The 144,179-nt window shown below is 40.2% G+C and overlaps 3 protein-coding genes and 1 long non-coding RNA gene across 20 annotated transcripts; 2 read left to right on the top strand and 2 right to left on the bottom strand.

Annotated features, from left to right (window-relative positions):
• The first annotated feature begins 25,718 nt into the window (after nucleotides 1-25,718).
• Nucleotides 25,719-38,583, top strand: LOC144605370 (uncharacterized). The gene is made up of 3 exons (XR_013548839.1): nucleotides 25,719-25,948; nucleotides 29,496-29,696; nucleotides 33,070-38,583. It is a non-coding gene; the product is annotated as an uncharacterized LOC144605370 (long non-coding RNA).
• On the bottom strand, nucleotides 30,562-78,468 carry snx10b (sorting nexin 10b). Of its 6 annotated transcripts, none has more exons than XM_078420500.1 (7): nucleotides 78,379-78,468; nucleotides 46,223-46,268; nucleotides 43,587-43,673; nucleotides 42,406-42,506; nucleotides 41,646-41,744; nucleotides 33,050-33,227; nucleotides 30,562-32,672 (listed from the first exon to the last, which is right to left on the bottom strand). In XM_078420500.1, the coding sequence occupies exons 2-6, from the start codon at nucleotides 46,250-46,252 to the stop codon at nucleotides 33,053-33,055; spliced, it is 492 nt and encodes a 163-aa protein (XP_078276626.1). In that variant the 5' UTR covers nucleotides 46,253-46,268; nucleotides 78,379-78,468; the 3' UTR covers nucleotides 30,562-32,672; nucleotides 33,050-33,052. The 6 variants fall into 6 exon arrangements, with proteins under 6 accessions (XP_078276626.1, XP_078276634.1, XP_078276599.1 ...); XM_078420508.1 differs by having other exon boundaries at nucleotides 30,562-30,992; XM_078420514.1 differs by lacking the exon at nucleotides 30,562-32,672 and adding an exon at nucleotides 34,304-34,407 and having other exon boundaries at nucleotides 33,124-33,227.
• Nucleotides 78,469-86,967: 8,499 nt separating this feature from the next.
• LOC144605324 (chromobox protein homolog 3-like) lies at nucleotides 86,968-102,225 on the bottom strand. Of its 2 annotated transcripts, none has more exons than XM_078420463.1 (6): nucleotides 101,412-102,039; nucleotides 100,859-100,940; nucleotides 93,697-93,838; nucleotides 91,498-91,663; nucleotides 88,833-88,930; nucleotides 86,968-88,091 (listed from the first exon to the last, which is right to left on the bottom strand). In XM_078420463.1, exons 2-6 carry the CDS (start codon nucleotides 100,908-100,910, stop codon nucleotides 87,962-87,964), a joined length of 588 nt encoding a protein of 195 aa, XP_078276589.1. In that variant the 5' UTR covers nucleotides 100,911-100,940; nucleotides 101,412-102,039; the 3' UTR covers nucleotides 86,968-87,961. The 2 variants fall into 2 exon arrangements, with proteins under 2 accessions (XP_078276589.1, XP_078276580.1); XM_078420454.1 differs by lacking the exon at nucleotides 101,412-102,039 and adding an exon at nucleotides 102,086-102,225 and having other exon boundaries at nucleotides 86,969-88,091.
• A 549-nt stretch (nucleotides 102,226-102,774) lies between these two features.
• On the top strand, nucleotides 102,775-131,542 carry LOC144605264 (heterogeneous nuclear ribonucleoproteins A2/B1-like). 11 transcript variants are annotated; one of them, XM_078420376.1, is made up of 12 exons: nucleotides 102,775-102,913; nucleotides 105,360-105,473; nucleotides 105,947-106,093; nucleotides 109,384-109,594; nucleotides 111,267-111,368; nucleotides 112,460-112,531; nucleotides 112,614-112,679; nucleotides 116,384-116,467; nucleotides 120,666-120,785; nucleotides 124,779-126,140; nucleotides 126,350-126,544; nucleotides 128,197-131,542. In XM_078420376.1, exons 1-10 carry the CDS (start codon nucleotides 102,908-102,910, stop codon nucleotides 124,820-124,822), a joined length of 966 nt encoding a protein of 321 aa, XP_078276502.1. In that variant the 5' UTR covers nucleotides 102,775-102,907; the 3' UTR covers nucleotides 124,823-126,140; nucleotides 126,350-126,544; nucleotides 128,197-131,542. The 11 variants fall into 11 exon arrangements, with proteins under 11 accessions (XP_078276502.1, XP_078276520.1, XP_078276511.1 ...); XM_078420394.1 differs by having other exon boundaries at nucleotides 124,779-126,544; nucleotides 128,197-128,234; nucleotides 130,619-131,542; XM_078420385.1 differs by having other exon boundaries at nucleotides 124,779-126,544; nucleotides 128,197-128,247; nucleotides 130,619-131,542.
• The last annotated feature ends 12,637 nt before the right edge of the window (nucleotides 131,543-144,179 follow it).

The following is a 144,179-nucleotide window of genomic DNA, read 5'->3' as shown; positions in this document are numbered from 1 at the left end:
GGGTCAGGGCCGTTCTTCAGACTGACTGCTGTAGGGTGGAGCAGCTGGAAAAGAGGTGAGAGTGGGACAAAGCAAGTGATATGTGGATGTAGACACAAACAGCTGGAGTAACTTAGCAGGTCAGGCAGCATCTCAGGAGAAAAAGAATAGGTGCCATTTCAGCTTGAGACTTTTCTCCAGTCTGAAAAAGGGTCTCGATCCAAAACGTCACCCATCCCTTTTCTCCTGAGATGCTGCCTGACCAGCTGAGTTACTCCAGCTTTTTGTATTTTTCTTCGGTGTAAACCAGCATCTGCAGTTCCTCCCTACACAAGTGATAAGTGGATACAGGTGAGGGGAATTTTATTGACAGATAGGTGGATAAAGGCTTGAGATAAAAAGAAGATTAAATAGTTAGATAAGGAGAGAAGAGGAGTGAAATGTAATGCCACAGGGAGGAATATATGTGATAGGGAACACGAGGCAAGAGGGGGAAAGAGGGGCAGTATATTGAGAGAAATGGGTGCATACAGAGGTGCGCGTGGGGAGACACCGGGAGGTAGGTTGGGCGTTACTTAAAATTGGAGAATTCAATGTTCACATTATCGTAATCTACCCAAGTGGAATACGAGATGTTGTTCCTATAGTTTGCATGTGGCCTCACTCTGGCAATGGTAGAGCCCCAGGACAGAAAGGTCCATATGGGAATGGGAAGGGGAGTTAAAATGGTTCACAACCGGGAGTTTCAGCATTCCTTGGCAGACTGAACGTAAGTGTGAATCAAAATGATCGCCTAGATTATGCATGGTCGCTCCGGTGCAAAATAAGCCACATCAGGTGCACCGAATGAAGTAGATGAGATCAGAGGAGGTGTATGTGAACCTCTGCCTCATCTGGAAAGGCTGCTGGGTACCTGGAGGTAAGAGAAGAGGTGTAAGAAGGGGTGTTCCATTTCCTTTGCAGGGAAGAGTTCCTGGGGAGGGAGCAGTTTGGGTGGGAAGGGATGTGTGAACCAAGGAGTTGCGGAGAGAGTAGTCTTTGCGGAAAGTGGAAAGGGGTGGAGATGGGACGATGTGACAGCTGATAAGATCTTGTCAAATGTGGCAGAAATATTGGAGATAATATTCAGTTTGAGAATGAAAAAGACAGGTTTGAAGCTAGTGTCTTAAAATTAAATAAGGGCAATGATATTGATAGGAAGACAGAGTTGCCTTTTGTTGATTGAGAATTGATTAAACAAAGGGACCTAACTACAATGGGACATAACTAAGTCAGGTACTCAAAACAGAGGAGCGGCATGGTGGCGCAGCAGTAGAATTGCTGCCTTACAGTGAATGCAGCACCGGAGACACGGTTTCGATCCTGACTACGGGTGCTGTCTGTACGGAGTTTGTACGTTCTCCCCGTGACCTGCGTGGGTTTTCTCCAAGATCTTCAGTTTCCTCCCACACTCCAAAGACGTACAGGTATGTAGGTTAATTGGCTTGGTACATGTAAAAATTGTCCCTAGTGGGTATAAGATAGTGTTAATGTGTGGCGATCGTTGGTCGGCGTGGACCCGGTGGACCGAAAGGGCCTGTTTCTGCGCAGTATCTCTAAACTAAAGAGGAATATAGAAACGTCTTCACATAGAATGAGGTGACTCCCTGTAATTCCCTGCTCCAGTGAATGGTGGTAGCATGATCAATATGAGGATTTAAAGTGGAAGTAGATAAATATTTGATAGATCAAGGAATAGAGAGCAATGGAGAAATGGAACAGAAGAGGAATTGAGTCCACCGTAGATCACCCGGGATCATATTAAATGGTGGTGCCGTGGAGGAAGGACTTGTTTGCCTACTCTTGCTGCTGTGCCCATGATGGCTTCAGCCCAATGCAGAAGTCCAGGCACAGCCCTCTCTACCATCAGAAGCATCAATGAGGTATTGCTCAAGAAGGAAGTATCTATCATTAAGGATGCCCACTTCTCACTGCTACTGATGATGTAGAAGACTGAAATCACACACCACCAAGTTCAGGAACAGACATTTTCCTACAATTATCAGGTTCTTGAACAGACCTGCACAACTCCAACCTTCCTTGGCAATGGAACACCAGAGAACATTACTCTTGAACTACATTGATGTGCTATCTAATCGTGTTTTGTACTCATTTCTGTTTTTTGCACACATTTTCTCTTCACTGTCTTGTAAAATTTGTGCATAATTGATTTGATTTTCTTATTTTGTCTGCATCTCTGTACCAGTGATGCTGCAGCAAGCAAGATTTTTGTTGTGATGAGACAGTTGTAAGGGCCCATGCTAGAGGTTCAGTTCATAGGTCATAGAAGCGGAATTACGCCATTTGGCCCATCAAGTCTACTCCGCTATTTAATCATGGTTAATCTAACTTTCCCTCTCAACCCCATTCTTCTGCCTTCTCCCCATAATCTTTGACACCCTTACTAATCAAGAACCTATCAAACTCCACTTTGAAAATAACCAACACTTGGCCTCCACAGATTCACCACACTCTCTATAAAGAAATTCCTCCTCATATTTCTAAAGGTACGTCCTTTTATTCTGAGGCTGTGCCCTCTGGTCCTAGAATCCACTAGTGGAAACATCCTCTCCATATCCGGTCTATCCAGTCCTTTCACTATTCGGTAAGTTTCAATGAGGTCCCCCCACATTGTACTAAACTCCAGTGAGTACAGGCCCAGTGCCATCATACACTCATCATACATTAACCCAGTCATTCCTGGGATCATTCTTGTATACCTCCTCTGAACCCTCTCCAACACCAGTACATCCCTCCTCAGATATGGGGATCAGAACTGCTAACAATACTCCAAATACTCTACACCTTTATTCCTACTCCCAAGGTGGTAGGGGATAACATAGAACTAGTGTGGTCAGGTGATCAATGTTTGGCGTGAACTCAATGGGCCAAAGGGCCTGTCTCCATACTGTAGCCTTCGATCAATAAGGCAAATGGCCTTTGCTGGATTATGCTGGAGAACGTGTGGCAAGGCTCATGCTTTGTCATTTCAAATTCAATTGCTTTCTCATAGTATTGCAAAGATCTTATATTCACCTGCTATTTCTTCACTGTGTTCATATCTGAGTATTTCCTCCCATCCACCTCACAAGTGGGCAAAGACAGGGTAGACAGTCAGAGCCTTTTCCCCAGGGTGGAAATGTCAAAGAGTAGAGGGCATAGTTTTAAGGTGAGAGGGGCAAAGTTCAAAAGAGATGTGCGGGCAAGTTTTTTACACAAAGAATGATGGGTGCCTGGAATTCACTGCCAAGGGTGGTGGTGGTGGCGGTAGATACAATAGTGGCATTTGAGTGGCTTTTAGAAAGGCATATGGATGCAGGGAATGGAGGGCTATGAGTCACCTGCAGGGCAGAGAAGATTAGTTTAACCTGTTTGGTATAGACACTGTGGGCCGAAGGGCCTGTTCCTGTGCTGGTACTGGTCTGTGTTCTAAGCACAGGGAGTGGGAAGAAGAGGCTAACCATTTTGACAGGCACCTGATCCATAGTTGCTGCCATGCACTCGCTAATTCACCAATGTTCTCACTGGTGCAAGCATCATGGAAATAAGTTCAGCAGTCACGAGAGATGTAACCTGATAGTCTTGAGAACAAAAACACAGGAATGGAAGATTGGGCAGCGTTGTTCCCATGCAGGTGGGAGAAATGGCCTTGATACCAAGTCACAGGGGCTTTAATTTTGAGGGACAGTGATTTGGAAGCAATATTCTCATTGCACGCACCAAAACCAGTGATAGATCAAACATTAGTACATTTGCTGTAGTCAACAGCTCATTCTTTTTCCTTTATGAATTTTCTATGCAACCACCAAACACAATGGTTGCCTCAACTATTTAAATCTTAATGTATAACATTTAGAACAATGTATTAGTCCCCCTAAGATTCCTTCCCCTTCTGCAGATTTTATTCATCTAAACAATTTTTTCCTCTTTTAAAAGTTTCAGTATGGTAAGTTTCTTTTGAGATGTTTAAGTGGGTTTTTATTTCATCAGAGGGCCTCTTTATGTTTTAATAAATATCAGAGAGGTAACCAGAACACCATGGATTATTATATAGCACCATTCAAAATGAAATCAATTAATCACACAGTTTGAGTTTCTCCCGTCGACAGTCTGCAATGGAGGTCCTGGTGAATGTTTTCTGCTGTCACCACCAGTCCAAAACTCCAAAAGTACTGACAACTGTTGAACAGCCAACACATCAGCTCACTGCAGACTTTCTACCCCCAACCACTTTTAACGTGAGATGATTGTCTCGAATGCTAGGCATTTCAAGAAAGCTTAGCATTTTGGGCAAGAGCTATTACTGGGAGTGGCTCGTCCCAGCATGGCTCTTCAGGTAAGAAGCACATTTAAAAGGGGAAGAAAATCCATCTATCCTTTGACTTTGTTTTTAAATCTGCTTTTCTGGACTTTGAAATAAAGATCATTATGTTAATAAAGCCTTCAGTCAGTGTTTCTGTGAGGCAGAGTGCACACATTCACTGCCGGTGGCTGTCGCCAGCAATGTACTGACACAGGAAACCATCAGGCCCATTCAATAAATTGCCATTTTATCAAGTTCTAAATGTTTTATATTTGTTTTATTTTCCTAACAGCCATCCAATTTTAATTTAAATAATCAAATTTAACATCACGTCTAAAGTACTTAAAGGACTAAAGCCCAAGAAATAGCAGGAACTATCTCAGAGGGAATTGTAGAAAACCTTTGTGCGGACTATTGGATTTGGATGAGCATAATTAAATTGAAAAGACATTATTAAATGGACTTGTACTATGAAACATTTTTTGTGTCAAAGCTTGTTAATGTTTTAGAAGCCAGTGGGATAAATAGGAGAATACAATCACTTTTGTGTGTTCTATCTGATAATGCAAAGACTTTTTCTTTACTGGGCATTAATGACTAGCACACCCTCCTCTGTGTGTCACTGCACTTGTAATATTTTAAAACAAATGTCAAAAAAAGTAATAGTTTGATTATTGCTTTCATTGCCAGCAACATTAACAATGTTGTTCTATTTGTTTGAGAATGTGACCTATTTAAAGCATTGGAAAAGTGTTAACTGACAGCCAGGAATATTTCTATCTGACATTCAGATGTCACTTAAATTGTACAAGGGACAATTCGTTCCTTAGCAGAGTTTTTTTTCTGATGGCCAAGAGCAAAAATGGCACAGAGCACAATTGTAAACTCTACCCAACCACCCTGACATGGTGTGAACCAATAATGGTCACCTCTGGCAAGTCTGCAGATTTGGAGCAGTAATTATTTTGGGGCAAAGATCAGCCTTACTATCTTAAATTTCTCCTTTTATGTCCGATTAAGAGGGCACAGATTATAAAGGCTTTTACTCAAAAGGAGTTGTACAAAAGTGAATACGTTCTCATGAATATGCAGGGCTTTGGTCAGGCCACATCTGGAAAATGACGTGGCATTTTAGTCTGATAGCCTAAAAAAATGATTTAAATAAGTTTGCTCTGAGAAGAGAAAAATTGGACTATGCACCCTGGAGATCAGAAAAATAAAATGGTATTTCACTGAGTCATGCATGCATTTGTGAGGGATTGACAGGGCAGATGTTGACAACATATTTTCCCTGGTCAAGAGCCTAGAACTAGATAGTCTCAAGATATGTAGTCAGCTATTAACAAAGGCAATGAGGGGAAATTTCTTCATGCAAATATTTGAAATTCTCAACCCCAGAGGGGAGTGTGATCACTTGGTTGTTGAGTATATTTTAAATTGATATCGATAGATTTTCAGATATTGAGAGAATCAAAGAATGTGACAATTATGCAAGGTTGTTAGAAGAGCCACAATATGCATAATCGCTTGGAACAGCAGAGCAGGCTTGAGGGGCCATTTGACCTAATCCATTTGACCTAAATCTTCTATTTCTTATTTATACAGAACATTTACAGCTTTGGTTAACTCTAAATTGCACACACTTGGGGCACATGTTGGCATTTTGAGAAAGAAGTCATGAGAATATTTCTTTGCTGTATGGTTAAGTCAGATTGGAGGGAGCTTTATTCTTTAATGGACTGTACAACAACGCTCCCAGTACTCTATGTTTATTTTTATCTTGAGAAGATTGAAAATGGATTGCATTTATTAGCTATTGTTTTAAATCAGCTTAATGAATTAAAAATACAGCAGAAAATACAAAAAGGTTATCCACTTTGGTGGTAAGAATAGGAAGGCAGATTATTATCTGAATGGTGTCAAGTTAGGAAAAGGGGACGTACAAGGAGATCTGGGTGTCCTAGTGCATCAGTCACTGAAAGGAAGCATGCAGGTACAGCAGGCAGTGAAGAAAGCCATTGGAATATTGGCCTTCATAACAAGAGGAGTTGAGTATAGGAGCAAAGAGGTCCTTCTGCAGTTGTACAGGGCCCTAGTGAGACCGCACCTGGAGTACTGTGTGCAGTTTTGGTCTCCAAATTTGAGGAAGGATATTCTTGCTATTGAGGGCATGCAGCGTAGGTTTGCTAGGTTAATTCCTGGAATGGCGGGACTGTTGTATGTTGAAAGACTGGAGCGACTAGGCTAGTATACACTGGAATTTAGAAGGATGAGAGGGGATCTTATTGAAACATATAAGATTATTAAGGGGTTGGACACGTTAGAGGGAGGAAACATGTTCCCAATGTCAGGGGAGTCCAGAACCAGGGGCCACAGTTTAAGAATAAGGGGTAGGCCATTTAGAACGGAGATGAGGAAAAACTTTTTCAGTCAGAGAGTTGTAAATCTGTGGAATTCTCTGCCTCAGAAGGCAGTGGAGGCCAATTCTTTCAAGAGAGAGCTAGATAGAGATCTTAAGGATAGCGGAGTCAGCGGGTATGGGGAGAAGGAAGGAACGGGGTACTGATTGAGAATGATCAGCCATGATCACATTGAATGGTGGTGCTGGCTCGAAGGGCCGAATGTCCTTCAATGCTCAGATTTCCATTCCTTAGATTTACATTACGACACGGTATTGGAAAACTAATCAATGGTACTGGATCCAGAAATCAAACCTACATTTAACTGGGGGGGGGGGGGGGGGGGGGGGGTGAGGGAAGATGGGAATCTTGTGGAAAAATGTTTCAATGTAACCCTGGCAAAATTATAACAGTCCCGAGATATTTTACTGAGTTGTCAAGAAAGAGTTGTTTTAAATATTATCCACCTCTTGAGGTTTCCATGAGGTTTTATTTTACTGTTTGTATATCAGCGTTCAATGAAACAGGAACTAAACATTTAATTAAACAAATATGTTAATTAGTTCCTGCCTAAATAAAGTCAATAATACATTTTCTAAGTCATTACCTGTATTCTTAGCATGTGATTACTACCATAACAATGTAAGCAGGGATAACTGAATCACAAAAAGGATTTGTAAATGATGAGAGGATTAGCTTCAAAAAGTTATTCGGGTGGCTGGTTCAAAACTGCTCTCTGTCACGCAGTGAGGAAACACCCAGAACAGCCACAATAAACCACATCCCTTGTTCAACAAAATGTGTGATGTGATTAACGTGATAACTGGCTTTGTGACCCACATGTGTTGCGTAAATAATTTATGTGTGGATTAGTTAGGATCCCATGATAGTAGACAGACACTGGACAGACCATTTTCTAAACAAGATGCGCTGCACAATAGACCAGTGCTTGCATTGCCTTCTCCTCCCTTCTACTGCTCTTTGAAAACTGAATATCAGGGAGTCTCATTTCCAATGCTAATTAGTACTGGGATTACATATTTTCTCTCCAGCATTTTTATTTGAACAATACATTCTGTTTATACCTTAAGCAACAGAAATATGTTTTCTATCAACATTCTACATTGTAATTTACAACAAAAAACAAGCTAAAGTGAAGTTAACGGCACAGCAATCCTTTTTTTTAATTAGCCATATTTCCAAATAAATTGATAAAAATCAATTCTCTTCCAGATTTGAAATGGGGCACTAGGGGAGTCACCAGAGTTATATGTAATATGTATTTTTATGTATCCATGATGTAGAAACAGAAACACAGCAGAAGAAAACATTAATTACAAATATGAACAATATTTTACACAGATATGTTGGTTGTTTATTTACAACACTGGTGTGTTAACTATAATCTTTTGAGAAGATTTTCTCTACAGAAGATGACTTTTAAACAGCAGCTCATGAAATAGCAAAGTTCATCCTGACAGAAATAATACCTTATTGCATTGACAAGTAGACAATGAAATCAGAAGACACTGGCTTCTCTCAGTGGGTGTGTACTCCATGGTTTCCTCCTGGGACATTTACTGCACTTCCTTACAGGAAAACTCTTCGAAGGAAGTGGCAGTTGGCCCCTCAGATGTTTTATTAAAATGGTATTTTGCCATTGCAAACTATGGGGTGTCAGGCAGACGACATTACCAACAGTCTTCTCTTTGTAATGCTGAAAAGATTTGGCAGAAGTAGTTATAACAGCAAGGTGGCGATGTTTCTGTCAGCAGCTGTCAAAACTATATGGTAAACAGGTTAGAAGTGACAAAGAGCAGGGCACAAAGAGCAAAAGAAAGATATGGACTCAGAGAGACAGGGAGTCGGTGGAGGGGGGGGGAGGGGGCCCATGAGTGCAGTTACTGGCTGAAGCAAAGTGATAACATTGATCCAAATAAATGATTCCTTGGAAAAAGAGAGACCATAACTATATTTTTCACAGATTATTAATTTAACAAACAGCTTATCTGCAAAAGTATCATTTTCAAATAAAGTTTGAACCACTAGTCTTATTGCTGTACAAAGAATTGAATTGATTTGACACACCATGTCAAAAGTAATGAAAAGTAGCAAATGGCAGGTTAGCATTTATTAAAATTTAGCAAAATTGCATGAATGGAAGTAAGTGAAAAATGCAGAATTTAGCTCAATTTAGCGACATTATGCCCCAAGGAAGCTTCACCGGGGCTGCCCTCTCCATCCCAGGATCTTGAAACAGCCGTCCATATCAGGCACCATATAGGATGAAGTAGTTACAAAAATACAGGATAAAAGAGATGAGCTCATGCCAGGAACTTTCCCAAGCAGCATATTGATCACAGCTTTTACCCATGGAAGCATGAGGGGGGATGTGGTAGATAAATCGTCTTGGATTCAGAAACAGACCAGTAACAGATCTAAGAACTGAAGAGAAACCATACCACAATACCACAGGCAGTGGAGATAACAGGTCTCAATTATGGGATCCTTCTAAGCACTCAAAGCCACATGTCAAGCATTTGTTGCTTTATTCTTTACAACTGCAGAAATAAATTAACCTCAGGTCTGCCCTAGTGTTCACCAACCACAGTAGGGATTACCAAAAGCAGTCAAGAAAAAATAAGAGCTTGCACTGTCCTGCCAATGAGCTCAAAAGAACTTCCTTTCCATTGTACATTTTCACAATCATACAACGGTTTATCTCCATACGTGATGCTAAAGAGGTCACATGCTATTAGCTTATTTGTGAAAGAAAACTTTTTTTTAAATTTCCTGGAATCCTTCTGATTTTTTATGATACCCCAAAGTGATTCAGAACCAATGTCTCTGATTTAACAGATCATGGTGAAGGCAGTGAGCCATCCATTTATATTTAAAAAAACACTTGTCAACAGAAATTCTATGCTGGGGAACTTGGCATAGATTGACAATCAGATTGACATTCTGGCTTGGAACCTTCCACAGAGGGACTGCAACCTGTATTGAAAGTATAGGCAACTTTGCCAATGCCATCTCCTTAACCAAAAATATTGAAGAATTATCATTAAACAAGCTTCTTAACAAGAGGGAGCTAATTAGAATGAATGAGTATTTAGTTCAGTGTCAACAGCTTGTCCTAAATCTCAAATGAAGACAGAAGAAAATTAGGATTGCAAGAGAAATAAAAAGATAGAGAAAAAAATCAATTTTTATTTTTTAAATCTCCAACAATAATTACCCCGTGAAAGAGCAAGTCTCCACATATATTAAAGCTTGTTTTCTATATCAGAGAAGTAGTTTGACAGTAATTAAGACTTACCATGCCATTAAAAATTTACTCAGACTGGAACAAATGAGCCTTAAATTATAGGTAGCTCAGAGGAGAGTACGAATGGTAGTCTAAGGGTGTTCCATGCATCTCAGTGCCAGGTCTTATGGCAGAGCTTTTGGACAAGCAGGACAACTCGGGCAGAAACCTTCCTAGCTCCTGAATTTATTGCCTTTGTGCATCAGTTAATATTGCCGTCTGACCTATTCTTCAATAACACTGAGTGCCAATACTTCAACACAAAATTAGTCCATTCAGTTATTGCGGATATGCCAGTCTCAACACCCCAAGTAACCTGTACAACAGAAATGAATAAATCTGCAAAAGAAAACTATATTTTATATTAAACCTCAGCCAGTGTGATTTAGTCTAAATTAAACTAAAGAAAAACTTAACTTAAAAAAAGTCTGTTTAACATGTGGATATACAACATGTTTGCTGTTGATCTCTGCAATCCACAGGAACTACAACACCGATTTCATCCAGTGATTAAATGGAAGGCTTTATGCCAGGCATTTTCAAATACTTATTTCCTCAATTGACCAAAGGCTATGCTTGCAAATGAAGGCAGTGATGAATCTTGTCATTAATCTCTGCCTTCACTGAGAGGTGGCTTTCATGATATGGGAAGTGGTCCATTGTTTCAAGGGTTTCTTCATGAACAGTTGTTTCTTCAGAGAATTTGTCTAGTGCAGTGGGGGGCCGGTTGGCAGCAGACCTTAGCCTTGCAGATGCTGAGGTAAGTCCAATGCATTTATGAGTCGTCAGTGTCTTGGAGCTCTGGCAGGGATTGTGCAGTCCCATACACTTCACAGACCTGGATCACCTACAGCAGGCCTGTCAAGGCACTAGAAAAACGCCACTGATAATGTTTTGGCAAAATCCTCCATGTTCACTGGAAGGAAGCTCCCTCTCCCAAGCCAATATCTCTGACACTGAGGCCCTTGTTGCACTCAGTCAGCTGCCCGTGGCAGGCTTCTTTGACTGCATACTTAATCTTAGACCTCTGAAACGCTTTTCAGAACTCTGTTGTGAGAGAAGATTGCCAGGTAAATACAGAAACAGCTTCAAGAATGTGCTCAGAACTTCCTTAAAGAAGTGCAACATTCTCACTGACTCTTGAGAATCTCCTGTCCATGGCTACTCAGATTGGAGAAGGAGCATTCAGGAAGGTATTGGGAACCTCAAGACCACGGATCAGGAGCACAGTGGCAGACTTCTTCCACAGACTACCCGCCTACCTGCCTTGACAGCCATCTCCTGCCCATGTGGAAGAGCCTATACGGGTGTAACGTTGGCCTCTTTGGCCAATGTAGAAGCCACAAAGCCGGGATGGAACCAAGTCATCCTCAATCCTGGGGTGAAGAAAATATTATGAAATATTAAAATAGAAAATATTATGAAAGTCTATCTTCATAAGTTAACATTTGTTTACTTTAATGAGAAAGGGTGACTTGGCCCATTAAATTTCCTTCTTAAGATGCATTCCTTTTCGTATCATATCAGAATATGCAAAAAATACTTGGTATAATCCTGCTGACTTACATGCTAAATCCTTGTTGTCATTTGCTGTATGCTGGTTGCATAATTTTTCAAAATCTACTTCCTTTCATTTTCTTGCCTGTGTTGCACGACTACATCAACAGCGCTGAAAATGTTTGTTTGCGTGCTATCCAGTCAAATCAGATAATACTAAATGGGAATACAATTAAGCCGTACACAAGTACAACAGGTAGAGCAAAAACAAAAATACCAGAGTGCAGAATATAGTTTTCAACATTGTAGCATAAATGTCCAGAGGAAAAGTCCAAGAAAAATTACCAATACATTAAACTACTGAAAATAAATACTCATTGTGTATAATATTAACAGCAATGAAACATCAAAGGATATTCAAAAATGAAAATCCTTTTACTTTGTATTTTAATTTCACTAACATCCACATTTAACTAAATCTATAAAAACATTTTGCTAAATATATAAAAATATAAAGGTTATACTCTACTTTGGGGGAAAATGAAAAATGTGATGCAAACAGACACAGACTGAAATCAAAATCAATATCTAAATATGGGTTTACAGTGAAAAAACAAGGTATTGAAATCACAGTTCACTCCTACAGCTTTGAAACTTAAAGCAGCTCTGGGTGATGCCTGTTGACCATTTGCACTAGTGATTGAACATGGTTTTCTCAGCACAGAAATTATTGTTCCAAATTTGTGCACAAATTCGACAGTAACTAACTCCATGATTATCCTCTAAAGCTGTAAAGATGTCCATCTTCCCCTAATGTCAAATCTCACTGACCGTCATTGTCGCAGTTGATGAAACAACTAAAGAAAAAATAATCATGTATTCAAACCAGGGAAAATTAAATTAGAGTAGAGGACTGTGCATCTGGTTACAGGTAAAAGGGGATGAGATGATTTGCTGCAAAACGCATTGTAATTTTTAGTTGCCGATGACCTTTGCAAGTATTTCAGGTTTCAAGTTATATATTCTCCAAATTATGCTGATTTTCCTTACTTTTAACACATGTGCAGGAATATATGGGTAATGTGAACATATGGGTAGCCATAAAAAGATAACTGAGAGGCATGCTGGGAAGAAAGCTGATGGAAAGCTGAATCTGAGACTAACACAGAGGGACGGCTTGGAATGCTAAAACTATGAAGGGACATGACTGGCTGAGAATATAAGCTCCATGGCAACCTGTAGATAAGAAAATGTTCTCGGAAAAATTTACCAGCTGTTAAAAAATCTAAATGTTTGAAGAGGTGCTAAGAATAAAATAATCAACAATGTGGTCAGCTATCAATCATTGATGACTTCATTGGGAAAAATATGATATTCTCATTTCATTTAGCTATTTCAGAGAGAAATTTGTAGTGTTAATTGACATGAAATCATGTTCTTGGTTGTAAAGAAGTGAACCATAATTCATACCTGCCAGAGAAATCCACACAGGCTGAAGCCTGACTCATCTGAGAAGGGTCTTGACTAGGATATATTTGGAGGCCTTCATCCTGATAAACTTAGCTGTCCTCTATCAATAGCTAGATTCTCAATGAAAGGTGACCGTGTCTCTCCTAATCTCTCATTTGTTACCTGACCTGCTGCGTGTTTTAAAATGTTTCTTTTCTATTACTGGAACAGATAGTATGGCCTAATATGTGTTCCATTATTGATAGCAATCACTTTAATACTAACAGTGCATCACTATACTGGTATCAAGTGGTATTGTCAGTCGAACAACATCTTTTAACCAGTCCTCAACAAAGGATTGAATTTTACCTATACTAATTTTGATTAAAAGGACGGGAAAAAGGATTGCATTTATTTCATGTCTTTCAAATGTATGAACATCTTAAAGCATTTTACAGCCAATGAAATACATTAAGCATGATCAACGCTGTCATGTAAGAAATGATGTAGACAATTTACACACAGCAGGCTGCCGGAAACAGCAAAGTTACAATGACCAGGTAACCTATTTTTAGTGATGTTGATTAAAGGATGTTTTGGATAGGATACTAAATACTACACCCTGCTCTTCCTTGAAATATATATTAGTTTAGAGTTTAATTTAGAGATACAGTGCAGAAATAGGCTCTTCGGCCCACCGAGTCTGCACCGACCAGCAATCCCTGCACACTAGCACTATTCTACACACTATGGTCAATGTGCAATCGTCACTGAAGCCAATTAACCGACAAACCTGTATGTCTTTGGAGTGTGGGAGGAAACCGGAGCACCCGGGGAAAACCCACGAGGTCACGGGGAGAACGTACAAACTCCGTGCGGACAGCACCCATGGTCAGGATCAGACCCGGTCCCTGGCGCTGTACGGCAGCAACTCTACCGCTGCACCTCCTTGCCAATTACTATCACATCTCTAGCATTCATCTGATGATTGGCAAGAGCATTAGTTAGAATTGTATCCAGAAATGGCAATGCCCTACAGCCAGCATTACACTTGAACCCCCAACTTCCTGACTCAGGAGAGAGAGTTCCAGCTGTGCCATGGTTGACACATGTTACAGTGATCGCATGGCCATCAACTGCACCACCAACTTGGCCAGTTATGCTGTGGCCTTTTGGTGACAAATATAATCCAGCCAAATATCCTCGGCATGGTTTACAGGCTCAAGTTCACAAATGATGCAATCAAGATAATACATGCAAATCATTATTTATTACAGTAAGCAAAATTATGAAATGTCCACTAATGTGGAATAAATTTAAATTAGGGTTTGGTGCAGTAAAATGAACTTTTATTTCAATAACTGAGCTCTGTTTCATTTCATGAGATAGAATTAAAAGAAGAGTTCACTGCTTTCCATAGCGTATTCTATTTATGGTATTCGTGCAATCGTCTAATTAAATATTTTAATATCCATTTGAATCTAATTTAATTTTAATGAAGATCATTACAAACACAAAGCCCATGCTAAAATTTATCACTGTCTCACGAGCTGATCGCTAACTCTCTCCAAAGGCAATGCCCAGAATTTATAAAATTCCCTCAACCAGGATTACATACATTTCTTGAATTGTTCTTGTCCCAAATTATTTGTTCTGCCAGTCAATCGTTAAGTGGGAATGAACTATATTTCAAATTTATCGTGTGTTACTGTGCGGAAAGAACGCTAAATAACACCTCCATTCCCCCACCTCCAATTGCTATAATACTTTAATTTATCTGGTATGTCTGAAGGCAAAGAAAAAGCAAGATGATCGTGTAAAATATCTTCGATTACTAATGAAAGATCATCAACCTGAAACATTAATGCTCCTCCCCTCTCCACGGATACTCCCTGAGCAGCTAAGAATTTCCAGCATTTACTGTTCTGCGTTGTTGGACAGGCTGCTTCCTGAGGAAACACTCTTTCTAACGGTGATGACCATTATATTAACCATGAAATGTAACACTTCTTTTTAATAGCAGACCACCCTTATGCCAGGATCAATTTTAGCTCTTTGCTAATACTGATTATATTTTTTCTTTGTCCTCATAAAGACATCATTGAAGGTGACCTCAGAGTTAAGTGTACTTACTAGCAGACTTGATGTAACATAAGCTGGGGGTTCAACTAATTGCACAAACTGTTCAACCATCTACACAACTACAAACATTTACTCAAAGAATTGTTTTTAAAAGCTTTAAACAACTTTATGTTTAGCTTTACGGAGTCATAATGCAAAAAAATCTTTGTGCAGGGGGAGTAATGAATGTATCATGTAGTTAAATAAGTGAGTATGTGCAGCAGTCTGTGACAGCAATGTGTTTGGTTATCCTTCCATCAGAGCATCCCAAGTGAAGTCTGAGCGTTAGAATACATTCGCTGGTAAATTCTCCCACTCACAGCCTGAAGCTGAACATCTGTCTCTTGACCTAGAAATTGACTTTACAGCTTACTACTAAACCATACTGTTTTATACATTGCTATGCAACATACCAGCAATGTCTGCCAGTGTTACATTCTTTTGTATCACTTCTCTTTATCATTCCTTGGTCATGATTATAAAACCATCCCATTTAGAAATGTATCCAAATATTCATTCATATTTTATGGATCATATGAAAAAAAAAATCTTCTAAATCATACGAACAAAAGAATTCTGTTCATGTAATTGTATTCATTCATTAATATAATGAATATATTCATAATTTAATTTATTAATACAAAGGAAACAGAGAGGAAAGCTGAGGAAATTCATCGATATTCCAAAATCTCTATTGTACATTGCATTTGTATAAAACTGCCACAATTAAACACATCTGCTGGATTTATATTCATCCTCTATCATCAACTCATCTTTTTTTAATATAACTGCAAGAATCAAGATTTAGTTTTCTCTTAGATACGCTCTTTGAGTACCTTCAGCTTCTAAATTTGCTTTCCATTCTCAGTACTGACAAGTGGCCACCATTTTTAAACATGTGCATACCTCCCACCAACTCTTTTAGTCTTTCCAATCCCATTGTTACTTTCTTCCTGTAACACTCCCTATAACATCCCTTAATAATACCGAGGGAGGAAACATGTTGGAGCTCCACGTGTTCAAGCAATAGCAAACCTGATGCAAGTCACAAAATGCAATTCTCTGGTTCTGTCATCCCCTTTCTACATTTTCATTCATTTCTTTCCTTATCCATTTTAACTTTTTGTATTCTGATTTTCATAGCTCGTTTCCTGTATCTGTTTAGCCAGCCTCATTCATCACCTCCTCTCTCCAGTCCACCAGCAGTGATCTTAGTTGAGAGCATTGGGCCAGCCAGCCTTTTGTTTAATGTTGCTACTATTTTTTTTCCCCCCTGATTTACTTGTACATCACCTGGGAGATTCATTGCTGATTGCTGGAGATTCTAGCTATTCCTGAAGAGCTGGAAATATGACTTGCCTACTATAATTTATATTATATCAAATCTCAAAATACCTCTGTACAGAATTGGGAAATGGCAGTCATTACCAATGGATTGATGCAGTGTGGTTTATCCATTTCATCATTTTACAAACAGTGTAAACATCCCTCATTCCAAATGCATTGCATGGGACTAACTCCAGATCACAGTCACTTTCCTCATTCAATAGTGTGCATTCACATCCTAAGTAGAAATAAATATGTTACTTCCATAAGTCTAACTAAAGTTTAAGTAATAATTGTCATTAGCTCATGTTGATAATGCACCCACAAATACTAATGTACTCAGAGCTTTTGATTCTCTCTTTCCCTATAAGTGACCCAGGATCTTTACTTACACAACCAAACCTCCTCTCCACTACACCTTCAGAATAACAATCCCAGGCAAATCATGTATGATAACAACAATGCAATATAGTATTCACCTTCACAAAGACATTTAATAATTTAATGTCAATAATTTTGTTTATCACTTTTCACTCAATGTCTTTTTCTGCCCCAATCTTTCCTGATGGTGGTAAATTATATGGTTCCATAGGCAGTTCTCTCTCATGTAGTCATTGCTCATCCATTAAACAAATACAGTACTGTGATTCTTAGATGTCATTTCATTCATAAATTAGCTGTCAATATCAAAGTTAAATTCAATCTAATCCCTTTTCCAGTACAACAAATACACTTATCAGTAGGAGACAATGGATTAAAACCTTAAACAGGAATCTTGGCTGATTTTTATTCTTCCTAGCCTGGGGAAGGTCAGATCAAATATCACACCCTCACTTCCAGCCTGGAGTTCAGCAAAAACAGCAACAATCAAACATACGATATTTATGATCTGCAAAACAACTAATTACATGCACTTTAGTTGAAAAATATACAGACCTCAAATTCACAGCATGGATGAATTCCAAATAAACACTCACTACATTTGTCTAAAATTGCTCTCTAATACTTCAGCAGAAGCTTAACTCCTTTCAGATTAATCAAGTCATACCTCTAGAAAGTGAGCACTTTTCAAACTATCATATTAAGCTAACACATATATTTTAATCAAACAGCACAATTTAAGGTACTGGTTATGCTTCATACAGATCCAAATTTAAAGCATATCTACTCACAGGATTATTTTATTTTAAAGATAATCTGAAGCTCTCATCTAACAAGTGATAAAAAGGAAGAACTTGCCTTTACAAAACTACTTCAATGATCACGAGTAAACCTAATGTGCTTTACTGCTAATGCATTGCTCGTGAGGAGTGGGCACCTTTACTCCTGAACAGCTGATTTTTACACAGCAAGGTCACACAAATAGCAACGACTAAATAAACAGATTTACTGATGTTAGTTGATGAAGAAGTCATCGGTAGATTCCCCCTGCTCTTCTCAGAATAATGCTGTGTAATCATTTATATCTACCCAAGAGGGCAGGCAGGTCTCATTTTCAAGTCTTTTTCAAAGGAAGCTCCCCATGTCTCTATAACCGGTTTATATAATTAAACACACACACACCACAACTAATCACCATCTATTTGACTTTAGCTAATTAGCTGTCCAGCAAACACTATGCAGCTATGTAAAATTTATATGAACTTAAAAGTTGCAAGACAACACATAAGTTTAGAAAATCTGTATAATGGTGTAGCCAATACATGTCAGCCTGTGTTTTACAAATAATATTTCATTTTCTGAAATTTCAAATAAAACTTGTTCATTTAAGTTTTAGATAAAATCTTGACGGAGTTTTGCATATGGCACTGTGGCTAGTTTGATACATCATTTATAAACAATTTGCTCCTAAGGAAATACAGACAAATCTCTTTTCATGCGAACCTAAGTTCCTACAGTGTATAAAGAGAAAGGACGACATGAAGATGACAATACTGTAAAGGCTAAACTAATGATAATGAAACATTCAAAGGAATATATCTGTTAGTTCTGGACCATCATTCTGGATTGAGCAAAGGAAATAGCATTCAGTTATTAACAGATGTAGCATATTAAAATGATTTAAAGAGAAAAGTAAGAGCAGCCTATAGGTCAAATTTCCTCCAGAGTATTTAATGTTTGCTCCTGTAAATTATGAGATGCTCTTCAAAGTATTATAGGTATGCATTTTTTTGAGTGAATCATAAGCAAAACATGTTCTTTATGGGGTTAAATTGATTTTAAAGTGAATGCTTGCAATAATTTAATTCAAATATATTGGGATCACCTCCCTATTTTAATGATTTAAACAAATGTAACAACTTTATAATATAGGTCCAGTTCTAGTTATACACTGTCAATCCCAAGTAAAATGTATACATATTTTTACTTGACATTTATTATATTTTCCAAATTCATGTTCTTTATTATCTTTGTATAATCCCACATAGTAAAGGCTACTGGAAACATAATTGGCTTGATGGGAGGAAGATTGTTTTACTTGTTCTGAAAGTCCATGACTAATAGTGTACCTCAGAGGTCAGTACTGGGGCCATTTTGTTTGTGGTTTATATCAATGATTTGGTTGAGAATGTACAAGGCATGCTAAGTGAATTTGCAGATCACAAGACAGTGAAGAAGGTTATCGGGAATTACAGTGGTCAACTGGCAAAGTGGGCCAAAGTATGGCAAATGGATTTTAATATAGCTAAATGTGAGGTCTGTATTTTGGGAGATCAAGCTAGGATAGGAATTTCACAGTGAACTGAATGGCCCTGGGGAGTGTTGTAGAACAGAGGGACCTAGGAGTGTAAGTTTTCTAAAAGTGGTTTCACATTGTGCACTTAGTGGTCATTTTGGTCATCCTGCATAGGAAAGATGTCATTAAACTGGAAAGAGTGCAGAAACAATTATGAGGATGAAGCCAGGATTCGAGAGATAGAGTTAGAGATTAGACAGGCTTAGACTTTATTTCTTGGAGCACTGAGGGGAAATCTTACAGACTTGGATAATATCAAGAGGGGCATAGATAGGGGGTGTAGTCTTTCTTCCTGGGTTAGGGAATCAAGAACTAAATGGCATAGGTTTAAGCTGGGAGGTGAAAGATAATGGGAACCTGAGGGGCAACATCGTCACAATGAGGGTAGTACATATTTACAATGAGTTGCCATTAGAAGTGGTTAAGGTGGGTACAATGGCAATATTTAAAATTTATTTAGGCCAGTGCACGAATGGGAAAGGATTAGAGGAATCAAATACAAGCAAATGAGACTACCGTAGAAAGGTATCTTCGTCAGTGTGGATGAATTGGGCCAACGGGCCTGTTTAGGCACAGTATGACTCTATGACACTGCTGAGTGGAATTAGTAGTGGGTAGGTCGGGGTGTGAGTAAAATGGGAAAGAGGCCTGCATTTCAGCATAGGTCATTTTTGCCTATTCACTTCTTAATTAAAAGACTAGTAGTAAGAGTTGGTCATAAGGTCATAAGTGATAGGAGCAGAATTAGGCCATTTGCCCCATCAAGTCTACTCTGCTATTTAATCATGGCTGATCTATCTCTCCCTCCTAACCCCATTCTACTGCCTTCTCCCCATAATCCTTGACACCTGTACTAATCAAGAATCTATCGATCTCTGCCTTTAAAATATCCATTGTCTTGACCGCCACAGCCTTCTGTGGCAAAGAATTCCATAGATTCACCACCCTCTGACTAAGGAAAATCCTCCTCATCTTCCTAAAGGAACGTCCTTTAATTCTGAGGCTATGACCTCTAGTCCTAGACTCTCCCACTAGTGGAAACATCCTCTCCACATCCACTGTATCCAAGCCTTTCACTATTCGGTATATTTCAATGAGATCCTCCCTCGCCCTTCTTAACTCCAGCGAGTACAGGCCCACTGCAGTCAAACACTCATCGTATGTTAACCCACTCATTTCTGGGATAATTCTTGCAAACCTCCTCTGGACCCTCTCCAGAACCACCACATCCTTTCTCAGATGTGGTGCCCAAAATTGCTCACAATACTGCAAGTGCAGCCTGACCAGCGACTTATAGAGCTTCAGCATTACATCCCTGTTTTTGTATTCTAGCCCTCTTGAAATAAATGCTAGCTAGGTATGGCTCTCCTGATTGGCTTGAGTAATATTGTGATTAACTTGTCAGGACTGGAGTATAGATCCAGATCAACACTCTATTACTTATAAATTCTATTCATCTTTAAGTTGCAGTTTACAGCATCACTGCCCCCAAAAGGTAGTGACAGCTGCCCTCTGCTGGTCTGTTTCCCTTTATTTTTAACATCAAGGAATTCTGTTATTATTTTCCGTCTTTTTCATTACCTTTTATTACCCAGCAAAGCTGATGATTGCAGGCTAGGCAGCTATGTTCTGACACAGGGTCTTTTTCTGCTAAACTTCACTGTCATGTAAAATTCTAGCTGTTACAAAGAATGAGCGTTCCAATTCATTTTTGCCAGTCCTAATATGAAAACTGTCAGGGCCCAAATTAATGAGTTCCAAATTCCTTACATCACAGTAACTATTTAAGACTGGTCAATTAATTACATAAAAACCTTCTCGATTCATTGTGCATTTCCAGCCTAGACCCTACATATTCCATTACTTCATGACACAGTGTTTCAATGAGGCCTTTTGGCTTTTGTTATTGCACAAAAAGCACCACTTAAGGAAAGACCATCTGCTGCAGCAAATGGTAAATGTCAGTAAAGAATGTTGCCTTTTTCTATCATAACATACCTCAGATATTAACCTTTACAGCACTTGAACAAATGAAATAGTGATAATTCTTTAGGTTAGAAAATGCTGGAGGTTCATTCTTCAAACATTATTGATTTAATGACTACATGACTCATCATCACAAGTAAGCTGTTTCATACTTTATATTGAGGCTACAGAATTTTATCTTTGAAACGATTCCTTGACTTAAATCTGGACATTTCCTGTATCAGAGGAGTGTTTGACTCATCAGAATTAATTTTCATACTTTTGTCTCCATACTAAATATTCATGTCCAAAATGAAAGTGCCTGCAGCCAGATCTACTATATTACACTGTTTTATTTGTATTTTCAATCTCTGATGATGGTGTTGAGTTGCATTGCTTGTCCAACACCTTTTTGGATGAATTGGGATCTGACCTGAACAAACCAGCTAAAAGGAACAGTGTCAACTAAAAGTGAGATCAACCCCAAGATTTAAAATGCATCAGTTTTACTTGACACATCAAATAGATTCATTAGCATGTCTAACTTACACACTGAGAGGTTAGAGTGCAAAGAGACAGCAGTGCTGTCTAATCATGCTTCTGCCTTGGTTCATTATATAGTTAGTCATTTTGGTCTGACAGTGACCATTGAGTACAGCAGCTGGTAGACGTGGTACAGTACTTGAGTGAATTGATATACTGACCTTGTGTTCGTTCCCTCATACTTGACAACTACACTTTGGGAAAATACAAAAACTAAACCCAAGTTGTGTGAAGTTACCTTACAGGTAATTTCAGAATATATCATAATGTAAATAGTGCAGTTTTTCACCCCTGCCAGCTGGAGGAGTCTCTTGCCATTGGTGAAATAAAAGTGATTGAGTGACAGTATAATAAGCCTATTAAACAGTGAGCTTGGGCCAGGTGTGTACCACGGCAGCATCAATCTGCACCCAGCTCCCGGGCCAGCAGGGCTGGCTGCCTGATGGATTTCGATCTGCTTGATATACCAGGTGAAACCGGATAATTTCCTTTGTGTCTCACAGAAACAAGGGACATTGTTTAAGTCGGTTTTATCTGAGGATACGGCAGTTCGTGAATTTCAGTATGAATTAAACTAAATAGACCAACCGTAAGATGAGTGAAGAGTGTTTAAATTTTGAAACATTTTTTTTTAAATGTGGCAAAAAGCTGCCACGGCCCTCAGAGGATCAATAAAGAGAAAAGTGCGCTGTGAACAGCTGGTTGTTTTCATTACAGTGTTTCATTAGGGAGGCTGTGCCTCAAAGCCAGTTTACATGCCTACATCAATTTCAATAGGCTCATTTTCAACTGATTTAATTGGCCAATTTAAATTAGTTTAAACACTCAAAATGCTGTAAATGTAAAGTTAAGGGCACAAATTCACACAGGCAGTTTTCCATTGCCGTGGTGCATATCCACATGGAGAGTTTCTGGCCTTTGTCGCTCTCTCTGGCCCGGCTTCAGGTAGAGAGATACATTTCCTTTGTGCTTGCTAACCTAATGGTCCCAAATTTACGAAGCACCGACTTCCAGAAGAGATAAGAAAGAAGACCTTGCATAATGTTATTCTCGATGTAAGAGCTTAAATTAAATCAGCACATGTCCCTCATCGGTAAAACCGATTTTCCTGTCTTGATTTACACAAAGCAAATACCTCGAGAAATCTTCATCTTGTAATATACGTAACCCATAATATGGACTTGATTCATATGATAGGAGTTATAAAAAATTGTAAAATCAATTATTAAAAACACGTATTAAGTGCTAATGCAATAACAATAATTTAAGAAAATCAATAACTGCTACGGTCATAACTTGGGAAGTAAAAGCTGCCATTGATAGATTGCTTGAAAGGATAAATAAAATAAAAATTGAGAGTTTATTTTGGAGATATCCTATTTTTCTTCGGCAATAAATTGCGTGAACGTTGGTGTAAACCTACTTTATTCACCACAAAAGCCAACGTGTGATCAATTATGTTCCTTTTCAGGAATTCAAGCGCAGTCCGCTGGCTCTGGGGAGGGTGAATCTCGCCCAGCTCCTCCAGCGGGACAAGGTGCTCCCACCTTCCAATCGGGTTGTAGCCTGCATAATTCGCCATAATGTTCTAAGTGTGCTTACATCATAAAATAAGTAGACAAATCTACAACACTGTCTATGTAATTCCTGAAAGCAAAAACATTAGGACTTTGCACACAATCTCAATTCGCCCCAATGAATCTATTGTCACTCCAATCTGCCACGTTCTCCTACCAAGTTTTGCATTCAATTCTAAAGAAATCAAAATGTAGCAATGTTAAAATGTAATCGGGAGAAGGTTTTGACCCATTACGCACTTTAAAATCAATGCACTATAAATGGATCTTTTTTTTTCACCTAATACGTACACACTGTAAATCCGCTGAGCAGGCGTTTTAAAAAATGTCACATTCTGCGACCTAACGTGACACCCAGAGGAAAGACGTGTTCGACAAATGGGGGCTCTAACATGGATTTGCCCACTGTTCGACAAAATAATCAATTGATCCACGAAAATTAGATGGCTCATCTGCTTATCATAAATATATTATAGGGTTGAATCTATGCAAAGAAAATGTCGATATTTGATTTATTCTTCATAAAATCGCGTTGTATCTAAACGTATTTATGTAAGGTATACCTATATACACATAAATATATATATAATATTACATGTCTATATTTGTCTATGTACACACACACACAAATGTATATAGGTCCTGAAATAGAAATGCGTAATAAAGTTTTGAATTAACCGAATGTGCATGGTTTAATTTGTCTTTTGCTTTTGATATTCTGCGCGCTTATTGCATGTTTAGACCATAGCATCTGTTTTTTTCTCTTCTTTTAATATCGTGCGACCCATATCACTAAGTAAGTGATACACTATATATAAGAAACAATGCCAAAGCCGTATTTTCAATTAAACCATTCTTTGACGTGCATCAGAGCTAATTCGATTGCCAATATCTGGTTTCAGGACGGTCGTATACAAAAGAAAATTAAGGTCACGGAAGTTTATTTATTCGTGCATCATAAGAGATATTGATTAAGAAAACAATTACACCCGATTGATAAAACATGCAGGTCAGATATTATCCAAGACGATGATAATGAAACCAGAATTTCCTCTTTAGCGTACGACAGCAACTGATTATGCAGAGCTCGAGGAAATCTGCATTGGGAAGCACGGGCTGTTTACATTATAAAATGAATACACATCTTTTGCAGCTGCCGGGCACGCATCTTGCTCAGCGCTGGGCCATTCTGATAACGTGTGAGATAGACATTCGGTGGCTTCTTGTAACCAAAATTTCCACTCACAAATAGTTGGTGTCTGCAATACCTTTCAGCGGGGCGCGCGGAACAGTATTTTGAGTGGATGCGCCTTCCCATGAACAATGCGCCTGTCTTTTAACGGCGGGTGGTTGTAGGTAATGAACTACATTGAAGCCCCATTCAGATTTTAAAATATGTTTTTTATAATTCATGGAAGCAACAGCACATGTAAATGAAACATGAAACCATTTCCTTATTTCTCAGAGCAAGGTACAAAATCGCAATCATTCAGGAAAATAAATCGCATTGTAACAATACACGTTTACATTAGGACTGATACTTAAAATATATTATGTGATTTTTAATCACTTCGATTTGCTTAAAAAATGTCAGATTATTTATTTTATACTCCTTTTCTCTGTTAACTGACCTAATTATTGGTTGTGCCGAGTTGCAGAGACCCTTTAACAAAGAAGGCTGATTTGTGGTTTCAAAGACAATTGAACAGGGAGCGTGTGTGTTTCCTTCTTTGAATTCCCAGATCTGCCCAATTACAACAAGAGATAATAAAGAATACCAGATAATATAGAAAACGAGTGTAGCTTGCTGCTTCATCCCGTAATCAATTGATACAATTCACAACATAATAAAGGTCCAATAAAGACTAATAGAAAGTGGTTCAATCCCGTCTCTATAAAGAATAGGTTGATTATATTAACGCGGTGGACTCTCTCTTTTCACGTATTCTCAGTTACTTTCTTTTCTGCTCGGTAAACCTCATGATTGAGTCGAACAGCCACGAAGAAACAACAAATGATATGTTGTAAAGCACAACATACAACATGTTTGATTTGTGCAACTCTTTGCAAAAGTTAAATTTGTGTAAAGGTTAGAGCTAAAAATAACAAAAGATTTAAAATATAATCTCTAACTTCCTTTTTTGAAAAGGAAATAGCTCGTGCTATTGATTTTATCCCCAGCTAAATATCCTGTTTCACTGTTGGATGAATGTTCAGAAATAGTCATGTTTCGGTTTTCCAGACACCCACAAAAGTTATTAGTACATGCTGCCAAATTGGTTCAGATATTTGCACTGTTTCCTGGTTTAATTTGGCATCAGTAAAGGTAGGTGGCTGGAAGTTGGAAGTTACGGGAGAGGAGGGTTGTTGTGTCTCATGCCCCCTCCCTGCCCCAACCGCCCGCGGGCTTGTTGTGTCTGGCTGCACCAATGCTGACTGCCGTCTCTGGCTGGCTCGCACGCCGTTGCCATGGGTTACCGCTACCTGCCACTAAAAAGAAACTGGCAGAGAAATACCACCAGCGTCGGCAAAGAGCATTTAGGGATAAACTGCCAGAGAAAGCATTGCAGCAAAAACAACAACAAAAATTACAAAATTAAAAGTAATGGTTGGTGTATGCAAGGCAAGCAGGAAAGTCCAATCCTTGGCTGACGCTGGGCCGGCTCTGACTGAGGTGAGAGTGAGATGGGATATTGCACAAGACAGGTACACCGCTTTGCCGCTTTATTTCGGGAATGTTTATTGTAGTGCCATGAAACGTTATTTACATTGCATTCTCATCAGAGGAATGGAATCATAAATTGGTAGTTGTTGGGCTTTTAAAAGGCTATTTCTGTTTGGCTTGATAGCATTCGTACCAGTTCAAGTACAAGGTATTCAGGGGTCACTTAGTCAGCATAGATCACTGCATGTTATGAATAAGTACAATTTAGCTTGTTGTTTAACATCCTTTAGCTTACTTACAGCGCGGGATGTGCGTGCAACAAACTTCATTCGAGTCTCCCTCGAATTGAGGTGCATTGGATGGTTGAGTTTCTGGCTTTTTGACAACGGAAAGGGTTTGCTATTCAAACGGTTATTTATAAGCGCCCGCTGATGGCAGGCACAGCCACGGGAGATCGGTCAAAAGATCTAATGGGGAGAAATATAATTGTAGGAGAATTTCGTTGTTCAGCAAGCTTCTCTGAAAATAATGTGTACTCTTTGAAAAGTGCGATGATCAAATTCAATTGAACCAATCAGATATGATCTTAATGTGTTCCGAATCTCATTCTAATTTTGATGATCTGCAATTGTGAGGGCAGTATAATATACACGTGTGGTCCTTTCTAAAGTTTCGCGGCGTATTCTTTAATGACTCGTGTGTCTAATCCAAACTAATGAAAATCGCGTTGGGTGAAAACCACTATGCATAAAACACAGCAGTTTAAGTCTTTCCAATGCAATTAGACAAGGTCTATGTATGCAGTACTGAGTTGAAAATTACGTTCGTAACTTTTAGCCATTCGTTGAATCGTGCTGAAAGCCTGAAATAAATTTAGATCGACTTTCGAAAGTTTGTTAAACGAGTTGTCAGATTACGCATTCTGTGCGCTGTCTGTCATTTTTTTCCCTCTTATTCCAATTTGTTGGAATTACTAAAGTAAACAGGAATAAAGTTAAAGTTAGGATCTAAAAGCATAGCGAATGGAATATTTGTCATAGAGGTATTTCGTACTTCAGTTACGATTAAAGTTATGGACAACTAAAGGGGTGAACTGCTTCAAGGCAATCCCCAGGAAGGAACAATTGCCTCAATAGACAATACAATACCCCACTTCAGATCTGCATTAAACTGGAGAAAATATACCGAAATCTTTAGATAAGCAAAACGTATGCCGAGCTTGCAAATAATCATCAAAACAGCACCTGCAGTTCCTCGTTTCTGCCAAAACTAACTGAATCCTACAAAATTACAGACAATAGCCCAAGGGTATATTCGTTTTCTAAATGGATTTTGGAATAACGAATTTTGGGGGATATGTAATTGATTATAGGTGGTAAATTTGAAGCTACATTTACATGAATTCTCGGTGCAAAATCGGAAAACTTCAAAACAGGTTCATTGAAATACCAAGAGTTTGATCTAAGGTCAATGAACTACTGCTGTCCTAGCAAAGCTGTGGCCACTTTTTTTTTGCATGGCTCGCTGGTTTAATTCTGAGACCGTCAATATTATACACTGGAATTTAGAAGGATGAGAGGAGATCTTATCGAAACGTATAAGATTATTAAGGGATTGGACACGTTAGAGGCAGGAAACATGTTCCCAATGTTGGGGGAGTCCAGAACAAGGGGCCACATTTTAAGAATAAGGGGTAGGCTATTTAGAACTGAGATGAGGAAAAACTTTTTCAGTCAGAGAGTTGTGAATCTGTGGAATTCTCTGCCTCAGAAGGCAGTGGAGGTCAATTCTCTGAATGCATTCAAGAGAGAGCTGGATAGAGCTCTTAAGGATAGCGGAGTCAGGGGGTATGGGGAGAAGGCAGGAACGGGGTACTGATTGAGAATGATCAGCCATGATCACATTGAATGGCGGTGCTGGCTCGAAGGGCCGAATGGCCTCCTCCTGCACCTATTGTCTATTGTCTAATCACATAACCAAATATATATGTCAAAACAGATATAATTGGAGCGGAGTTGGTACAATTCCACGAAGAGGATCATTATCACTGGGCACTTTGGGCTTATGCGGTTCCTTAAAAAAATATTCCCATTAACCTTCCCGAGGAAACCAGGTAAATGTCAAAAATCAGATGTACCGGGTCTTAATTGATGCACCTCCAATATCCCAGCGCATTCTACAATGGCCTTATTTTTGCAATGTCCCGGGGGTCTCGTCCGAAAGACGTTATCTCTGGTTTTATCGCTGATTTTCAAGCCTGTTTTCGGCTTGCTTTGTCTGTAACAAAAAATGTTAACAATTACAAAGACCACTTTGAAATCAAACGAAAACGTAACTTCAAATTGTGTTCTTGGTGAAAGTAAAATATTATGATCACTATGAATCCTAACTTACTAGTTTCAACACACCTTGCCTTCCCTTGTTGATTTAGGATAATAAAACTCAATTATCATTATGAATAGATAAGATCTAGGTTCTTAGTTATTTTATCTAATTGAGTGACCAACATTTTTCATTATAGAGCTCGAATGAAAGTAGATAATTTGGAGATCATGCTACACCTTCCATTATATGTATTTATAAATCTTATATATGCTATTTATTTAGCACATGTTTTCACCAACAAAAAAATACAGAGTTGATGGAAAGACGTGCCTTCATTCAGTAAGATCATGGCTGATCCATTTTGCCCATGATCCTCACGTGACTTCCTTTGATCCCAATATGAACACGTTCAATTCTTTAGGATCAACTACCCTTGGGGATAGAAGATTTCCAAGATTCACAACATAGTATGTAAAAATAGTTTTCCCCTCACTCAGAGCCAAATAGTTGACTCCTTACCTGGTTATAATACAATTTAAAATACTTGTTGATTTTTAATGCAGAGTTTATATTTACCAGTCAGACCAAAAATCAGGCTTTTAGATTCAATCATAACATCTTTCATTGTCTCTACTCCAGAGAGCATAGATCCATTTTACCAAAAGTCAACACACTTATCCTAAGAATCCATCTGGTGAAAACTCACAGCACTGACTCCATATCCATCCCTGGATAAGGAAACCCAAAATGCATGCAGCAATCCAGATGTTGTTTCACCAAATGCCAAGTAGCTTATTTGGAAAGCAGCTAATAAATGACTAGTGACAAGAATGAGGCCAAAAACAAGATTTAGGAAAAAGCAACAAAATATTCTCAGATGGATTTGCATCGGTATTGGGTAGACAAAAGGCTTTGAACATTTAATAATAAAGTACAAAATACTAAAAAAGCGTAAATAAATAATTGCTACAGAGAGGTAAAGTAATCTATTAGAAATGGATAACTATCAGTGAACCAAGTACTGAATCAATCAGAACACACGCTTACAAATTATGCTTGGCGTACAGAAGGTAAAAGGTGTTTGAAACAGTGCTTCAGTTTCTTATTTAAAATTGTTCCATTTAAAATGGGGTTGCAATAGGAGAGATCATAGACTGATTACAAATGAAAAGAGATCAAGCCAAAATATTGGGGAAGAGATTGTTTCTAGGTTTTACAAAAACTGTAAACCAAACTAAAATTGCTCTGGTTCTCTATTTCAAGGAATCTGCGACGTTGTTTTGCAAATACAAAAATATTAGCAAAGCTTTTGATCTGTGTCTGACAATTCCTGTGAGACCCCTTGAGACATTTTCAAGGATGGTATATAAATGGAGCAAAAATACAAATGGCTGGAGGAACTCAGCAGATCAGGAAGCATCTGCAGAAGGATGGTCGACATTTCATGTAGATACATAAAAAAGGGTGAGCAATCTTTTACGACTTCACATTGTTGTCACGTCTGCATATTGAAAATGCATGTACGTCATGAAAGAAAAATAATCTTAATATGATGAGTTCTGAAGGATCAGATGTCCATTTCTAAGTCTGCATTTTATAAAATAGCAAATCTCTCCCTCCAGGTATCTATAAAGAATAATAATAAAACTAAAACTAAAAACGTTCTAAATCTCAAAAATAACATTTTAATTTGAGCCCTGACTGCAAAAAAAAGCAAATCAATGAAATTACATCTTTTGTTCACTTTAATTTTTATTTGCGTGTAACAACACTAAAAAATGTACTACCAATTCCAAGTGATTTATCATTAACCAAGAGGGAAAATATGAATTCTGCTTCCAGTTCAAAAGGAAGATCACTCCTGCAAACAAAAACATGTAGTGACTTAAGGTCAAGTTGACAAACTGCGCAAGGACATTTAGATTTCATTCCAAAGCCCACTAAGCTGTCAAACCATGCCAGAGTCCTTTAATTAGTCTAGAGTCTAGACAATCAAGAAATTCTTTCAAAACCACCTAATACCATTTGGTCAAGAAGAACAGGCTTCTGTTGACAAACTAAGTGCTAATGGTCTACTGCAGTGCTTATAGAGTAAGAGAGGATCTGTAGATCACAAGAAGCTGTAGATTTGTTTTTTCCTGCTATTAAACATGTACATTTGTGAACAATCTAAGACTTTGCACGGCATTCCTCCATTTTAACCTCCAGATATGAAAGAATTCAGAACAAAGGTTCACTTTACACACACCATCTCAAATTATCATTGCAATACCTTGGTGTATTTGTAAATCATAGTACATCACCAATAATACACATTTGATTAATTTATTGTAGAGTATTGCGCAATTCCATGAACATTGACAATGAAATATAAAATATTTATATAAATGAAGTGTAGCATCCCATCAGACATCTCGTAAAGTTCATGTGTCTTTCATTCTCCAATTTTCTGCAAAACTATCCTTGACTGCAGAGTTTATTTTCTCGTTCACAGTGATAACACCTCATGACCAGCAGGCTAAATAATAATTCACAATTCCATATTCAAAAAAAACTCTGACAGATGCAGATTGCCAATATCAGGAGACAAATAATGGTATAATGATTAGTTTAATAAAATGTTCTCTTTAGTAACATTAGAAAGTCCATTTTTTGTTTATTAAAGGTAAAAACGGAAGATGCAGTACTTAGAAAGTTAGGATATATCTGCGGAGGGCCAATAGTTATATTGCTTCATAAATTCCTAGGTAACTTTAAAATCTGAAATCCAAAGATGGAAAAAAAAGTGAAATATATCAGAACAAATAGCTTTGGGCAGAACACTGAAATTACAATCAATCCACTCTATCCTCAAAAGAGGAAATTACAGTTTATTTTCTTTTAAAAAGCTCATTTACAATAAACATTCAATGAACTTTCTCCCTCCAATAAAGATAACTCCCTGCTGTGTCAAGGTTCCGTAAGTAGTGCTCATTTGTTATCTCAACCAAGTGGCCATTTTCATGTGACGCATGAAACTAGTTTTTATTTTTGCTGCCTTTTGTCTAGAAGTGTATCAGAACAATGCCAGCACCTACACATCTCCGTGCCCGGGTGGTGTTGGAGAGGGATTATGCGCAGTCCACGGGTACCCTGATGGAATTCCGGGACCGTGGGGCACCGCACGGGGTTGAATGCTTTCTGGATAGGGATTGTAATATAGTTGTATAATAGTTTAATTTGGTATATTTGTTTGTATTCTATTCTGGTGGTGGGTTCTGTTTTGTTTTATTGCATTGTAAATATTATTTTTAAATAATTGAATAAATTTTTTGATTAAAAAAAACACCTACACTTCAGGCAAGGATTGCTAGCAAGCAACTAGGCCGATATTTCTTTGCCCAGAGAAGCATCTTTCTAGTCAGGAAAATAATGGAATTGCTATTTGACCCAAGGGTGTATTTAACAATTTGAAGACTAATAACACATTTTACAAGGAACAAGAGAATACATTCTGAACAAAGCCAAATTGGGTAATCCCAAACAAAATTCCTCCTCACATATAAAATAACACTGCTCTGATAAGTAAATCAAATGTTAAATGTTACACATCGTCACGTACAATACCAACTGAATCTATAGGATATAACTCAACAGAAAGTTCTGTAAACCAATCCTGCCATAATTAATACAGAATTACTGAATGATTTAAATGGAATGGATAAGTTAAGTCAAAGAGTTACCCGTTTATTTTACTTCACTAAATTTTGCTGACTCAATCAAATGTAGCCTAATTCACAGATTTAAAGAAAAAGCTTGCTTAGCAAATAAATTATTAAAACAAGACAATGGATGATAAATTTCCATAAATTAATCCAAAAACAATTTATGAATGGCTGATTTACATTTTCAATGTGCAAGAATAATATTTTCTTCCAACAACTCTTGTATTAAAAACAAACCATGATAACTTTGGGATTGCCATTTGTAGCATACATAATGCAAATTCACAACCAACATTTAGGTGCAATTACATTTTGTATTCATTTCATAAAAAAAGGATTCATCAAATGCATTTTACATTTTTAGTTACATTTAAATTTCTTTCAATTAATTGCAGTCGTTTATTTTGGTGCTTTCTACAAATGAACGTCTTACAAAAAAAGGCCCAAATTTCTTCAGGCTTTTTCTCCCTTTTCATTCCAGAATTTGCAATTAAAAATAAAACAGACTTTCCCATCTACAAAGAAAAACACAGCATCAAGCTCCGAGCTTCCATGAATTTCTTTTGCAAATGAGGTCTATCTGGATGATTTAGATTTGAAGAACAGTCTAGACTGCAGATTTGGAACACATGCCCAAAACAGAAAATGAGCCACAAAACAGATCCTTGCAATTTTTATCTTTTACGACTTCACGTTGTTGTCACTGCTGCTATTTCCAAGCCCCGAGGATGAAGTGCTGATGAAAATAAAATAATAAAGAGGAAATTGGTTTCTACAACACAGTTAAAGCCTGAGTAACAGAGGAGAACCTTAATTATCTCCAGTCTCAGAGAGACAGGAAATTTGGTCTTTTAATTAGGTGTTTGCAGTAGAGTCTGATATTTTTTGCTAGATAATTTAAAAGGAAATAACCCAAGTCTAACAAAATGAAATTCAGATAATCAGAATACAGATAATTGAATTTTCACTGCATTCATTAAGTCAGTGTGGAGGTGTGAGCAGCTTTCTATGGTGAGCTGTCACAGCTCTATAACAATGAGATGAATTAACGATGCTTTTAAAAAAATATATAGGTTTAAAATCCTTGCATCTCAAATTTAAACAGATCTTTACTTTTTACACTTCCTCGACAGGGAACCTTTGGTTGGACGTTGCGTGCCTATGAACAGCATCAGTAACTGTATAGTCGGTCAGACCCGAGACACAGGCCTCAATCTCTGTGGTGCTTAGTTGTGTCTGCAAGAAGAGATGCAATCTACTGTCGGAAAGGAGGATGTTGCTCTGCAATACTCTGCAAAACAAAAAGGATCATGTCAAGCATTTAAATATGTATACATTGGACAATGAATAGGCTATTATGTGATTAAATACGGAATATGATGGGGGAAGAAAAAAGCAAGAGCAGCTGATATATTTCAGTGAACTCCTGCATGTTCTTTGTTTACTAAAAAAAAGTAGAAGCTGTACAGTCGAAAAATAGTGTTTTCTCACAGCTCAGTTAAAGCAGTAAGTTACTGACAGAGAGAGAGAGGTCGTTCACCAGGGAGTCTTGCAACTGAGAAATGACTAATTGAGACAACACCACAGGAAGGTCAAAACCAATCAACTTCACATTCATTGGTTCACTTAAAACTTTAGAGTTGTGTGTTTGACTAAACTCTGGATGCAGATGGTCTAGGAGATGGGGCAACTGTGGTTCACCAACATTTCAAAACAAACATAGAACCACAAGGACTTAAGGAAATATTGCCCACTCTCAGTCAGCAATGATGCACCACTACGGAGAATTACGTCTACATTTCCAAACAGAAAAGTGCACAGATTATTTGTGTATTGCAATTTCCCAAATTTTTTCACAAATTTATATTATCTTAAATATAAATCGTGTCTTTTCATTAAGGAGCCTGTTATGATGTGACCATAGATTGTTTTATTAACATAAGTATTAGAGGGATAACAGTTCTGGTTAAAATAAAAGCTAATGCAATCATATCAAGTGCAAACACGTGCATCAGCAATCATTTTTCTATTCCGTTCTTTCTCCCACATCATACCTTTCTTATACTAGCTCACTCTACCCTCTCCAAGATTGGACAGCATTTCCAAATGCAATACAATATAAATCCTAGGATCTAATGAGAATTCAGCCCAAACTACAGAAACATCATAACAAAAACTTGCTAACTTTCATACTTGCACAAAATTTCATTTGTTCAGTTCAAACCACAGTTAATAAATTGAATCAATCATTGATTTTAGCTTAATAGTCTGAAATGGTAGTTCAGCAAAACCATGATTTGCTGTAATAATACAGCACCATTTTTCATTACAAATCATTTAAAAAAGCTTAGTTATAGAGTTAAGTACCTCAGTTATAGGTGCCTGTTGACCAATAAATGGCAAGGAGTTGCCATTTAGATGTATGTTTTGATTCATATTGTTTTGCCAAGAATTGGCACTGCAATGAAAGCCTTGTGGGGAGAAAACAATATTTTCCAATTTATTTGTGAAAATAAATATAAACTGATGTATTTGGGGCATTTTGTAATTATCTAGAATTAGCCAGAAAGCTAAATTTGGAAGATGTAGCCAGCCTTTAGACTTGTATGTGCCTTGTACGCAATTGCTGAAACCAATGACAATTTTTAAAACTACAATTATGTCACAGGCGAGTACAATGGGATTTTAGTAGTTTGTGTGTGTGCAAGATGGTGCTAGCTGGAGCAAATTTCATAAGACCAACTCCCCTCCAACTTACAAACAACAACCTTTTCAATGATTTGAAGCTCGATTCAAAAATTATCTATTCCTTAAATATTTCTACATGGTATATGTAGCTTATGGATTAATAGTCAATGAACATAGAAAAATTCAGCCAGAAACAGCACTTTGGACCATTGGGTTTGCGCCGACAACAAAGCCAATCTGAACTAATACTATTTGCCTACACATGGTACATATCCTCTATTCCCTGCCTGTTCATTAGTCTGTGTAAATGCCTCAAACCCTGCCGCTTCTATCACCTACCGCTTCTATCACCTCCCCCGACATTGACCACTCTCGGTATAACAAAAACATGCCTCGCAATTCTCATTTAAACATTTCCCCTTACACCTTAAAACTATTCCTCTGTTATTTTACATCTCTATCCAGGAAAGAAGACTCTGACTATCTACCCCGATTGTATCACGATTGTATGGCTGATAGAGGGAAATACAATGTCATATGAACTATATAATACCACACGTCAGCTCTGGACTTGGAAGACATTATGTATATTAATTCAAACATGTACCTTTTTTGTCCCTACATTCAGCTTTTGTCAAGTATCTCTGCAACACTAAAATACTCAAATACATATTTTACTTTAAATAAGACCTTTGGATTTCGTTGCTGCCATTTGAAATTTCTGATGGGTATATAACAAAATAGCCATCAAAAAAACCTTGTCGATTTGTCCCTTAGGTTAAAATCATACATACAATGTATTTAGTCTCTTGGTCCTGAAGTCCAAATATTTGCAGATATGTAGCCCCATTATTTTAAAAAAGAAATTAGCCTTTACATTTATTGAACTGTAGTATAAAAAGAGAACGTTTTGATAGTCCTTATAAAGCACAGGTTAGACCCCACCTGGATCACTGTGTAACATTTTGGGTATTGTTTTTGCGTTGAAAGGAGTACACCATCAAGATATTAGTGTTTTAAGCATTAGTTTACAAAATATTAAATAAACAGATCTTGTGTCATCTGGGATATAGATAGTCAAGGATGATTTAAGTAAGGCTTTCAAGATTCCAAAATGTCAAATGATGATATTGAGAAAGCTTGGTTGCTGGCTGAAGGCCGAGAAAAGTGCATATAACCTTATATCGTGTTCAGCCAAAAGGTACCCAAGAGATAGAGCCCTGCCGGATGGACAACTACAATTTGGGCTCAACCATGATTTCACTGAATGATGAGGCAGGAGTGTGGGTTTTTAATGACCTATTTTTGACCTTGTATTCTAAATGAAGACTGAGCAATTTTTATCCATTATCCAGAAAGTAAATCAAGGCTTAGAATTTCTCAGCTGTAAGATGGCGCCACTTAGAGGCCAAACAAAATCAATCAACAAGGTAGATATAGGGTCACAATGATGTTCCTTGGTATCCAGAGTATAAAAATGGTGGAACTCGTATGGTCTTTCCTCAAAAGGTTTAATGAAGTAGAACGTTAATGTTGACAATGCAACAGGAATTTAGGTTTGCACATGAATTTTAAATGTTATCATTTGAGTGTTTATATAAATCAGAAAACGTTAAAATGGTTTAAAATTTGAACTATGCAGCTTTAAATGGAAAATTCTATTTGCCCTGTTCTCCAAACCTACCAGTGAATATTTATAGAATTATTTAGAAAATCTTTTCCTTTAGCTGCTATATAGATATTTTCCTTAAAGAATTACATTTTTTTCTCCAAAGTTCCCTTTAAAAAAAAAAAATGTGCTGGGGCTCAGAAGACTACAGACCAAGTACAGGCAAATGGGATTAGTATAGATGGACACTTGGTGGTTGGCATGAACATGGTGGGCTGAATGGCCTGTTTCTGTGCTGTATGGAAGAGATAGTTTTAAATAAAAACAAACCCAGCTATACAATTTGCAAGATTGTGCATTCCAAATATTCAGTAAAACTATAGAACTATAGAACTACAGGTATGTAGGTTAATTGGCTGGGTAAATGTAAAAATTGTCCCTAGTGGGTGTAGGATAGTGTTAATGTACGGGGATCGCTGGGCGGCACGGACTTGGAGGGCCGAAAAGGCCTGTTTCCGGCTGTATATATATATGATGATATGATATGATAAATCCATGTTTGATAGAATGAGCAAGTTGCTGCAATCTGTAAATTATCAGATTTTTACCTTGCAGATTATGAATCAATTTGCACATCGCAATGTTCATACCCCAACCATTCTGGCATTAATTCCACTCAGTCCAAGTTACATCTTGATACTCCTTTTTTGGAAGGATGAAAATAAATATTCATAACACAAATATAAAAGTCTGTTACCAGGAATTTAGTGAAGCATAATGTCAAGAATGTGACATTTTCACCCAGTGGGGCATTGGTGTTTATGTCTGATACTAGGGACCATGAAGAGCAAACAAATAAAGAGGGCTCCAACATAAAAAATGTCATCTATCCATGTTCTCTAGAGATGTTGCTTGACCCACTGAGTTAATCCAGCATTTTGTGTCTTTTGTGTAAACAAACAGCTAACTGGGCAACTATGGAATGCTTACTTTTCTGGGGCATTTCAAGTTCATTATCGGAAACAATCTGTATTGTAAGGAACAAAGTTGTTTTAAGTTTTCGTAAGATCACATGTTTAAACTATCATTTCATGAAATTTGTATGCTATGCCTTCAGCATACATATATCCACTGCATTAGCACCAATAGATTGACTTGGAGCTGTCCTGAGCAGGGTAGAATATTTACGAGGCCATAAACAATAAAAGGTACTGACAAATTTATTTTAAACACTATTTCCACCCCCTCCCCCTCCCCCAAATGTATTTTGGAAACTGGCATGGCAGGTCTCAATTGGTCTTGTGAAATCATTGAAATTATTGAAACGAAGGTGCTCCAGAGCACTCCACTGATTGTATGAAAAGTGATCACCACTTATTCCACAACCGAGTGGTCGTATAGAATTACACATTTCAATTCAGATTACAGCTTATCCTTTTCCTGATCTACTTTCCTCCAGAAATTTACAATAATAAATATTCAGCCAAAATAAATACAAAAGACCCCCCAAAAAATTACTGGATGAATGAATCACAGACCAATTTAAATCATTCAATAATTTACCATTGCAACCCTTGGGGGCAAGCTCTAAAGCAGAGACATTTTCAAACCAACTGTTTAAGATCCCATTTGAAATATTGATCAGCAGAATTTCCAGCTCAGACCATTCAGAGATGCAGAGTTTCACCTTGCTGGTGCTACAAGATGCCATGCTCCAGTGAAGTCAGAGCTTGTGGTCCAGACCGTTTGCACTACTTGACAAAAGTAGCACCAGCAGAAGCAACACACAGAGGACAAAGTTATTTCTTATTTTAAAACAAAAACATACACTTTTGCAAGAAATAAGGATTGTCAAAGAGATGTGGTTATCTTCCCACAATCATTGCCCTAATCCGGTGATTAAAGCTGAAAGTTCTTTGGAATAGTTGGCTTGTACCCGAGTATTTGGGAAGAAGTTCAGGTTTCTAAAGAAATGACAGAAATCCTGAACATGCCCCCAGCTGAGCTCGAATCCGGGGACTGCTCCCCACTGATGGACTCTCCGAGACTGGGAGTTCTGCCTACTGAACCTGTGCCAATGCATTCATTTTAAATGACTGCTGAGCTGGGATAGGTAGAGGGACAATACAGTTCCCTTTCTTTGGGTCAAGTTATTTAAATAATTCCAAATAGCCTCAGTTGTTTTAATGGGATTTTTAAATATTAAACTCTATTGCAGTATTTTCAGTTTAAAACCTTGTAATTTCTTTGCATTGGTGAATGTCAGAGATGTTAAATCAGCTTGGCAGCGGGAAAGGCTAAGGGCACAAAATATTTTTTGGAGAACACGGCTTGTCAACTTGGATCAGAAAGGCCCTGAGCTGTACAGGACATTGCCTGTCAGCAGCGAGATAGCCTCCCTGCATCAATAGACAATAGGTGCAGGAGGAGGCCATTCGGCCCTTCGAGCCAGCACCGCCATTCAATGTGATCATGGCTGATCATTCTCAATCAGTACCCTGTTCCTGCCTTCTCCCCATACCCCCTGACTCCGCTATCCTTAAGAGCTCTATCTAGCTCTCTCTTGAATGCATTCAGAGAATTGGCCTCCACTGCCTTCTGAGGCAGAGAATTCCACAGATTCACAACTCTCTGACTGAAAAAGTTTTTCCTCATCTCAGTTCTAAATGGCCTACCCCTTATTCTTAAACTGTGGCCCCTTGTTCCAGACTCCCCCAACATTGGGAACATGTTTCCTGTCTCTAACGTGTCCAACCCCTTAATAATCTTATATGTTTCGATAAGATCTCCTCTCATCTTTCTAAATTCCAGTGTATATAAGCCTAGTCGCTCCAGTCTTTCAACATATGACAGTCCCGCCATTCCGGGAATTAACCTAGTTATCAGGGTGCATACCACGGAAAAAGCAAGTTTATGTTTCAGTGATGTGTAAGCGACTGTTCTCTGAGAACAGAACCATTGGGCTATTAAAGCCTTGATTACATAAACCATACAACCTGAATATTATCTAGTGCGCAAATCAGATTCAAAGGTCATGCTCAAATCTGCCACAAGCTGTGTATAACAGGTTACAATTTTGTAGACAATTTGGCTAGACTATTAAATTTTCCCAATGAAAACAAACTATAAGGCCAGTGGCCACCTTTAAGGTTACCTCAGGAAAGTCTCGAGGCTGGGGACAGCCATGCAGTCAACAAAGAGAGGAGGCCACATAGCTTCTATCACATCCAACAGGAAGCTCTGAGAGAGCCATGGGGTCTGCAATCTATCAACACATTTAAGCAGCTAAGTCCTCATTAATCCAGGCATTCACTGTGCCAGCTAAGATGGCTCTTAGTCTCTGCATCTCTGTGCTGACCAGTTGAACTGTTCATTCCAGCCCATCCAACACCATTTATTCCATGCAGCCTCTGCACACTGCCTCTGTTGTTCAATCCATGCTGAGCAAGCAGCACCAAGATTTCCATTTCATTGCTACAAGGGCTCATACCAGATCCTCGGCACAGCGATGCACAGCCTGAGTGGACAGCCATCTTATGGAAGGGGCAGTGCACAGCTGTGAACATTCATACTTCAGGACAAAGAGTGCAATGACGAATCAGTGCTCAGCAAGGTAAATCTGAGCAAGGTGCCATTGAAGAATAAACACCACCCAAATCCTATAGCTGTTAAACTAATCTGTAAACCAATAATAACCAGCATTTGAGCTAGATGCCATGCAATTAAATTATTCTACAAATAACTCCATACTTTTTAAAAAATCCATAATTTTGCTCTCGGTATTAACTGATTTGAATAAAGTGCCGTTATTAAAATAACACTGGCAACTGAACATGTTAAATGTTGAGCATCAATTGTGCATGACTCCATATGTATTTGCAGGGATTTTGGGGCCTCAGAGATACTTCAGAGGTACTACAAGAATGCATCAGAAACAATTGGTTTCAATGGTGACAATTCTAAGGTAAAATGGTTATAAATTCTTGATGATAAGGAGCAGCAGAGCAATTTCCATGTTTCATTCGATTCAAAGCACCAGAAAATAGAACAGATTTCATCAGTACACCCCACCTATTTGGATTTGGCAATAAGGGTGGCACAGTGATGCAGCGGTAGAGTTGCTGCCTTACACTGCAGAGACCTGGGTTCGATCCTGACTATGGGTGCTGTCTGTACGGAGTTTGTACGCTCTCGCTGTGACCGCGGATTTTCTCCTGGTGCCCCGGTTTCCTCCCACACGCCAAAGACGTACAGGTTTGTGGGTTAATTGGCCTCCATAAAATGTAAATTGTCTCTAGTGTTTACGACAGTGCTAGCATACTTTGTGGTCATGGTAGTGATTGTGGTCGGCGCGGACACGCGTCCCAAAGGGTCCATTTCCACGCTGTATCTCTAAAGTCTGAAGTCTAAAATTAGTGAATTTTAAAGACCTGTAAAACCGTACAGATCTTTAGAGTAGCAACATGCCACTATTTGGATAAAGGACACATGAATGCATCTTTCTGTGAAATTATAAGACCAATAACTGTACACAGATGTAACTGCTTGCCTACATTTCATTTATCAGCGGTTTACTGCTGTTGCTGAATCTGCCCCAGAACTTAATATAAGGAAACTGGGTCAATATACAAAGAAAAGCTCATCTTAATTGCAGGAATCACTTTCATGGGCCAGAGCAATTTCCACTTACTCAGTGCAGTACCAACCTGTAGCCACATGATGGGAGTGGAGATTCAATAAAAGACAGATTAAGACATCCAGGAAACAGGAATATAGCAAAGCTGAGCCAGCAATAATTTATTGGCGATCAAGGGCTTATAGCATTATTTTTTAACTAAGTACATATGGAATGCCCAATACAAAAAAAACCCTCAAATTATTAACCACAATCAAGTAGCATATTCCTTAAAAATACAGATCCTTAATTCAATGGTAAACTAGAAACAAATCTGCAAACATTCCAGTAATTATTTTCATTTCTACCATGTGTGCTAGTTTTAAGTTGCATCATTTGGTTGAATGCCAAAAGGAGACTGACTTTCCTAGACCAGTCCTCAGGCCTGAGCAGCTTCATTCAAGTTCTTAAACGGAGCAATCCCTTCTCTAGTACTGTGCTATTTCAGATCAGAATGACATGCAAAAGGATGAAGCAAAGCTCCCAAAGCACATAAACCAGAAGTCAGTAAATATTCTGAGCAGTCTTGGAGGGAAAAAGGGAAATAGGGAACGGAACAGGTACCCAGAAAATATATATTACTATTACTTTCCAAGTAAGTTTCCCTCTCTTGAACGATGACACAAAAGAGTGATCTTAACCAAGATAAAACCTGGCCTCCACAACAGTTTCAAAGTATCGCTTGGCAAACAAGGATCACACGTAATTGCCACAATGGCAAAATAAGTTGCACATACTTTTCTAGGAATTCCTGAAGTCCTTGTCCACGTTGCTCTAAGACCTGGGCATTACTGGTGCTGAGGAAGGTTATTTTAGGAGGAATCTCTGGTAAACGTCTATAAAGAAAAGAATAGTAGGGTTTTCAAGGTCAGGTCAAATGGCTTTTAACATTCAAATTAACATTGTAACATTACAAAATCTGATCACGGGGGGAAGGGAGGTTTTATGAGAATCTCAAAAATACAGAACAAACTTTATTGTGAAAGTCCAAATAACAGGAAAGATATGTGAAAATCAGTTATATGCAACCAATACATTATGCAACCAAGACAAAACTGAAGATTAAAAAATATATGCATTGCTTGGTCTTAAATTAGATTATAAGTGACAATAAAAATTATTACAACTTTGGTGAAGGTTCATGCTTTAACATTTTTAACACAAATGAGCACTTTTTATTCCTGATCAGTCTGTGACTAAATGCCAAGTAGAGATAATGGTATTCACTGACTGACTCAGTGGAAAGAACCCAGTCTAAAACTGGTCAATATCAATCCATGTGAGCATACAAATTGCCCCTGATGGCTCAGGCATGTTTGAGAGAGTTGGGGCAGGGGACATTGCGAGAGTTGGGAAAAGGAGGGTGATGCTTTTGTGTTACATATTGGGATGTCCAAATCAGATTTGCACCAGTAAATTGACAAATCACCTTCATATTAGTGCAAGATTCAAAGCTAAGCTAAATAGATTGTTATAGAGTAGAAAATAAAACCGTACATCAGCACAGCATTGTCTTGTAGTCGTTGCCTAAGCCAAGCAAATTCCTTGTAACGTCTTCTGACACAAGATGTCTTCTTTGTAAAACACATGCTATTTGTCTAGATTCAAAAATGTAAAAAAGCACTTCATTAGGACAAGCAAACCAAGTGTTTAGCCCATACATCAAACATTCCTGAAAACATTTAAAAATGTAGAAAACTATTGTCAATGGTTCAATGTTTCATCATTGAAGTATCAATAGAATTAGCATCTTAAATAATTCTAAAACGTCAGAAAACAACACATGGGTGAGAACAGATTTTTTTAAACTGTGGGTACCTCTATTAATACCAGAGTATTGGAACACAGTTGTGCAACTCATAGCAAGGGAAACATCTCTCCAGCTTTAGATGAAAAACTGTGTTGAATACTTTGAAAGTCTGCACTGTGCAAAATCTAAATACTGCGGTGAATGTTTTTCTTTCTGACCAGTATTAAATGTCAAATTTTCAAAACCTGAAAAGGATAGTGTACATGCACACGTCACATCAAGCAAAGATTCCAGATAATTACCATGTGCTGGCCTCATGAAAAACAGAGTACATGGTTTAATTTTACTGCCATTTTTAATGTACTTGAAAACATTTTTTAATAAATATATATTACCAAATACTCGATGACCAGAGAAAGGTGACTGACCAACCTTGGAGTAGATAATTTTGGAAGCAATATGTGTTGTGATTTAGCAGTTATAGAACAACTAGTTGCAGGGTCATCCAGAACCTTACACTACATCAAAGAGGATGTGCAAAATTAATTACCCATTCTGCAGAGCTACATTGTAAAATAGTACATGGGAATGGTTAGAAGCAATGTGTGGCTCAGGATTTAACAAAGTTGAGAATTTCCAAGACAGAAAAGAGGATTACCCAATATTTTTTTTAAAATCCAAGTCTGTGCACCAATGTGACATCCAAATAATGATGATGTCACTTTGCATTGGTGGTCATGCCATCATTCTGAAAACATCAATGTGAATTGTAAACAAAATAGCAATAACATGTTGAAACACGCAACTCTGAAGCAACTTAGTATGGAGGTAATCTGATTACACAAGTATAACAATTTTGAATTTAGTTTATTTTATAACCCAAGAATTATTTCTAGAAATGACTTACTGAACGATCAAATGTACTTACATGAACACAAATTTCATAATCTACAAACGGATGCCAGGAATCTTCCTTCTGAATTTGCGGGTCTCGTACCCACACCGTGATGAATTCCTGGTTTGGCATATTAGAGAACATGACTGGAATGATCACTTCACAGCAAAATGTACAGAAGCTTTACTTACTGCTTTTCTACAAGGATCCAGAACATGTCGCAATTTCTAAGAAGTTAGACGTGTTGAGTTATAACATAAGTTTCTTTCACCCTCATGATCAGATTTACAAAACCCAGAAACAGTGCCAACAGTAGAATATACAGATGTCACAAACATTGTCCACTGTGATACGCTGGCGGGGCAGGGCGTTGTGGCATAAAGGATATGATGCTGCACTTGTGACTTGGACTATGTGTTTCCAGATCACATTGGGATTTGAATCTAAATTCTATAAATGTAGTCATTCATAGATGAGGAGACTCAGCGCTCCTGCACTGTTTGTGGATTCACTCAATGCCCTCAGGATTATGAGGAATCAGACTATAACCACTGCCTTGCCATTGTTACCAACAAAACAAAAAGCAAGAAAATACACAAAGTGCTGGAGTAACTCAACAGGTCAGGCAGCATTTCTGGACAACATGGATAGGTGAAGTTTCGGGTCAGGCTCATTCTTCACACTGATTAGGGTAGGGGGGAGAAATGGAGGAAAGCTGGAAGAGAGGAGGGGCAGGACAAATTCTGGCAAGTGATAGGTGGATACAGGCGAGGTTTTTTTTTGTTGCTAAATTGCAAACAAACAAAGTTTGCAAATGTATTCTGCTGTGACACCAGTCCACCATTGGGGGAAAACATAATTAAAACAATAATTAAACCAACAACAAAAGCAAAATGTCAGAGATAATGAAAATCTGAAACAGGACGTACAAATAACACATGTTACAACAGACCAATGGGGGTGGGGTGGGGGGGGAGGATGCTGTCTGTCATTGCCGATTGTCTGCTAGAATCGAGAAAGGAATTTACTCCAACCATCCGGGAAAGAACGATTTTTTTTGGAAAGTTTTTTTAAACAGCTAAAAATGTAAGCAAGGAAAAAAATGTAATGGCTGCTCGTTACATTATTTAAGAGTATCATTGCACAAGTCTCAGTCGAAGCAATTGCTTGTCAATTTCAATGACTGCCCGCAGTGTAATTTGTACCCTGCGTTCTTAAAGAGACAGTAGTGTCTGATTACTAGGGGGACACCAAAATCCATTATAAAGAGGTTGTTAATAACGAGCATAGATTGTACTCAACTCAACATCAGCAGAACACAAAGACAGAAATGGGCTACTTTTCAGCTCACTATTCATCAGTTTGGATGGTGTATGACTTTCCGGATATTTCCAGCATTTCTTTTAAAATGAAAAAGCATGTGGATACAGAAAGGGTCGAGAAACAGACCCAGAGAAATTCAGAGCAAAGTTAGGAGGTATAACACACAACCCTAGGGATTTAGCCTTTTCACCAATTCCTTCTCAACTGCCTTAATGCTGGAATGTGGCTCCACTACCTGCCATCCTTAGCCTGATTATCAGTCGACCAGTTTACTCATTGGCATATTTGAGTTCAAACCTTTCTCAGTGTAGTGCATTTCCAGTAGGGTTTTTGGAAGTCTGGTGATCTATTGTGAAACTTACTTCCACATGCTGAATTATCGAGTTGAATCATGTTAAGCAACAGTGGAAATTACTGTGGACCTGAAAGCCTAAATGGGAATCACATTTTCTAAATTAAATTAAGTATCTAAAATCTTCAATGTTTAAGAACTTTGGCAAGACAGGGAAAAGGAAACGGTAAGGTAAAACAAAAGACAAAAACGCCTTACCCATAACAGGTCAGCATATAATAGAACAAAGCCCAGAGTTTGGTTCTCCAGTACCTCTTGGTTCGCCTCATTCAGACAATTCCTTTTCACCCATGTTTATTATTATCCAATACCCTAGCCCACACCAACACCCCAGCTTTTCCACATAAGACTTTAATCAAAGGTTTTTTGAAAAGGTAATAAAGTCACAAGTTCAGAGTTTAGTGAGGCAGAGTTTGCTCCTGCAAAAGTGATTTTGGCTTTCACTTGCCAAATAACTTCCATGCAAGTTTTCAAGTAGAATTTTAATCTTTTTTACCCAAGCAGAATATGATGTGCTATTTCTCCAGTTTACATGTGGTCTCACTCTGACAATAGAGGTCAGAACAGAAAGATCAGTATGGGAATAGGAAGGGACCCTGGGCATTGTGATTTTTTAACAGATATTTTCAATTGGTTCCAAAATTTATTGATGTAAAGAACCAATTGGGATGAAGCCATGTCTTGTAGATAAATTCTGCCATTTAATAAAATCTCAATGAGTTGTATTGTTAATTACACTTGTATATGAATCTGAAGAGTGTGTTTATAAGACTGTTGTCACAAGATTTGAAACTCACCAGGATGGCTTGAAGCAATTTTCTTCTAGATATGGGCACTCAAGTCTGAAATGGAAATCTTGCTTATAAACTCAGTGGTACAGATTTCCCAGGAGTTCCAAACACAAATATAAGTAGAGCATTAAAACTCCACAGCCCTGGAAAGATTTCAAAGTTACTTACATATTTGAAAATATGATAAGAGTTACACTTCTTACCTTTTTTCCATCCTTCATCTTGTTTTCCATTACTTCCAGTTGGAGTCTAGGTAGAAAATCCACACATATTATCTCAACTTCTAGGTCCAGTGCTTAGAATTAAAAACTAAACAATGAGTACATAACAATTATAAAATTAGATAAGGTACACCAATAGGAAAAAAAACATACTTTTACATAAACAGTAGCAAGAACATTCAGTTCAATAAATACATCTAAACCCTGAAGTCCAGCATTTCCCCATTTCCTTTCTAAAATTCCCTGCATCTCCAGTCATCTCTACTCCTTTCAGATTTCTTAAACCAGTAATTCGGTCTGATGTCCTAATTTTGTGTTGTTTGGGTCAAAACCTGTCTATTATTGCTCCCATGGTGCATCATATGGTGTTAAAGGGTGCCAAACAACTGTCAATTGTTGCTTTTGTAATCGACTGCCGCCCAAGTTAACGGAAATGCCAATTTTTTTAAATTTGTATGAGCTGCCCAATCCTGCATTGTTAAATTTAATATCCCACAAAACTGGTTTTAAAATTTCCAGGTCATTTAAAACTCGGATGCTCACGCTGGGCATGTCACATCTTTGGAATTCAAAGTGATGACAGATGTGCTCATTTCACATCAGAAGAATTCTTTTTCTGGATTTAAAAGAGCCTTGCCATCCAGATGATGCAAAATCCCCTGCAGTCAAATATCAGGTTACATAGGGGATACATTCCTGAAAAATCATGTAACTGAGGCATTTATGGCTGTGAAAAATAGGGGGATAGGGACCTGGTACCAACACTTGATAACCTGGTCTGTCTAACACCAGCCCTCAAAGACAGCCTTCCTCCACTGAGATGTGGAACAATTAATTGCTGTGGAATTGCCACCAAATGGCCAGGATGGCTATTATAGCAACGTGCAGCCACTGAGAAGGTCGGCGTTCACACGAGGTTCCCACATGCCAGCACTGTCAGTTATGCAACTCTCTATGTGCAAGGCTTATCCCTGATTTTATCCCTGATTTCATGAACATGTTCACTCCTGAGCACCAAGTGAGGTAGTAGCATACATTGTAAAGGCGAAGCAGGAAACCAGTCATCACATGATAGGAAGTGCACATATAGGAGTCACTGTAATGACTAATGCTATTTCTTTAGTTAGCCCAAAAGAAATTTGAAAATCAATTCACGAATGTGAAACATTCCATAAAAACGACAATAAAATACAACTTTTAAAAATTAAATTAGATTGTACTTGTATTAATCCTACTGACTTAATCAGTGTTCATTTAATATTTTATTGGCTCTGCAGACATTATTCCACTGCCTCACAATCTATGCTGCTAATAAGGCAATGATGTGGAACAATTCTGAAGATGAACTATACAAAACAGATACAGTCTACCTTCATTATTACGGATTTCTTTAGAATGAATTTTGGTTATAGCGGATCGAAGCGTCCCTTAATGGTGGTGCATAGTGCAGTGTTGTGCAGCAGAAAGATGGCTGCAGGGAGAGTGCGAGCAGTAAAACATTCTTGAAGAGCATTGCATTGGGCAGGGGTTTGCAGTGGCTGCAATAAAGCTAGGTCCGGGGGTCCCTTTGCACTGCCAGGTTACACGATGATCTGGTGCCACATGACGTGCTCACAGTTGTGGGAGCGGAGAGAATGAACAGCATGAAGGTGGCACAAGTACCAGGCCCGTCCCTGCTGTACCACGTGTGGGGCCAGGGCTCTGCGGCTCCCCGCCCTGTGAATTCCCCCTAGTATAAACCCCCCCTGCCCCCCCCCCCCCCCCCCCCACCCCCTGAGTGCTACGTCCCACCCGGCCTTGGGTTAAACTAGTTAATACTTGGTTATAGTGGACAATCAGCAATAATGGACACCATCCCTTCCCCTTCCCCTTCCCCCTGTGGTCCGTTATAACAAGGATTTACTGTAGACAAGATGGCTGAATAGTCTATTTTCCAATTCATCACAGAGGAAATGAATGATCATCTCCAAACTCATGAAACTTGGAGTCAGCACTCCCATCTGCAGATAGATCCTCGACTTCCCAACCAACAGACCATAATCAGAGAGGATATGTAACAAATCATCTTCTACGATAATCCTCAACACTGGTGCCCCATAAGGATGAGTTTCAGTCCCCTACTCCTTATGCACTCATGACTATGCAGCCAAACATCAAACAAATTCGATTTATGTTCACAGATGACACCATCATAATGGGCTGGATATTAAATAATGATGAGATTGTGTAAAGGAAGGACATTGTGAACCTCACAACCCAGTGCCAAGATAACATCTCCCTCAATGTCAGCAAGACAAAGGAGATTGTGATTGACTTCAGGAAGCGAAGCAGTACACATACCCTGTTATATATTGATGTCACCGAAGTGGAGATGGTTGAAATCTTCAAGTTCCGAGGAATAAATACTACCAGCAATTTGTCTTGGACCAGCCACATCAAAGCTATGGCCAAGAAAGCACACCAATGCCTCTACTTCCTTAGAAAGCATTTTATCGGGATGGATCATAGCATGAAATTGCAGAGAGTTGTCGACGAAGCCCAGACCATCACCCAAATCAACTGCCTTTCCAATGACTCAATCTACACTTCACGCTACCTCAGCAAAGCCAGTCTCACATCGGCCACTCCCTTTTCTGCCTTCTCCCATCAGGCAAGAGGTACAGAAGTGTGAAAACGCATATCTCCAGATTCAGGGAGTGTTTCGTCCCAGCTGTTATCAGGCAACTGAACCGTCCTTTCACCAGCTAGTGCCGTCTTGACCTTCCATCTACCTCATTGGAGACCTTTGAACTATCTTTAATTGGACTTTATCTTGAACTAAATGTTGTACCCTTTAACCTTTATCTATACGGTAGACGGCTCGATTCTAATCACGTTCAGTCGTCTTTGACCGGATAGCACGCAATGAAAAGCTTTTCACTGTACTTTGGATCATGTGACAATAATAAACTTAACTAAATCAAAGAGAAGTGGATAGTGTGCCAATAGAGATGGCCACTTTGTCCTGGATGGTGCTGAGATATCTATTCTTGTAGCAGTCTGTTAACTGCAAGGTATATCATCAACTGTACCTTACAGATGGTGAAAGGCTATAGGGGAGTCAGGAGACCAGCCACTGGCTCAGGAATATCCAGCATCTGACTTCCTGTAACCATATTGTGAGATGCAAATGTGAGTGCTCACAATCACGATGCTCGAGACAATCTAGAGAAACAAGTATATTTTATTTGCAAATCTGCAGAGTTGTGTGCCTCCCCTCTCGAGACACACCGAGGTCGGGAAAATCCCTTCTTTTTATTCACTTCAATTTACAATTGTCACACCTTTAATTCCTCCCCTTCGGGCTCCTTCCAATCGGAGCACTGAGGTGCACAATCTACCGTCACCGCCCCTGTTGCCTCCCACATCATACATCGCATGTGCATTTAAATGAGGCATCTTGTCATGCGGGGCGTTTTTGCAATATTCATTTATCTTATTAGACAGGCGCAGTACAGAGTAGTTCATGCCCTCTCTCCTAGTTCTTTGGATATCTTCCCCTCTCTCCTCGTGCTCTGGTTATCTTGCCCTCTCTCCTAGTTCTCTGGTTATCTTGTGCTCTCTCTGCTAGTTCTTTGGATATCTTGCCCTTATCCTTGGAATGTCACCATTTGTTCTTGCCGTTCTTATCTAGCCGAGCACAGTCGGGTCAGCTATTTCTCATGGTCCTAAGTTTAAATCAATTATCCCTTTTTACCTCTCTCTCACACATATTATCACAACACAGGCACAATAGATTTCTAGCCACAACCCTCAGGATGTGATGCTAATATTTTGAGGAGCTATTGCCCAGCATTCTGGCATAAATTCTGCTGGGCACATATCAGCACAGGTCTGAATTTTATCTCGTTCTGGCCACATGCTTACAACATGCATGGACTGGCCTGGCCATGAAAAATTGCAAGATGAAGTAAATATTCCACAATCTCCAGCAAACATGCCTACATCTGTCTTTAATGTGAAGGCAAGGTGGTTGAAGTAGCAACCAAAGATGATTGGGGCTAATTTAGCCATGACAATCTGGGGCCAAAATGATTGACATCTAACAAACACAATCATCTTTCTTGGTGCAAGACATAACTCCAACCGGTGGAGTTGAGTTTAGTTTCACATTCACCGAGCTACGGTGAAAAGCTTTTTTGTTGCGTGCTATCCCAACAGTGGAAAGGCTAAACCTGATTACAATCAAGCCGTCCACAGAGTACAGATGCAGGATTAATGGAATAACGGTTTGTTTAAAAAAAATAACGTAAAATCCGATTAAAGATAGTCTGAGGGCCTCCAATGAGGTAGATGGTAGGTCAGGACTGCTCTCTAGTTGGTGATAGGATGGTTCAGTTGCCTGATAACAGCTGGGTAGAAACTGTCCCTGAATCTGGAGGTATGCATTTTCACACTCCAGTACTTCTTGCCTGATGGGAGAGAGGAGAAGAGGGGGTGACCGGGGTGAGACTCGTCCTTGATCATGCTGGTGGCATTGCCAGTTTGCGGGATGGTCTGGGCTGCGGCCACAATTCTGTTTCCAGCTCAATTCTAATTTAATCATGTGTGGCGAGCTGCTGCTCATTCACTACTGAAATAACGTTCTTTAATCCAAAGCTGCAATGTGTTGTGGAGCCTAGTGGGTGAGCATTAGTTAAAATTGTTGGCAAGCGAGTGCCACTGATCACACTATTGACAGCAATTTCCCTCACAATCCTATGAGTGGAAATAGCTGGAAATATCATGTACTAGAGGGGCAAGTTTAAGGTGAGAAACAAAAACATTTAAAAGGAAAGTTGCCAAGCAAGTTCTTTCAACACAGATAGGGATAGGTGCCTGGAACATGCTGTCAGGAGTGGCAGTGGAAGTAAACATAATATAAATGTTTAAGAGGCATTTAGAGAAATCAGGAAGTTGGAGTCCAAGAGGAGGAGCTATCCTCCAGGGGTTTTAATGCAACCATAACGCAACCAAAATCTTTGCTCTCAAACATACAAAAACGCAGTGAAGCTGTACATCCAACACCCCGGAAATATTAACTGTTCAGTGTTAGTCTAAATGTTGTCAATTCTTAATCACTGCCAAACTACTTTTCTCTGATACTAGAAATTTCCTTTCACTTTCTATTAGTGATTCAAGGTTGCACTAACTCAAAATATTCCAACACTTGCTGGATCAACAACAAAATACATTGAATGTTGAAAATTTGACACATGGAAACACCAACAGGTTCAACAGTACCTCTGAAAGGAGAAAACACACTGGATGTGTCACGAAAAGTCCCTTCAGACATTTCTTGGTTCAGACTCTGACTACTCAGTAAACATTCTGCAATCTGATTGGCTTGGGAGATACGCAAGTGCACACTTTATTTGCAGTTCCCATATCAAGATCCCCAAACCCAGTGGTTTTCTGCCCTGATTGTTTCACTGCAGAGCCCCTTGAAACGCTGTGGGTAAGTGTTAGATACATAGAAAATAGGTGCAGGAGTAGGCCATTTGTCCCTTCGAGCCAGCACAGCCATTCAATGTGATCATGGCCGATCATCCACAATCAGTACCCCGTTCCTGCCTTCTCCCCATATCCCTTAATTCCGCTGGCCCTATCTAAATCACTTTTGAATGCATCCGGTGAATTAGCCTCCACTGCCTTTTGAGGCAGGGAATTCCACAAATTCACAACTCTCTGGGTGAAAAGGTTTTTCCTCATCTCAGTTCTAAATGGCCTATCCTTTATTCTTAAACTGTGTCCCTTGGTTCTGGACTCCTCCAACATCAGGATCATGTTTTCTGCATCTAGCTTGTCCAATCCATTAATAATTTTATATGTTTCTATAAGATCCCCTCTCATCCTTCTAAATTCCAGTGAATACAAGCCCAGTCGTTCCATTATTTCATCATATAACAGTCCAGCCATCCCGGGAATTAAACTCGTGAACCTACGCTACACTCCCTCAATAGCAAAAATGTCCTTCCTCAAATTAGGAGACCAAAACTGCACACATTACTTCAGGTGTGGTCTCACCAGGGCCCTGTACAACTGCAGAAGGACCTCTTTGCTCCGATACTCAAATCCTCTTGTTATGAAAGCCAACATGCCATTAGCTTTCTTCACTGCCTGCTGTATGTGCATGCTTACTTTCAGTGATTGGTGTACAAGGACACCCAGGTCTCGTTGCACTTCCCCTTTTCCTAATCTGACACCATTCAGATAATAATCCTCCTTCCTGTTCTTGCCACCAAAGTGGATAACCTCACATTTATTCACATTATACTGCATCTGCCCACTCACCCAACCTATCCAAGTCACCCTGCATCCTCATAGCATCCTCCTCACAGTTCACACTGTCACCTAGCTTTGTGTCATCTGCAAATTTGATAATGTTACTTTTAATCCCTTAATGTATATTGTAAATAGCTGCTGTCCCAGCACCGAGCCTTGCGGTACCCCACTAGTCACTGCCTGCTATCCTGAAAGGGACCCGTTACTCTTTGTTTCCTGTCTGCCAACCAATTTTCTATCCATGTCAGTTCCTTACCCCGAATACCATGTGCTGTAATTCTGCCCACTAATCTCCTATGTGACAATATAAACAATAGACAATAGGTGCAGGAGTAGGCCATTCGGCCCTTTGAGCCAGCACTGCCATTCAATGTGATCATGGCTGATCATCCACAATCTTATCAAGATAGGACCTTATCAAAGACTTTCTGAAAGTCCAGGTACACTGCATGCATTGGCTCTCCCTTGTCCATTTTCCTAGTTACATCCTCAAAAAATTCCAGAAGATTAGTCAAGCATGATTTCCCCTTCGTAAATCCACGCTGACTAAGACCGATCCTGTTACTGCTATCCAAATGTGCCGCTATTTCATCTTTAATAATTGACTCCAGCATCTTCCCCACCACCAATGTCAGGCAATCTGGTCTATCATTCCCTGCTTTCTCTCTCCCTCCTTTCTTAAAAAGTGGGATAACATTAGCTACCCTCCAATCCACAGGAACTGATCCAGTATCTATAGAACATTGGAAAAAGATCACCAATGCGTCCACGATTTCTAGAGCCACCTCCTTGAGTACCCTGAGATGCAGACCATCAGGTTTTGGGGATTTATAAGCCTTCAATCCCATCAGTGCACCCAACACCATTTCCTGACTAATGTGAATTTCCTTCAGTTCCTCCATCACCCTAGGTCCTCTGGCCACTAATACATCTGGGAGATTGTTTGTGTCTTCATTAGTGAAGACAGGTCCAAAGTGCCTGTTCAACTCCTTGCTCCCCATAATAAATTCACTTGTTTCTCTCTTCAAGGGACCCACATTTGTCTTATCTATTATTTTCCTCTTCACATACCTAAAGAAGCTTTTACTATCCTCCTTTATATTCTTGGCTAGCTTCCCTTCGTACCTCATCTTTTCTTCCCGTATTGTCTTTTTAGTTATCTTCTGTAGCTCTTTAAAAGTTTCCTAATCCTCAGGCTTCCTGCTCATCTTCGCTATGTTAATTCGCCATTCTAGACTGGGTATTGAGTAATGAGGAAGGGTTAGTTAGCAGTCTTGTTGTGCGAGGCCCCTTGGGCAAGAGTGATCATAATATGGTAGAGTTCTTCATTAGGATGGAGAGTGACAAAGTCAATACAGAAACAAGTGTTCTGAACTTAAAGAAAGGTAACTTCGAGGGTATGAGGCGTGAATTGTCCAAGATAGACTGGCGATTGATGCTGAAAGGGTTGACGGTGGACATGCAATGGAAAGCATTTAAAGGTCGCATGGATGAACTACAACAAGTGTTCATCCCAGTTTGGCAAAAGAACAAACCAGGAAAGGTAGTGCATCCGTGGCTAACAAGAGAAATCAAGGATAGTATTAAAACAAAAGATGAAGCATTAAGATTAGCCAGAAAAAGTAGCATACCAGAGGACTGGGAGAAATTCAGAGTCCAGCAGAGGAGGACAAAGGGCTTAATTAGGAAAGGGAAAATAGATTATGAGAGAAAACTGGCAAGGAACATAAAAACTGACTGCAAAAGCTTTTATAGATATGTCAAGAGAAAAAGATTAGTTAAGACAAATGTAGGTCCCTTGCAGTCGGAAACAGGTGAATTGATCATAGGGAACAAGGAGATGGCAGACCAATTGAACAAATACTTTGGTTCTGTCTTCACTAAGGAAGACATAAACCGTCTGCCGGAAATAGCGGGGGACCGGGGGTCTAATGAGATGGAGGAACTGAGGGAAATCCAGGTTAGTCGGGAAGTGGTGTTAGGTAAATTAAATGGATTAAAGGCAGATAAATCCCCAGGGCCAGATAGGCTGCATCCCAGAGTGCTTAAGGAAGTAGCCTCAGAAATAGTGGATGCATTAGTGATAATTTTTTTAAACTCTTTAGATTCTGGAGTAGTTCCTGAGGACTGGAGGATAGCTAATGTAACCCCACTTTTTAAAAAGGGAGGAAGAGAGAAAACGGGGAATTATAGACCAGTTAGCCTAACATCGGTAGTGGGGAAAATGCTAGAGTCAGTTATTAAAGATGTGATAGCATCACATTTGGAAAGTGGTGAAATCATCAGACAAAGTCAGCATGGATTTACCAAAGGCAAATCATGTCTGACGAATCTTATAGAATTTTTCGAGGATGTAACTAGTAGAGTGGATAAGGGAGAACCAGTCGATGTGTTATATCTGGACTTTCAGAAGGCCTTCGACAAGGTCCCACATAGGAGATTGGTGTACAAACTTAAAGCACACGGTATTGAGGGTTCAGTGTTGAGGTGGATAGAAAATTGGTTGGCGGACAGGAAGCAAAGAGTAGGAATAAACGGGTCCTTTTCGGAATGGCAGGCAGTGACTAGTGGGGTACCGCAAGGCTCAGTGCTGGGACCCCAGTTATTTACAGTGTATATTAATGATTTGGACGAGGGAATTGAATGCAACATCTCTAAGTTTGCGGATGACACGAAGCTGGGTGGCAGTGTTAGCTGCGAGGAGGATGCTAGGAGGCTGCAGAGTGACTTGGATAGATTAGGCGAGTGGGCAAATGCATGGCAGATGCAATATAATGTGGATAAATGTGAGGTTATCCACTTTGGCGGCAAGAACGGGAAAGCAGAGTATTACCTGAATGGTGACCGATTGGGAGAAGGGGAGATGCAACATGACCTGGGTGTCATGGTGCACCAGTCATTGAAAGCAAGCATGCAGGTGCAGCAGGCAGTGAAGAAAGCGAATGGTATGTTGGCATTCATAGCAAGAGGATTTGAGTTTAGGAGCAGGGAGGTTCTGCTGCAGTTGTACAGGGCCTTGGTGAGACCGCACCTAGAGTACTGTGTGCAGTTTTGGTCTCCTAACCCGAGGAAAGATGTTCTTGCCTTAGAGGGAGTACAGAGAAGGTTCACCAGATTGATCCCTGGGATGGCGGGACTTTCATATGAGGAAAGACTGGATAGACTGGGCTTGTACTAGCTGGAATTTAGAAGACTGATGGGGGATCTTATAGAAACATATAAAATCTCATAACTCAATTTGGTTCATTTTCAGGTTATAGAATTAACTGGTACAAAAGTGAAATTATGCCAATATTTGAGCACAATCCGGCCATACTTCAACAATTTCCTTTTAAAATTGCCTATGAAAAGTTTAAATATCTTGGAATTTACGTGACTAGGAAATATACTTCTTTATTTAAATTAAATTTTTCTCCTTTAGTCACTAAATTACACAGAAATATCCAATTTTGGAAAACACTTCCTATATCATTAGTTGGTCGTAGTAATGCTATAAAGATGATCTTTCTCCCAAAGCTACTATACTTATTTCAAGCAATTCCGATCTATCTTCCAAAAAAGTTTTTTTTTAAATTGATTCAATTATTACTAATTTTATTTGGGACTACAAGACTCATAGAATAAATAAAACACATCTATGTAAGTCTAAAACTAATGGAGGAATTGCCTTACCTAACTTCTTATTTTATTATTGGGCGGTTAATATTAAAAATATAACCTGCTGGTTGGATGATACTGATCAACAACCGGATTGGTTAAAGATGGAGAAAGAGGATTGTTTACCATTTGATATTGGTGCGATCCTCTTAGCTCCAATAAATTTAAATAAAAAAACATATGGAGGTAATCCCATTATACACAGTGTTATCCGTACCTGGAAACAATTAAATCTTACTTTAAAACTGAGTAAATTATCTGCTTTCCTCCCTATTGCGAATAACCCTTCTTTTAAACCGTCTGTCTTAGATAGAGGATTTGCTCAATGGAAAAGTTATGGAATTAAAAGGGTGGGAGATCTTTATCATAAGGGAACTTTTCTTTCTTTTCAGGATTTACAGCAGAAGTACGGATTACATGTTAATAATTATTTTAGATATTTACAACTTAGAGATTATGTAAAAGTACACATGCAAGAATATAAGTTTAGAGGTCCAGAGACTCTTGATGTATGCCTGAATCGACATTATAATTCAAATAAATTAATATCCTTTATTTATAATACTCTCCTAGATACTGACATTCCGTCATCAGAATCTTATAGACGAGCATGGGGGGACGAATTGAATCAACTTATAATGCAAGATATATGGGATGAAAGTTTACAACATATACACCAATGTTCATTAAATACTAGACATTCCTTAATACAATTTAAAATAATACATAGATTACACTACTCGAAGACGAAATTAAATAGGATTTTTCCTAGTATCTCTCCTACTTGTGATAAATGTCAATTTCAAGAAGCTAATTTAACTCATATTTTCGTAACTTGCACAAAAATGCAAAATTTCTGGTTGGAGATTTTTAAAATAGTTTCTAAAGTTATCAACAAGCAATTGGATATGGATCCAAAATTAATTATATTAGGATTATCAGAACATACTACAAACTTTACAACAAGTCAGGTACATTTTCTTGATTACAGTTTAATAACTGCGAAAAAATTAATACTTAAATTTTGGAAAAAACCAATAACCCCCACAATTAAAATGTGGACTACGGAAATGACAGAGACCCTGCATTTGGAAAAAATAAGATTTGCCTTAATTGACAAACCTGAGTTATTTTTTAAAATATGGTCTCCATTTATTGAATTTTTAGAAAAGTAAATGGGTTTAGCACAGGACTAAAATAAAAATTTAAAATTAAAAGTTGAAACTTGAGTTTAGGGTTGGATGTACAACTGTGGTTATTGTCTCCCGGATCTACCCCCTTTAATTTTTATAGTTTACCTTTTTTTAAATTTTCTTATTCTCTCTCTCCAATAGTTTATAGTTTTTTTTTCTTTCTTCTTTATTTTTTATTTTCTCTCTTTAAAAATTTAAAAATTGAAGCTATGTAAGAACTTTGTAACAAATTTGTCTTTTATTTCTATTTGTACATATGCTTTTCAAAACAAACAAAAAAAGAAAAAAAAAGAGACATATAAAATTCTTAAATTCTGGAGAGGCTAGATGAGGGAAGATTGTTCCCGATGTTGGGGGAGTCCAGAACCAGGGGTCACAGCTTAAGGATAAGGGGGAAGTCTTTTAGGACCGAGATGAGAAAACATTTCTTCACACAGAGTGGTGAGTCTGTGGAATTCTCTGCCACAGAAGGTAGTTGAGGCCAGTTCATTGGCTATATTTAAGAGGGAGTTAGACGTGGCCCTTTTTGCTAAAGGGATCAGGGGGTATGGAGAGAAGGCAGGTACAGGCTACTGAGCTGGATGATCAGCCATGATCATATTGAATGGCGGTGCAGACTCGAAGGGCCGAATGGACTACTCCTGCACCTATTTTCTATGTTTCTATGTTTCTAAACTTCTTCTCTTTTATTTTTATACTGTCCTTGACTTCCCTTGTCAGCCACGGTGGCCTCTTACTCCCCTTAGAATCTTTCTTCCTCTTTGGAATGAACTGATCCTGCACCTTCTGTATTATTCCCAGAAATACCTGCCATTGTTGTTCCACTGTCATCCCTGCTAGGGTCTCTTTCCAGTTAACTTTGGACAGTTCCTCCCTCATGCCTCCATTGTCCCCTTTGCTCAACTATAATGCTGACACTTCCGATTTTCCCTCCTCCCTCTCAAATTGTAGATTAAAACATCATATTGTGGCGGCTCCCAAGGGTCGGGCCATACTACTACCGACCCCTCGGCACGGGAATGGACCAGTCCTGGGAGGCGGTCCTGGACGCAGGTATATAAGGGCAAGGTTTGGGCGCCAAGCCATTCCGGCAGACTAGACCCGTCTGAGACCCACGAACCAATAAATATACCTTCCCAAAATACCTGGCTCCTTGCCTTTATCAACACGCTACATTGGTGACCTCGACGGTCCATTCATTAGGATGGACAAGAAAACAGAAGCCGACCGCCCGTCCGGCTCGCAGGCCGACCAGGCCCCAGCTGTCGACGCGGTAGGCATCAAGCTCCCGACCTTCTGGACCACCCGGGCTCGCATTTGGTTTTACCAAGCGGAGGCCCAGTTCCAGCTGCAGGGCATCACGGTGGATAACACCCGGTTTTTCCACCTGGTGGGAGCCCTTGACCAGGACGCAGCCGAAGAGGTAACGGAGTTCCTCCAGGACCCACCGGCCGACGGTAAATATAAAGCCCTTAAGGAGCTGCTGCTCCAAACCTACGGGCTAACCCGAATGGAGCGGGCCGAAAGGCTCCTCCACATGCCAGGCCTCGGTGACCGGCGCCCATCTAGCCTCCTGAAGGAGATGGTCGCGCTGCTCGACGGGCACAGACCGTGCCTGATGTTCGAGTATACATACCTGCACCTGCTGCCGGCCGACATTCGCCTGCAGCTCACCGACGTCTCCTTTGAAGACACCCGGGCCCTCGGCAGGCGCGCGGACGCGCTGTGGGTGGCGCGCCGTGATGACGTCAGTGCGCTAAACGTCACTCGAGAAGCGCCCGATTTTCTCCGGTCGGGCGGGGGAGCTGTGGAAGGAGTGACAGCTATGCCCCGGAGGCCTGCGAGATCGCCCCCGGTGGCCATTGCGGGTCGTGCACCTGCAGTCCCACATCAGCAGGCTCCAGCCAGCACCAGCAAGAGGTACTGGTGTTATTACCACCAGCGCTGGGGTGCGGCAGCCCGACAATGCCGCCAGCCGTGCACATTTCCGGGAAACGCCGGGGCCGGCTACCAATAGTCCCTGCGGTGGCCGGCCAGATTCACCGCCTCTTCGCCTGGGATCGGCGCTCCGGGAGCCGCTTCCTCGTGGATACCGGGGCGGAGCTGAGCGTCCTGCCCCCTTCGCCGCTGGACATTCGTTCTGGGAAGCGGGGGCCCATCCTCACCGCGGCAAATGGGAGCATTATCCAGACATATGGCGTCCGCACGGTCCACATCGTTTTCGGCGCCAGTCATTTTACGTGGCTGTTTACGATCGCCGACGTCTCCCAGCCGTTGCTCGGGGCCGACTTTCTGCGGGCTCATTCTCTCCTCGTGGACGTCAGGCAGCAGCGCTTGGTCCACTCCGCCACGATGGAGCCCATCGCGTTGCGGCTGAATGACCCCATTGTACGCCCGCTGTCGTCCGTGGACTCCCATTTCGCTCGGGTGCTGGCGGACTTTCCGGATATTATGGCCCCGCAATTCCGGTCATCGACCCCCAAGCATGGGGTGTACCATTACATCACGACTACCGGCCCACCCCTCCACGCACGAGCACGCCGACTCCCGCCTGAGAAACTACGCCTGGCACGACAGGAGTTCCGTACGATGGAGTCCTTGGGGATCGTCCGCCCTTCCAACAGCCCATGGGCATCTCCACTCCACATGGTCCCCAAGGCAAACGGGGGCTGGAGGCCTTGCGGGGATTATCGGCGGCTGAACGTCGCTACCGCCGAGGACCGATACCCCGTGCCCCACATCCAGGACTTCAACGCCCATTTGGCTGGGGCCACGATATTTTCAAAGGTGGATCTGGTGCGAGGTTACAACCAGATCCCGGTCCACCCGGAGGATGTACCCAAGACGGCAATCATCACGCCGTTCGGACTCTACGAGTTCGTACGGATGCCGTTCGGCCTCAAGAACGCCGCGCAGTCATTCCAACGATTAATGAACGGCGTTTGTCGCGGGTTGGATTTCCTGTTCGTCTACCTCGACGACATCTTGGTAGCCAGCCGCTCGCGGCAGGAGCACTGTGCCCACCTCCGGCAGCTTTTCCAGCGGCTCAGCGAACACGGGTTGGCCATAAACCTCGCCAAGTGCCGCTTTGGCGTGGCCACAATCGACTTTCTCGGCCACCGTGTGTCCTCGCAAGGAGCGGTTCCCCTGCCGGACAAAGTAGACGCCATCCGCCGGTTTCCCCGTCCGTCCTCGGTGCGTGGCCTGCAGGAGTTCGTCGGCATGGTGGCATTTTATCACCGGTTCCTGCCATCCGCGGCCCACATCATGCGGCCGCTATACGAGCTGCTGGCGGGCAAGCGTAAGACCGTCGTGTGGACCGACGAGGCCGTAACAGCCTTTGACGGCGCGAAGGAGGCCCTGGCTCGGGCTGTGCTGCTTGTTCACCCACGGGAGGATGCCCCGACAGCCCTTACGGTGGACGCCTCAGAGTTGGCCGTTGGTGGCGTACTGGAGCAACTCACGGACGGGGGTTGGCGCCCCCTGGCCTTCTTCAGCCGGCACCTCGACAACGCCCAGAAGAAGTACAGCGCTTTCGACCGCGAGCTCCTCGCCCTGTACCTGGCCGTTCGTCACTTCCGCTATTTTCTGGAGGGCCGCCCGTTCACCGCTTACACGGACCACAAGCCGCTCACTTTCGCCCTGGCAAAGGTCTCCGACCCATGGTCCGCCCGACAGCAGCGCCAGTTGGCCTACATTTCAGAATTTACCACCTCCATCCGCTTTATCGAGGGGAAGGAAAACCGGGTGGCCGACGCATTGTCTCGCCCCGCCATCAATGCCGTGTTAGAAGTGGCACCCGGCATTGATTATTCTGCCCTGGCGGAGGCCCAACTAACGGACGGGGAGATGCCCGCCTACCGGACTGCCATCTCTGGCCTCCGCCTTGAGGATGTTCCCCTCGGCCCCGGAGCGACGACGATACTTTGCGATGTGTCGGCAGGTCAGCCGCGCCCCATCGTCCCGGCCGCGTGGCGCAGGAGGGTTTTCGACGTGGTCCACGGGCTGGCTCACCCATCCATCCGGACAACGATCTCGTTGGTAGCTGCGCGGTTCATGTGGCATGGTCTGCGCAAGCAGGTTGGCCAATGGGCCCGCACCTGCATTCCGTGCCAGACGTCTAAAATTCAACGCCACGTCCGGGCGCCACTCCAAGGGATCGGTCTACCCTGCCGCCGTTTCGACCACCTGCACGTGGACATTGTGGGCCCGCTCCCGCCGTCCCGGGGCATCACCCACCTCTTCACGGTGGTGGACCGCTTCACGCGGTGGCCGGAGGCCATACCACTGGCTGATACGTCGACAGCCACATGCGCTCGTGCGTTGGCCGCGCACTGGATTGCTCGCTTTGGTGTGCCGGTGGTCATCTCATCGGACCGGGGGCCACAGTTCACCTCCGAGCTGTGGTCGGCCATGGCCCACCTGTTGGGCGTGCGGCTGCACCACACCACGGCCTATCACCCGCAGGCAAACGGCTTGGTGGAGAGGTTCCACCGGCAGCTGAAGGCAGCGCTGAAGGCGCGACTCGCCGGCCCCGACTGGATGGACGAGCTACCATGGGTTTTGCTGGGCATCCGGACTGCCCCCAAGGAAGACCTGGCTTCATCCTCAGCGGAGCTCGTCTACGGGTCTCCGCTCACGGTGCCCGGGGAGTTCGTGCCCTCATTGCCGGGGCGAGAGGAACCACCCTCATCCACCCTACATCGCCTCCGAGAGCGAGTTGGAAAGCTCGCACCCGTGCCGACGTCCCGCCATGGGACATTCCGCCCTTACGTGCCATCGGCCCTCCAGGACTGCGCCTTTGTGTTCCTGCGCCGTGACGCCCACCAGGCGCCACTCCAGAGGCTGTATGAAGGCCCGTACCGGGTGCTGGAGCACGGGCAGACCACCTTTGTTTTGGACATGGGGGGCCGGCCGGAGGCCGTGTCAATTGACCGCCTGAAGCCGGCCCACTTAGACATCGACCAACCGGTGCGGGTGGCCCGGCCCCGCCCACGAGGTCGCCCCCCTTTGCGGGTCCCACCGCCTGTCTCTCCAACTGTGCCTCCGCCGGCCCCTCTGTCGACCGATTACCGTACGCGGTCCGGTCGGGTTGTGCGACCACCAGTGCGTTTCGTGCCTCCGGATCTGGGGGGGGGTACTGTGGCGGCTCCCAAGGGTCGGGCCATACTACTACCGACCCCTCGGCACGGGAATGGACCAGTCCTGGGAGGCGGTCCTGGACGCAGGTATATAAGGGCAAGGTTTGGGCGCCAAGCCATTCCGGCAGACTAGACCCGTCTGAGACCCACGAACCAATAAATATACCTTCCCAAAATACCTGGCTCCTTGCCTTTATCAACACGCTACAATATGATGATCACTACCTCCTCATGGCTCCTTTACCTTGAGTTCCCTTATCAAGTCCGGTTCATTACACAACACTAAATCCAGAATTGCCTTCTCCCTGGTCGGTTCCCGTACAAGGTGCTCTAAGAATCCATCTCGGAGGCACTCCACAAACTCCCTTTCTTGGGGTCCAGTACCAACCTGATTTTCCCAGTCTATCTGCATGTTGAAATCTCCCATAACCACCATCGCATTACCTTTGCGACATGCCAATTTTAACTCTTGATTCAATTTGCACCCTCTATCCAGGCTACTGTTTGGGGCCCTGTAGATAACTCCCATTAGGGTATTTTTACCCTTCCTCAGTTCTATCCATACTGACTCTACATCTCCTGATTCTATGTCACCCCTCGCAAGACTGAATTTCATTCCTCACCAACAGAGCTACCTCATCCCCTCTGCCCACCTGTCTGTCTTTTTGATAGGACGTATACCCCTGAATATTCAGTTCCCAGCCCTGATTGTCAGTGTCTTCCTTAGTGAAGACAGAACCAAAGTAGCTGTTCAACTTGTCTGCCATTTCCTTGTTCATAATAAATTCACCTGTTTCTGTCTTCAAGGGACCCACATTTGTCTTAAGTAATCTTTTCCGTGTTGGTTAATGACTAGCTGGCCTTCCTCATTTGCCGCTGACTACAAAATTCAGGTAGTACGTTGGCCATGCACAAATGGTTTACAAAGAAATTTATGGATCATCATAAAAACCCATTTTATTCACTTTCAGGATAGGAACTCTGCTCTCATTACGTAGTTCTACCTACCCTTCAAAGCACATTCAATATTTTTTTTTTAACTCAGTTCAAAAAGTTTGCTCACTGAACATTTATTTCAAAATTAGCCACCAAAATCACCATAAAATAAAACCTGGTCATCCCCAATTTAGCTGGGGAAATAATAACACTGCTGGATATAATTTAGAAGGTGGTAAGTCATTAATTCAACCATTAATAAATATTCAATTAAAAAAATCTTCAGCGACAATGACCTCAAGAGTCACATGTTTGGTCAACCTCAAATCTACAAATTATTGCTATTGTCAAATTTTACAATTGTGAATACCCACCCAGAAAGATTTATGTGCATACATAAAAGTGGTCAACAGATCAAATTTAGTTCTTTGAAAGGTTGTCTTGGCTAGCGGGATAATTAATCTCTAGGGCAACATTGACAATTTTAATGTTTCATGAACACGTTACAGAAAACGAGATAATCCAGTCTACACCACATTAAAATAGTGGATACATTTAAATGCAATGTAAAATCCATTCATGTACAACAAAATAAGGGATCCTAAATCATACTTCAATTTTAAAACTTAAATATAGACAGATAACTGTGGACAAAGACATGAGTTTCAACTCATTTAAAAAAATCTATTTTATGGGATCAAAAATCACAAAAAACCTGTGCCAGTTGGAATTAGACTAAAAGAGTAGGTTAACTCTGAGAAAAATTATTAATACAAAAGACTGATTCTATAGAGATGAGATACAATATTCCACTATCTTTCAAGTTTCCATAGTTGGATATTCTCGATATTGTATATTTGTTACAGGAGAAGCCCAAAAATGTAGCACATTTTTGAGGTTTCAAAATTTTTATTCTGTTAATCTTGAAATAAGATGCAATTAATTATAAAATGATCATGATACTACGTCCACTAGAACAGAAAAAAACAGGTAGAACATAAAAAAGAACCCAGATTTGCAATCACTTTGTCCTGCATTATTGACATCAGTCAGTAATTTGGTGAATCTGATCAAAGTTCAGTTGGCCAGATAATTCACCCTTCCTTCCCCATCTGTAGTTTTGCTAAAGTGAAGAAATAAGACGCATTCGGCAGAATAAAGAATGATCAGATTCAACAGAACATTTTTTCTCATTATATACAGCATCAACTGTCAGTCTGTATAAACGGATATATTCATTTATCAATTAACTTGAGGCAGCAACACCAGTCAGCCTTCAGAATTAGACATTTTCAAAGTAGAGTTAAGCCCTAAACCTAGATGGAATCTTTCCTTGAAGCCTGTAAGTTATCACACAAATGGAACATAAACCAATGAAAATTTACAATACTTATAACTCACATAGCTACCTGCAGTTTAAACCATCAGAAAAACATACTTTCTGAAAATTGGAAGTAAACATGGAAACAGATTGAATATTACAAATGCAGTTGTATGGAAGATTGAAAGTATCTGTCAGTAATTCCAATTTTGCTAATCCATCCAGTAAACAACAAACAGACCGATGAAAAGTCCAGTGTTTGAACCTGTGTTTAATTAAACAGTGGCAACCAGTTGAGATAGACAAGGTCAATGGCTAACTTCCAAATACTTATTTTCCAGTTCTGAGGGGTCATTGACCTGAAACATTAACTTATTTTCTCTCCACTGAATGGTGTCTGACAGGCTGAATATTTTGAAAGCCCTCTGTTTTTTATTTCAGTTACTCATGGCCGCACTATCAAGCTTAGCTGTGATATTCCTCATGACAAAACAACATTCACTGAATAAAGAAAGCAGTCAGTAATGATAAAATATACAGATTAGACGAAATACCAAAAAAATAAAGAAATTCATGAAAAGAACAATTAAAAAGGCGATTCAACCTAATATTACATTAGTCCTTCCTAAATTAGATGACATTTTTAAACTGATGAAACACGATGGGAAATTTGGGAGAAAATAATAGATGAATAGTACAGATTTTCAAAACATGGGATTGCATGATTTTTAAAAGGTGAAGCTTACAAGTAATGAAATGTAGAAACAAAGAACTGTAGATGCTGGTTAAAACCCAAAGCCCACAAAGTGCTGGAGTAACTCAGCAGGTCAGACAGCTTCACTGCAGAATATGGATATGTGGCAATTTTGATCAGCTCTGAAGAAGGGTCTCACCCTGATGCGCCAACTTATCCATGCTCTCTCGAGATACTGCCTGACCTGCCAAGTTACTCCGGCACATTGTGCTCTTTTGAGTAATGATATTTTAAAAAGTATTTCGTGAAGTCAGATGGGAGCTTAAAATGCTCTCATAAAGTCACTCTGCTACACATCCAGACAGCAGGACAAAATGCTATTTAGCAATTTTACTGACTTTCTGGATCAGTGTTATGAAAAAATCCTGTCAGGACTACCACAGATCAAAGAAATATTCGATATCAAATTATTACATGTACCGCGAATAGGCATCAGTAAAGGACATGCGATTATTGAGAACCTGTTCTCAATATGTGCCATTCTTGAGAACCCCCTGCCCAACAAGAGGCCCAAACACCCATAACTACAAAATCATCAAAAAAGCATACTGCTCCATTCTCACACTGCACTTTGATAAATTTGATTACATGGCTGTGTTTCTACTCTCTGCTTACAGGGAGAAACAGAAATGGGAGGATCCGGTGCAGAAAATGAAGAAGTGCTGGTCTGAGCAAAAAAGAGAAGAGATCCTTCGCGACTGCTTTGATTCAGTAGGCTGGTCCTTTTTCAAGGACTGTGCGGCTAACCTAGATGAATATGTCACTGCTGTCACAGACTTCATCAGAAGGTGTGAAGAGGACTGCGTGCCAAAGATCACAATATGCATGTTCCCCAACCGGAAACCATGGTCAAACTGCAATGTCCACTCTTAGGTGAAGTCCAAAACTGCAGCTTTCAAGTCAAATAATCCTGAACTGTAAAATAAATCTATCTACAACCTTTGCACAGCAATTAAGGAAGCAAAGAGGAACTGCCAGACCAAGCTACAGCCCTGATCAGTGAAGTATCCCCAATGAACTCAATGCTTTGAATGCCCGCTTTAAACAAAAGTTCGATAGAGGAAATTCAACCGCCCAACCAGTACCTATGACTACTATGGCAGACACGAGATTAGACTTCTTAAGATTGCATCCACAGAGGGCAACCAGCCCAGAGGGAGTCCCTTCCCGTGTCCTCAGGACCTGTGCGGATTACTTGTCAGAATACTCATATGCATCTTTAACCTCTCACTACTCCATTCTGAGGTTCCCATCTGCTTCAAGACGACCACTATAATCCCTTATCAAAGTAAGGTAGTGTGTCATAACGACTACCGTCCCATGGCTCTGACATCTACTATCATGAAGTGCTTTGAAAGACTGGTGATGGCACACATTAACGCCAGCCTCTCAGCCAGCCTTGATCCAATGCAGCTTGCTTACCATCACTAAAAGTCCAAGCAGATGCCATCTCCCTGGTCCTAATCTCATCTCAGGAACACCATGACAAGAAGGGCTCCTACATCAAACTTCTATTTATAGACTATAACGCCACTTTCAACATTATAATCCCATCTAAAGTCTTCTCCAAACTCCTGGACCTCGGAGTTAGCACCCCCTCTGTCACTGGATCCACGACTTTCAGACCCACAGACCACAATCAGTAAGGATAGGCGAGAGCACGTTCTCCACAATAATTCTCAACACCGGTGTCCCGCAAGGATGCATTCGCAGCCCCTACTATACTCATGACAGTGCAGCCAACTTCAGCTCTAACGTTCTCTACAAGTTTGCAGATTATATCCACTGTAATAGACCAGATTACAAATAATGACGAGACAGTTACAGGAAGGAGATAGCGAATTTTGTGACATAGTAGACAGACACAAAATGCAGTTAGGCAACATCTCCGGCAAAAAAGATTAGGTGACGTTTTAGGTCGAGGTCCACTTTCAGACTGAGAGTCAGGGGAGAGGAACATAGTGTCAGGAAAATACCCTCTCACTCAATGTCAGCAAGACAAAGGAGCTAGTTATTGACTTCAGGAAGCATGGTGGAATGCATGCCCCAATCAGCATCAATGGTGACAAAGTGGAAATAATTCAGAGCTATTGTACTTCAGTTTGTCAATTCTATTTATATATGGTTTATCTCATCTTTTTGGATAGCATGCAAAAGCTTTTCCATGTACCTCAATACACGTAATAATAATAAATCTAAACCCAAATTCTTCTCCCTTATTTACAATATATATGATCGCCATTAGATTAGCCATGATCACATTGAATGGTGGTGCTGGCTCGAAGGGCCGAATGGCCTACTCCTGCACCTATTGTCTAGTGTCTAATAATACAACATAGCACGAGTTGGTGCAGCTAACTAACTTTATGTTAGTTCTGCTCTCTATGTATTTTGAGACAATTCCTGTGTGTGGCCCTACATCTGAAATTGTATTATCTGCTTTCACTAAAAGAGAAACACTGCATCAATGGAAGGGCACTTAAAATGCATTTATTAGTATTCCATAATCCCTGTTTGTTAAATTAAACAAAACTTTAAAATGCAGCATAGCAAATTGAAATGAAAACAGAAATAATCATTCATTAACATCCAGGATTCCCAAATAATACCATGGAGAGAGGTGGGAAGTTGAACCTGTGATGATGGTGGCACTGGGATTAAATTGTCTAGACTTTTCTGTCTAGTCATCGCTGATTGCCATTTACTTTTTAGCAGAAGTGACAATTTAACAGAAGCCATCACCATCACAATGTAGGTGGGTGTGAGAGATAGAAGTTGGAGAAATTGTAGTAATGTTAAAACTCAAAGACTCAAAAAATAAATAAAAATAGCAAACATTTAATCTATTGTCTAGATTTCTGAATATTTTGAACACAAATTTAGAAGAATCATTGTAGAAATAAAGTAATACTGAAGTTAATTTCTAGTCTGTGCTGAATTAGACGGGAGTGAAGGGACAACGGATAGTCCACTGCTTTATTATGAAAGAAGCAAACTGAAAAACGAGTGGATTCAATTCAATATAAATAATTGGTGAAGAGAAGAGCATCCAAGCCAATGTTTAATCATTCAAAGATCGTATAAAGCTGGGACGAAAAAAATGTTAATGGGCACTTTTTATCCAATGGCCCGGATGGCAAATCTCCACCAACGAAGGCATTCCATTGATGCCCCTTTGCTTAAACATACTAAAAGGGTTGTTTACCCAGAGGATGTCCAGAGGTACCTCTGCTAATGAAATTTAACTTCAATATGAATTGCTACGTTTAGCAGACTAATCTTGTGCAAATAAGGTATTAGGACGGGGCAGATGAGAAAATAAAAGAAAAACAGGAATAATCTATTTACTGAATAACTCAACCATGTTCAGATATTTTGTGCACACTTAAATTCCTGGTTCAGCAAATACTGTTGAGAGTTTCAACAGCATGTCTGCTATACTTTGTTCCCCCTACTGTGACGTTTCTTGTTGTTGGAGTTGGTATTAGGTCCTGGTTTCATAGCATTTCCCAAACTGACAGAATTTACAAATGACAAATGACTCCTAAATTGAGTATTTAGGAGAAATCCACAGTCGTTGGGAGAGCACACCAATGCCATAAAGGCGGAACCAGAGGTCAGGATAAAACCCAGGTCATTGGAGTTACGAGACTGCAGTATGACACACTGCACCACTCTGGCATTAATTGAATATACAGTTTCAATAGCTCAGTATAGTTTACATTCGTGCATGATGTGTGTATGGGGAGAATGTCACAGGGCAATTACAAGGTGTCGTAATAATATTCTGAATGCCTCTTCAATGAGCATTCTCATGGGATAATAACTGCTCCTCAGGGAACAAAATATTTCATGCGCACTAATATTCCAAGAAAAGCAAGTAGGTTTCAACCTTCTCACCAAAAGCCTTCTTTCAAACACTACATTAAAAAATATTCAGTTTCCAATCTTGTGGGGTAGTGTTGGGCTCAAATTAGTTGCCAACATAACTGTTTCAAAAGAAATTAGTTATGAATCCAAATAATAAAAAAAAGCAGAAAAAAACTGTTCAGTCCCTTATACCTGCTCTGAATAATAAACAAAAGCAGGAAAAACCTGCTCTGCCATTCATTATGACTATGGCTGACATTTTACCTCATACCACATCCCTGCATTAACCACAAATATATCCCTTAGTATCAAAAAATCTATCAATCTGCCTAAAATAAACTGAACAATTGAAACTTCACTGTTCTTTTGGATAGAGAATTACAAAGAGACATCACACTCTGGGTAAAAAAAAAGTTTTCTCATCTCCATGCTTCATGGGTGACCCTTTATTCTAAGTTCCAGATAGTCCAGTAAAGGGAAAACTCAATTCCTATCTTGTGGTGTAATTTGGAATTCCAATACAATGAATGATATTTCTGTGGACTGCTAATCTGGATAAGCGAGAAGTATGGGGGGAATGTTTTGAAATATTTTGTTCCCTTTGGAGCAGTTATTATCCCATCGAAACTCATTGAAGAGGCATTCAGAATATTTTTACGACACCTTCTAATTGCCCTGTGACATTTTCCCCAAGCCTCCAAGTTCATCCTGCTGTACACCCCAAAATTTCAGACCAAATGTTTGGCGGCACGTTGGCGCAGCGGTAAAGTTGCTGCCTTACAGTGCATGCAGCGCCGGAGACCCGGGTTCGATCCCGACTACGGGTGCTGTCTGTATGGAGTCTGTACATTCTCCCCGTGACTTGCGTGGGTTTTCTCCGAGACCTTTGATTTCCTCCCACACTCCAAAGACATACAGATATGTACAGTGCCCTCCATAATGTTTGGAGCAAAGACTCATCATTTATCTATTTGCATCTTTACTCCACAATTTGTGATTTGTAATAGAAAAAAAATCACATGTGGTTAACATGCACATTGTCAGATTTTAATAAAGGCCATTTTTATACATTTCGGTTTCACCATGTAGAAATTACAGCTGTGTTTATACATAGTCCCCCCATTTCAGGGCACCATAATGTTTGGGACACATGGCTTCACAGGTGTTTGTAATTGCTCAGGTGCGTTTAATTGCCTCCTGAATGCAGGTATAAGAGAGCTCTCAGCACCTAGTCTTTCCTCCAGTCTTTCCATCACCTTTGGAAACTTTTATTGCTGTTTATCAACAGGAGGACCAAAGTTATGCCAATGAAAGTCAAAGATGCCATTTTGTGACTGAGAAACAAGAATAAAACTGTTAGAGACATCAGCCAAACCTTAGGCTTACCAAAATCAACTGTTTGGAACATCATTAAGAAGAAAGAGGGCATTAGTGAGCTGACAAATCGCAAAGGGACTGGCAGGCCAAGGAAGACCTCCACAGCTGACGACAGAAGAATTCTCTCTATAATAAAGGAAACACCTGTCTGACAGATCAAAAACACTCTTCCGGAGTCAGGTGTGGATTTGTCAATGACCACTATCTGCAGAATGAAAAGACTAGGCTTGTATTCACTGGAGTTTAGAAGGATGAGAGGGGATCTTATAGACACATATAAAATTATAAAAGGACTGGACAAGCTAGATGCAGGAAAAATGTTTCCAATGTTGGGGAGTCCAGAACCAGGGCCACAGTCTTAGAATAAAGGGGAGGCCATTTAAAACTGAGGTGAGAAAGAACTTTTTCACCCAGAGAGTGGTGAATTTGTGGAATTCTCTGCCACAGAGGGCAGTGGAGGCCAAATCACTGGATGAATTTAAGAGAGAGTTAGATAGAGCTCTAGGAGCTAGTGCAATCAGGGGATATGGGGAGAAGGCAGGCACGGGTTACTGATTGTGGATGATCAGCCGTGATCACAATGAATGGCGGTGCTGGCTCGAAGGGCCGAATGGCCTCCTCCTCCTCCTCCTGCACCTATTTTCTATGTTTCTATGCAGAAGACTTCATGAACAGAAATACAGAGGCTACACTGCAAGATGCAAACCACTGGTTAGCCGCAAAAATAATATGGCCAGGTTAGTTTGCCAAGAAATACTTAAAAGAGCAACCACAGTTCTGGAAAAAGATCATGTGGACAGATGAGACGTAGATTAACCTGATGGCAAGAGCAAAGTATGGAGGAGAGAAGGAACTGCCCAAGATCCAAAGCATACCCACTCATCTGTGAAACACGGTGGTGGGGGTGTTATGGCCTGGGCATGTATGCCTGCTGAAGGTACTGGCTCACTTATCTTCATTGAAGATACAACTGTTGATGGTCGTAGCATAATGAATTCTGAAGTGTATAGACACATCCTATCTGCTCGTTCAAACAAATGCCTCAAAACTCATTGGCCGGCGGTTCATTCTACTGCAAGACAATGATCCCAAACATACTGCTAAAGCAACAAAGTAGTTTTTCAAAGCTAAAAAAAGGTCAATTCTTGAGTGGCCAAGTCAATCGCCCGATCTGAACCGAATTGAACATGCCTTTTATATGCTGAAGAGAAAACTGAAGGGGACAAGCCCCCCAAAAAAGCATAAGCTAAAGATGGCTGCAATACAGGCCTGGCAGAGCATCACCAGAGAAGACACCCAGCAACTGGTGATGTCCATGTATAAACACTGCTGTAATTTCTCAATGGTGAATCTAAAATGTTAAAAAATGGCCTTTATTAAAATCTGACAATGTGCACTTTAACCACATGTGATTTTTTCTATTACAAATCTCAAATTGTGGAGTATAGAGGCAAATAAATAAATCATGGGTCTTTGTCCCCAAAATTATGGAGGGCACTGTAGGTAAATTGGCTCGGTAAATGTAAAAATTGTCCCTAGTGTGTGTAGGATAGTGTTAATATGCGGGGATCACTGGTCGGCGTGGACCCGGTGGGCCGAAGGGTGTGTTTCCATGCTGTATCTCTAAACCCTGTTTGGTGCATGCTTGAGGCTACGAAATAGAAACTTCACTAAGTCAGGAAACTGTGCTTCTCTACAGGGAAGAGTAGCCCATTATCGATGAGATTTTCATTAAAAGAGTCTTGTAACTTCCAATTTATCAAAATAAAAACAATAGTTAATGCACTGATGTAAATACAGCTGTTTTTAAGCAAGTTTTAAGTCACAATAGTGACATTAATAAAAAGGACCAGAAAAAAAATACCAGAGTTACATTTGCATTCCACAATAACTGATGTTTTAGAATACGACTATAGTGTACAAGGGTGCTTTATGGTCAAACCAGAACTGACAGTGGATGGATAAATCTGTCATTCACCATAACCATACCTGGTCAACTATCCACCCTTTAGATTTGGGAGAGAAACCGAGGGTCACATCAAGAATACCAAACAGGAAGAGAGTATTTGTTTTAATATACAAATACTTCCTCTAAATGTGGTATAGTATTCTTGGCACTCACTGTTATTCTAGCCATGTGTAACATTTTCTGTAGCTGGCCACCAACTCTCAATTCCTGCACTAACTTGCCTTTCTCCATTTCGGCTTTCAGTTCTGAAGTACACATGTCTTCCTAGATATTGAACTCAACAGACTGGTTCTCTCAGTCACCCCATATCAACATTTAACATTCTCAGGTCAAGGGCAGGATCAGCTCCAGCCCAAAGACAGCTTCTTCCCAGCAGAATTTTGCTAATTACCAGAGCCATTCTATTTTTTTTTAGAATACTATTTTGTATCACATGACCTAAATTTACCTAACAAATTTACAATAATGACTTAGACGAAGGGATTAAAAGTACCATTAGCAAATTTGCAGATGATACTAAGCTGGGGGGTAGTGTGAATTGTGAGGAAGATGCAATAAGGCTGCAGGGTGACTTGGACAGGTTGTGTGAGTGGGCGGATACATGGCATATGCAGTTTAATGTAGATAAGTGTGAGGTTATTCACTTTGGAAGTAAGAATAGAAAGGCAGATTATTATCTGAATGGTGTCAAGTTAGGAGGAGGGGGAGTTCAACGAGATCTGGGTGTCCTAGTGCATCAGTCAATGAAAGGAAGCATGCAGGTACAGCAGGCAGTGAAGAAAGCCAATGGAATGTTGGCCTTCATAACAAGAGGAGTTGAGTATAGGAGCAAAGAGGTCCTTCTACAGTTGTACTGGGCCCTGGTGAGACTGCACCTGGAGTACTGTGTGCAGTTTTGGTCTCCAAATTTGAGGAAGGATATTCTTGCTATGGAGGGCGTGCAGCGTAGGTTCACTAGGTTAATTCCCGGAATGGCGGGACTGTCGTATGTTGAAAGGCTGGAGCGATTGGGCTTGTATACACTGGAATTTAGAAGGATGAGGGGGGATCTTATTGAAACATATAAGATAATTAGGGGATTGGACACATTAGAGGCAGGAAACATGTTCCCAATGTTGGGGGAGTCCAGAACAAGTGGCCACAGTTTAAGAATAAGGGGTAGGCCATTTAGAACGGAGATGAGGAAGAACTTTTTCAGTCAGAGAGTGGTGAAGGTGTGGAATTCTCTGCCTCAGAAGGCAGTGGAGGCCAGTTCGTTGGATGCTTTCAAGAGAGAGCTGGATAGAGCTCTTAAGGATAGCGGAGTGAGGGGGTATGGGGAGAAGGCAGGAACGGGGTACTGATTGAGAGTGATCAGCCATGATCGCATTGAATGGCGGTGCTGGCTCGACGGGCTGAATGGCCACCTCCTGCACCTATTGTCTATTGTCTATAATCAATTAAAATTCCACTGGATTTAAATCAAGGCTACAGGAGCAACAAAACATAGCCAGAGTCAGACAGCATAAAAACTGATATTTTGGCCCATTACGTCAATGCCAACCATCATGTACACGAATCAGATTTATCAGCACATGGTTCATAGCCTATGATATAGGAAAGATGTGGAGGCTTTGGAGAGAGTACAAAAGAACCTCATCAGGATGTTGCATGGAATGGAACGGCATTAGCTATAGGGAGAGTTAGGACAAACCTTGATTGCTTTCTCTGGATCGTCAGAGGCTGAGAGGCGACCTGATAGAGATATATAAAATTACGAGATACATAGGCAAGATGGATAGGCAGATTCTTTCTTCAGGGAGAGCATGTTAAATACTGGAGAGCATTGATTTTGGGTGAAAGGAGGTAAAAGTTAAAAGGAGATTTGCAAGGCAGGTTTTTTTTATACAGAGTGGTAGATGCCTGGAGCATGCAATCAGAGACAAGTAGATAAAATACAATCACAGTTTAAGAACCATGTATACAACAGCCATATGAACTGGCAAGGAATAGGGGAATATGGACTATGTGCAGGCAGATGGGATTAGTTTTAACATAGTCAGCGCAGACATGATGGGTTGAAGGGCCTGTTGCTGTGCTGTTCTTTTCTATGTTCTATAACCTTTGGCATACTGCATATTTCGAAGTCCAGACTCTGAAGTCCCTTGAAGGTAGTCTTCGTCCCATCTGAAGAAGGGACCCAATCTGGAACATCACCAAACCATGTCCTCCAGAGATGCCTCCTGTTGCGACAGCACTTGCTTTTTTAACTCAAAAGTAATTCTCCAGACATCTTTTAAAATCACAAGAGAATGCCCACCTCCATTTCCGCAGGCAGTGTGTCCAGATTGCAAACACATTCTGGATGATCCCCTCACATTGTACCTTGAACCTATGCCATCTGATTCTATCTATTCCTCTCAAAATATTGCAATTCTCTATGCCCCTCTCCACTACAATTAAGTATAATTTTTTTTTTGCAACAGAAGCTGTCATATCTATTTCCAACATTAGGTATACAATAAAAATGTTTCTATATCATTGATTGTTCACTATTATCTGACAAATTTATGAAATTAAATGAGGAAGTGACCAGAGAATGTTTTGGGGAAACTAATGCTGTATTTCTGATTTTAAATAAATTCTTCTGGTTTTAAATATATAATTTCTTTCATTTCATGGACTTCAACTTCACCACCAATTTTCATCCTGCACTCAACTTTACATGGACCATCTCCCTCCCATTTCTTGACCTGTTTCCATCACAGGAAATAGACTATTGACTGACGTCTATTACAAACCCACTGACTCCCACGACTATCTTGACTACTTCTTCCCACCCTGCTTCATGCAAAGACCCTATCCCCTACTCACAATTCCTCTGTCTATGCCGCATCTGCGCCCAAGATAAGGTGTTCTGTACTAGAACATCCGAGATATCCTCATTCTTTAGGGAACGGGGGTTCCCTTCTCCTATCATAGATGATGCCCTCACTCGTGGCTCCTCGGTATCCCCAGCTCTGCCCTTACTCCTCCTCGTCGCAACAGAGACATAGTCCCCCTTGTTCTTACATTCCACTCCATCAGCCGTAGCATACAACATATAATCCCCAAAAATTTTCGCCACCTCTAACGGGATCCCACCACTAGCCACATTTTCCCAACTCCACCCCTTTCCGCCTTCCACAGAGATTGATCCCTCCGTAACTCCCTGGTTAACTCATCCCTTCCCACCAAAACCACCTCCTCCCAGGTACCTTTCCCTACAACCACAGAAGATGCAACACCTGTCGCTATACCTCCTCCCTCGACTCTGTCCAGGGATCCCGACAAACCGGCAGAGGTTCACTTGCACTTCCTCCAACCTCATCTACTGTATCCGTTGTTCAAGATGTGGACTCTTATACATCAGCGAGACCAAACGCAGACTGGGCGATTGTTTCGCGGAACACCTTCGCTCAGCCGCCTGAACCAACCTGATCTCCCGGTTGCTGGACATTTTAATTCTCCTTCCCATTCCTACACAGACCTTTCTGTCCTAGGTCTCCTCCATTGTCAGAGTGCGGCTAAACACAAATTGAAATCTCATATTTCGCTTGGGCAGCTTGCAGCCCAGTGCTATATGTATTTCTCTCACTTCAGATAGCCCTGGCATTCCCAGTCTGAAGAAGGGTCTCAACTCGAAACGTCACCCATTCCTTCTCTCCAGAGATGTTGCCTGGTCCGCTGAGTTACTCCACCATTGTATTCACCTACCATTCCCTCTTCTGTATCCCTCCCCCTCCCAAGTCGCATTAGCTTCTCGTTTCAACCCTACAAACAGTTTGCAGGCCTGTTACATAGAAACATAGAAAATAGGTGCAGGAATAGGCCATTCGGCCCTTCGTGCCTGCACCGCCATTCAATATGATCATGGCTGATCATCCAGCTCAATAACCTGTACCTGCCTTCTCTCCATACCCCCTGATCCCTTTAGCCATAAGGGCCACATCTAACTCCCTCTTAAATATAGCCAATGAACTGGCCTCAACTACCTTCTGTGGCAGAGAATTCCACAGACTCACAACTCTCTGTGTGAAGAAATGTTTTCTCATCTCGGTCCTAAAAGACTTCCCCCTTATCCTTAAGCTGTGACCCCTGGTTCTGGACTTCCCCAACATCGGAAACAATCTTCCCGCATCTAGCCTGCCAACCCCTTAAAATTTTTATATGTTTCAATAAGATCCCCCTTCAGTCTTCTAAATTCCAGCGAGTATAAGCCTAGTCTATCCAGTCTTTCTTCATATGAAAGTCCTGCCATCCCAGGGATCAATCTGGTGAACCCTCTAAGGCTAGAATGTACTCCCTCTAAGGCCTTTATCATCGTTACTTTTTTACATATCTTTCATTCATTGGGTTTTATCTCTCCACATCACTGTCTATATCACTCGTTTCCCTTAACCCTAACCATTCTGAAGGAGGGTCTCGACCCGAAACATCACCAATTCCTTCTCTCCAGTTGCTGCCTGTCCTGCTGAGTTACTCCAGCATTTTGTTTATCTTCGGTTTAAACCAGTATCTGCAGTTTCTTCTTGCACATTTCTGTCATGTCTGTTGTCTTTGGAACAAAAAATACCAGTTTTGCTAAATCCTTCAGTGGGACGTGTAATCTATTCAACTCCCTAATTCAATCACCAATTTGAAATTTTGCTGACGGTGAGTGTTAAAAGTTATCAGCCAGAATGCCACGTTATTTCCATTCTCATCAAAACGCGCATACAAAATTATCAGATGAGTTTAGGGATCAGCTCAGCAGAAATGCATTTTCCATTTCCTCCAAAATTCTTTGTCAACATTTTTGCTGGGTTAGTCTGTGAACAAAATGCTGGCTGGCAGTCTCGTCTTAATTTAACCTGAAAAACAACTACTCAATGTGTGGGAATATATATATATAAAACATGTATTTGTTTTGAATTAAAACGCATTTGATATGTCTCATGTTTTTGTTCGCAATTTCTATAATCACAACCTTCAGTTTTCCGGTTCTCATGAAGGATCAACCTGAAAGTTAACCCTGCTTTTCTTGTTACAGATGCCGCCTGATCTGTTCAGGGTTTCCAACATGTTCTGCTTTTTAATTTCAGACTGCAGTTTTTTCCCCAGTAAATGTTCAATTTCTAGCAATGGTGTAATACAATTTTAAAGCCATCGCAAATTTGAAAAGTGAACAGCATGGGACCCGAATGTTCTTTACAAACTTCCACTTTCATGAGATTTTTAAAAATATACCAAGCAAGCTGAAAAACAGAAGTCCAATTACCAGCTAACAAATAACGATTTCGTCCATTGAAACGGCGCCATAGCAGTTAGTTCCTCCATTTAAAATCGTGCCCCAAATATGCGGTCTCAACAGCCAACAGGTCGAAATATGGCAAATACAAATGAAAAGGGCCAAAGAAAAAGCCAAGTGAACTGAGCAGATTGTTCCGGGAAGAGTGTTAAGCACCAAAACACGAGTTGGACGCTGATCCTGTGTACTAGAAATGTTGCAATTTACAGCTATGGCGACTGACTGTTACAATGTCAACGTGCGACTTCTTATCTTCTCAGTATCCCAGGCGTGGGGTGGTGTCGCTAGCAGCGACCACCCTTGATTTACCTGACACTTCGGCTCCCTCCCCGCCGGCGTTCGCGACCTGTGCCCGCCTCCTTCAATTCTCCGCCCGGGACTGGAGCGCTAGATCACATGTCATCGATGAATAAGATCAGCTCTCCCTATTGCTTCCGCTTATCTTAGGCTTGGAAACGAAAATATCCGTCTAACGCCACCCTGTTCGATTGCGCAAAACACACAATTTTCACTGATTTTCACAGTAAGGATTTTTTTATTGGTGGCTTTTGATGTAACATCAAATATTTCATCATGATTGCGCAAACTTACAAATTTCCCTTCAGAAAATTTCCCATATTGTATCTTTTTCAGCCAACTGCAGAATAAAATGTTCAAGAAATTTAGGACCAAATCTATCTGATAATTGAAATAAATGCCATTAAAAATAAATTATTATGTATGTATGTACAGATTCGTGTATATACCTTTTTGTAACTACCATGCACCATTATTTAACTTATATTAAGTTAAATATAACTTAAGTTATATTTTTAAAACTTATTTTATTTCCTGTAAAATAGGAAAATATTACACATACTGAATATTTTGAGATTTAAATGGAAGATGCTGCAAATATATCACATTCAAAATACATACAAGATTAACCGATGAACAATATTGGTCTTATCCTTTTACAATTACAATCTCCCCAAAATCAATCTCTTTTTCACATGCTGAATTAATAGGATGAAGTGTGGAACCATCTTGGAACAAGCATGACTCAGGTATTTACAACTTCATAAGTTGTCGGAGTGGAATTAGGCAATTTGGCCCATCAAACCTAATCTGCCATCAATCATGGCTGATCTATCTTTCCTTCTCAACCCCATTCTTCTGCCTTCACCCCAAAACCTCTGACAACCTGACTAATCATTTGTTTGTTTGAGAAATTCACAACCGAGGTCAATCATATATATCAATACCACGGCGCACACACAATAATTTTGTGTGATATGTGGGCCACGTACAGCTCTTCATTTGACAATCTTATCACGTTAATCAAGTTAGAGATCATTCTTCTTTTTTCGTGTCCATCATCCATGTTTCAAATGTTACATCACTGTCATCGTCCGTCCTGAAAAGAGCGCAAGCTTCCGGCGACAATCAGTGGGAGCCATCACTTGTACAAGAGATGATGGTGGTAGCAGAATTCGCTCAGGACACTTCCAGTTTCCAGCCCCGCGACATGGACGCCTGCTATGGGGCCAGTTAGAGATCATGGTTTGTGCATATTGTTTACCAGTTGAGCCCCACGAGACCTCAAGGACAGGTAAGTAAGGCAACAAAAAAAAGTTAGTCCAAATCTCTGCAAAACACTTGTTATAGTTGTACAAGGCATTTGTGAGGCCACGTTTGGAGCACAATGTTGTTTTGGTCGAGGATTGAACTATAGGAAGAAGCTGGGCAGGGTAGGGCTTTATTTCTTGGAACATAGGAGGCTAACCGGTGATTTTATGGAGGTGTTTAAAAGGTAATTGATAGGGTGAATGCACGGTCTTTTACTCAGGGTAGGAGAATCAAGACCAGGGGATGTATGTATAAGATGATAGCAGCAGGATTTGATAGGTACCTGGAGCAACTTTTTCACTCAAAGGGTGATGGGTATATGGAACCTGCCAGAGGCGACCGTTGACAGGTTCAATAATAGCATTTAAGACACTCAGACTGGTCCATGGATATGAGAGGCTCAGAGGGGTGTGAACCAAACAAGGGTAAATGGGACTATCTTAGATGGGACAATTTGATCAGCATGAATGAGTTGGGCCAAACTTCCTGTTTCCATGTTGTATGACTCTCTGACTCGATTTAGTTAGATACGCCTGCTCCATACAACTTTCTTACCCAGGTTTGCAGTGATATAGGAATGAACTTCCGCATCAACAGCCCCCCCATTAGCCAGGATAGAAGATGAGACAAGAAAGTGAAGAGTGTGTGGAACCAGCCAATAAGTGAAATCCTTCACTGCATTTTGGAAATGCACATAGTACAGATGAGATTGTTCCACAACCTTGAGCCTAGTGTAATGAAAGCTGAGTGTAACTTTTGGTAGCTGGATGTTTCTGACTGTGGGCAGGACAAAGTCATCCAACTATCAGTGCTAATGGCAAAATCAATTCTACTAGTCCATCATTCAATACATTTGACCCATGAATGTGATAGCAGAAATGAATCTCTCTGATTGGGAATATACTACCACGTGTAGAAACAAAACAGGACTTAGTGACAACAATAAACATAGCTGGCATGAAAAGACATTCTCAGCATCAGCTATAAAAATCTAAGAACCACCCCCCTCCCCCCCAAAAAAAAATCATGAATACATTTCTCAGTGTCACCAAACTTAAGTTAGACCAATCCAAAGAGATTCTCCATAAGGAGTTTAAAACCAGACATATTATCTGACAAACTTCAGGCTGCTCAAAGAATAGACCATAGCCGCACAAGAGAATTGATAATCAGAACAAACAAAATTAAGTGGAATCTAATGTATTTGCCAAGAATTCCACCAATGTGATGTTGAAGTATAACTTTCTCCTGATGATGGAAAATGACCTTATTAAAAACAAATCCTGATATTTTCAAGCATCTCAAGCCTTTTGGACAAATTCTTTCTGGAGGGTGGAGTAAAGTGAAAGTTCTGCAAAGTTTTGTGTTTTTAATAAAAGTAACATTTTGAAGGTTTCTTAGTTCTGTTCCTGCAATTTTTAGTTTAAACTGAATTACAAGTCAATTGTGTCCATTGTTAGAAAACAGGTACACACAGGTAAAATTAAAAGCAGCAGGCACATAGACTGAGACAACATACAAAGCATATGTTGTACAAGACAGTGAAAAAGAAAAAGGGTGTGCAAAAATTAAGAATACATGCAAAGCACAAAAAAACAGTTCATCATAGTGCAAGAGGTGATCTGAGCAGAGGTAGGATATGGGTTGCACGGGTCAGTTCAAGAGCCTGATAGTGTAGGAAAATAGCTGTTCTTCACTCTGGGGTATTTTTCTCGTTGGTCTACTTTTGGCACTTGTGTTTAGTTTGATTGTTTTCATGTATAGTATTATTTGATTTGATTGTATTCATGTATAGTATCTGATTTGATTGAATAGCAGACAAACAAAAGTTTTTCACTGTACCTTATTGGTACATGATAATAATAAACCTAAACCCTGAAACTGGCAGTATGGGACTTCAAGTACGGTACAAGCAAGAAGAGAGCATGGCCCGGATGGTAGGGATCCTTGATGATAGGTGCGACCTTCTTGAGGCGGTGCGCATGATGGTGAGAAGGGTTGTGTCCACCACTCTCAGCAGCCTCTTGCATTCCAGCGCGTTGGAATTACCGTACGGGGCCAAGATGTAACCAGTCATCATCGTTAGACGTTTGTTAGTTTTTTTTAATATCTTTATTTCAAAAATACTTAATTAACTCCAAATTATTTCAAAATATCCCAATGTATTTCATTGAAGAAAAAAAGAGTATGGGGTGGTATTGGTGTTGAAATCCCACGGAAAATTACATATCTCTTTCAAATGTTGTAGCTGAATTGAAATTTGTCCTTAGTAGAAATCAGAGACTTGTGTCAAACGGGTTTTATACAAATGTCGGTGTTAAAATGAATGAGACATCACCTCAATTTTCCACTGAGATTTTATAGCGCCAGAGTTGTACAGCACAAAAACGGCCTATGTCGAACATCATGCCTACCTAGTATGCTAATCGTCTGTCATCTACTATCTATCTACTATCTATCTATTATCTATCTATCTATCATCCTATCTACTAAAACTCAGATCTTATGTATATATATAAATTTATCCGTATGTATCTATATATGTATTTCTGTGGTTTTGCCAAAACGGTAAACCATAGCGCCACAATTTTTGTGCCACCTTAATCACCACTCTCGCGGTGACTGTTTATAACAAGTTTTATTTAAATCAGTCTTATATTTTTTAAGTTAGAGAGTTTTTAAAGTTCAAAACTCTCATTTCTAAACACATTTTTTTCAAGGGCTGTGCATATGACGTCAGGGCATGCACAGCCTCTCTCCTCACTCGCACAAACAAGATAGAAGCTGTTAGGGGAGCCGCCCGCAGTCAGGGGCTCCCCTCTCCTCTTGCTTCTCTCCTCTCTCCCCCACAACGGCCACGAGTAATCCCAGCTCGGCAACATACAATAAATAATCAAGTAATACTGGGCAACAAGACCGTAATAGAGCAAAACATAAACATAGTGCAACCAAAACAATGTAGAGTAGATCAGTTAGAGGTAACGTTAGCACGGTGCAGAGTTTAAGAGCCTGATAGTTGGTGGAAAGAAGCAATTCTTGAACCTGGTGGTCACAGTTCTCAGGCTCCTGTACCTCTTACCCATTGGTGGTAGTGAGATGAGAGCATGGCCAGGGTGGTGTGGGTCTGATATTAGCAGCTTTGTTGAGAGTGCCTCTTGCAGATTCCTTCAAGGGCAAGATTGATTTCCTGATGGGCAAACAATGACATTCTACAGCCTCCTTTGTTCCTGTGCATTTGAGCTATTGAAACAGACCATAATGCAACCAATCAATATGGTAATACATGACACACTCCAAAGACGTACAGGTATGTAGGTTAATTGGCTGGGTAAATGTAAAAATTGTCCCTAGTGGGTGTAGGATAGTGTTAATGTACGGGGATCACTGGGCGGCACGGACTTGGAGGGCCGAAAAGGCCTGTTTCCGGCTGTAGATATATGATATGATATGATGCAACTAATCAATATGCTCTCAATAGTAGTTTGATAAGAGTATTCAGCGACATACCAGTGTTCCTCAATCTTCTAAGGAAGTATTGACAAGATTTATTTGTAATTGCATCAGTCTGCTGGGCCTAGGCCAGATCTTCAGAGATTTGAATTCATGCAAACCAAGGAACTTGAAGCTGCTGACTTTCTCCACCGACAACCCACTGAAACGACACGTTCATGGATCTGTCTTTCCCTTCCTTGATGTTGCTAGCACAGAACACGATTGTTGTTATGGCATCATTCAGATTATCAATCTCCCCCCTACAGGCTGAATCATCGTTACTGTTATTCGTCTAACACATGATATTTGTATTTATTGCCCACGTGGTCCAGCGTAGAATGGAGAGTCAGCAAGATCACACTCCCTGTGGATTTATTTGTGAGGCTTAGAAATGTTTTGTGGGTTCAGGTGTTAACTAAGGCAATAGTTGATATGCATCATAACTGACCTCCCATAGGACCGCAAACACCAGTGCCACTGGTCCACCATCAGAGGCATATCATCTTGCTCTTCTTGTGCACCACTATTATGGGTGGTCTTTTAAGGCAAGTGGGGACCTCAAGCCTACTGAGCTACGACTTGGTTTTGCCTTATCGGAAGTAACGGCATGCATGTTCTGCCACAGCAGTTGAACATCTGTCTGATCCTCTAGTTTAGACTAAAAGTGTCTCTTCACTTTCTCAGTTGCCTTATCAAAGTTGTATCCGGACTTAAGGGCCTGTCCCACTTTAGGCGATTTTAAGGCGGCTGTCAAAGTCGTAGCAGATCGCCGAACTTTTCTTTTACCCGACGACAATGCCGAGTCAGGTCGAGATTACAGCGTCTTCGGAAACATTGCGAAATTCCCACGCTGTCAATGCTTCTACGGCGTCCTAATTTTCGCTGAAATCACTGACAATTCGGTAAGTACTAGAGTTTCGAACTTATAACATCTTGTATGAGTTACTTAAAAACCAAGCTTCACTGTAACAAGGCATAAACTGGATTTACTTCCAGTTTACTAATAGCTGTATTAATAATTTTTTTAAAATGGTTGTGTATTTTTGTGAAAAGTGCGTGTGCATTCTTTGAAAATGTACGGGATATGCATATCTGGGCTGGGAGCCCACTTTAAATGTAATGGCTGATGGCCATAAACATCGTGAAAATTCCCACGCTTAACTGACCGTCAAACTGTCGCCTCCAATCTACCTGTCAAATGTCCTGGCGGTAAATAAATTGGTTAAACACAAGCATTTTATGGTATTTTGAAATGACTTTACTTATTTTAATATAATGTGCTTCTAAATGCATCTAAGAGAACCTAGCAAACCTGGGGACAGCAGGCGACTGCAATAAGCAACGATACCTGCCGCCAAGCCAGCTGTCGCCGAGAAATTTCATTCCGGATGATTTCTCAGCAACGCGCTGAGATCCACAACGATTCTTGGAAAATCACGATCATGCCCGCGACACCGTTGAACTGTTGGCAACAGCATAGTCGCCGGCAGTCGCCTTAAAATCGCCTAAAGTGGGACAGGCTCTTTAATGACCTAGTATCACCAAACTTGAATTTCCAAGATCTTGTCCTCAGCAGACCTCCTGTTTTATCAAAGACCTGGTTTGGGGACATTCAAGATGGTCTTGGTGGAAACACATTCCTCAGAGTTTTTACCATCTCATCAATCATGATTATATGGAATGTTGGAGCAGGCTTAAGCAGCAAAGTTTCCTCCTCCTGCTCCAAATTATGATAGTTGTGCAAGATGGGGAAGATTTAAACGGTGAATGAACGCAATGGGTGGTTGGGTAGCACAGATATGTGAATGCATATCAACAGGAATTCAGGGCATTGAAAATTAGGACTAATACGACACGGGAGATTGGGCAGAGGAACCGTATTGGACCATTATATAATACAAAACTGAAAGCAATTAGAGTGGGTTGGAGCAACATAGCAACCTTTAGAATCTGCATTTCTAAACAAAATTTGGACTTAATTGGGGTATACGGAGAAAGATCAACTCTATTCGTGGGAGTAGGGAACTACAACTCCAAGAATATTTCCAGAGCTGGAATCTCCAGAAAGCTCTTAATTACAAATAGAGGTAGTGACTAAAGTTTGGCTTTGTAAAGAATTGAATTAATGTCAAGGAGGAATATAAAAGAAATCTTGGGGTATAAGAGAATCCTATAATTTCTATCAAATTTTGATTTCTGTGCAGAAAGTTAAAACATAAAGGCCATTCAGCCCATACATAATATGCAATAAAAAACTACCTAAACTACGGTCAGCACTTAATTCATATCTCTGCAGATTACATCTCACCAAATTACATATCTGGGCAATGTTTAAAGTAGGGGCTTCTTCCTCCAAGACCATTTCACTCACTGGATAACTCCTAACACTCACTGAATGAAACATATACCTCCTTCTACCTCTAATCCTACAAAATACTTTAATTCAGGACTTCTTTTTTAATCCTCCAACTATAGGAAATATTTTCTCAGCATTCATAATTTTAAACACCTCAAGCAAAGAAAACAAGAGACCATCCAATCCCTCGCAGCTAAAATTTTCCAGATTTAGTAACATCTTTACAATTCTCCTCTGTACTCTTCAGAGTAATCACACTTTTTCTGCAATGTAATGACCGGAACTACAAGCAGTACTCAGAATTTGGGTTACAGAAAAAAAGAAATGTGATTTGTATGCAAGTCGCTCATTGCATTGATCAAATATATTTACATTCAGCACAACTGGTACCCTAAATCTTCCCCATAAAATGATACATTATCAAATCAACCATTGTTGCACAGGTGTCGTAATACTGGATCAACGATCACATCCGGGTAATATATCGGTTAGATGCATAGAGTCTCTTGCCCAGGGTAGGGGAATAGAGGACATAGGTTCACGGTGAAGGGGAGAAGATTTAATAGGAATCCGAGGGGTAACTTTCTTACACACAGGGCAGTGGGTGTATGGAACAAGCTGCCAGAGGAAGAAGTTGAGGCTAGGACTACCCCATTGTTTAAGAAACAGTTAGACAGGTACATGGATAAGATAGGTTTGGAGGGATATGGACCAAGCGCAGGCAAGTGGGACTAGTGTAGCTGGGACATTGTTGCCAGTGTGAGCAAGTTGGGCCAAAGGGCCTTTCCACACTATCACTCTGACATCCAACACAAGAGAAACAGAATTAATAGAATGGTTGCCTTTTATTGAAGTCTCCCTCCAAAGGGCAATGTCACCGATTCATAGTCTGTTTCTTTGCCTAATAGCTGCAGAATAATAGCATCTGAGCCAAAGTATAACCACCATGGTTTTATTGAAATGTTAAGCGTGCAAAAGGACCAAGTCATCCACTCCTGCTCCCACTCCATCATTCTGTGATTCTGCAGATTTATGGCTCTTTTAACCCAATCTAAACAGATTCAACCAACATTCTATGCAGAGAAAGAATTAATGCCTCAGGTCAATTAACTGAAGAATTAAGAAAACAAATGTGTTGTACATTGCTATAGACAGATACCAAGATTGTCCACATGACAATGCTGTTGGAGTTGGTCTGGTTAATACACAAGACTGTTCAGAAAACATGTTGAACCCAATTTACCTCCCACAATTGAAATGCAAGACCATGCAAGAAATGTTTGTTGATCTGACAAGGGACAGAGAGCTCCCATCTTGAAGATAGACACAAAATGCTGGAGTAACTCAGCAGGACAAGCAGCAACTCAGGAGAGAAGGAATGGTCCATTAACTTTTTGGTTATGCACAAAAAAGTGACAAAATTTTTACTCAAAAAGACAAAATAGTTTTATTAAACATTTTTTCCTCAGCTGTTAACAAAAATCAACATTACTAAAGAACCTAGGCAATACACATACAAGTACTCAAGAAAAACAATAAAATATGAATTTATAAATAAAAATCGTTCAGGTTTCAAAATTAACCCATGTTTCAAAGCTGGTCAGAATTCCTTAATTTGAGTATGTTGCATCGGCTCAGCATTAGAACAGAAGTTGAGTTGATTATTTCATGATCCCATTGTGTTTCATAGGTATAAACCAAGGCCTTTGAATAGTTATAACTTTCATATACAAGTCAAATGGCATATGAAGACCTGACCGTGTATCCAAGCTTCAATTCAGCAGCTGCATTTCATCAGTGGACTCTGAATTTGCATTGGTTGATCAGTTCCAATCATTCCAAAAACCAAGCGAGCTCCAATTCCACAGAAATAGTGCACGTCAAGTTATATTTTAAAATCACACATTTACAAATACCAATGAAACTTTACAACAATGACTTTAGAAACTAGATATCAATAAAGTAATGAAAATAGTCAGAATAATTTGCTGAGCCAAAGCTATTGCAAGTTGGAACTAAATCACTTGCCCAGATAAAGCCTGTGTTATTTTTCCTACTTGCAGTTTAGTTTTTTTAAACTTGACAATGTAAGCAAACAGATACACAAAAAAAAGATAATATGGTGACGGGGTCTAACCTCAAATCCTCAAGACGGATTTAGTACAAGCTTGTAATATGCGCAAACAATTTTTTGGTAAACAAGACTAGACTACTATCAATAAAATGAATCAAAAGTACATTTGATATTTATGTATTTAATCAATGTATCCCAATGTTCCAGGTTCAATGCACAGGTCAGTTCAAATCACTTGCAGTCAATGGGAAATAAACAAATTGAACTTTATACGACAAGCGCAGATTTTTAAAACTTGGGGGCAATAACTGTACATCCAAACATTTCTCCACAATTTCCTTCAATAACAGCACATCCTGCAGTTAATTTTCCTCATCATCTGTAGAATAGGAATGCCATGTCAATCTCTCTTCGTAAAATGCAATCACAACCTGTGGACACTTAACATTGGCTTCCTTGGATGGGACCAGATCGGCATCATCAGAATCCTTCCTAATAGGGAGTTAAATGAGAAACATTTATACAATGTTTAGCTATGTAAAAAGCATTCTAAAGACAACATTTTGAAAGCAGACTTTGATTTAATGACAAACCTGTGCAGTAAAAGTAATTCTGATGACCAAGAATGTAAATACTAAAATCAATGCAACAGTCAAACCAGGTCTAAAGCATTAAAGCACATCGGGCAATTTTGGTGCCAACAACAAGGTCGTTTGGACAGAAAATGGACAATTGAATTAAATTTGCCGTAGCTTTATCACTAAAATCCCACATGTGCTAGAAATAAGAACTGTATAGTGAAAACAGATGCATCTCAATTCTGGAAATCTAAATAAAAATACTCAAATGTTCAACAAGTTAAGCGTTTACATAAAACGGTTCATTTTTATATATATTTTCCAGTTCTGATGAGCACCACCCAATAGCTCCAACATCAACCCCGTAATGGAATACTTCAAAAGATTGGTAATTGTCCACATTGGCGGCAGCCTTTCAGGCCTCATGCAATTAAGGCATGCAAAAAATAGCTCCACGGAGGACACAATCTCTCTTGCAATACATTCAGCCAGATCACTTTGACAACAACACAGATCAGGATCCTATTCGTTGACCACAGCTCAGCCTTGAACACCATATAATAGTTTACAACTATCAAATGAGATAATGTGGCCCACGAAAAATGAAATTCTCAACTAAAATGGAAAATAGACAAATTCACAATGTAGTTCTTACCACTTCATCAGAAACATCAATTCGCCACTTGAGTCAGTTGCACCAATGATGCGTTCTGGCTCCAATCCTCTTGCAAAACCTCTTGGTTGATTGTCAGTCTTAGGAGGGGGAAAAACGTGTTATAATTAGCATACTTCAAAAATTGAAGTTGTGTAAAATGTGAATGAGCAAACAAAGAGACTGTATAAAATCTTGCAGAATATCAAAGGTAATCCAAAAACAAACGAGTTATCAGTATTTGGGGCCAATCAGTTTTGAGTTACTCAGGAAAGACCATTTGGGGCTGAAAAGTGCAGCCTTAAAATTGCATCCAGATATAGCTATCTCGGGACCTTAGAAAAACAATCCATGATTAAAATAGTTACATCTTTGAAACAAAATTATGCAAAAATACATTATTCGTACAGGAATTTACAATCACCAGTGGAACGTTTTCAATCATTTCATGTCCTCTTCTGCACTAATCTCACCATATTACAATCTTTCATCTCAATTACCATTAGAGTCGCAAAAATGCCAAACGTTCAACTGCCCTTGGATACCTCAATTACAAATATTCCTTTTCTATTTCCAAATGTCAATGTTCTTCAGAAAATATTAATAGGCAAGGGTAGCAAAGAAATTTAAGACCAGAGAAACACAAAGAGAGGCAAGTAACAATTCAAAGACCAAGGTGGAGAGGCTCAGTGGTTGAATGGAAATGTCAAAGAATAGGATTCAGTCGACTGAAATGGATCATTATAGGTTGGGAAACAGGGCACAAAAAATAATAATTCTTCAGCATCACCCATGGGCAAGAGCGCAGGCAAATGAAGTTTCTCCAAAGCTTGGCTCTTATGCTCCAATTGTATTATCAACTAGATCTCACTTTGCTTGGCATGAACTATTAATTTTTCATTGACTCCATCTCTGGTACATGTTCAAACTGATTAAAATCATGCCAAACTCTGCTAGCTGCTTTGAATCATTACTAAGTTGCAAACCACACATCACATCTGCCATTATTGCTTCCATGAAGACAAACATTTCAATTTAACAAAAAGTCTTGCTCACCAGCACAACACAATTATTTTTATAGGTTTAACCTCCACTATCTAAACTCTAACATATATAAATTTACTCGACTAAGTGGACCCGTTGGGCCCAAACCACTCCTGCATTGGTGCACCACCCTCTCCTCCCCCTCCCTCCCGGGAGCAACCCCGCGGTTCCAATAGCAACGTGCCTCCCAGCCCGGGCGGCCGCTACTGGTGGAGCGGGGGTGGTGGGGGAGAGAGTCCTGTCCCATCCCGGTGCGGGGATGTTCAGTGGTAGACGGCAGCGGCTCTCCCACTGTTGCTGAGCCGCTGGACTCTGGGCGGCATGGGGAAGGCGCTGAGTCAGCCAGGGGGAGGAGGGGGAAGGCGCAGCGCCAGGCCTCCACCAACTCCCGGCCTCACTGCTGCTGCTGCCGCCTTTCCCCATGGCCCACCTCGGGCTCGCTGTTACCCGGTCACGTCCAGGCCCAGGCTCCGGCTGCTTCCCCCGGCACCAGGCCTGGCTCTCTCGCCCCCAAGAGACAGGCGGCCGAGCCCTGCTCAACGGGCCCTAACAGCACAGGCGCAGACGCATTTGTTCTTCGCACGCACGGATGCGGCAGCCAGATCAGTGGAGCCCCAACTGCGCCTGTGTTTTTTAAAACTTTAAAATGTGAATAACTTTTGAAATATAACACCGATTTCAATGAAACTTCTTCCGTAGAACCACGGGACAACGGTAAGTACAGTGGGCATAAAACTGTTGCCCTATCATGTACCGTTTTGGCTGTAGTTCAGGAACAAGTGAAGAAACGAGAGTTTTAGTATATAGATAGATAATGGAAACTTATTTGATGATTAGCATCCTGTTAATTTTGTCAAGATAAGAAACAGAATGTGTGAAAGTTTAACTTTCCTATCGCATCCCTCATTCTTGTAAACTACTGCATGCCTTTCTCCCCACACACCTACAGCTTTTAAAATGCTCTTCAATCCTTCATTCTAATCTAATCCTTTAATCCCTTTGCACCTCAGCTAACTTTAGAACACCTTCAAACATCCAGCATTCATTCATGTTTTTAGTGCATCTTTTAACATACGACTTGACTTAAATTTAACCAGAAATTAAACAGCAAAATTTAAAAATCCAAATATGCACATGACCAAGTTTACTGCTAGTTTAGAATATAAATCGCATTGAATCACAAGCATCAATGTTGATTACCCTGAAACAAAAACAAGCGTTCTCACTTACAACTTCAAATTGGCATCCAAATATTAAATATTAATATTTGCTAGCTGTTATGCAGGTGGCAATAAGATGTAAATTGGCAGCAGAGTAATAATATAAATTAAAACCATCTGCTACATACTTCCCTACTGACTAGGTTTTCACTGGTGGGGTGGAATGGGAATAACTAAATGCCTGGGGTCCCTGAGTACTCCACACAGACCAATCTTGTACACTCATCAACGAAACACAAGAGACATGGCCAAGGAGCATAATTCTTGTTTATCTTGAATGAGAAATAATGCAGTTGCAGTTTTGTTGCAAACAGCAACGGTAATTTCTATCATTTAGACTCAAAGTAAACAAGTTGCATCAGCTGACTCAGTTCTGAAAACATCAATCCAAAAAAGTCTCTTACTGGGTCCTTTTTCTTTTTTGGCTTGTTTTCTTCACTTTCATTTTCGGAAACAGATTTTCGTTTGAATCCATCTGTACGCTCTTTGGTGGCTTTTTGGGAATCTAGAAATTCCTGGATCAATTCTGGACAATCCAAATTGTCCTCAGGCTCCCACGTATTATCAGCACTAAAACAAATTCATATCAAATAAAAGCTTACTCAAAAAAGCATGAATCCCATTAAACAAAGTAGATTTATTCCAAACGTAAAAGCGCAAAGGGCAGATCTAATTCATATTCTGTTTGCGCAGGGAAATCATGTCCAATTTGTGCCCAACCCAGTTCTTAAAAATGTAAAGAACAATATCCAATGTTATTGTAACCCTTTCAAATTAACAATGTTTAATCTGCGTGCACCGTACATTGGACCTCTTAGATACAAACCTTAATAGAAGTAATTTGTACTAATAATTAAAGAAACAAGCAGAATGTTGAGTAGCTTTAAACATAGCATCCTGGTATTGATGACATAATATCCATCCTCTTAACAAAATAGTTCACTTCTTTTATATAGCTTAACTTTTATTCCTCTTACACACGTTAAGGCCAAATAAAGTGCATCCATATTGGAAACTTGAGTGAAACTTTAGAAATGTGAAATGAATATTCATATTTAGATTTAAAGTGTCTAAACAGTCAATAGCAGGTATTAAGGAAATGGAATGTTGCTGTACCCGACATTTGCTTTGTATGAATCTTATTGTGCATTAAAATATTAGGTACACTTATACCAGGGACATCAACCCGATTTTAATGTTGAACAGATTTTATGAGTTGAATGACAGAAGAATATGGATCTGAACTCTAATTTAACACCAGCATTATTGTATAGTGGTAAAACACTATCAATGGCCATCTTTATCCAATGTCCTTCAGGAACTGAAACAAATATAATATGCAATGTGCGGAAATAGCCCTTAAACCCAAACAGTTCACGAGAACCTTTCTCATCTAAACAAATGACACAAGTCATTCCCCAATGCATCAATACTATTCCCTTAATGGTACCATGGTCTGATTCTCTACCAGGTTTTTTGGTGATTATCTTGTATTGATAGCTGTTCAGCACATAGTTCCAAATTGTATTAAAAAAAAAATTAAAATCCTGTCATCATTTTAAAGCCTCTTAGAACTCAGCACCCTGTACACTTGCACTATATGGGCCAAGTCAGAAGCCAATTAACCTACAAACGGTAGATCTTTGTAGTGTGGGAGGAAACCAGAGAATCTGGAGAAAACCCATGCGGTCACAGGGAGAACATACAAAATCCGTACAGCTAGCACTCGTAGTTAGGATTGAACCCGGGTTTCTAGCGATATAAGGCACCAACTTTACCGCTGCGTCATTGTGCTGCACCCCAACTTTTAATTCGACCCAGAGACATAAACATTAATGCCTGGTTTGCTCACTTTCCAAAATTGTCCTGTTAAAATATGTTTCAACTGTTAGGGATAGATACATTTTGGTGAGATCTTTGTGTCCCTATCAAACCCAGACTCTTGCCGTCCAAATAATAAGTTTCTCCAATTCCTCCAACTCATTCATCAATTTTGAACCTTGCATGTCTATTCTGCATGATCATTAAACGTCCTTCTGAAATGAATTGGTTCTCCTATGTATTTAGTGTCCATCTCTACAAATTTGATATTCCACAAATTAAAAATACGTATAGGAGCCAAATGGTATAATTGAGTCGCACACACTTTATTTGCATACGTATTTATTTTAAACAGATGGGAATAAATATGACCAGTGGGTAACTTTAAAATATTAACAGACTGCTAGTTTTTGGCAGTGGTGTGGAATCAGTCTTCACATAAGGATTTCACAGCACCATGTACTGCAACACATTGTAAAATCACTTCCACTAATAATCCTGCAACATGAAAGAAAGACACTATCAATGGACATTGAATTTTATGATCAAATATCCAGTAAGGCACAAAAAACATCCAATGATTTGGAGACATTTCTACAATTATGGGTGCAAGTGGAGACCTTTAAATTATGAGTGTTACAAAATAATACTTGATTTTATTTCCAAACTTGAATTTCTGCAGATCAACAGATTTCAATCAAAATGGTATGCCCATTTCACCACCCAACATTCAAACAGAATGTAAAAAAATAAGAGTTTGCTTTTACAGTAAAGATCCTTACTCTGTAAAACCTTTCCATTTCAAAAGATATTCAACCCTTCCTTGTACAACTCGTCTGTCTAACACTCGTTCAACAATATATTCTTCAGGCTGAACATCTTCAGATTTTTTTGTCTTGCTACCTTGTTTCTTTCCCATTTTTGCTGCAAAAAAAAAAAGACGATAAAACACAAAGTATGCAGTAGCACAAAAGATTTCAATATTTACTTTTAAACCTTAATCTAAATTAACAAAAAAAAAATAATGCTACATTTCCCAATGTTCCCCATTATCTTACAAAAGGAGCCCAAGCTAAGGTTGGAATTTGGATTTGAATAGTGCTCCAGTTTTCTCCATTATCAACTGTTATGCTGAGTGGAACATGCTTACATTATGGCACAAACCAACAAGCAATATAGGAGCTTTTAAGGTGTCCACACAATCACTTCGCCATTAAGTGTTAAAAAACTGACCACTGGCACCTCCTCAAATCCATGTACTACAGCTAGTTAGCTCTAAAGACGAGCACTTGGACAAAAGTTAAAGTGCCTGCTTGCAGGAATATTGCAGTTTGAAACTATAATATGGGAAAGCTGCACTAATTGGGTGGCTTCCCAATTGGCAAAAAAGAAATCCATAAAAGCTTAAGAAAATTCGATTTCATCCAAGTAATCTATGATCATTACCTTTTAGCCTATTTCTTAGATTTTATCTCTAAAATTAACCTTAGTGTTAATGGCCTACTCCTGCACCTATTGTCTATTGTCTATTGTCTATTGTGTATGCTTTATATATCATTACACAAAATGAAAATAATATGATTGGATCGTATCCCAACATATACAAACATAAGGTTTCTTGACACATGGAAACACTAAATGACTATTTTCTCTCGCAAGTACTGTAAAATAATCTCCCATGGGCAAAGCAAATGACTACTTAAGCAGTCACTCAAAACTATTACATAAAAAATATGCAGACACTAAATTAAAGTAGTTGAAATTACAAATCAACATGCATGCGCTTAAGATGCATCACTACTTTACCAAATTAAAACAAATTTCACCCCACAAAAAGTCAATTAAGAAATGCAAATATCATAAAACATAGGCTTAAATTTAAAATTGCTTGATAATAAAGGCCAATTGCAAATCTTTAAATATGACCAATTTCTGAATCACTAACAATAATGTTGCTCTGACTTAATTTTCCTTACCTCATTCATCCATAGAAGCAAATACACAGAGAAAATAGGCAGAGAAAAATTGCTGGAGCAACTCAGCAGTTCTACCAGTATATGTGAAGGGAATGGACAGACGACATACAGGGTGTGGACCCTTATTCAGACCGATGGAGTAGGTGCGAGAAAGGGGTGGGGAAATTAGGTCTCTTTGAGCTTCCTCCCCACACTCCATCAGTCTAAAGGTTCCCAACACAAAACGTCTGTCTATTCCCTCCACAGATGCTGCTTGACCTGCTGAGTTACTCGGACATTTGGATTTTTAAAAAATCTAAGCACATGGAGGCCAAATGTTGCAATGAACACAAAACAAACTCGCTCTTGCTTAAGCTCAGCACAAGTTTTCAGGCAATGCCGTTGGGCTAGGTAAGGAGAAACTGGTCAGTCACGCTGCCAAGTAATATTAATTTGTCATTTCTGGGGAAACCATTTATGCATACAAAACACAAATGTCTCAACTGAAGTCAGCTGTGATGTTTTCTTTCTTCCCCCACTTTGAAATCTAAAATCCCAACTGTCAGATCCCAGAACCACTGATAGCATTAAAACAATATTTCCAATCATTGGCAACAAGAAGCAATAGTTGGAAAACTCGGTAATTTCTTCACCTTACCATCTTTTTACAGAGTGATCGGCCAAAGCACTCAGAGCCCACAGTAGTGGGTTAAGACAATGAGTGCACAATACTGGCAATTTTAGTTTATGAAGTAAACAAAAGAGCAGTTGGAAGAACTCAGCAGGTCAAGCAGTATCTGGAGAGAAATGGACAATGTTTTAGGTTGAAATTCTTCATCTAGACTGAGAGTGGAGGGAATGTAGCCAGTATTAGGCAGGGAGAGTAATCAGAGCTGGCAATAGGTGGATACAGCTGAGGAGAGTTTGAATGGCAGATAATAGTAAGGTGGGGAAGGAACCGTGGAGATAGCAACGGAGGATTGGAGGGGAGAAATTAATAAACGGATGCAGATTTTGGAATCTGATAGGAAAGGAAGGTGGAGTAGAAAGGAAGGGTGGTAGCAGATGTGAAGAGGGCGGGAAAGGTGGGCAGAGGGGATCAGTAGGAATGTATGAATGAGGAGGAAAGAAATTGGGGGACTGGGGTGTATCGTTAAGGTGAAAAATGGGAATCTGGAGCCAATTAGGGTAGATCAGAGGACAAAGGGACATGGATTACCTGAAATTGCAGAATTCAATGCTCATGTCATTGGGTTACAGACTATTCGAGCAGACTATCAATGGCTGTTCTTCTAATTGTGTTAGGCTTCACCCTGGCGATGGTGGACGCAAAGTACGAGCACATTGATATAGGAATGGGAAGGGGAAAAGTGGTTGGCAATTAAGAGATCCAGATGGTCATAGTTTTTACCATGGAGGTGCTTAGCGCAGCAGTCACTTGCTCTGCTTTTTGTATCACTTATGTGGAAGAGGCCACATTAAAGCATTGAATGCAAAAGACAAGGTTGGTGGAGGTGCAAGTGCATTTCTGTCTCTCACCTGCCAAGCCGAACAGCACTTCACATGCCGCCTGGGTCTACAATCCAACTTACGAACACCAATTTCTCCAACTATAGTTATCCTGCACCCCGTCACTTTATTTCCGTCCATCTACCCTGGTCCTGTCGCACAACTTTTTCCACCCAAATCGCATCAACTTCTCTCTCCCCCCCCCCTCCCCCACACCTTCTATTGGGCCCTCTTCCCCCACCACTGCTCACCCCTTTCGTCCTTGTCGTTCCCATCCTCAATTACCATGTCTCATTTATTTATGGGAATAAATGAGACATGGTAATTGCAGTGGTGGGGGAAGAGTGCCCAATAGAAGGTGTGGGGGGGGGGGGGGGGGGGGGGGGGAAAGAGAAGTTAATGCGATTTGGGTGTGGAAAATGTTGTGCGACAGGACCAGGGTAGATGGACGGAAATTCATATTCTTTTCTAGAATCTGCAAATTTTTATTCTCATTATCTCCGCCCTTCCATCCCCATCTTGCTTATCTGCCAATCAACCCCTCCTTACCTTTATCTACATTGCTTGTCAGCTCCCCCCCCCCCTTATACTAGCCACTTCCTCTCTTCTCTCAGTCTAGAATGGTCTCAACCTAAAATGTTGACTGTCCATTTCACTCCACTACCTTCCCAGCCGAATTCTTCCTGCTGCTCTCCTTTTTTTTTTGCTACAGATCTCAGTATCTGCAGTCTGGTGTTCTTCAATCATAATTTATGAAGATGACTAGTTCATCAAGTTAATGCACTGAATATTTGAGCTGTACAACCCAAGTTCCTGGTTTGAATACTGGTCTATTTTAAATGCAAATCCTAACTGCACAGCAAGATACAACGTCCTGTTCCTTCCACCTACATCCAGGACACCTTATATATTCTTCAACAGTTCAACTTTTCTTTTGATTCCTCTCACCTTGTTCAAATCAATGGCATAGCCTTGCACTCACATGAGCGTCAGCTATTTTTGCTGGCTACGTTAAACACTTCATTCCAAACACACTCCAGCACCATACCCCAACTCTTTCTCTCCAACAAAGTCGACTGCATATGGGCTGCCTCCTGCACTCAAGCAGAACATCAATTTCAACACCAACTTCCACCCTCTCCTCAAGTTCACTTGGACCATCTCTGACACATCTCACTTTTTTCTTGATCTATCTATCCCCAATTAAGGAGAAAGTCTATCCAGGTACCTATGTCCCACCCTCTCTGGCAATGACGCTATCCCTTTCGAACAGCTGATCTGTCTCAGCTGAGGCCTAGGACACGAGATGTCAGATCCACTATCACATCCGAGGTCCTTTCTTCAGGACATCCAGTTATGGATGGAGTCCTCATCCGCCTCTCCCTGCAATTTTGCTCTCATACCCTCATCATCAAAGTGAAACAGGGATAGAGACCAGAATTCAGATCAACCATGATCTGTTGGATGCTCAACAGCCATAGCATCCAACTGATCATTCTCCAACATTTCCGCTGCCTTCAACGAGCTCCAGCCAAGTCACATCTTCCCCTTCCCACCCCTTTTTGCTTTGCCGCTGAGACCACTTTCCATGACTCCTTAGTTCGCTCTCCCCTCCGCATCTGCCCATCCCCTGGTACTTTCCTCTGCATGCACAAGAGGCGCAACACCTGTCGTGATATTTCCTCCCTCATCTCCATTTAGAGACCCATAGAGCGCTTCCATGTGAGACAAAGATCGACATGCACAACTGACAATCTATTGCATTCAGTGTTCTTTGTGTGACCTCCTCGACATCCATAAGACCAAATGTAGACTAGGCAACTGTTTGCCGAACACCTTTGTTCTGTCCCCCAGGACCACCACAAACTCCTGGTTGCTAGCCACTTCAATTCTTCTTCCCATTCCAGACTGACCAGTCTGCCCTTGGTCTCCTCCAATGCCAGATTGAGCATACACACAAAATTGGAGGAACAGCACCTGATGTTCAGCATATGTAACCCACAATCCAATAGCATAAACATTAAATTCTTCAGTTTTAACCACTCTCCTTTCTCATCAACCCAGCTATCCCCTGCCACATTTCTTTCCACTTTCCTCCCCTGTTGTCGTCCCCTCCCTTTCCCATTCTCCATCACTCATGCCTCCCTACCCTGTGTCCCCATTCATTCCCTCTACCAACCACCCCTCCTTCTGCTTCGACATTTCACTCCCTACCTTTCTCATCATATTCCATCACCTGCAGTTCTTTTCTCTTCTCCGCTGATCAGTTTCAGCCTTGGTTACTACCCATACTTTCTATTGCCCAACCGACCCATCAATCCTCCTAATGTGGATCCACCTATCAATTGCAGTTCTTATTCTCCCCCCCCCCCCCCCCCCCCCCCTTTACCAGTCATCAGTCCATAGGATCCCAATCCAAACATTATTTGTCCATATCCCTCCAGAGGCCACCCACCCACCAAGTACCTCTAAGACTGTTTGTTGCTCAAGATTCCAGCAGGGGCGGGGGGAGAGAAAGAGGGAGAGGGGGGAAAGATGGAGCAGCGGGTGAGAGGGAGGGTGTCAGAGGGTCTGGTGAAGGAGCACTGCCACTTACGGATGCTGCTCCCTCTCCCTTTCCCCCAGCGATATCTGCACCGCTCCTCTACTCTTTTTCCCAGCCCCGTCTCCCTCTAACACTGCGAAATAAGAACAAACACAAGTGAAACTTCCCTCCTTGCTGCTGCTGCTCACCCTGGGGATGCGGGGCTTCTGAACAACTACACTTGTGTTTGTTCTTATTTCGCTGCGTTAGAGGGAGACGGGGCCGGAGATAGCGAGTGGAGCAACGGCACAGATCTCGCTGGGGCTTGGAGAGAGGGAGGGATGGAGCAGCACCCGCAAGTGGCGGCGCTCCTTCATCGGACCCTCTGACACCCTCCCCGCGCTCCCACTCTCACCCTCTACCCCGGCTCTCTCCCAGCCCCCCCCCCCCCCAGTCTCTCTCCCAGTGGTGGTCACTGTATTTTTTCTTCTTTTGTAAATAATTGTATACCTACAGTATAAATATATTTCAATATTTCAGGCTCTTTTTAAAAAGCGAATCTTATTTATTTGTTGCCATATAAACCTAATGTAAACTAACTTAATCGAACCTAGTTTAACCTTTCCTAATCTAACGATACCTAGTCTAAACTTTTGAGTTCATTAAATTTATAAAACTCACACTTCTTTATTTTTTCCTACGACCTGCAAAGAAGTGCTAAATATATAATGTGGTCCTCATGCTGAAAGGGTTGGAAGGACCCTGGGCTAAATGATTACAACCAAAACGCAAATGGTCACTTAAAAAAGTCACTGGAGGAAAGCTAGAAATAGCACTCCAATGAGCACAAGTAGAAAAATAAAGCAAAAATTACTTTCAAATTTAAATCCTGTAGGCTATTTCAAAATCATAACTTTGCTGCTCAGTCAGAAAAGGTGATCTATGACTAAACCGAAAACATTTCCTGCAATCTTTTTTTGCAATGTTGGGCCTTTCATAGCTAACATTTTAAATTTATAGGGAGGGGAATAAACTAATTTGTCCCTCATCTTTCAGCATGAAAATAAGAAAGGGCTGATAGCTGGTCCAATGGACTATGCAAGCAACTGATCCTACAAATAACTGTTACTATCCCATTTTACACAATATTAAACTCTCATTTTCACCAAAGTGTTAAGAATAAAAAATGACAGTCGGCAAAACATAACCAATGTATAGACTGCAGGATTTTCAGAAGAGGTTTTGTAATTGTACTGATTCAATTACTACCTAGTGAAAGCATGCAAGTAAAACATAAGTGGAAAAGAATGTCACACCTGGATGTCAGAACATGGTTAAAATGAACCCATTCAAGTTTCGAACAAGACATGTCAAAATTTAATAAATTACAGATTAATGAGACTTTTCGCACATAATTAAAATCTCAAACAAACCTCTTACAATTGCTTTAGTTAGTGACATTAATAGTTATAAACCCATCAAGCAAATTTAAAATTTATAATAAATATCAATAAATAATTGAGTCCCATTGCCTAACTCCACTGAACCCATTTCCCACTAACCAGGCCCTTCCTAAATCAGTTGTACAATAGACAATTAGATTTTTTTAAAGTTTCCCACGACCCTCCACCAAATTTTGCAGATTTTTAATTAAAGTCTGCCAATTTGCAATTTTATTACCACCTTTAACATTAGGAAAACAGCACAACAACTGCAGTGCCTATTTCATTTTACTGAATGCTTGGCTGGTACTGTTAAGAAATTGTCAACCTCATTCTGTGCTCAAAATGGCAGATTTGGTAACATAACACGAGTTCACGTTTTTATTTTGGAGCATGGGAATTGACAAATAAATTTTACTCAACGCGCTACATAACATCAAATTATCATAAACTGTAAATGGGATATATAACATGATGCATTTTCTTTATTATTTGTAAACATGGATTAACTCACTAGTAGAAACAAGGCTAATAGGAGAAAAAAAGGATTCTTCAACCGTAGTCATCTTCTAACTGTGTATCCGCCTACTCAAGCCCTGGGGAAAAATAATCAGCAATTGCTCACACATAAATAAAGTCAGCATTTTAAACACTTACATTTTGGAGTAATCAAGACAATAATAACTTTTAAAAACCTAATTAAATTCTTTAAATTATTTTAATTTAAAAGGGGACATAGTGGAAAATACCAAAATGTGTTTACAACTGTGTGAAGCAGTCAACGGTCAACTTCCCGTGAACACTTCAATAAATTCAAGAAGTCAAAACAAATTAATGAGTTTTATGATTCAAGCCGAAGTGCATCTAACAACTCAGTTTTTTTTAAGAACTCGAGATAGAAACTGAAATATGCTACACATGGAATACACACAAGACAACGTTAAACTTTTACTAAATTTTCCACGCGAGCAACCCGATTACAACCATTAACAACATGTTTTTCCATACATCCTATTCATGCTGCTTTGTTCTCAGAAATAATATAAACAGTTTAATCTTTGGTTTACCTCAAATAAGAATTAGTCTAGAAATTATTGTACTGAATCCAAGCTGTTTAGAATGCCTAAATTTTTAAGGACTTGTATATATGCCTTTGGCAAGATTACGTCTCCTACTAATCTACTCACTAACTTTATTAACCAAACAACAATCTTAAATACAACACTCCACTTCCGCACATATTCAGTTAAACAATGGCCGCTTAGTAGTATTTCTAAATTAAATTAACCTAATAAGAAGCCACATAAAGGAAACAAGATAATAAAAATGTGTTAAAAGAATAATTTAACCTGGCAAACACTAACGCAAATACCAAAGAACAAATCAGTTTTTTTTAAAGACACCAGACTTGAAAGAACGAGATCGCCACCCTCACAGAAAACAAAACGAAACCACTACAACAAACCGCAGGCTCCAATGAGTTTGACACAAAAATATTCTTGGTGTGGCGCCACTACCGCCCAAAACAAGTAAACAGAAAGCGCTGGGCCCACACGAACCGCGTCCACTCAATGCAAACACAAGTTGATCAATTCGATAATCGGGCCCTAATTAGCCGGGCCGCGTCTATGCGGCGCGGCTTCAGGGAGCTCCAGTGCAGCCGTAGCCATTGGAGCTTTGATGGCAGCTGGCTAGCTAGCAAGGCCACCGCCACCGCCTGCCTGCTCGCTTGCCGCCCTACCTGCCCTTTCCTTTTCTTTTCGCTTCGCTTCGCTCCTCTCTCTCTCTCTCTCTCTCCTCTGCTCTGCTGCTCGTCTCCACCACTCGCTCACGGTCCCGCCAAAACCACGCGCTCACACAGTGCGCACGCGCGGGCGGGCCCAGCCAGCTTTCCCTTGTTGTTTATAACATTTAAATCTAGGTTAATAACCAACTAACTAGTGCTTGTAAATTAAGAAAAAGCTAATCCAAAATATGTGAGTTGAAAGAAGGAACGAACAGAAAAGCTATTCATTTTTCACGAGACCTCGGGTTTGTCATGTGATCTGGAATAAATTGTTGGGAATTATTTAGCGAGACTTTATGAGCATATTTTGATTATTTTATAACTCTCTGTTGATGTTAAAAAATACATAGCTTCAGCTAAAATATTTTTTGTGTGATCTTAATAAGTTATTTTAAATTGCGTCATTCCGACGGCGCTTCGGCGTTCTCCGCTAAAAGCCCCCGTGGCTCAATTAACAACTTCAGGCACGCGATATTTACAAATGTTTTTTAAAAACATGTTAAACTCCAGAATTTCAGAGCGCAGTGTTGTGTTTTGAGAGACGTTTATATTTTGGACTGTTTTTCAGACACAAAACTCGGTTTATTTTCCGTTGGCGAGCCCGCGTCACGTGACGGGAGGGCGTCCATTTTGTGACAGAGAGAAGGTTCTGGAAGACGGAGTCAGCGGAGGTCTGGCTCGGCCGTTGACTGTCGTTCGCTTCAGCCCCAACTTTCAGCTTAATTTAAAAACGCTTGAATTCAAATATAGCTATTTTGAAAACCTTTTTCGAACGGGATGGAGGTAAGAGATAGGGAAAATAGATTTCGGGACGGTGTTTTTTTGTATTTTTATAGAGGCGGAGGGCGAAAGTAAAACACGTATTATGGCGCTGATAACGACAGCAGATTGATCGTACCGAACGCGTGAGTGTAACGACGTAATAAAACCTCTCGAAGCCGACGCTCACTGTATAGCTGATTAATTAAGGAAAATGTCTATTTTTATTCCTCCCCCTGTGGATCAATCATATTTATCTCTGTCTATATAACCTTCACCACATATCCTACGCATGATACACATTCCACTTTGTAATCCAGTCCAGGATTTAGGTAGGACTGGAGTCACTGACGTAGTTTGTTGCTTGTTGTTAGTTGTAAGTCTGTTAGTTTGTTAGCTGAAGCGAGGAACGTACAGGTTCACTCAGCATGGGTTTAATAAATGTTTTGTGGTTTACCGAATACTTCGTAATGGATTGATTACAAAACAACCCCCCACACCTCTTCCCCTGCCCACTCCATCTTTCCCCTTTCCGAGTAAAGCACACATTCAACACTAACGAAGTAGTGTATATGAAGGGACCGGGTAAAAGACAAGTAGCTTGTAATATGGGTTGTCCATTCTCCAGCACTTTTGGCGTATTACAAGTATTTTAGTCAAAATACACTTTGATGAGTCATCACGTATGTAGGTGAGTTTTGTTTATGAAGCATTTCCATAAGCAGTAATGTAAGGTAGACACAAAATGCTGGAGCAACTCAGCGGGCCAGGCATTATCTGGAGACAAGGAATAGGTGACGTTTCGAATCGAGACCCTTCAGCAGTAATGTAATATTTCCCTTATCTATTTTTGTGTGGTAAATACTGGCCATTTCTTCCATTATTATAACCTTAAAACCTAAACATTGTACGGAATCACAGAATAATGATTTAATGAATTGATCTAACTTGATTTATTATTTGCGCACATCACACTGTGTCTTCAAAATAGGTGGGCAGCTGCATGTGAGATTCAAAGAATCTCAATGTTGCCTAAATTTCAAATGACATAATTACCCTGGTTCTAGCCATTTCTGTCAATCATGTTTATACAAATAAAGTTGTCTGTGTCTTTGTTCATTTCAGACATTTAATGAAATAGAACATACTGTGATGCCAAGAGCATATTCAGACCAAAACTCACTTTAAGGGCACAAATTGACACACATAATTTACCATAGTTTGATGTCTACCAGTGGACAGGTAGAATTTGAGTATAGGCCCAGATGGCTCTTAGTGTGACAAAAGTAATGGGGTTGTGCTAGTGCCTTACTTGGATTGGAGTTCTTGAAATGGCAAAGACAAGGGATTTTGAATCTGATGAGATTTTACATTTTTGTCCCCTGATTGATTTGACATTAATGTTATTACATTAATATTGTAACAGTTGACAGGGATTGCCATGACAGTTTGGAATAAGATCTTATCTATACAAGTTGTGAAATGGCATTGGGATAATCAACTTTTGTGGTAAAAGGCCTGCTGGCTTTGTCCTGCCTCTCTTCTCTTTCAGTTTTCTCCATAGGTGAAAACTGAGGTAAGATTACAGATGGTAATATTGCAGGGGCCAAGTCGGCTCTCCATGAAGTGGTAGATCCAAATGTGAGTTTTAGCGAGTGTAAACGTGAATAATCAATGTAGTCTGAGATTATAGCATCAGATCAATTTCAGAAATGTTTCAGCTTATCCAGTACACAACACTGGACCAGCAGTAAGGCAGTGGGTGTAGAACAGTATTGGAGGTAAGTGTTGTTTTGTCTGGATATGGGTACCGTTTTTGCATCTCCACATTTTTAATTTAGTCAGTCTTGGTAAAATCCCTTGATGCTTTTGGCTTTAAAAATATTCATCTTGGTTAGAAACAAGAAACTGCAGCTGGTTTACAAAATAAGACAGTGTTGCATTGTCTTTCTGCTGACTGAATAGCATGCCACAAAAGCTTTTCACTGTCCCTTGATACACATGACAATAAACTAAACTGAAATTGAGCATCTCAGGAAAAATATCGAAAGGTGACATTTCGGTCGGGCCCTTCAGGTCGATTGTACGTGGGGGGAGGGTTGAAAGATGAGGACAAAGCCAGTTGACCTGCCAGGCCTGATCCTGCCCCTCCCAGCTTCCCCCACCCCTGTGAAGAAGGGTCCCAGCCAGAAGCGTGACCCATCCATGTTCTCTGGTGATGCTGCTAATGCCGCACTGTCTTATTCAGTCAGCTTCGGTGCCTGTTCCTATTTTTTAAATAATTAATTTTCTCACTACTGAGGAAAAACCTTTGACCAGGCAAAGAAACAAAATGCTCTTTAAAGACCTCCCATTGCCCTCTGCAATTTACCTTTGCACATGGACTAGTGTTAACCTGATCCTGGAGTATCCTTTTATTTTTGTAGCAGGACTGCTGTTTAAATTATTTTACTTTTGAATCTCTCCACAGAACAGGGATAAAGAGCAGTATCGCAAGCTGTTCATCGGCGGTCTCAGTTTTAATACAACAGAAGAAAATTTAAAAGGCCACTTTGAACAATGGGGAAAGCTGACAGACTGTGTGGTAAGTTCTGAAATTTTAAATGTAACTTTACCAGGTAAGATTTTCAAATGGACTTGCTGTAATTTTAAACCATTGACTTGGTTTAATTTTAAACCAAGTGGCTTATAGCCCACTGTAATCTCTTTAAATACAAAATAAATTAACGCATGACTTTGAACTGTTATTTTAATTGTACAACATTATCAGAATCGTTAAACATTAAATAATATCTTAATTTTTTTTAGCAGACAGAAGAGGAAAGGAAAGCCAGTTAGTTGTTTTAAAAAAATTCTTGAAACTTGGTCATTTATTAAGATTTCAACTTGTCTTCATGAAATTTACATGTAGGATAGATTTGAATTTTGGCATTCAAGGGCTCGGCTAACTAGCAAAAGCCATCACATGAATAGTTCCAATGTACTAGTGCGAGAGGGCAGCAATTAATTATGCTTTATTCAGATATATTATGATCTCAGAAGTCACTTTCTTTGCAGGTCATGAGGGATCCTCTAAACAAAAGATCAAGAGGGTTTGGATTTGTGACATTTTCATCTGCTGAAGAAGTTGATGATGCAATGGCTGCAAGACCTCATAAAATTGATGGTCGTGTGGTGGAGCCTAAACGAGCAGTGGCAAGAGAGGTAAGTTTTAAATGTGGTTTTTCACAAATAAAACTAATGATCTAAATAAATTAATAACCTCCTGTGTTGGAGGGTTTGCTCAATAGTCACCTTGCTAAATGTATATTTTTTTTAGCTTTTGGAATTAATGAACAGGCAATTTGATTTGACCTACCTTGATCCACACCTTAAAGAATGTAGTTTGCACAAGTTTGATAGTCATAGTTGTACAGCATTGAAACAGGGTTCCAGTTTTACAAAGCCCCGCTGCAGGGGACAAATTTGTCCCACCAATTGGTGCGTAAGAACCAATGCGACTGCCTCATTCGACCTAGACTCCACATTTTCGGGGGTGGGGGTCAAATGCGCTGTCGTTATTTGTCCGGATTAAAGGAGATGCTGGACCACCAGTTGCTGGAAAATCAGTGGTGGACCTGCATCATTCCAGATACCAACTACTGTGAAAAATATGTCCCTTGGATCCCCTTTGAAGTGATACAGCCTATTGAATTTCGCCTTGGTCCAAAACATTGAGTATCCATTTCCCTTCACAGATGATGCATGATCTGCTGAGTTCTTCCACCGGCTCTACCTCTTGTTTGGCTACATATTCCATCTATATTATTTTGTGGATCCAGCCTATTAATCTCTCCTGATTAAATCAAGCCCTTCAATCCAGGCCATATGCTGGTGTATCTTTTCTGCACCCTCTAACATGATCATATTGTCATACACACAGAAACAGGTCCTTTGGCGCAACTCGTTCATGTCGACCATGGTGCCCCATCTAAGTTAATCCCATTTGCCTGCATTTAGCATATATCTAAAGCTTCCCTATCCAAGTACCTGTCCAAATGTCTTGTTATAGTACCTGCCACAACAATCTCCGCTAGCATCTTGTGCAATATACCTACCATGGTATGTGAAGTAGTTGTCCTTCTGGTTCATATTTGTATGTGCTGTGGTTCTTGATTCCCCTACCCTGTTTAAAAGACTGTATTCACCATTTCAATTTTCTGCATTCAGCCTATCAATTGTAAACATTCTTCCTATATTAAGATGACGAGAATTTTTAAATTTCTTTGCCCCAACTAAGATTTTGAGAACTGTGACATGATATCCTCACTATTACACTCTGCCCCCGCCCAAGAAAGCAAGCCTGCTGTCTTTTCATGATGACCGTGTGCATTTGTTGAAGGAACTATATAGCTGCCTCCCAAGGTCTCTATTCAACACCATTCCCTTGGACTCTACCATTCCCTGTGTATGTACGGCCCAGATTTAATTTCCTAAAATGCATCGCTTGACACGTCTGAGTTCAATTCCACCTGCCATTCCCTTACCCACTTTCCCTGTTGAAATATATTCTATTGTAATTAGACATCATGTTTCACTGTCCATTATACTGCTTATTTGGTTGGTGTCTTCTGGAAACTTATCCTGCATTTAATTCAAGTCACATGTTTGACAAACCACAAAGGATCCAGCACAATGCTGTGCTGGCGGCACGGTGGCGCAGCGGTAGAGTTGCTGCCTTACAGCGAATGCAGCGCCGTAGACTCGGGTTCAATTCTGACTACGGGTGCTGTACTGTAAGGAGTTTGTACGTTCTCCCCGTGACCTGCGTGGGTTTTCTCCAAGATCTTTGGTTTCCTCCCACACTCCAAAGACGTACAGGTATGTAGGTTAATTGACTGGGTAAATGTAAAAATTGTCCCTAGTGTGTAGGATAGTGTTAATGTGCGGGGATCGCTGGGCGGTGCGGACTTGGTGGGCCGAAAAGACCTGTTTCCGCTCTGTATCTGAAATATGAAGAAGAAAAAAGAAAAATATGCTAGTCACATTCTTCCAATGTGAAATAAAATAACTTCCTCCACACCAAACCAATTTTGTTTCTAATTTGTTAGCTCATCTTAAATTCTGTGTTATAACCTTTAGGACCAGCCTGTCATGCAGGATCTTGTCGAAGGCCTTTCCCTTCCTCCCAGGCCCTTATCAGAATCAGAATAGCCTTTATTGTCATCCAAAAATGTCTTTTGGACGAGATTCCATTACCCACAGTCCAACAATAAGAGCAATAAAAATAAGCAATAACATACTTATCACAAACCAACACAAAACAAAAAAAGAAACATCCATCACAGTGAGTCTCTTCCAGTCACCTCCTCACTGTGATGGAAGGCCAGAATGTCTTTTCTTTTCCCCTGCCGTCTTCTCCCGCGGTCAGGCTGTTGAAGTTGCCACGTTCCAGGCCGCGCTGGACAGTGGAAGGTCCGCAGTGGGCCGACCCAAGCCCCGCAATTCAGGGCCGGCGAAGACGCTGCCGCTGCCAGAGCTCCCAATGTCGGCCCCCACCCAGGGGCCTGCAAGCTTCTGATATCCACGTGGCCTGCGGCCGAAGAAGCCTTCGGAGCATCCGACGGCGAGTCTCAGCCGCTCTTGTCATCTTTTCAAGAAAAACAATACAATTTAGAATGCATTGATTTCCCAAGCACAAAGTTTGGGGAATTTATAAAATGTACACATTTCTTCCAATCTAAGATTGAATTATTAATTTATATCACTGTCACATATTTGGTTCCTTCATAAACCTTGTTGGGTAGATGTCAATGACAACTGGCTGGTCATGACTAATTTTGTTAGCACTTGGTAGCAATTTGAATTGCAGCATTAACTTGATAAGAGGTGTGGATGGTGTGCTGTTCTCGGTTATAAATCCGCATTTGTAATGTACTATTCCAAGTTGCATGGTATGTAGTTTTTTGTATTTATCCTGAGTTATTTTGTTAATAAGATGGAATATATTATCTGGTATAGCCTATGATTTCCCTTGTTAACTTAACTTGATGTATTCTATGTGTTTTATTTTCGACTTTTTTAGTTGACATCCTATTTCTTTATTTGGCCAACATTGGGGAACCAAATGTTCAGTGATGTAATGGTTAATTATCCATTATTGTAAAACTTCCCGAGATGGTGTCTCTGTTTTTTTAAACCTTTTTGGTGACTGGGGGTAATTTTTAAATGTTTCTTTAACCACTGCCATCGTCTGAGGCCTGATTGCCACTGAGTCTGCTCACGAGAACTGATGCTGACAAGCATATTTTACAAAATGCTGGAGTAACTCAGCAGGTCAGGCAGCATCTTAGGAGAGAAGGGAATGGGTGACGTTTCGGGTCGAGACCCTTCTTCAGACAAGCATATATGTTTTCGGGATTAGCACTTGGTTTGTGTGCTAACATGGGATTGATGGAGCACAATCCAACTCATTATTTACATTTATTTAGTGATTAAAATATACTTTTATCTAGGAATCGGGAAAACCAGGTGCGCACTTAACTGTGAAGAAATTATTTGTTGGTGGAATAAAAGATGACACTGATGAACATCACCTCAGAGCGTATTTTAAGAACTATGGGAAAATAGAATCCATTGATGTAATAACCGACCGACAAAGTGGGAAAAAAAGAGGATTTGCATTTGTATCATTTGATGACCATGATCCGGTGGACAAAGTAGTCCGTAAGCGGCTTTAACAAAATTGCTTTATTCATGACATAATTCTTTAGTTTTCTCACCTCTGCTCTTCCCTGCATTTCCTCTTTTCCCCTCCACTCCTCTTTCCTCCCCCACCCCATGTAATCTGGCGTCTAGGATTCTGGAACAAAAATTCTCTAGCGTAGGAACTAGTTCTGCTTAAAGCATGACATAGTTTTCTTTGTAATGCTCATTTTGATTATTAATTGAAATTATTATTGGTGCTATGGGTAGCACAGTGGTCGCGATGCTGCCTCTCACTTTCAACTGGATTGAATACAATCACGCTATGTAGAGAACCTGCAACCCCTGAACAGATTGTGCAATCTGTTTGGGATTTGCATTTTCTCGGCAGGGCTTTAGTACCCCTGGGTATTCTGGATTCCTCCTAAATTTTAAAACTTAGTTGATGTGTTAATTGTCCACTTTAAATTGCCCCTAGTGTGTTGGTGATTGGTAGAAATGATGGGAATATGGGAGGAAAAGTTGACAGAAATGGATTCGATCGGAGAGCCAGCATGAGCATTGGGCTGAAATGGCTTTGTGTGTCATAAGAAAAGATGGTGTGATATGGGATTAAAAGTAACATTATCAAATTTGCAGATGACACAAAGCTAGGTGACAGTGTGAACTGTGAGGAGGATGCTAGGAGGCTGCAACGTGACTTGGATAGGTTAGGTGAGTGGGCAAATGCATGGCAGATGCAGTATAATGTGGATAAATGTGAGGTTATCCTCTTTGGTGGCAAGAACAGGAAAGCAGACTATTACATGAATGGTGGCCGATTAGGAGAAGGGAAGATGCAACGAGACCTGGGTGTCGTGGTACACCAGTCATTGAAAGTAGGCATGCAGGTGCAGCAAGCAGTGAAGAAAGCGAATGGTATGTTGGCATTCATAGTGAGGGGATTTGAGTATAGGAGCAGGGAGGTTCTGCTGCAGTTGTACAGGGCATTGGTGAGACCACACCTGGGGTATTGCGTACAGTTTTGGTCTCCTAATCTGAGGAAAGACATTCTTGCCATAGAGGGAGTACAGAGAAGGTTCACCAGATTGATTCCTGGGATGGCAGGACTTTCATGTGAAGAAAGACTGGATAGACTCGGCTTGTACTCGCTGGAATTTAGAAGATTGAGGGGGGATCTTATAGAAACTTACAAAATTCTTAAGGGGTTGGACAGGCTAGATGCAGGAAGATTGTTCCCGATGTTCGGGAAGTCCAGAACAAGGGGTCACAGTTTAAGGATAAGGGGGAAGTCTTTTAGGACCGAGATGAGAATGTTTTTTTTCACAGAGTGGTGAATCTGTGGAATTCTCTGCCACAGAAGGTAGTTGAGGCCAGTTCATTGGCTATATTTAAGAGGGAGTTAGATGTGGCCCTTGTGGCCAAAGGGATCAGGGGGTATGGAGAGAAGGCAGGTACGGGATACTGAGTTGGATGATCAGCCATGATCATATTGAATGGCGGTGCAGGCTCGAATGGCCTACTCCTGCACCTATTTTCTATGTTTCTAGTGTTCGAAATGCTCTAGTTAACTATTCCACAATACTTTTGCTCTAGGTATTATAAAATCAACACTTTTCAAATCCTAAAATCTTTTGGTCATTGTAAAGGTTCTTGGTAATACTTTGCATACTCTTGTTAACTTTTCTTCCAGTTCAAAAGTATCATTATGTTAATGGCCACAATGCAGAAGTGAGAAAAGCGCTGTCTCGTCAGGAAATAATGGAGGCACAAAGTACCCGGATGGGTCGAGGAGGTATGTTATCCAAACTGGTGGACAAAATTGATTACGGGTAATCTGTACAAACCTTTTACGGATTTGGGAGGGGGAGGGTTGATGTATGAAATTGCAAAATACATCGAGAATACCGATGATAATAAATGGGGAATTGCAGATCAGTTGGGTTGATATTGGGAAAATGGTGGCAACTATTTCGGGAAGTTGTATCGGTGCACTTGGAAGGATTATGGATAGGAGTTTACAATGGATGGAGTAGAAACGGTTGAAGGGGCCCCAGCTTCTCAATCTAAATTAGTGATTTGGATGAGGAGAATTAAGTATATTGTATTTAAATGTTAGACCTAAATGGAAGTCTGATGTATGAGGGAATTGCAGATGTGCTTCAAGAGCGTGTTGCGTACATTTTGAATACAAAATGTGAAACGCTTTAATATTGGGAGATTGAAAACCATTGTTGATCAGAGGGACACGAGTGTCTTGATACAGGGCAAATGGACATAAGCACACAGAGCCAGAAAGTGGTCAGAAAGCTAAATGACAGGTTGGCCTTCTTTGCAAGATGTGAGTGAAAGGGTAAAGATGCTTTACGAGGGTGCTGACAGGGGCAATCTTAGGCTATGTATGTATCTGCTCTCCTATTTTGAAGATATACTTGCAATGGAGAGAGATTTGCTAGATTGAATTTAGATTGGGATTATCCTATTATTTTAGAGTAAACAGACTGGCCTTGGGAGTTGAGAGAATTTTGTATGTTTGATCAGCTCTTTAGAGGCGTTTATATCATTGTGTTTTTCCTAATTTTACCTAAGTGCTTAATCCAGAAGAGATGAGAAATTTCTTCATATGAATATATGGAATTCTCAAAAGTGCACTGTGACAGTTGAGTTGCTAATTACATTATCCAGATATTTGGATGTTAGGGTTGTTGGATTTGTGGTAGATGTAGTAAAGATGACGCTGAAGTAAGACATTGGTTGTTAATTCCATCAAATGGCAGAGTGCATGAGCTAATGGCTGTTACCTGTATTCTGCATTTTTGTTAGCATTTAGAATTTTTAAGAACTAAGATTTCTTCATTATGTAAATAACAATATTGTAAATGACAGGTGGAGGATTTAGAGGAGACTCTCGTGGCAATTTTCCTGTGGGCCGTGGTGGAAACTTTGGAGGCGGACATCGTAAGCTTTTATGATTGCTTATTTAAAGAAAATAGTTATTTATTACTTTATGGTGTCTGTCTTTTAAGTTATTTTATTATTGCAGATGGATTTGGAGGTGGTCGTGGGTTTGGTGATGGTCCTGGTTTCAATGGATATGGTGGAGGTGGTAAGTTTGATCGCAGAAGTCTTTTTTTTAAGATCCACCCTTTCTGAAAGATATTGGTATGTAACTGCAGTCTGCTTCCAACAAATATCTACTGATTCTTCAACATTTTACAGCATGCATTTTGGTGATGCAAGCAGCAGAGTCTGGTCCTGAGCTTGGTGATATTTCCATTTGGCCCCTTTGATAGCTATAACGAATAAGCTTGGCTTAGAAATGAAAGTGGCAATAGAAAGCACTGAAGTTGGGGAGTAGAGGAAATTGGCAGTAAAGCACATTAGGACTAAAGGAAGAAAGAGTTCTAAAAAATGATCTTTGAAAATGAGCACTTGTTTTTAAAAAGTTGTTTACGATAATTAGAAAAGGAATATGTTATTCGGACAACTGGATTTATAGACTGTTGTCCCTGGTGGTGTGCATCAAAGACTCCACCACCATCTCTTTTCATTGCTACCAGATGGGAAGAAGATACAGGAGCCTGAGATCTATTACGTCCAGGTTCAAGACTGGCTTTCCCCCAACAACAAATGGATTCTTGAACCACGCATCACAACCACCTCTCAGACCTACTGAAACACTACAGATTTTGAACTACTTGTGGTTACTCTACATACTTAGGTTTTTGCACTATAATGATCATTTAACTTAAAATAACATATTTACACATTTGTACTTTTTTAAATAAAATTGCAACGTAAAAAATGCATTATTCCAGTTCATATCTGGTGTATGTGATAAATAAATGCACTTTACTCTTACCCAGAAAACTGGTTATGGTTTTTCAGTCTCTAGCTTTGACATTTCAGGAATGATACAAGACAGAAACCATTGACAGAATTTAAAGGATAATTGGATGCAAATTGCTGTATTAACTCGGCAGTCATGCGGCATCCCTGGAGAACACAGATAGCTAACGTTTTGGGTTGGGACCATTCTTCAGGCTGGCCGACTGAAGGATAATTGGGATGGGTATAGAGCTATGGATATAATTAAAGTCTATTATGAAATAGCTTATTATTTAATTTATTTTTCTCCTTTGGAAAGTCTAATGTATTGGAGCTCAAAGAAATCTTTGGGTTAGTGTTCATGGCCTGAAATGGCTAGGTCGATATCGGATGATGGTTGTAAATTTTATGCAACAGGAGGGTTAGCAGATGGATAGGTACATGTAAATTGTCTGCCTTTGGTAATGGGCAAAATTAGACCATTAGTTTAAAGAGAAATCTGATACAAATTGGAGAGCCATCTCCTTCTCTTTGACAACGAGGTCACATTTACCATTTTCCATTCCACCGATATCCTCCTGAAACTTGTTGACTTTTGAAATCAGTTTCTCATGATTTGTCCTTTATGGTGCCTTTTTCATCCGATTTAACAATATTATGTTCTGAATATTTGCAGTGTCTTCCATCATGGTGACATGCAAAATTATTTTGTTTTAAATATCAGATATAGATATCCATTTCATAATCTATCATCTTCCATGTTGGTGCTTTAGTTCCCCACTGTTGATTCCTGAAAAAATCTCTTCATTTGATAGTTTTTACGTTTTGTAAAATGTTCTAGTTTTAAAATATTTGCGTTTGTTGATGCAGATTAGAGGACCAATACTTAGTTCAGATCCTTATTTCTCCTAGTTTGACATCAAGCCGTTTTCTTCCAGATTGAATTAAATTTGCAGCTTTTACTATAACTAGTCCGTTAAATTTATTTATCTTTTTCATATCTTGCTGTTTGATTGGGATAAATTGTTGCCGATTAGTATAGAATAGCTTCTCATATATCTGTTGCTGCTGACCAATTGCATATTAATAATATATTCCTTTGTTAGCCTATTTTACAGTTACTCCATTGCTTTGTATTGGTTTAGTATTGTCAGCTTAGTGAGATTGAGTGAGAATTTTTGCATTCTATACACTCAAATAAAAAGATACACGAGTATGATCGAGCCATACACTTATAACAGGAGAATGGAAAGATAAAAGTACCAGAGTGCAGAACATTGTGTTGCAGAGATAGGAAAGATTTTTTTAAAGTGCAAAGGCTGTAATGCGGTAGGTTGAGAGTTTGGATCTACGCCCTTGGATTATGAGGGAACCCGGTCAATCTTCTGGGGAAAAAGCTGTTCTGAATCTGGTGTTACGTCCTTTCAAACATATCTTCTGCCCAATAGGAGAAGGAAGGACCCGGATGAAAATGGTCCATGATTATGTTAGCTGCTTTTCTGAGGCAGTGTGAAGTGTAGATGAATTTGGTGGTGGGGAGGCTGATCTGTGTGAATGGACTGGATTACATTCACAATTCTCCAATTTTGTGCTGTCTTCAGCAGAGTTGATGCCAAACCAAACTGATGCATCCTGATAGGGTGCTTTCTACAGTCCATCTGTAATTGTTGAGTCAGTTGTGCTGATCTTCCTTAGTCTTCTGAGGATTACACTCATTTGAGAATGCTGGTTTTGGATTCTTAAACTTTATTTGGTGTTCTGTGTTGTAATCACTGCTCCCCTGAGGATCCTTAACTGCAAGATAATGTAATCAAGCCCACCTCATGACGTGACCAAATGTAAAATAACATGTTCCTACCTAGCTGGATTCTGAAATATTGTTTTTAAAAAACAATTCCTTGTGCAATCTAAATTGTTCTAACACGATTCCCATGCCAGATTCTTTAGTCCAATCAATGTGCAGATTAATATCTCCCTTGATAATTGGAGGTGCCTCGTATATAATTGATATTTCCCTGCTTGTGCTCTGAGCTACTGTGAGCCAATGATTTAAAGGTCTATGGACTGCTTTTTGTTACTTCCACTCAAACCAATCGCACCTCACAATCCACAATTAATCTTCTTTGCCACTCAACACTGCACAGATACCTTCCTCCATGATACCCCATTTAATTTCTCTTTTGGATTGCGTGCCTCTGATAAATGAAATCAAACTCATGCCATCAACTAGTGACAAATGTTGCATGCGTACAATAGAGCCTTGAGCTTGATAACTTTTTTCATTTTTTAAATTAAATTCCTGCTACACGTTTTCCTTTATTCTTCTTGCTGGGAGACTTTCATCCCTTTGCTAACCTGTGCCACTTTTCATTTTCTTGGTTTATCATGTGGCACAGGCTGGAAATCTTAGTAGCTGTAACTACTGTGGATACCCTTGTCATGCTATATTTTTCTTCCAGCCAATAAAGTAAGTTAGTCATATGAAACATTTTAATATCTGGAAGTTGGGCTCACATTTTTATAAAATCTTTTAGTTATTGCACTTGTCACTTTCGAATGACTTTTCTGTCAAGTGGTGAATTGATAACATTCAAATAAGATTGAGCTTTGACTGTATGTTCGTTGCAGTTCCTTTAAATTTTCCAAATTTTCATTTGCAAATGTATTTTAGAAACTGACCAAGCGTTTATTTGATTTTTGAAATATGCCACGATTATATGAATTTGTACGGCAATTAAGGTACTTGGCTATGAGTGGTCTGTTGGTTATGAGTTGTATCTGCACCGTTCTATGTGAATTTTATTTCCTTTCGTGCTTTCAAGCGTAACTTCATTTCTACTTCTTGAGGAAACATTTTTGTTGAACAACTTAGCTCTGGGGTGGTTGATTCTTACCTTATTGGGTTCAATTGTGCAGTGAGCCACAATTGCACAGCTTGCCAAATTCACCCAATTATTTATTAATCTGTTTTCTATTATTAAGGTGGTAACTATGGCGATGGCGCTGGATATGGTGGAGGATTCGGCAACCAGGGTGGTGGCTATGATGGAGGTGGAAATTATGGTGGTGAGTACTCTACTACTGCTGTTGAGAAAATATATTTGGTCCCTGAAGGATGGCATACAATGTAGTTGCTGTGTTAATTACTACTGCTTTGCATGTGTGGTAACTTTGTACAGAATTGGAGTAATGGACAAATTGCTTTTGAACAGATCTGTTGAATAATGTCAACAGTTTCCAAAATTGTTTTCCTCTTAAGGGTCGGAGGGTATTCAGAAATTGTAGATAGAAAAGCACCATCCCAAACAAATTCAGAACTAAACAATTGTTCCAGGTTCAGCCTTTCCTGACAACTGTTTTGAGGTTGTTTTAAAATATACATGTGAATATGTTGAAGTGAAGTTAATTCAAGGCAGGAATATGAATTGATCTGAGAAAACTGAGGCGACCATTTCTGTGCACCAAGTTCTTCCTGAGAAGAACTGCACACTAGTGCTGCCAGTAGAGCTTCTCCTTTACAGCTCCAGCAACATGTGTTTGACCTGGACATGGCACTGTCTATGTGGAATTTGCATATTTCCCCTGAAACAGTTTCTTCCCACATCCTAAAGATATGCAGGTTGGTAGTTTAATTGTTCCCTGTAAATTGCCCCGTGTTTAGATCAGTGGTAAAATAATTAGTATAAATTGATGCTTAAAGGTCATGACAATAAAAGTGGGAGTAGGCCATCTGGCTCCTCAAGCTTGCCATGGCTCAGGATCTCTTCTGTGTCAGTTTCGCAGTCCGCAATTCCCCGATCTTTGCAAAAATTATTTAATGCCTCCAATGATCTAGCTTTAATGCCCTGGGTAGAGAATTCCTGGAACTTACCGCCTTCACTGGGAGTTTGTTTACCTCCATTTAAATGATCACCCTCTTGTAACTTTGTTCTTTGTTCTAGACTTTCATCAGTGCAGATATCTTAAGGTCTTGCAAGTTTTAATAAGACCACCCCCTCATTCTATAAACTTCAAATAAAACTGTTCTAATTTTAGTTCTTTATGGCTGCATTGGCAGATGGAGTTCCAACAAGTGTGAGAAGTCAAATAACGGGTAGGATCTGTGCAGTAAATGATATGGTGTTAAGGAATGTTGAACATCTTGCAGTTCGAGTCATTGACCCCTGAAAGGGGCAACACTTGCAGATAGTGTGGTGAAGGTATATGACATGCTTGCCGTCATAGGTCAGGGCACAAATATTAGACGCAGAGATGTTGTTTTGCAACTGTAAAAAAACTGTTGGAGTATTGTGTGCAGTTCTGATCGCCATGCTATTGGAAGAATTATTGCATTGGAGAAACTGCAGAGACAATTCACCAGGATGTTCGCTTGGACTGTATGACTTAAGTTATGGGAAGAGATCAGATAAGCTGGTTTTGCTTTCCCTCAAGGGAAAGAGACTAAGGGGATGACTTGATGGAGGTGTGTAAGTTATAAGAGGTACTGATGGTCTGTTTTTCCACCAGTTGGTTTCTCAAACATTTAAGGAGAGAGGAACCAATTGTAAAGGGGATTTCAAGGGATAATTTTTATACAGATGACATCTGGAAATCTCTGCCAGAGGTGATGGTGGAATCAGATACAATCCCCATGCTTAATTGGCAATACACCTTATTTAGACAAGGTAGGCAAGCAAATGTGGTTAGTGCAGACGAGCAAAAAAATTAGCATGCATGTAGTGGGTGGAAGAGTGTTTTTCTGCTGTACATCTAACTGATCTAACAGCTCTCACATTAGCTTAATGAATCTCTTCTAGACTGTCTCAGATGCTAGTATTTACTTAAATAACAGCCAAATCTACATAGTACTCCAGTTGTTGCCTTGCCGTGCAATTGTAAAAAACGACTTAATTCTAAATTTAATCTTGCAATGAAGGTAGTGTGACGTTTGTCTTTCCTTGCTGTGTAGTTTCGTAAGCAAAAGAATACCTAGGTCCCTCTTTTAACTCATTTGCGGTGACTATTGATAATACTTTTAATTGTCCTAAAATGCATTAAATTCCATTTGCAATATTTACACCCATTCATTCCATCAATGTCATGAATCTATGTTCTCATTAAATACACACCTCTGCTTATTTTTGTGTCATCAGCAAGCTTGATTAACTTATGTTAGGTCCTCATCGATAGTAAATAACTGAGCCGAGAACTGATCCTTCTGGCATTCCCTAAGTCGTATCCTATCGGCTTTTTTCCCCCAAAAAAGAGTGAAGCAATTCAACAGGTTAGGCAGCATCTCTGGAGAACATGAATAAGTTACATTTGGGTCGGGACCACCTTCGTAGTGGTTTTGGGGTGCAGAGTGACAGCTGGAAGAGAGGGGCAGACCAAAGCCTGGCAGGTGATAAAGGTGAGGGGGATGTTTGATAGGCAGATGGTGCAAGAGGCCAAAGGTGGAAAGATGGAAGGTGCAAGACAGGAATTTGAGAGTTGTAAATTGTGAGGCTAGAGGAAGGAATGTAAGTAAAAGGAGGGGGAGTGAGGTGTTGTTCCTCCTGTTTGCATGTGACCAGTGGAGGCAGCCCAGGACAGAAAAACCATTATGTGAAGTGTTTGGCGAAAAGGTTGCCAGGTCTTTTCATCTCTGGCCATTGTCCATCATTTGCCTATCAAAAATCTCCCTTCCCTATATCAACTTATTACTTGCCAGGCTTTGTCCTGCCCCTCTGCCAGTTTTCTCTCCTTCCAACCCCCCCACTACAAGCAGTCTGAAGAAGGTTCCCGACCCAAAACATGGCATATCCCATGTTCTCCAGATGTTCTCAGGTCTGACCACCTGAGTTTTACTCCAGCATTTTGTTTTGTAAACCAGCATCTGCAATTCCTTGTATCAGTATTGTGTTGCACAAATGTCCTGTATTTTTGCTGCCTTGCAGAATTTATTATTTCTGTATAAATAGTGTATTTGTGTAGTCTGTTGTGATACTGTTGAAAATAAGTTTTTTTCACTGTCCCGGCAACTTTCAGTAGTTGTGCATCTGACAGTGAACTAGACTTGACTTTGCATACTTGTTCTGACTGTCTTGTATGCGATTGTCAGGCTTCATTAACGTGAGCTTTTTGTGCATCAGCCTTGTATTACAGCTTATCAAATGCCTTCAGGAAATCCAAATCTATGCATCTACAGGTTCCCTTCTATTGACTGTGCTTGTTGTATCCTCAAAAGAACTACTGCAAATTGGACAAACATACCATTCCTTTCATAAAACCACATTAACTTGGTTTGATTGCATTGTGCTTCTCTTCGTGACTTGCTATTTATTAAATTTATGGAATCTGGCGTTTTGCCAACTGAAGTAAAAGTAACTCGCCTATAATTTCCTTTTTGTCTCCCTTCGCTTCTTAAACAAGGGAAACAGATTTGGTTTTCTAATCTACTTTCTTCGATCTTCGTGAATTTATAAAAACTTCAATCAATGACGTAGGCCATTGGGGCCCTGACAACTTGTCTTGCCTTTGGCCTCTTTTTTTATTTTTTAACAACTCCCTCTTCATGATGGAGATTATTACAAGTTTTCCCATTCTTCTTGAGGCAGGTCTGTATGGTATACCTTTTGGCATATTTGCAGCATCATGAAAACTGGTACAAACTATTGCTTTAAATTATCTGCCAATTTTTTATTCCCATTAATAATTCTGCACTCTCATCCCCCCGGGCACCCAAACTTAACTTGGGTACACCTGTTTTGTATATCCATAGAAGCTCTTGTTCATTTTTGATATTAATTGCCCTTTTCTTATTGATATTCTCCCTCTTATTAGATTGCATTCGCACACCAAAATAGCAACTTTGTTAATCATTGTTTTGGGGCAGTTGCTTTGTACTGTATTTCCAACCATAATGGAATAGTGTTTTTCAGTTTTGTAACTGTTGGGAGTAAGGGTAGATAGAACAGTTGAATCTGCAACATATTCTTGAGGAATAGATAATTTTGTTTCTTTAAGGGCAAATTTATACATTTTTTAAATCTGGAATTAATCATTGTCACGCTTGGTGATTAGAAAATATGAGAAATGTTGAACTTGGATTTTGATTTTGCTGATAAGTATTTGCAGTGTTGGTGAACATATTTTGGGAGAATTTGCTGGGTAAATGGAAAGGTTTGTGGTTGTGATTTTACAAAGTACATTGAAATCCTTTCACAATAATAGCAAAGGACAATAAAGGAAATGAAAAGGCTTGAACAAAATACTCGTAGTAATCTGCCTTTTTTTTAAACCTTAGGAAATTTTGGTGGTGGTGGTAACTACAATGATTTTGGAAATTACAATCATCAGAATTCTAATTTTGGACCAATGAAAGGTGGAAACTTTGGAGGTAGAAATATGGGTGGACCATATGGAGGTAATTTTTTTTTGTTACTATATGGTAGAAAGTTGGGCAGTTCATAGAAGTAAATTAAGTTTTGTTCCCTCTCTTGACTGGGATGAAAAGTATTCTTGGAAATTAGAACCTTCATGATTTTGTTTGCTTTAAATGCCTTGGTGGATTGGTTTGATTTTTTTCTCCGCCAGTATCATGTGGTGCCATGCCCAGGAATCACTTGAATTTAGCATATTTGAAGGTTTTGCCCAAATTTATTTTGTGGAGTATTACATTTTATGTTAGTGAGGTTGCCTCCATTATCTTTTCTGCACTCTTAAGCTATAATTTAAAATTAAATTGTTGATTCATCTGTATTGTATTTCCCCCTCTTACACTTATTTCATGATGCTGGCAAAACAGTATTGCTAATTAGTGATAGATGCTGTAGACATTGAAAAAGAATCAGGCTGGTGAGACGATCCTGTCCTCATCCTTCACCTATTGTCTAAATGGAATCACTGGACACCTTGTCAGCATGGAATTCCAGTTGTTAACCCCTCGTGGAATCTGCTGCTGTGGCAAGTTCAAGACCCATTCAATTTTCTTTAGCACAAATGTGTAGGCTGACTCCAGTGAGGCTGTTGTTGCAGGTTGTCAAGAATACTATCTATCAGATGAGATACTATCTAATCGCTCCTATCCGTTGCATTGGGAATGCACAGAATCTCATAAAGGTCATATGTGCTTATCATTTGAGAGTTTGCTGTCCACAAGTTGATTTTTCACTGACTATTCAGAGATTCTTTGTACTGTAAGTCTGTTGGATGTTCCATGTATGAAATGTTTTCTTTCATTCTGCCCTCCAGCTGGCCTAGTGGCATCCTGTCAGTGATCTGATTTGGTGAAAACTTAATTTTACACGGGTGATGTTTACCTGTTAGATATATTTTGTTCAATATAGAGGAAATAAACTGCAAGAGGTTAATTAGGACTTTTAAATTTATTTGCATCTGTGTTGGCCCAATCAAGTGTTAAATGTTAATTGCTAAAGATTATGTTACATTGATCAGTTATTGAAAAGCAATGTAATTCATTTGCACTAATCATTCCATGGATATCATTATCATTTCAGAACTTACTGAGTAAAAACTCGCAGTAAAACCATAACAATTTGTCTTTGTTTCTTTGTAACAATAAAGCAACAATTGGAATGCCCAGCCTGAATATCTGCAATATGCATCATGCCTAGAAATTTTGTTGAAGATTAACTATAAACTTGAAGTTTCAATTGGACATTTTCTTTGTGCCTTTTAAGTATTAATTTTTTGAAATTAATTAGAACCACAATCCAACCTTAAATGAAACTATTTTTGGAAATTGACCAGCAAAAAAGGAGCATTCTTTGAGAAATCAACCAATGAATAAATTCCAACATCATCAGAAAAGTTTGAATGTTAATTGCAATGGGTCCCTTTTCAAATGCTGCATAATTAAAAATAAATTAAACCTTTGTTTAGGATAATTGACATTTTTTCTCAGATTTATTCACTGCTTATTTTTTTTAATTATGAATTTGATTAGAAGTGAGAGTCCCTCTTATGTCCCTATTACATCACTGGATGTAATTTACTGACGAAAATAATGCATTGCATTAAAAATCACTTGTCTATTAAATATGAGTGTATGGCTTAGAGTGCTCACTCTTCATTTTTTAAAACTATTTGAATGAATAAAGCTTTTGTCTCAGGAATAAGTAGCAGATTCTTGTACTTCGATTATTTTTTCTCTATTTCTCAAAAGAGAAATCCGACTCCTCGCTATCATATCATATATCTACAGCCGGAAACAGGCCTTTTCGGCCCTCCAAGTCCGTGCCGCCCAGTGATCCCCGCACATTAACACTATCCTACACCCACTAGGGACAATTTTTACATTTACCCAGCCAATTAACCTACATACCTGTACGTCTTTGGAGTGTGGGAGGAAACCGAAGATCTCGGAGAAAACCCACGCAGGTCACGGGGAGAACGTACAAACTCCTTACAGTGCAGCACCCGTAGTCAGGATCGAACCTGTGTCTCCGGCGCTGCATTCGCTGTAAAGCAGCAACTCTACCGCTGCGCTACCGTGCTATCCCTTTTGACAGTTGCTTTGGTGTCTTTAATTGGAGGGGAGCATTACTAGAATTAGATCTTATAATTGTCAGCTATTTAAACTCCTTGATGTAGTGAAGCAGTTCTTCACTCAAATAAATAATAATTATTTCATCCATATTTTATCTTGGTAGTTCTACTTTGTACCATTTTCATCTTGAGTATTAGTCTGAATTTTTGCCTACAAACATTTTATTTTCACACTGCATTTTTTTGTAAATGGTCTTTGAAGTACAGAATGGCTTTTGATGTTTAAACCTCGTTTGGCACTCAGCTTAGCTTAACTTGCTTAAAATATCACGGAATTTTTCGTTCTTGTGGTAGTTTAGAACTATATTCTTGAGAAATGAATAACCAATTTAAATTTAGTTTCAGTTTATACCCGTCAGAACATAATACAGGACAGAAACAGGCTCTTCAGTCCACAGTGTCCATCCCGAACATGATGTGCAGTTAAACTTTTCTCCTCTGCCTGTGCGTAATCTGTATCCCTCCATTCTCTGTGTGCCTATCCAAAGGTTTCTTAAACTATCATATCTGCTGCCAGGCACCCGCCCGCCGTTCTGTGTTTTAAAAAAATCTTGTCCCGCGCATATCCTGTAAACTTTGCCCTACTTGTGTTAATGCTATGCCCCTTTGTCTTTGACATGTCGGGGAGGGGGTGGTTGGAGGTTCCGCCTGTCTACCCTATCTGTGTTTATTTTGTTTCTGTCGTGTCTCTTAGCTGCCGGTGTTACAGAGAAAACAATCCAAGTTTGTCCGAACTCTCCTTGTAGCTAGTACCATCTAATCCAGGCAGCATTCTGGTAAACATCTTTGGCACTCTCTCCCCATCCTCCTTGTAATGGAGTGACAACTGCACACAGTATTCCAGATGTGGCCTCGTCAATGTCTTATGGAGCTGCATCATGGTTTTCTGACTCTTGTACTCAATGCACTGTCATTGAAGACAAACATACCATTTGCCTCCTTTATCACTGTGTCTACTTGTGTTAGGAGCTATGGTCTCGGACCTCAAGATCCCTCTGTATATTATTGCTGTTAAAGGTCTTGCCATCAACTAATACTTTACCCTTAGATTCAATTTTCACAAAGTGCAACATGTCAGACTTGCTCGGATTAAACTCCATCTGCCATTTATCCTGCCTTTTCTGTCACTGATCTATATACCTCTTTATACTTTGGCAAGCTTCCTCGCAAATGCTGGTGACCAGACTATCTATGTTTACGTCCAAGTCATTTATGCATATCACAAAAAACCAGCACAGATCCCTGCAGAACTTCACTTAAACAAAACAATGACTGAATAATTGGAATTCATTCAAAAATATTATTTGACAGTGAGATGAGTCCAGTCCTTTATTCAATCGTGGTTTGGTTTGTATTCAAAAGATGGACTTTAATGTCTTGGTTTTGCAAACAGGGGTAGTATTGCTTGTTTGCTGAATCTGTATCTTTGGGCGAAGCTCCACTATAAATATGAAGTACTGGAAACGGGAAGTCTGGCTGCATCTATGGAAAGACGTGGTTCATTTTTCGTATTGAAACCTCTTCCATCAGATTGGTACAAGGTTACTTAAGGAAATTAAACTTAAATCTTACTAATTTAAATTACTGCGGTGTATTCAAAGGAAACTGACAGTCTTTAAGATGAGAGGAATTGGAGGATGTTATGCTTTCCTGCAAGAGCAGAAGATTGCATGGCATTTGAAAATGTATAGTGATCAACATTCCAAGTATTTTTCCCTTGGTCAATTCTTGAATTCTGACATAACGAGGTCCAAGGGAAAAATTAACAGGATTTGTGGTAATATTGCTCATTGTTTTCCATGCAAACTGATTGAATTTTATGATCATTTTAAAAAAAATGTAATTCCAGGAAACTATGGAGGAGGAGGATATGGTGGTCGTAACAGATACTAATTCAATAACCCGTTCCAAGGGTAAGTATGTGATCCATTCTTATTACTGAACATTTTAGTGTAAATAGTACCAGTAGCAAATATTTCAGTTACTTTTAACACTGTTAGATTTGTTAAATATAGATTTCAAGTAATTAAAAAAGATACACCATGTATTTGTTCCAGTTAGATATGTGCAACTATTCATAATTGTAGCTGGTTGCATGGGGAAAAATAATGTAGCGACAAATTGTTTTAATTAACTTTATGGAAACATAACATTTGGCATAACACTCTTGAAGGGCTTTGTGCCATTTCAATGTTAAATAGAGAGTAACATTGGATTTTTATGATTAACTGCTGCTTACTGTTTACCTCTATTTTATTGTAACAGGCATCACTTTATAAATAGGGGAGGATGAGAGCCCAGAGTTTACAGGACAGCTGCAGGTTATTCTCTCAGCAAAATTTTAAGGAAAAATTTATCTCAGCGGAACATAAAAAGGCAGTGAGATGACGGAAGACTCCAGAGCACAGGCAGAGAAAACCATTTTGTCAATGCTTGGGATTGTTTAATTGAGCGTACTCTTGATGTGGAGAAAGGACTGTAAAGATGCCTTGGAGACAGATTTCTAGCTTTTTTATATTTTCTTTGCTGTAGTGTCTTTGTAGTGTTCTACACAAGTTCTAATGTGGGGTTGTTAATGAGTTTGAGGGGATTTTAAGAACATTTAAATATTCTTAGATGCACTGAGAATTTTGAGAGCTATGAACCAGGATCATGGAGTTATAATATTCAGCCTTTCTATGTTAAATATCTGCAGTGTGTAGAGTTTGGAAAATGTTGTATGTCCACAATAACTTTAATAAAATCCCCAAAAAAAGAAAAAGGGGGTGTGTAATTGTTTTCTTAGATAGATATTTTATGGGTGGGTAAATGTTAAGCTCTTGACACAGCCAGAGAAATGCAAGGACTGCTAAGCAGGCAAAAGGCGCAGAGATGAATCGTCATTTCCTCAGATTTTTTTTAACTGCTAGAACTGAGAATGGTTTCTGCGAGAAGGAGAGATCCTTAGATCGGATAGATACTGCAGCTACTTCATCGGCCAGGAAAGGCAAGATCCGACATTAAACAGCAAGTGGTTTATACTTCCAAGAATACAGGTCTAGCACAAGAAGTCTGGACAAAGAAGCCTAATTTCAGCCAGCACTCTTATCACAGTGAGCGATATTCACGGATCAAAAGCTATAACTACAGTAAATTTAAAGACGAGGTCAACGAAAACAGATGTCTTATAGAGCAGAATAGAGCTAAGCATCAGTTAAACTTCACCATGTAGGTAAGATATTATTTAATTGTCTTATTTTACAGAAGTGAAGAGGTCAATGCTTAGCTCATAGCAAACTACCAGATAACTTTTGAATTTGCTATGAAATATAGTACAATGTTGTGGGAATTTCTTTACACCAAATTCTCTTTGTGCCCGATCATGCGCAAAACGAACGGTTGCTTTGTGCCTGACTAATAACCTTTTCTATGCCATTTAAGGTTTTAGTATCACAAAATGGGTGTTGATGTCCACTGGATCTTAGAGCTGCCAGACTTGATTCCACATGTGATCAGAATCATCCTCAGCCAGCATCTGACTATGTCAACTGGTCTGAGCTGCACTGAAATCACAGTGGTGAGGGCAGTGATCTTGGCTATAAGCCACATGATGAGTTTTGTTCTCTGCTGAAGTAGGTAAGTGTATGGAACTGAACAGTATGTTAACATTGATTTTAAAATACCTGAGCTTTGCATCTGGCAAATTTTCAGATAGATTTTGTCCCCGGATCTATCTAAATGTGTTTGTTTTTGGTGAAGTGTACATTTAATAATGTTAGGATTAGCTTTTAATCTTTTGTCTTTTATTAAAATGCAATTCATGGGTTATGTTTGAGGATGGGACATTTTGCTAGCTTGTCATCACTATTGGGTTTTTGTGTTCCCTGTGAGCATCAAATGGTTATGCAGGAACACATTTTCTGTGTAACGTTATATCAGATTTTGCCAGAATTCATGGTTAGCTGGATATTTCATTTTGCTAGAAGTAGATGATGTGGCATGTATATTTTTTTGAAATGATGGACATTCTGAGCTGACAAATGACTTTCTCTTGTGAGTCCTTTATCTTGCAACAGAATATATTTAATGAGTGATATTGAAAGTTTATTTACTTGAAAGCAAATGTTCTATAACACAGGCTATGCTTATTGTGTGCTATTGACCAACACGGAAACCAAGTAGATAAACATCTTCAGATATTTGGTTCATTCGCAACATTGGATGCTTTCAGAAATAGCAACATGGATATATTTGATGGTAACCAGATGTAAAATGTGTTACGGTTAGTGGGAATGGATAGATTTATCAGTTTTTCGTGCTGCACGTTTCATTCTCTTGTGAATGATAATCAAAATGTTAGCACACCCTACTCGGCTGAAATTTGAAGAGCTTTCGCTCTGTATCTTATTTGTTAGTTGATGGCCTTGTTATGATATTTCCAGAAAAATATGGGGGGAAAGGAAGCTTGATCATTGCAACTCAACTGGTTAGACTACATTTGTTTTCCTTGGAGAGAAAGTTGAAGAGAAATTTTAATAAGATACATAATTATGGGGTGTGGATCGAAACTGATCTCCCAAGCAGGGGATTGTTATATCAATAGAATTGTACGTGTAGATTAAGATTATTAGGAAAAAACTTTTTTGCCTCAACAGTGGTTGAAATCTGGAACACATGATGAGGCTAGTTAGCGGATGCAGATACTGTTGACAGTTTAGTATTTAGATGACCACTTGAAGTGCCAAGGCACGGAGAATGCTTCAAGCTGAATACTGGAAAATGGGATTAGTATAGAGTCAAAGGGACTGTTTCCAAGCTGTCTAATTATACATTTTTAAACCACGGAAAAATAACTTAAAACTTCTGCAATTAAATTTAATACTGCCTAAGAAAGTTTCAGGAATTGTTTTTGGTTTTTTTTAAGTTAAAATGTGATATTTGAAAAGAAATAGGATTGGATTTGAAAATTTGGCAAAATGTGTTGGGCTGCAATGCCAGAATAGATCTTTTCTCTATTAGCTTTTGTTGTTCAGTAGTGGTGCAATAGGTTTACTGAGTAGTAATGGTTACTCAAACAGCATGTGCCAATTGGGGTGTTCATTTGGGAACGAATCTAGTCTGAGGATAATTTTTAATCAGAAATCCCATGAGTGATGCTCGTTGAATCTTGTATGTGAATCGTTTGAAGAGGAGTTATTTTAATTTATTAGTTTTTGATTTGTTTATTTTCATCATTATTTCTGTGGATATGGAACTTACATTTGGATTGTTTCTTTCTACCTTTGCAGGATCTGATACGGAACTCAGTGGATCATGAACATTTTTGGCAAGGAAGCTGAGTTGTGTGAATTAATAACTTTGCATTCAGTGACTGGCTTTAAAGATGGTTTTCACCTGTCTAATTTGATTAATTTCTCATACGGCAGGCCTGCCATCCTTGGAACCACTCTGAATTTTTAAACCAGAGTCCAAAATTGTGCACAATATGTCAAGTACAATCTCACAAAAGTCGTGTATGATTGTAGTAAAACATCTTTACTCCATTTTTGAAATGCTGCTGTGTAAAAGCCATCAGCTTTTCTGATTGCTTAAGCATCTGCATGTTGGCTTTAAGTGAGTTTACAGGAATACATTGAACCCTTTGAGCATCAATATTACCCAGTCTATTTATATTTTATATTACCTACTTTTCTATTACGTGCTCAAAAGGAGCTGCCTTATCTTGGTAATGGTAGTTTTTGCCAAACGAGACTCGATATTCTCCTAGACGTCATCTCCCAATTCTCAATTCCATCTAATTTTGTATTCATCCACAAACTTGAAAATAGGTTTAAACATTGCTAAATTGTTGATGGATTATAACTGGCAATCAAGCACCAGTGTACTTCACCCACTTCACTGCCAGCCAATCTGAGAGCTGTTTGTTACTTTTCTCATTTCTGTCTGATGCAATTAATTAGTACTTAATTGTCTGAGAGATACTCTTGCCATTGTTCCAAAAGTACATCAGATGTAGCCCAAAAACTTAAGATGTAGATGCAAATTTTGTGACCTAACGTGTTTGATTTTTTAAATTAGAAAACTGAAACCTTTGTGTTCATATCCATGTTTAGTTCTGTCCTCTACAGCTGGTAAATGGCACAGTGGTATTGGAGCAAATGTGGAAAGATTAATGGTGAATAAGAGCCATGGAAGATTATGCTTCCAGTACTGGTGAGATTGTTGCATAAGTTCTGGATGAACAATGAAGAGTTGATGTTAATAGAGCTTTCGTGCATTCAAAAAATCTGGATTTTAAGGCCATTTTACTCTACCAATTAGAATAAAGGAATGGAGCTGTGAGAGCCAGAAATGTCTGTACTTGGTTGGTATATGATTAGAATACATGGCAATGGTCAAATTAGCTTACAACTTTTTACTTGTGTAAAATATATAATTCAATTCAACAATATAGTTTTTAAAAAAGTCATAAACTGCAATATTTAAAATATACATTGCTTCATTGGACAAAGTATAAAATACTAATCCAGTGGTGCCACAAGAAACGGAGAAAGCTTTGTGTACTTTGCAAGAGTGTCTTGTATTAGGTTTTTATCACAAAGATTTTGTAGTGCAAAGTAGATCTGCAAGGATATTGCCAGGGCTGGAGAACCACAAACATAGTTTTGAGGAGAAGCTGGGTATATTTGAAGTGTTTCTTTTGGAGAAAACTGAAAGCGAATCTAATTAGCATGTATTGAATTGAGATGCAAAAATTGAGTAATAGGCGGGTAACGATGGAGCATGCATTTAAATTAATTAATAGAACGATTAATTAGAGAATCAAAGAATGCTTCACTCAAGTTGTCAAGACCTTGTAACTTAAAGGTGGCGGAGGAAGAAATGCCAGGTGTAAGCTCTTGCTGCATAACACTGGATGTTATGACTTAACAGCTGAGAATTAGTAAACCTTTGTTTAGCATGGAAATGGGCCAAATGGTCACTGCTCTGACACAGTGTGTCATCAATATGTTTGAAAGTGGCAGTGCAATAGGCTTGCGTCATATCGATTAGTCACAACCTCATGTTCTGATTTCCGTAAGTAGTTTAGAAGAGAGTGCTTTTAATGTTCGTGGGCTGAGGGGAAGATTTGGTCTAGTATAAATAATTGCCAAGGAGATTTGAATGTCAAGAGTAAGGTCACGTGATGTTGGAAGTTAGAGGTGACCATGATTGTGAGAAATGGTATCCCTTTGGGAATTCAAGGGAGAACAGGGGGGGATTGAACCTTGTGATCTTAAAAGATTGTCTTTTATGCCTGTGGGGTTTTGAAGACTCCTGAACAATTCCATTTATTCTGGTAACATAGGATTGCTTTTTACAATAGATGGCATCTACAGTGTCAATATTGTTACTATTATGCTGAAAGCTTCACCTATGCTATAACAGTGTACTTGTGTATCCAATTAACTAGTCGTTTTCCAGTCTTAATTCAATAGATCTAAGATTGCACCACAGCAACCAGTGATCTTAACCAGAAATAAAAACAATTCTGGGAGTTGGAACTATTGACGTTTTTTTTAATGGGAGTTGCATGTAATATAAAATTAACATTTCAATTATCTTTAAACAATTTTACTCAAATTTTCCTTTTTAAAAATTCCCTTTGTATTCTAAATATTTAAACCCACTTGATTATAACTGTTATAATCTTGATTATTTTTTATCTAGGTCTGGCATGACATACATTCAGAGAGATGATAATCCTAGTATATACTGAGGAATATAAACAAGATGGGGCCCTGTCATTGAATTGTATGTGAATTCCAGTGGCAGTGCAGCAACAGATCTGATGCATGTCACTCAGTAAATCCTGGAATTGCTGCACGTGCAGCATCATTCTGGAACTTCTCTCTGAGAACTGAATGCCAAGTTTCCTTGGGAATCATGAGCCCCAGCCAGCACAATTCGACCCATTAAAAGGCTGACTTGAAATTCAGTAGCGACTTAAAGCATGCATCTAAATACAGAAGATAAAATATGTAATTCACAAATTGGTTAGCTTGCAAATATTGGCAGATAGCTTGAACAACCATAAAGCTGCTCATGTTAAATCAAAGTAGAACAAAAAAATCCACGATTAAAATGTTCTCTGGATTTGTCAGAATCATGATTTAATGCAAATGTTTGTATCGTATTAAACTTTCAATTTTTCCAAAGATGGTACAGGTCCAACACTGATTTTCAGACACTCCTTATTCCAGTGCCTTTCCGTGTTATCCATTTTTCCAGTCCAACAAGTCTTGTTGGGGGGGTTGTTGGGACTTTCAAAGTCTGCCTTGGATTATGGCAAATTAGATCTGCTGTGGAAGTCAACCATGGGAATGGATCTGCTGGCTCAGGCCAGACCGGTTACAGAGCCCCGGCTGCAGGTGGCAAATTCGACCCTCGAATTGACCGTGGAAGTCCCAATGAGGTTAAAATTGGCCACCTCATCCGGCCTAGGCGCCACATTTTCAGGGGGGCTTCCGGGAGGGATATCAAGTGCGCTCTCGTAATTTTGTCCAGATTAAAGGAGATGCCGGACTACCAGTTGCCGGAAAATGGGTGGTGGAGTTGTATATCGATGGTAGCCGCAAACAAAGCACTTGTATGCACTTCCCATGTTAAGTTTGAGATGAATTCTGTAAAACAAAATGCCATTCAACACTGAATAATTCAGCCAGTTTTATTTAAGGGTACAATGTGGCGTGTCGAAAAGCCTGAAATAAAGGCGAGGAGCCAGGTATTTCGGGAGGGATTTATTTTGTGTCTCTTGATCAGTCGAGTCTACCTGAGAGAGAGCGCGCCTAAACTCCCGCCCTTTATCCTCGTAGCTAAGGGCACTGGTCCATTCCCGTGCCTAGGGGGTTCGGTAGTGGTATGGCCCGACCCTTGGGAGCCGCCACAAGAAGTAATTATGGAGGGTTTTTTTTTAACCTAGCTTTGCAAGTAATGGAGCGCACAGTAAGCTATTGATCTTGCCCCCCCCCCCCCCGCCGAGAACCGGAGGCACGAAACACTAGTGGTCGCCAACGTGGCGCGTCGAAAAGCCCAAAATAAAGGCGAGGAGCCAGGTATGTTCGGGAGGGATTTATTTCGTGGTGTCGAGTCTGCCTGAGAGAACGCGCCTAAACTCCCGCCCTTTATCCTCGTAGCTAAGGGCCGCCCCCCCCCCCCCGGACTGGTCCATTCCCATGCCGAGGGGTTCGGTAGTGGTATGGCCCGACCCTTGGGAGCCGCCACAAGAAGTAATTATGGAGGTTTTTTTTTTAACCTAGCTTTGCAAGTAATGGAGCGCACAGTAAGCTATTGATCTTGCCTGAAACAACTATTATCCCATTGTGAATGTTTTTGTCTTGAGCACGAATGAAAGGACATCAAAGTAAATCAATGTGAAATGTTAGGTTGTCTGAGCAAAGCAAATTTGAGATCTTCAATGTACTAACAGATGCCATTGCAGCAAGTGAAAATCATTTGAAGTGGTTCTCCGAATAGAGGAACCGCAAATACCATGAGTCAAGTGTTTAATTGGCATATATACAGAACAATGAAATTGTTCTGAAGAAGGGACTCGACCCAAAACGTCACCTATTCATTCTCTCCCGAGATGCTGCCTATCCCGCTGAGTTACTCCTGCATTTTGTGTCTTCCTTCGGTTTAAACCAGCATCTGCAGTTCTTTCCGACACAATGAAATTCTTGCGTAGCTTAACAGCCCCGTTAACACAGATGCAATAACACAGACGTATATAATCATAATATAATAAATTAATAACCATAATACTAAGTGATATTAATAGTGCAAAGCTGACATCCATAGAATGTCATAGTTGTTGAGGTTAGTGCTGTGCAGTGTTTAGGGGCCTAATCGTAGCTGGGAAGAAGTTCTTGAATGTAATGGTAATAGTTTTTATGCTTTTGTCCTTTCCCGGTGGAGGTTGCAAAATGAAAGTGTGACCAGGATGGTGTGGTCTTTGGTCTTGGATACCCTTTTGGGGTCACACCACCTATCTTTATTTCTCTGGGGAGATCAGTACCTGTGAAGTACTGAGTCTAATCTCCAATGTTTACAATTTTGTGTTTTACGTTGCCTCCAGGTACTTAGCTTAAGTAGCTAAGGACATGGATATCAGTAATTCAGCAAAGGTGAAAATAAAATTTTCAATCTTTGGTTTTGGAGTCTGAAATGCAATTGGGCCAATGGTATAAATGGATTTAAACACAAAATAAGAATTTATCATTTGGGGCAATGAATAATGCACCATGTAATGGAAAATGAGCTGTGAGATTATGGGTAAATTATGAAAGACTAGCTGGGTGTGTGATATAAATCAGCTTTTAAATGCAGATTGCAGAGTCGGAGCAATGGTCAAAACAGTATACTGTAGTTGTCTAAGTTTGAAGTTTGTCAATAAGTCATTTCAAACACAAAGACTGGACATTTGATAAGGTAAGTGGATATTTTTACGTGATAAAGCTATATGGTAATGCAGGAAGATGATGCTGAAATAAAGATCGGCTACAATCTTTAAATCATAAATAAAAACATGAGTATGTCATTCTGTTCCTTGAGCCAGCTCCATTCAGAATCAGAAAGATCATGTCTGATCCATCTTTAATATGCTCCAATCAAACGAGATCATTGAATCTCTTGCTGATTAAACATCAATTTTGGGTTTGAATATATTGAACTTTCTGAAATATGGAATTCCAAAGAAATTATTTCTGATAGTATGCCCCCTGATCCAAAACCCTCCAATGAGGAGAATCAACCTCCCTGCATTTAACGACAGGCCAAAAACAAATCTTAAATGTTTCGATAAGATCACCTGAAATGGAAGAATTGCCTTGAACAGGTCGAGTCTACTCAACAGACGTGATCTGTCCAAAACAATTTCTCTATCTGGGATCATACTAGTCAGACTTTTCTCTAAACTCCCTCAATGAAATAGCTTAACTGAGGACTAAAACTGCACAATGTACTAAATGCAACCTTGATGGCTCCTTGTGCAGCTTCAGTAAGATCTAGTTCTGTCCTGCAGACCCCTTGAAATAACGCCGTGTTCCACTAGTCTGTTCAATGTATATTAGTTTGTGTTCCTTTCTGCCGCGCCCCTTCCCCTCCCAAATCAACGTAAACTGCTTGATCCTCTATGCTGTTTGCTTTCCAGCAAGTCCTTCGAAGTTCTGTATAATTTATGAATTTGGCTGCAGGAAATATCCTCTTAAGTTATATTTTAAACTGGCATCATCACTGATCCATGCGATAATCCGACTGGTTGCAAGTTGCCAACCTGAAAATGATTCCCATATCCCGACCAACTGTTTTCTAATTAGGCAATCTTCTATCTACACTAACTTTATCTCGGCTATGAGTTCTTATTTTACAACAGAACCTTTTTGTGTGGCACTTTGTCAATTGCCTTTTAAAATCTCAGATCAACTGGTTCCTCTTCATATGCTCTATTCCCACTTTTGAATGACACGGACTCAAGGAGCCTGACTGGATATTGTACCGTTCTAATATTTGCAGCAAGGGGTGAAGAATTGTTTTTTGTTTTTAATAGCTGCATTTCCAAAAGTCTATGCTAGTTATTGGTCAAGTAACCCGAATGGAAAAAAGCAGTGTTGACATTTGAGAGACATGTTAGATGGTACATATGGGTGTTATAGTTATTGGGCAGCATTCAGAGGAAAAGGAACTAGATAGATTCGGGAACTCGAGTATGGATAAAGGCGTTGTATTCACTAATTAAAATAAAATGTGGAGCCAAGAATAAATTGAAAGAAATTTAACTCTACTGAACAATAGGATATATTGGATGACAATGGTGTGAACAATCAAGAAATATATACATTGAAGCTGAAGAACGTGACGAATTACAATCAGGAGATTGATTTTTATCAGAGCTGTCGTGGGTTTCAACGTAAGTGAAATATTTCAATGGAGGAAAGGTCACTTAAGACTTTAAAGATGGGCACAATTGACCGGATTACAGCAATCAAGAGTCAATTTGTGAATCGTCGTTTGCTATGGTAATTACAGTCGTAAGAGAGTGGGGGGAAACTGATTATAATTTTAGCCGGGTTGGGATTGTCAATGGAATTTGAAGGCATGATGAGCATGGGTAGAACAGTATTGAAATGGGAGGTTCAATGTTAGAAGAAGCAAATAGACTGGGCCTTGAAATCCTTGCCCTGTGCATGCAGCTGGGTGAATGATCATGACGATAAGAGAGCTTTAAATGCTGTTTTGGTTAGGTCTGGCAGTAAATACCAGTGAATTTCCAGACGTCTTCTGGACTAAGGACCCATTTTTATATTAAAACAAATAGTTCAATTTTGATTTTTCAAAATTGTAGTATGCCCACTGTAAACTATCATTTGTAGTTTTGTGTGTGGTGCAGTCAAAATATTAAAATTGAGTTTCTGAACCGCTACATGGCGATCGGTCCACTATGGACGCAACTGGGAAGTTGTCGCGTCCAGTAAGCATCGGCCGTTTTGATAAATTTAAAAAAACGGAATGAGGCCTTCCCTCTCGCCCTACTTTCAGCTAGTGTAGATGAACTTCATTAAAATGTCTGGTCAAGAAATTGCTTGTATGGCTCTCGGACAGTGGGAAATGGTAATTACCGATTAGCGTTAAAATTCACAACGTTAACCATTTTATAACAACTTTTTGACGTACAGCCTTGTTTTAATATTTGTCATTCTTTAAAAAATAATACATGCAACATTATAAAGTATACAACACATCAGTAACACCCTTTTGGTGATTTTACACAATGTAACTCGTTAAAAATATGGTCGTGAAACTAAATCCTATTCGTAAATGAGATTGGGTCTACATTGCTCCACCACTTTCCCATCTTCAGAAGAAACATCAATTTAAAATATTTGGAATCAATTATTGCATTGGTCAAGATATTTTAGGGCATTTTTACATAAACACCCCAAACAAAGTGATTTTTAAACCAGCGGGTAATATCCCATCGCAGTAAATTGGCACCTCTGAATGTTTTCATCATTAATTGTTTAGGATCCATCACAAGCAAGGAGGGCATTTATTGCAAATCTTTATTACTCTAGAATCGCGTGACCATTTCAATAGACATTTCCCCACAGTCTGGAGTCATCTAAACCAGATAGCAAGTTTCCCTTCACCAAATCTATTCGACAGGATGTTCGTGAATAGCTGGGTGTTTTAACGTTTCATAGGTCTTGTGAGCATATTTACATGACTAGTTTTTTAAATTCCATTTTATATAATTTAAATTGCACGGTTGCTATGGAAGAATATTTTGAACATTCAGGATTTCGGATTTCTAGTGGTGGTATTTTGTTCATTCTGTTGCAAGGTTTATTCTTAAGATCTTGGCTGCTTTCTTTAAAGGTTCCCTACCACGGAGTTTTTATAAATGTAATTGACTAGAGTCTGGAACTCAGAGCATTGGAACTAAGAGACCTCCACATTACAGCTGTTTGATTATGCAAGTTTGCAAATCACTAACCAATTTTGACAAATACAAAGGGCGAAAGGAAGTGTCCTAATGTATTTTTAGTCATTTAATATGGAAGTAACATTCAACTGGGGTGGCAGTTATAGCGATACCACTCCAGTTCGGGAACATAGCAATGAACGTGGTTTTTTAATAAATTATATAACCAAAAATAATATCTTCAACTATTTACAACAAACCTGCACCACAATACAAGTAAAACAAATTTTCCTTAAATAATTATTTCACAATCCTTATTAAGGATGCATTCCATCCCAGTGGTCTTGAAAATCCCCCAGGGTGCCCGTGGGCATTGGGTAGTCCCTCTCTAGTACCACCTTAGCGAGGACATGACCCCGTAAAAGGGGCAGGCAGAGGCATCTTCTGCCTGGTGCTGTGACTCGCAGATGACCAGCATAGCCAGGTCTAGGAGCAACCTAACTAGGACATCTTCAGCCCTATCCTCTCCCCTACGCACAGGGTGTCCAAAGATGGGAATGGTGGGTGTGGAGTGCAGCAGCCAGAAGGCAAGGAGCAGCCCAACCTTTAGGTATTGGAACGGGGCGGCAACCTCACACACGCCACATGGATGTGGAACACCGACTTCCAGCCCACAAAAGTGTCAGGCGGCTGGCTAGTCTGTGGACCAGGAGAGAATCGGGTTGCACAGGACTCTTCGATGCAGTACACACCACCCCAGGTCACCGCAATTAACGTATTAGTGTGCGAGCCAATTTCTCTGACGTGCTGCAGTGTCGGGAGCCATGGGTCGTTCCTTAAGATAACTGCGCCTTTACACATTCCTCATCTGCCGCCAACACCCTCTGAAGTGTTTCGCCACTTTTCTCCCATTAAAATCCTCGAATCCCTTTCCTAATTCATGAATATTGTAGAGAAGGGCTCGCCACTGTCAATGAGGTGATATGTTATCAACATCTTAATTGCACCACACAATTGTGATTAAAATAAACATTGACAATGTTTCTTTTGCAGGAACCTTGCCATCTGCAAAGTCTAATGTTGACCGTGGCTACTAAATATCAGTGATAAGTCACTTTGTCTCATGTAATGGCTTAATAAAAGAGAAAAACATCCCCCGGAATGCATCTCTGCTCACTAACATGGTATTCAATTGGAAAAGGGGGTCCGTGTTATGGAAAATCAGAATGCGGACTTTTTTCTGGGAACGCGACACTTGTGTGATAAGAAGGTTGCCTGTACAAGTTATTTGCACCTCAAATGAGGCGATCTAGAATAAACTCCACATCACATCACTTTGAAGGTATCACAAAATGCTGGAGTAACTCAGCAGGTCAGGCAGCATCTAGGAGAGAGGGAATGGGTGACGTTTCGGGTCGAGACCCTTCAGTCTGAAGAAGGGTCTCGACCAGAAACGTCACCCATTCCCTCTCTCCTAGATGCTGCCTGACCTGCTGAGTTACTCCAGCATTTTGTGATACCTTCGATTTGTACCAGCATCTGCAGTTATTTTCCTCATCACATCAGTTTTATCAGTCTTCAGTAGATATAAGGAGCTGCAGATGCTGGTTTTCAAAAAAAGGTCACAAAGTGCTGGAGTAACTGGGTCAGGCAGCATCTTGAGAGAACATGGATAGGTAATGTTTTGGATCAGGACCCTCCTTCCAACCCCCTCCCCGTGTGCCCCACCTGGACACCTATTTTGTACCCCTTCACTCACAATCCTTTCTCTGGCTTCACAATTTGCAACGAGAAACATAGAAAATAGGTGCAGGAGGAGGCCATTTGGCCCTTTGAGCCAGCACCACCATTTGTTGTGATCATGGTTGATCATCCACAATCCTGTGCCCACCTTCTCCCCGCATCCCTTGATTCCACAAGCCCCTAGAGTTCTATCTAACTTTCTTTTAAATTCATCCAGTGAATTGCCTCCACTGCCTTCTGTGGCAGAGAATTCCACAAATTCACAAATCTGGTGAAAAAGTTTCTTTTCACCTCAGTTTTAAATGGCCTCCCCATTATTCTTAGACTGGCCCCTGGTTCTGGACTCCCCCAACATTGGGAACATTTTTCATGCATCTAGCTTGTCCAGTCCTTTTTATAATGTTTTTGTCTATAAGATCCCCTCTCATCCTTCTAAACTCCAGTGAATACAAGCCCAATCTTTCCAAACATTCCTCATATGACAGTCCCTCCATCCCAGGGATTAACTATGTTAACCTACGCTACACTGCCTCAATAGCAAGGATATCCTTCCTCAAATTGGGAGACCTAAACTGCACACAATACTCCAGATGTGGACTCACCAGGGCCCTATACAACTGCAGAAGGACTTCTTTGCTCCTATACTCAAATCCTCTCGTTATGAAGGCCAACATGCCATTAGCTTTCTTCACTGCCTGCTGTACCTGCATGGTTACTTTCAGTGACTGGTGGATACCAAGGTCTCATTGCACTTCCCCTTTACCTAATCTGACACCATTGAAATAATCGCCTCCTTGTTTTTGCCACCTAAGTGGTAATCTCACATTTATCTACATTATACTGCATCTGCACACTCAATCTGTCCAAGTCACCCTGCAACCTCCTAACATCCTCTTCGCAGTTCACACTGCCACCCAGCTTTGGGTCATCTGCAAATTTGCTCGTGTTACTTCTAATTCCATAATCCAAATTATTAATATATACTGTAAATAGTTGCAGCCCCAGCACCCAGCCTTGCGGCACTCCACTTGCCACTGACGGCCATTCTGAAAAGGACCCGTTTATTCCTTTTCCCTGCTTCCTGACTGCCAACCAATTCTCTATCCATGTCAATACCCTACCCCCAATACCATGTGCTCTAATTTTGTTTACCAACCTCCCGTGTGGTACCTTATCACAGGCTTTCTGAAAGTCTAGATACACTGCATCCACTGGCTCTCCATCCAATTTTACTTGTCACATCCTCAAAAAATTCCAGAAGATTAGTCAAGCAGGATTTCCCCTTCATAAATCCATGCTGACTTGGACCAATCCTTTTACTGCTATCCAAATGCGCTGTTATTACCTCTTTAATAATTGACTCCAGCATCTTCCCCACTACCGATGTCAGGCTAACTGGTCTATAATTCCCCATTTTCTCTTTTGCTCCTTTCTTGAAAAGTGGGACAACATTAGCTACGCTCCAATCCACAGGAACTGATCCTGAATCTATTGAACATTGGAAAATGATCACCAATCCACGATTTCTAGAACCACCTCCTTCACTACCCTGGGATGCAGACCATCAGGCCCTGGGGATTTATCAGCCTTCAGTCCCATCAGTCTACCCAATACAATTTCTCACCTAATGCAAATTTCTTTCAGTTCCTCTGTCTCCCTAGATCCTCTGTTCTCTGGTACATCTGGGAGATTGTTTGTGTCTTCCTTAGTGAAGACAGATCCGAAGTACCTGTTCAACTCTTCCGCCATTCCTTGTTACCCATAATAATTTCACCCGTTTCTGCCTTCAAGGGACCCACATTTGTCTTTACTAATCTTTTTCTCTTAACATACCTAAAGAAGCTTTTACTGTCCTTTATATTCTTGGCCAGCTTCGCTTTTCAGCCCGCATTGTCCTTTGTGCTATCTTCTGTTGTCCTTTGAAAGTTGCCCAATCCTCTGGTTTCCCGCCACTCTTTGCCATGTAATACATCTTTTCTTTTAGTTTTATTCCATCTCTAACTTCCCTTGTCAACCACGGTTGCCTCTTACTCCCCTTGGAATCATTCTTCCTCTTTGGAATGAAATGATCCTACATCTACTGGATTATGCCCAGAAATTCCTGCCATTGCTGTTCCACCATCATTCCTGCTAGGATCCTTTTCCATTCGACCTTGGCCATGTCCTCTCTCATGCCTTCATAGTCCCCTTTGTTCAACTGCAACACTGACATTGTTGGTTTAACCTCCCTCTAAAATTGCGGATTAAAACTAATCATATTATGGTCACTACCTCCAAGAAGTTCCTTTTCCTTGAGTTCCCTTATTAAATCTGGTTCATTGGACAACACCAAATCCAGAATTGCCTTCTCTCAGGTAAGCTCCAGTACAAGCTGCTCTCAGAATCCATCTCAGAGGCACTCTACAAACTCCCTTTCTTGGGGTCCAGAACCAACCTGATTTTCCCCGTCTACCTGCATATTGAAATCCCCCCATAACCACAGTGGCATTACCTTTGTTACAAGACAGTATAATAATAATATAAAAATGCATTATTAAAATAAAATAAAAATGCATTATTTTAATCCTTTGTTCATTTCACCTTTCACATCGATTCCTATTAGACGGCCATTCTCTCCTATTCCTTCATGAGCTTTCTGTCCCGTTAATTCAGGGGGGTCTTTCTTAACCTTTCCTATACTCTCTTTCCCTTTAACTCCATCCTTGTCTATATCATTTGAAACGCCCCTCTCCCCCCCACCCCCTATTTAGTTGAAAGCCACCCATGTAGCAGTGGCAAACCCGCCTGCCAGAATGCTGGTCCCCGCCTGTTGAGGTGCAACCCATTCTTTTTGAACAATTTACCCTTACCCCAAAACAGATCCCAGTGGACCAAGAATCTAAATCCCTGCCCCCTGCACCAGCTCCTCAGCTACACATTAAGATCCCCTATCTCCCTGTTCCTGCCCTCACCAGCACGAGGAACTGGAAGCAAACTGGAGATAACCACCCTGGAGGTCGTGCTTTTCAGCCTTCTTCTAAGCTCTCCAAAGTCACGCTGCGGAATATCTACCCACTTCTTCCTGATGTCGTTTGTGCCAACATGCATTACCACTTCCGGCTGCTCACCTTCACCCTTGAGGATGCTCTGCACTCGGTCCATGATGTCCTGGATCCTGGCACCAGGGAGGCAACACACCATCCTTGAACCCCGCCTGTTGCTGTAGAATCCCCTGTCCGTATCTCTCATGATGGAGTCCCCTACTACCAAGGCTCTGCCTGACGTCGGACTCTTCAGCTTTGGCTCAATGCCACTTTTTGCCTAGCAGACTTGTTCGCCGCTCAGACTGGCAGTGTCTTCTGTCCCGACAGCATCCAAGAGGGTGAACCCGTTTTCAAGAGGTACAACCCCCAGGGTCTCTTGTATTCCAAGCTTCCTTCCCTTCCTCACCGTCATCCACCTTCTCTCTTCCGGTACCTTCGGTGTAACAATCTCGCTGAAGGTCTTGTCCAGAAACATCTAATTTTCTTGGATGATCCTGGGGTTATCCAGTTGGCTCTCCCATTCCCAATCATTTTGTCTCACTCCTTCAGTTTCAATCTCTGGCCTTAGTTCCAACTACTTGCTTATCAATCCCAACCGCCTATGTCTACCTATCACTTGCCATTGACCTACCTCTCAACATTACCAGTTCCCCCCCCTCCCCCACAAACTATCTGTAGAAGTTTGTTTTCTCTATCTGTACTTGTAATGTTGCATCTAAAAACATACTGCTACTACGCAGGGTAGGCAGAAACTGGAGGGAATTGGACAGACGGGTTCCTTCAGACTGATGGAGTAGAGGGGAGATGGCTGGTAGAGGTGATAAGGGTTGGGCAAGTGATGTGTAAATCCAGGTAAGGAGATTGATTAGCAGCTGAGTCAGGTGGGGAAGAAGATTGAGATAATAACCAAGGTCATAGTGATAAGTGGAGAAGCCAAACAGATGGAAATGGTGATGTCTGATAATAGGAGGGAGGAGTGAAATATAGAATCAGAGGGTGAGGTGATGTGTAGAAGGGATGCGGAATTTGTAGGAGAGGAGTGGAAAGAAAACAGTGCTGGGTCAACGAGGAGAGGGTGGGTTCTGACATTTCCAGCAGCCTCAGTGTGATGTGATCCCACATCAATGCTTTCCAAAGACCGCTCTCTGACTCCGTGGTTCATTCATCCCAGGCACTTTTCCATGTAATTGTAGGAGGTGCAATCCCTATCCCTAGAAGTCTTCCCTCATCTCCATTGAATTATCCAAACAGCTCTTCCTGGTGAGGAGCAGCAGTTACTGCACCACCTCCAACATCATATATTGTATTGAGTGCTCAAGCTGGCTTCCTCTGCATTGGAGAGAACAAGCTTTGCCGAATAGTTGTGCTCTTCACCAGGACAATCTTGAGCTCCCAGTTACTAGCCACTTCACTCAACATTCCCATAATGAACTGTCCATCCTCTGCCTTCTCCACCGCCAGAGTGTGGCCACACACAAACTGGATGAATATCTTACTCTGCTTGGGTAGCCTACAACCCAATGGCATAAAACAATAGTTCAATTCCCGGTTTAATCCTCCCTCTCCACCCGCCCCCCCCCCCCCCCACCTTCCAAATACACATACACACACACTCTTCGCACTCCTGCCCTCACCATCTGCTCGTCACCCATCTTTCCTTTCTCTGGGTCCTCCATTCTCCCCCTCCGGTTCACTTAATCCACCATCCCTCCCTGTGATTCTATATTTCATTCCCCATCTTCCTTAATCAAATTCTGTCCATATTCCTCTACAAATGCTACCTGAACTGCTGAGTTCCTCCAGTAGTTTTTCTTTTGCTCAAGATTCCGGCATGTGCAGTCTTGTGTCTCCATATAACTTTGCATCTATCTTTCTTAGTTGCTAATACATGAATGTGTATGCTCACTGTCGCTAAATTGTAAAGGAATGTACAGACTATTTCATCAAAGGCCTTCAGGAAGTTAAATGCCTCTTACAATCTGGGCTTCTGTCTGAAATAATTAGGATTGGTCTCTTCTAATGTTATTTTGGGTGAATGTTATTGCAGCCTTATGTTCCCATGACTGATTTAATTTGATGTTACAACTGTGCCTACAGTTAAGTACATCCCCATTTTATCTGAGGCATAGAGTGTAAAAGTAGATTTCAAATTTCATCTGAAATTGAAATAAATTGGCTAGGTTATGTAACAAACTGACTATCTATTCTGCCTGTTTATTATTCAATTTGTGGAAATAAGGTTTGGTTTTTTAAAATGTGTTAATATTAGTGCCTGCAAATACTGAAGTTGTTGTGAAAGAAGGTTATTAATGTGTTGTTCAACACAAAATTGAGAGAGAAATCAATGCTGTTCTGTTGCACTTTAATGTCCATTGTTAGTACCTGGAACACATTTCAACATAAGCCTATTTGCTTATCCACTTGCAAATCTGGCCCACCACAGTTCACATTTAATAGTAATTAAGAGAATAACTTGAAGATAGACACAAAAAGCTGGAGTAACTCAGCGGGACAGGCAGCATCTCTGGAGAGAAGGAATGCGTGACGTTTTGTGTCGAGACTCTTCTTCAGACCATATTCTTCAGAATAACTTGCTTTCATTCAACACATTTTAATGGTGGGAAAGGAAGAATCTAAATCGTTACAGGTGTGGTCAGATCTCGGTAGAGAGAACAGAAGTTTATACTGCTTGCAAAGGCATAATAGGTTTCACTTTGGAGTGGATTAACTTATTTAGATTAAAAAGTTGAATTTCGACATGCTTGTGAATCAAGATAACAGTTCTGAATTTCAGGTGGAGACCTATGGAAAGAGAAATGTTTAGGATCTCAGGGCAGGACATATGAAGAAAGGTTTACCCGTAGATATGGGGTAACTAGCTTGACAATAGCATAGTTGCCATTATTAAACTAGTTATTCCCAGCAATAATCAAAATTATATATTTCCACCGCTGCCCACATATCTATAAGGCAGGCCATTTCAAAGAGGACTAGACCAAGTGGACCTGTTGGGCCCAAACCTCTCCTGCATTAGTGCTGCACC

Source organism: Rhinoraja longicauda, chromosome 2, assembly GCF_053455715.1.
Source record: "Rhinoraja longicauda isolate Sanriku21f chromosome 2, sRhiLon1.1, whole genome shotgun sequence".
Classification (NCBI taxonomy): domain Eukaryota; kingdom Metazoa; phylum Chordata; class Chondrichthyes; order Rajiformes; family Arhynchobatidae; genus Rhinoraja; species Rhinoraja longicauda.
Note: the sequence above shows the minus strand (reverse complement) of the source record. Positions and strands in the feature narration are given on the sequence as shown.

Coding starts and splice junctions, on each gene's coding strand:
- LOC144605324 (XM_078420454.1), bottom strand. CDS start 100,910: ATGACTACGGTTGAAGAATCCTTTTTTTCTCCTATTAGCCTTGTTTCT. Junction 91,664..93,696: donor AAATGGAAAGGTTTTACAGA/GTAAGGATCTTT, acceptor AATTTGTTTTAG/TGCTGATAATACGTGGGAGC. Junction 88,931..91,497: donor CAAAAAAGAAAAAGGACCCA/GTAAGAGACTTT, acceptor CCCCCTCCTAAG/ACTGACAATCAACCAAGAGG.
- LOC144605264 (XM_078420376.1), top strand. Junction 116,468..120,665: donor TGGAGGTGGAAATTATGGTG/GTGAGTACTCTA, acceptor TTTAAACCTTAG/GAAATTTTGGTGGTGGTGGT. Junction 120,786..124,778: donor TATGGGTGGACCATATGGAG/GTAATTTTTTTT, acceptor ATGTAATTCCAG/GAAACTATGGAGGAGGAGGA.
- snx10b (XM_078420473.1), bottom strand. CDS start 46,252: ATGGAAAACAAGATGAAGGATGGAAAAAAG. Junction 42,507..43,586: donor ATTATGAAATTTGTGTTCAT/GTAAGTACATTT, acceptor TTTTGAATCTAG/ACAAATAGCATGTGTTTTAC. Junction 33,228..41,645: donor CTTCAGGAATTCCTAGAAAA/GTATGTGCAACT, acceptor TTTGTTTTGCAG/AGTATTGCAGAGCAACATCC.